The sequence below is a fragment of the Pan paniscus genome, chromosome 15 (genome assembly GCF_029289425.2).
Source record: "Pan paniscus chromosome 15, NHGRI_mPanPan1-v2.0_pri, whole genome shotgun sequence".
Taxonomy (NCBI): domain Eukaryota; kingdom Metazoa; phylum Chordata; class Mammalia; order Primates; family Hominidae; genus Pan; species Pan paniscus.
Genome location: NC_073264.2, coordinates 53,982,888 through 54,104,812, shown reverse-complemented (window position 1 = coordinate 54,104,812; position 121,925 = coordinate 53,982,888). Strand labels below are relative to the sequence as shown.

At 39.6% G+C, this 121,925-nt stretch overlaps 1 protein-coding gene across 4 annotated transcripts; it reads left to right on the top strand.

Moving 5' to 3' along the window:
- The first annotated feature begins 22,439 nt into the window (after positions 1-22,439).
- FERMT2 (FERM domain containing kindlin 2) lies at positions 22,440-116,325 on the top strand. Of its 4 annotated transcripts, XM_034937560.3 has the most exons (17): positions 22,440-22,752; positions 23,096-23,261; positions 54,229-54,462; positions 80,148-80,282; positions 91,778-91,810; positions 92,142-92,367; positions 92,473-92,575; positions 94,924-95,031; positions 98,219-98,353; positions 99,348-99,397; positions 100,650-100,774; positions 108,726-108,832; positions 108,957-109,178; positions 112,562-112,582; positions 113,131-113,255; positions 113,880-114,021; positions 115,056-116,325. In XM_034937560.3, the coding sequence occupies exons 2-17, from the start codon at positions 23,105-23,107 to the stop codon at positions 115,227-115,229; spliced, it is 2,097 nt and encodes a 698-aa protein (XP_034793451.1). In that variant the 5' UTR covers positions 22,440-22,752; positions 23,096-23,104; the 3' UTR covers positions 115,230-116,325. The 4 variants fall into 4 exon arrangements, with proteins under 4 accessions (XP_034793451.1, XP_003831754.1, XP_034793452.1 ...); XM_003831706.5 differs by lacking the exon at positions 91,778-91,810; XM_034937561.3 differs by lacking the exon at positions 112,562-112,582.
- Positions 116,326-121,925: the final 5,600 nt, after the last annotated feature.

Sequence of the window (121,925 nt, the reverse complement as noted above, 5' to 3'; positions counted from 1 at the left end):
AAAGGGGACTTGGTCTTGCATCTTAGGTACCAGCTCGGCCACAGTATAGTAGGGTACCAAGTAGGTTCTTGGAGTCCCTGATTCTAAAACTTGGCTCTTTGAAATCATTTCTGGACCTGCCCTGGGCCAGAGGGGAGCTCACTGCCCTGAATGATGAGCCCCAGGCCAGGTAGTTTTCACCACAAGATGACTGAAGAGCCTTTGTACCGTAAGAGAATACCCGCAGTAGTCTGGCAGTACTCCTCGTGGGCCTGTGGTGGTGATGGCCACAGGGTGAGGCTCCTCTGCCTTTGGAAAAGGGGAGGGAAGAGAGGGAAGAGTGGGAAGACTGCATCTGTGGTTTGAGTGTCAGCTCAACTACAGTATAATAGAACACCAGGTAGACTTCCGAGGTTTTTGACTCTAATCTCTGGTTCCTAGATGGCACCACTGGACCTGCCCTGAGACTGGGCTAACTCACCACCATAAAGGGAAGGACACAGGCCTAGTTAGATTCGCCACCTGCTTATTGTAGAGCCCCAAGTTCTTGAGCAAACATAGTCAGTGGTCAGGGAGTGATTACAGCAGGCCTTGGGTAAGACCAAGTGCATTGCAGGCTTTAGGTCTGACCCAAACAGTCAGAGTGATGGTGGCCACAGGGGTGCTTGTGTAACTCCACCTCCAGCATCAGGTGGCTCAGGACAGAGAGATACAGACTCCATTTGTTTGGGAGAAAATAAGGGAAGAGAACAAGAGTCTATGCCTGGAAATCCAGATAATTCTCCCAGATCTTATCAAAGACCATCAACATGGTACGTGTACAAGTCTGCAAGAACCACAGCATTGCTGACCTTGAGGTGCCCCCTAAAGCAGATACAGCTTAGATCACAACACTCAAGTCTTTTGAAATATCTGGAAAGCTTTCCCAAGAAGGATGGGTACAAACAAGCCCAGACAGTGAAGACTACAATAAATACCTAATTCTTCAATGCCTAGGCACAGATGAATATCTACAAGGATCAAGATATTCCAGGGAAACATGACCTTACCAAGTGAACTAAATAAGGCGCCAGGGACTGATCCTGGAGAAACAGAAATAAATATATGGCATTTCAGACAGAAAATTCAAAATAGCTGTTTTGAGGAAACTCAAATAAATCCAAGACAACACAGAGAAGCAATTCAGAATTCTATCAAATAAATTTACAGAGATTGAAATAATTAAAAAGAATCAAGCAGAAATTCTGGAGCTGAAAAATGCAATTGGCATACTGAAGAATGCATCAGAGTCTTTTAATAGTAGAATTGATCAAGCAGAAGAAAGAATTAGTGAGCCTGAAGACAGACTATTTGAAAATATACGGTCAGAGGAGACAAAAGAAAAAAGAATAAAGAACAATGAAGCCCACCCACAGGATCTAGAAAATAGCCTCAAAGGGGCAAATCTAAGAGTTATGGGCCTTAAAGAGGAGGAAGAGAAAGAGATAGAGGTAGAAAGTTTATTCAAAGGGATAACAACAGAGAATTTCCCAAACCTAGGGAAAGATATCAATATCTAAGTATAAGAGGTTCTAGAACACCAAGCAGATTTACCCTAAAGAAGATTACTCCAAATCATTTAATAATCAAACTTCCAAAGATCAAGGATAGAGAAAGTATTCCAAAAGCAACATGAGAAGAGAAATAAATAACATACAATGGAATTCCAATACATCTGGCAGCAGACTTTTCAGTGGAAACATTACAGGCCAGGATAGAGTGGCAAGACATATTTAAAGTGCTGAAGGAATAAAACTTTACCTTAGAATAGTATATCCAGTAAAAATATCCTTCAAGCATGAAGGAGAAATAAAGACGTTCCCAGACAAACAAAGCTGAGGGATTTCATCAACACTAAACCTGTTCTACAAGAAATGTTAAAGGGAGTTCTTCAATCGAAAAGAAAAGGACATTAATGAGCAATATGAAATCACCGGAAGGTACAAAACTCACTGGTAATAATAAGCACATAGAAAAACACAGAAAGACGTGGGGTGTGGTGGCTCACGCCTGTAATCCCAGCACTTTGGGAGGCCGAGGCAGGTGGATCACGAGGTCAGGAGATTGAGACCATCCTGGCTAACATGGTGAAACCCCATCTCTACTAAAAATTACAAAAAATTAGCCAGACGTGGTAGCAGGCACCTGTAGTCCCAGCTACTCCAGAGGCTGAGGCAGGAGAATGGTGTGAACCCTGGAGGCGGAGCTTGCAGTGAGCCAAGATCACGCCACTGCACTCCAGCCTGGGCGACAGAGCAAGACTCCGGCTCAAAAAAAAAAAAAAGAAAAGCACAGAAAGTTATAACACTGTAACTGTGATACATAAACTATTCTTATCGTAAGTAGAAAGACCAAATAATGAACTAGTTAAAAACAAGAACTACAACAATGTTTCAAGGCATAGACAGTACAATAAGATATAAATAGAAACAACAAAAATTAAAAAGTGGGGGGATGCAATTAATGGATAGAGTTTTTATTAGTTTTCTTTTTGCTTGTTTGTTTGCTTATGCTAACAGTGTTAGGTTGTTATCAGCTGAAAATAATGGGTTATCAGATAGTATTTGCAAGCCTCATGGTAACCGCAAACAAAAAAGGATACAACAAATACACAAAAAATAAAAAGCAAGAAACTAAATCATATCTCCAGAGAAAATTACTTTCACTAAAGAAAGACAAGAAGGAAAGAAAGAAGGACAGAAGACCACAAAACAACCAGAAAACAAATAACAAAATGGCAGGAGTAAGTCTTACTTATCAGTAATAACAGGGAATATAAATGGACTAAACTCTCCAATCAGAAGACACAGAATAGCTAAATAAATAAAAAAAACGAGACTCATTGATGTGTTGCCTACGAGAAACACACTTTACCTATAAAGGCACACATAGACTGATGAAGAAAGGGAAAAAGATATTCCATGCCAATGGAAACCAAAAAGAGCAGGAGTACCTATAGTTACATCAGACAAAATAGATTTCAAGATAAAAACTATATGAAGAGACAAATGAGGTCACTGTGTAATAATAAAGAGGTCAATTCAGCAAGAGAATATAACAAATGTAAATATCTATGCACCCAACACTAGAGTACTCATATATATAAAGGAAATATTATCAGAGCTAAAAAGAGAGATAGACTCCAATACAATAATAGCTGGACTTCAATACCCCGCCTTCAGCATTGGCTAGATCATCCCAGCAGAAAATCAACAAAGAAAACATCAGACGTAATCTGCACTATAGACCAAATGGATCAAATAGATATTTACAGAGCATTTCATCCAATGGCTGCAGAATACACATTGTTTTCCTCAGCACATTAATCATTCTTAATTACATTAGATCAACAAAACAAGTCTTGGGCTGGGTGCGGTGGCTCATGCCTGTAATCCCAGCACTTTGGGAGTCCGAGGCAGGCGGATTACTTGAGGTCAGGAGTTCAAGACCAGTCTGGCCAACATGGTGAAACCCCGTCTCTACTAAAAATACAAAAAATTAGCTGGGCATGGTGGTGCATGCCTGTAATCCCACCTACTTGGGAGGCTGAGGCAGGAGAATCACTTGAACCCAGGAAGCAGAGGTTGCAGCGAGCCAAGATCATGCCACTGCACTCCAGCATGGGTGACAGAGCGAAACTCTGTCTCAAAAACAAAAACAAGTCTTAAAACATTCAAAACATTAAAATAATATCAAGCATATTCTCTGACCACAAAGGAATAAAACTAGAAATCAATAACAAGAATTTTGGAAACTATGCAAACACATGAAAATTAAACAATATGCTCCAGAATTACCAGTGGGTCAATGAAGAAATTAAGAAAATTGAACATTTTCTTGAAACAAATGATAATGGAAACACTACATACCAAAACCTATGGAATATAGCAAAAGCAGTACTAAGAGGGAAGTTTATACCTATTAATGCATACATGAAAAAAAAGAAAAACTTCAGATAAACAATCTAGCAATGCATCTCAAAGAATTAGGAAAGCAAGAGCAAAACAAACCCAAAACTAGTAGAAGAAAATAAATAAAGATCAGAGCAGAAATAAATAATTTTTAAATGAAGAAAACACTGCAAAGGATCAATGAAACAAAAAGCTGATCTTTGAAAAGTTAAAGTAAATTGACAGACTAAGAAAAACAGGGAGAAGACCCAAACAAACAAAATCAGAGGCGAAAAAGGAGACATTACAACTGATAGTACAGAATTTCAAAGGATCATGAGTGGCTATTTTGAGCAACTATATGCCAATAAATTGAAAAAGCTAGAAGAAATGGACACATATCTAGATACACACAACCTACCAGGATTGAACCATAAAGAAATCTAAAACCTGAACAGACAAATAACAAGTAATGAGAGCAAAGTCATAACAAAAAGTATCTCAGTAAAGAAAAGCCTGGGACCCAATGACTTCACAGCTGAATTCTGCCAAACATTTAAAGAAAAACTAATATCAATCATAATCTAAGTATTCTGAAAAATAGAAGAGGAGGGAATACTGCCAGACTCATTCTATGAGGCCGGTGTTACCCTGAGACCAAAACCAGACAAAGACACAACAAAAAAAGAAAACTACAGGCCAGTATCTCTGACGGACATTGATGCAAAAATCCTCAGCAAAATACTAGCAAAGAGAATTCAGCAATACATTTTAAAAATCATTCATCATGACTAACTAGAATTTATCCATGGGATCCAAAGATGATTCATCATATACAGATCAATAAATGTGACTCACCACATCAACAGAACGAAGGACAAAAACTATATGATCATTTCAATTGATGCTGAAAAAGCATTTGATACAATTTAACATTCTTTCCTGATAAAAACCCTTAAAAAGCTATATATAGAAGAAACATACCTCAACATAATAAAAGCCATATACAATAGACCCACAGCTAGTATCACACTGAATGGGGAACAACTGAAAGCCTTTCCTGTAAGATGTGGAACACAACAAGAATGCCCACTGTCACCACTGTTATTCAACATCATACTGGAAGTCCTAGCTAGAGCAACCCAATAAGAGAAGAAATAAAACGCATCCAAATTGGCATCGGAGAAGTCAAATTATCCTTGTTTGCAGATGATATAATCTTATATTTAGAAAAACCTAAAGACTCTACCAAAAAACTATTAGAAATGATAAATTCAGTAAAGTTATAGGATATAAAATCAACACACAAAAATCAGGAGCACTTCTATATGCCAACAGTGAATAATCTGAAGAAGAAATCAAGAAATCTCATTTACAATAGCCACAAATGAAATCAAATACCTAGAAATTAACTTGACCAAAGAAGTGAAAGATCTCTATAATGAAAACTATAAAACGTTGAATGAAAGAAATTGAAGAGGACACAAAAAAATGGTGTTCATGTTCATGGATTGGAAAAAAAAAAGGCGTTAAAATGTCTGGCCAGGCACGGTGGCTCATGCCTGTAATCCCAACACTTTGGGAGGCCAAGGCAGGTGGATCACCTAAGGTCAGGAGTTCGAGACCAGCCTGACCAATATGATGAAACCTCGTCTCTACTGAAAATACAAAAAGTAGCTGGGCGTGGTGGCAGGTGCCTGTAGTCCCAACTACTTGGGAGGCTGAGACAGGAGAATTGCTTGAACCCGGGAGGTGGAGGTTGCAGTGAGCCAAGATCATGCCACTACACTTCAGCCTGGGTGACAGAGCAAGACTCCATCTCAAAAAAATAAATAAAATAAAATGTCCATACTACCCAAAGCCACCTACAGATTTAATGCAATCCCTATCAAAATACCAATGACATTCTTCACAGAAATAGAAAAAAATCCTAAAACTTATGTGGAACCACAACAGACACAGAATAGCCAAATCTATCCTAAGCAAAAAGAACAAAACTGGAGGAGTCACATTACCTGACTTCAAATTATTATACAGAGCTATAGTAACCAAAATAGCATGGTACTGGCATAAAAACAGACACATAGACCAATGGAACAGAATAGAGAACCCAGAAACAAATTCACACATTACAGTGAACTCATTTTTGACAAAGGTGCCAAGAACATACATTGGGGAAAAGATAGTCTCTTCAATAATCCTTGGAAAAGTGAATATCCATATGCAGAAAAACTAGACCTCTGTCTCTCACCATATACAAAAATCATATCAAAATGGATTAAAGACTTAAATCTGGTCAGGCATGGTGGCTTACACCAGTAATCCCAGCACTTTGGGAGGCCAAGGCAGGAGGTTTGCTTGAGGCCAGAAGTTTGAGACCAGGCTGGCCAAAATAGCAAAACCCCATCTCTATCAAAAATACAAAAATTAGCCAATTGTGGTGGTGCACACCTGTAATCTCAGCTACTCAGGAGGCTGAGACACAAGAATCACTTGAACCCAGGAGGCAGATGTTGCAGTGAGCCAAGACTATACCACTGTACTCCAGCTTGGGTGACAGAGCAAGACTCTGTCTCAAAAAAAAAAAAGACTTACATATAAGGCCTCATACTATGAAACTATGACAAGAAAACATTGTGTAAACTCTCCAGGACAATTGTCTGGGCAAAAATTTTTTGAGAAATACCCCACAGGCACAAGCAACCAGAGCAAAAATGGACAAATGGTATCACATCAAGTTCAAAAGCTTCTGCACAGCAAAGGAAACAATCAACAAAGTGAAGAGACAACTCACTGAATGGGAGAAAATATTTGCAAACTACCCTTCTGACAAGGGATTAATAACTAGAATATAAAAGCAGCTCAAACAACTCTATAGGAAAAAACTAATAACCCAATCAAAAAATGGGCAAAAAATTTGAATAGACATTTCTCAAAAGAAGATATACAAATGTCAAACAGGCATATGAAAAGGTGCTCAATATCACTGAGCATCAGAGAAATACAAATCAAAACTATGATGAGATATCATCTCACCCCAGTTAAAATGGCTTATATCCAAAAGACAAGCAAAAACAAATGCTGGTGAAATGTGGAGAAAAGGGAACACTCATACACTCTGGGTGGGAATGTAAATTAGTACAACCACTATGGAGAACAGTTTGGAGGTTCCTCAAAAAACTAAAAATAGAGCTACCATATGATCCAGTAATCCCACTGCTGGGTATATACCCAAAAGAAAGGCAATCAGTATATTGAATAGATGTCTGCAGAATCCTGTGTTTGTTGCAGCACTGTTCACAAAAGCCAAGATTTGGAAGCAACCTAAGTGTCCATCAACAGATGCATGGATAAAGAAAATGTGGTACATACGCACAATGGAGTATTATTCAACCATAAAAAAAAAGAATGAAATCCTGTCATTTGCAATAATGTGGATGGAACTGGAGGTTATCTTAAGTGAAATAAGCCAGGCATAGAAAGACAAACATTGCATGTTCTCACTTACTTGTGGGATACAAAAATCAAAACAATTGAACTCATGGACACAGAGTCCATGAATAGAAGGTTTGTTACGAGAGACTGGGAAGGGTAGTGGCTGGGGTTGGGGGCGTGGTGAGAGGGGAGGTGGAGATAGTTAATGGACACACAAAAAAATAGAAAGAATGGAGAAGGCCAGGAGCGGTGGCTCACGCCTATAATCTCAGCACTTTGGGAGGCCAAGATAGGTGGATTACTTGAGCTCAGGGGTTCAAGACAAACCTGGGCAACATGGTGAAACCCCATCTCTACAAAAAATTAGCCAGGCATGATGGTGTGCACCGTGGTCCCAGCTACTCAAGAAGCTTAGGTGGCAGCATGGCTTGAGCCCAGGAGGCTGAGGTTGCAGTGAGCCAGAGTTGTTCCACTGCTCTCCAGCCTGGGCAACAGAGTGAGACTACATCTCAAAAAAAAAAAAAAAAAAAAAAAAAGGATGAATGAATGAGACCTACTATTTGACAGCACAACAGCATGACTAAAGTCAATAATGACTAAATTGTACATTTTAAAAATAGCTAAAAGAGTATAATTGGATGGTTTATAACACAAAGGATAAATGCTTGAGGAGATGGATACCTCATTTTCCATGTTATCATTACATACTTCATGCCTGTATCAAAATATCTCATGTACCCCATAAATATATACACCTACTATGTACCCACAAAAATTAAAAATAAAAAAATTAAATATAGTAAAACAGTAAGAGGAAATGGAGACAGTAAGTATAGACAATGCTTAAAATTTTTTGGAGAAGTTTGACTGTGAAGGGAAGGACAACAGCAAAGGAGACAGTAAAGTCTGAGGAGGGCTTTCTGACTTCTTCTCTAGCCTCTCAAATGATGGGAAAGACTTGAGTGCATTTAAGTGCAGATGAGAAGCCTCTGGGTCAAGGAGAGAGTTTAAAGATGCAGGAGAAAACACTGGAGAATCTATTGAGAATAGGAGGAAATGGGATGTGGGCACAGATGGATTAATCTTTGATAAGAACATGAACACCTCTTCTGCCTAATGGCAGGGAAGGAAGAGAGACCATCTTGTGTAGATTTTGACAGGCCGGAAGGTTTGGTAGAGTAAATCAAGAGAGTTATTCCCTTGGCTCCAATTTCAATGGGAAATAGGAGATGAAGTCATAGGAGAATGAGGAGTGAGGCTAGGTTGCAAAGGGCCAGGGTTGACTAATCAAAGATAGTAGACAAGATTGAAGGACAGTGTCTATGACAAAGATGAGGACAGGATCTATGCATATTGATATATTTGGTTACAGCTCAAAGATCAGAGCACACTACTAAAAAAGCATGTGGGGCTGAGAAACTCATCAATATTTATATGTCGTGCTGATGCTCTTGGTTCTAATAGTCTTTACGAGTTTAAGTTTCTTAGTGGCACAGAATCCAAGATATGCACCCTTTCATTCTTTCATTCATTCATCAAATTCTTGTTGAGCACCAGTCATGTGCCAGGTACTATGCTAGGTGCTTGGGAGATATGGCTGTGAACAAAGTAGACCAAGGCTGGGAGCCTTAGGGACCTCTATTCACATGATCATGACATGAATTGTGCCCACGGAGCTAGAATGGTGCCAGTGCATGGAATTGGAAAGTCTCTCCCTTCAAGGGGCTCTTATAATGGTAGAAAAGAAGGCTGGCTGGGATGAAGACAAATATGCTGTATTAGTCCGTTTTCACACTGCTATAAAGAAATACTTGAGACTGGGTAATTTATAAAGAAAAGAGCTTCAATTAACTCATAGTTCCACATGGCTGGGAAGCCTCAGGAAACTTAAAATCATGGCAGAAGGGGAAGCAAATACATCCTTCTTCACATGGTGTCAGGAGAGAGAGTGAGTGCAAGCAGGGGAAATGCCAGGCACTTATAATACCATCAGATCTCATGAAAACTCATTCCCCATCACGAGAACAGCATGGGGAAAACTGCCCCCTTGATCCAATCACTTCCCTCCCTGGACACATGGGGATTACAATTTGAGATGAGATTTGGGTGGGGACACAGAGCCAAACAATATCATAAGCTAACAAACAAATGTGATAATTTTGAATTCTTGGTAAGTTTTATAGGAGAACAAAAGCAAATGAGGAAATAGAAAGTAATGGGGTGCTGGGGATGCAGTGTGGTAAAGGCTACTACAAACTGCCTGGCCAGGAAAAGCCTTGCTGAGGGATGATACTGGGGCTGAGAAACATAGAGCCACAAGAAGAGGCAGGGAAAAGCCTGGGGGCCAAGGGAATGGTATGTGCTAAGATAGAAAAGTAAGGAGTCCTGAATGACTGGATACGGTGAGCAAGAGGTCAGCAAGGTAGACGGTCCAGATCCTGTGAGGCCTTTCAAGCCATGATAAGGAGTTTGGATTCTATTCTAAGTGTGATGGAAAGCTACTGATGTTATTAAGAGAAGAGTAAATGTTGTGATTTACAGATTTAAAGGATCACTCTGGCTGCTGTGTAGTGAAATGGATTGGAAGGGGAAAGATCAGAGAGGCCACTTAGGAGGCTACTGAATAAATAATATAAGTGAGAAGACAGTAGCTAAGATTAGGGTGGGGTGGTGGAGGTGGAGAAAAGTGGAACAATTTGGGATCTGTTTTAGAGACAGACCAACAGGATGTAGTGTTAAACTAGTCATTGCAGACTGGCAGTAAAGGAAAGTGGAACATCAAGGTTGACTCCTAGTTTGTACGTTGAGCAAATGGGTTGAATGGTGATATTATCTGATGGGATGAAAAATACTGGGGCAGAAGTAGATATTGGAGGAAAAGTCCAGTCTCTCACACTGCACATTTTAGTTTGAAGAGCCTACTACACATGGATCTACAGGTCTGGAGCTTCAAGCCCAGGTCTGGGCTAGAGGTTTGGAAATCATCAACAGAGAGATAGTATTTTAAGCCTCAAGGTATGAGGAGATAAGCTGGAGAGAGAATGTATGTAGAGAAGAAAAGAGGTACTATAGCATGCTGACTTCGCAGATCAGCTAGAGGATGAGCCAGCAAGAAAGCAAGGAAGTCTGAAAAATGAGAAAAGAGAGGTAGAGGAAAAGCTCAGAGACGGCAATGTCCAGACTCCAAGAGGAGCGTGTGTTCAGAAAGAGAGAGTGGGCAAGCGGCTGAGAGAATTAGAAGAAAAGGATGGAAAGGGCACCATTTCTTTTGCCACATGAGGATTATTGGTGACATTAAAAAACTGACTCAGTGGACGGATAGAAACAGAGGTATTGGGGAGGAAAAATAATTTTCCCTCAACCCCTCGTAGTTCTTAGCTGGGATGCCTATAACAAAAGACAGATTAACAAAAGAAAAACAAACAATTTAATTAATGCATACAGCACACATCATCTGGGAGAAATTTCAATGAAAAGTAACTCAGATCAATGGCTCATACAGCATATACAGCATCTTCAACAAAGAACAATACATTTGTAGAGAACAGACAAAGAAAAGCAATTTTAGACTTCTAAGGAAAGGTAAATATATTGGAGGAAACTAACAGATAAAATTTGTTTGCAAATCACTCTGGTGCCATGTTTGGGTTGGTAAGAGTCTAGAGTGGTCTCCAGCAAAGGAGAATTTATAGCCTGTCTTTAGGCAGAAAAGGAGGTTGGATAAAGAGAGCTTTTCCTCTACTGCATCTTAATTGCCTTTAGCTCAAAAATAATTTTTATGTCAAAGAGGCAGTTTTGATTCATACAGATGTGAAAAAAAGAAGCATATTTTGAGGTGACATGTTTTCTTCAGATGCAAATGTGGGGGTGAGTTTTAAAGTAATCGAAAATTGAGAAAGCAAAGCTATTACATACAGGCCTTTCATTTGAGTGGTTTTGTGTTTAAAGGAACACAGAAGTAAAAATATAGGGAGATATGTGATCCAGAGGGACTTGTTTCTTTATGTATCTAAATGGAAGATAGTAGAGTCTGTTTATATGGTGAAGGAAATGATATGGAACCTAAAAATGAAGAGTTATCTTTTTTTTTTTTTTTGACACAGGGTCTCGCTCTGTCACCCAGGCTGGAGTACAGTGGTGCAATTATGGCTCACTGCAGCCTCGACCTCCCAGACTCAGACTCAAGTGATCCTCCCATTGCAGCATCCCAAGTAGCTAGGACAACATGTGCATGCTACCATGGCCGGCTAAGTTTTAAAAATTTTTTTATAGGTTGGGGGGGTCTCCTCATGTTGCCTAGGCTGGTTTTGAACTCGTGGGCTCAAGCAATCCACCTGACTTGGCTTCTCAAAGTGCTGGGATTACAGGCCTAAGCCACCACCCCTGGTCAAGAGTGTATCTTTTAATAGGTGTAGGGACACATTTTCATTTGTTTACTAAGTTCTTGTATTTGCTTTGCTTTATTTTAGAGATAGCATCTTGCTCTGTTGCCCAGGCTGGTCTGAACTCCTGGCCTCAAGTGATCCTTGCACCTTGGCCTCCCAAACCAAAGCACTGGGATAGAGGCATGAGCCATCACACCCGGCCTAAATTCTCCCTTTTATTTTCTTTCTTTCTTTCTTTCTTTCTTTTTTTTTTTTTTTTTTTTGAGACAGAGTCTCACTCTGTTACTCAGGCTAGAGTACAGTGACACGATCACAGCTCACTGCAGCTTTCACCTCCTGGGCTCAAGCAATCCTCCCACCTTGGCCTCCCAGGTAGCTGGGACTACAGGGGAACACCACCACGCCCAGCTAATTTTTTGCATTTTTGGTGGAGACGGTGTCTTACCATGTTGGCCAGGCTGATCTCAAACTCCTGGATGCCAGTGGTCCACCCCCCACCCCGCCCCAGCCACCCGGCCTCCCAAAGTGCTGGGATTACAGGCTTAAGAGCCACTGCACCGAGCCTAAATTCTTAATGAATTATTTGTTGAATTTAGTTCAAGAGAGAAGAAAGGTTTATACAGTGACACCTCCCAGGCACCAGATGGCAATGTTCAGCTGCTGTTCTGTTCCCTGTCACCTGAGGGCACCCTCTCAAGAGCTAGTAGATAACATGCACTTCTGTCCTTCCAAGGTGGACTGAGTTGGCCCTAGGGCAGTTGAAATTTTAGATGACTTTCTGGTTTGGCTCTTTTAGTGGAATTGCAACTCCTGGGAAAGAACAGAGGGTTTATGCATTTAAAGAGGACATTGTGTTACAAAGGACAAAGGGTAGGGAACATTTCTCAGAATGGGTTTGAGAGTCAGCAGTTTACCTGCCACCCAAAACTAGGAGGAACCAGCTAGACAATAAATAACACTAAAAATCAGGGAGAAGCCTACATGTTTATTAACAAGGAAACACTGATCCATCATTGTAGGATGAAGGCAGCTGTGAGGACTGGATTCTTGGCCTGTGGATTTCCAGTGACTCTCACAGGTGGCAGCAGCACTTCTAGGCTGGCAAATGCACTTCTGTGCTGTCACCGCTGGTTTCTCTATGGCCTCTGACTCTCTGCCCTAGTTATACTGAAACTAATCTCAATCACATCCTTCCTTTCTTACATCCTGGCCCAGATCTGACCTGGGAAGGGCTTCCATCCGATCAGCACAATAACTCAAGCAGCCCCACCCTCTCGTTGACTAATATTGACAGTATTTGTTTAAATACATTTGTGATCAACTTACTCTAGCCTCTTGGGCCTTTCTACTTTTATAAGATGGTTAAAGCCTTCCAACAACCCAATCTTGAAAATTGATGTCTATTTCTTCTAGCTTGGCAGGGCTTTTCCTATTTCCTCCTGGATATTTGGAATTATCCCAATGAAGAATCTTTTAAACAAATATTTCCTCTCATATTTTCTTTTTCTTTTTTTTTCCTTTGTTCTTCCTGATAACCACGAATCAATCTAAATCCCCCTTACGTTTTTCATAGTCTTTACTCATGCTTAGGTCTTCTTTGCTTTGAAAAGTGTCTTTGTTTCTGGTGCACCTCCAAATTACCATCTTATTTCTTGCTTTTCTTTCCCTGGCAAACCTCCCTTTTTCTTCTTTAACTCTTGGAAATCTGTTTTCCATCAGCTTTAGAATTGTCCTCTGCAAGGTTAAGAGTAACTTTTGCCAGTCACTATTTTCCTGAACTTTTCTATGTCATTTGATACTGTTGACCAACCTTTCTTTCTTGAAATAGTTTATTTCTTTCTTCTTCTTCTTTTTTTTTTTTTTTGGCTCGCCTAACTAATCTGATTCTTTTCTCAGCTCTGATCCTTTCTTCTCTGTTACCTTAGATAACTCTTCTTCCTACTTCTGCCTGTGGGGAACAGCGACCCAAGGGGCAGCCTCATTTGGGGACTCTGAGCCATTCATTAGGGCTCACTTCTGTGTTAATGACTTCTCTGTGTGATCTGATCGTCTCACAAGACTGCCAGCCTTCTTTATCTAATTGTCCTTTAAACATTTCCACTGAATGTGATGCTTTCACCCCAAGTTCAATATTACTTTTTAAAAACTCTTCATCTTTACCTGGCTCCCTGAAATCATCTCCTTTAAACTTCCATTTCCCTGTCCAGGAGTACCCCTGTTATTCCAGTCACCTCAGCATAAAAACTTTGAAGCATTTATGACCATCTTTTTTTTAGACCTAGGTTTCAGTCCCAGATCTTCCACATACCAGCTGTGTGGCTTAGGACAAGTTGTATAACCAGATAACCGATCTGTCCATCAGTGAACTCACATTAAATAAGGATAGTAATAAAAACTAAGGGTTATTGTAAGTAACATTTAAAGTGACTTGACAGTGCCTGGAACATCAAAAATGCTCAGAAACTTTTTGTTAATACTATTTTTGAAATCTCCTGCATCCTCCACCCCCCATTATTTATCTTACCAACCAAAGGTTTTTTTCTTACATCTAAGTTATGAACAGATTCCAAACCAACCTTTCAGATTCTAGTCCCTAGCTCTTTCAAACCATCATGCATGTTTTTACCAGATTAATCTTACTTGAACATTGCTTTCATAAGATTACTACCACACATCAACTTTTTTTTTTTTTTTTTTTTTGAGATAGAGTCTTGCTCTGTCACCCAGGCTGGAGTGCAGTGGCTCACTGCAACCTCTGCCTCCCAGGTTCAAGGGATTCTCCTGCCTCAGCCTCCCCAGTAGCTGGGATTACAGACACATGCCACCACACCAGGCTAATTTTTGTATTTTTAGTAGAGAAGGGGTTTCACCATGTTGGCCAGGTTGGTCTCGAACTCCTGACCTTGTGATCCACCCACCTCAGCCTCCCAAAGTGCTGGGATTGCATAAGCCACCGCGCCTGGCCCACAAACCAATTTTTAAATGGCTCCTCTTTCTTTTTTTTTTTTTTTAAACCACAGAGTCTAAACTTCTGTCCTTCCTGGTTTGGCTTCACTCTGTGGCCACCAACCCCAAGCATCTCCTTAGCATTTATTCCTTTCTTCTCCTGGCTGGTGAGCATTCCATACTCACTTCTGCCTCGTGATTTTCCCATGCTAATTGTCTTGATAGGCCTAACTCCATCTACTCCTTTGTCTGCTTAGCTTTATCGTCTTCAGAAAACATATCATGACTTCGTTAATCAGCTTCTTACAGAGTCTAGACTATCACAGTCCTCAAAATGGATCTGTACTTCACAATTTAGCCTTTTATTTTTGCTCCCTTTTTTCCCTTCTGATTTCTTTATTACTTTATTATTATATAATTCAGATACCATAAAATTCAACGTTTTCAAGGATACATGTCAGTAGTTTATAGCAGCAGTCCCCAACCATTTTGGCACCAGGGATCATTTCGTAGATGACAATTTTTCCACAGACCGAGGTGCAGCAGGGTGGGGTGGGGGAATGGTTAGGGGATGAAACTGTTCCATCTCAGATCATCAGGCATTAGATTCTCATAACAAGCGTGCAACGTAGATCCCTTACATGTGCAGTTCACAATAGGGTTTGCATGCCTATAAGAATTTAATGCTGCTGCTGATCTGACAGGAGGTGGAGCTCAGGCAGTGATGTTCATTCGCCCGCCACTCACCTCCTGCTGTGCAGCCCAGTTCCTAGCAGGCCACGTACTGCTACCGGTCTGTGGCCCAGGAGTTGGGGACCCCTGGTTTATAGTATATTCATAGAGTTGTGCAGACATCACCACTATCTAATTTCAGATCATTTTTATCACCCTCAAAATAAACATTGCACCTATTAGTAGTACTTCCCATTCTTTCCTCACCACCCTCCCCGCTGCCCCCAGTTCCCAACAACCACTAATCTGCTTTCTATCTCTATTGTTTTGCCTATTCTGGATATTTCACATAAGTGGAATCATACAATACCTAACTTTTTGTGTCTGGTATCATTCACTTCGCATGATTTCAAGTTTATCCATTTTGTGGCATGTATTGGTACTTAATTCTTTTCTTAGGCTGAACAATCTTTCTTTCTTTCTTTTCTTTTCTTTTTTTCAGACGAAGTTTAACTCTTGTTGCCCAAGCTGGAATGCAATGTCGCAATCTCGGCTCACTGCAAACTCCACCTCCTGGGTTCAAGGGAATCTCCTGTCTCAGCCTCCCGAGTAGCTGGGATTACAGATGTGTGCTGCCACGCCCAGCTAATTTTTGTATTTTTAGTAGAGAGGGGGTTTCACCATGTTGGTCAGGCTGGTCTCCAACTCCTGATCTCAGGTGATCCGCCCACCTGGGCCTCCCTAAGTGCTGGGATTACAAGTGTGAGCCACCATGCCCGGCCGAACAATATTTCATTGTATAAATATACCACATTTTGTTTATCCATTAATTACTTGAAAGATGTTTGGGTTGTTTTCATCTTTTAGACATTATGAATATTCATGTGTGTTCAAGCTTTTATGTGGGCATATGTCTTCACTTCTCTTGGGTATACACCTAAGAGTAGAAATGGTGGGTTATGTGATGTCTGAATCTATTTGTGCTGCTGCAACAAAATACCACAAACTGGGTAGCTTATAAACAATAGAAATCTGCTTCCCACACTTATGGAGGCTGCAAAGTCCAAGATCAAGAGGCCAGCAGATTTGTGTTTGATGAGGGCTGCTTTCTAGTACACAGTTGGCACCTTCTCGCTGTGTCCTCACATGGTGGAAGGGGCAAATGAGCTCCATTAGGCCTCTTTTATAAGTGTGCTACTCCCTTATTAAAGGGATTAATGATCTAATCAAAGGCCCCACCTCTTTATTTTTAATTAAAAAAATTTTAAAGTTTGTTTTTAGAGACAAATAAAAACAACAAAAAAAATTTTTTTAATTTGATTTTAGGGCCTCACTCTGTCATCCAGGCTGGAGTGCAGTGGCATGACCACTACTCAATGCAGCCTCAAACTCCTAGGCTTGGCCAGGCGCAATGGCTCATGCCTGCAATCTCAGCACTTTGGGAGGCTGAGGAAGGCAGTCTGAGGTCAGGAGTTCAAGACCAGCCTGGGCAACATGGTGAAACCCTGTCTTTACCAAAAATACAAAAATTAGCCAGGCATGGTGGCATGCCAAGTAGTCCCAGCTACTTGGGAGGCTGAGGTAGAAGAATCACTTGAGCCCAGGAGGTGGAGGCTTCAGTGAGCCAAAATCGTGCCACTGTACACCAGTCCAGGTGACAGAGTGAGACCTTGTCTTGAAAAACAAAAGAAAAAAAAATTCCTGGGCTCCAGCAATACTCCCACCTCAGCCTCCAGAGTAGCTGGGACTATAGGTGCCCACCTTGATGCCCAGATAATTTTTTTACTTTTATTTTTGCAGAGACATGATCTCACCATGTTGCCCAGGCTGGTCTCAAATGCCTGGGCTCAAGCGATCCTCCCACCTAGGCCTCCCAAAGTGCTGAGGTTATAGGCATGAGCCACTATACCAGGCCTTCCCCATCTCTTAATATCATCACATTGGGGGTTTGGATTTCAACATATGAATTTTAGGAGGACACAAACATTCAGACCATGGTAGCTATGTATATGCTAACTATATCTATATATATATGGTAACCATATATATAGTAACTCTATGTTTAACTTTTTGAGGAACTGCCGAACTGTTTTTCAAAGCAACTTACCATTTGCTTTCCCATCAGCAGCGTATAAGGGTTGCAATTTTTGCACATCCTAACCAACACTTGTTATCATCTTTTTTATTATAGTCCTTCTAGTAGGATGTGAAGTGTTATCTCATTGTACCTTAATTTGTATTTCCCTGCTGATAAATGATGTTGAGAATATTCTGTGTGGCCATTTGTATGTCTCCTTTGGACAACTGTATATTCATATTCTTTGCCCATTTTTAGTTAGGTTATTTGTCTGGGGTTATTGTTGAATTGTAATAGCTCTTTATTTATTTTTTATACAAGTCACTGAAAATATATATGATTTGCAAATATTCTTCCCATTCTATAAATTGCTTTTTCACATTTTGGTTGCTGCCTTTAAAATATAACTATTTTAAACTTTGATAAAATCCAACTTAACTATATTTTCCTTTGTTGCTTATGCCTTGATGTCTTATTTAAGAAGCCATTGCCTAATCCAAGGTCATAACGTTTAGTACTATATTTTCTTGGAGGAATTTTATAGGTTTAGACCTTACATTTAAGCCTATGCTGTATTTAGCTAATTTTTGTATATGTTGTACGTGGCTATCCTTTCTGATGTTTTAAATATAAGCCTCCTGTATCAGATAGATGTTCCTTAAGAATTTGTGACATATGTTATACATTTACATGCCTGTCTCAATGTCCTACACTGTGCTAGACACATAGTTACTGTGTTTGTACGTGTGAACATTTGATATTTTTGTTGAGGTGAAGAATATTTCACAAGATGTCCTGGTGTTCAAACTTAAGTCGGTGGGGGGAGGTGGGGGAAAAGGTATCCCGAGCATGGTTTCCTACATAAAACTTTCTGTAACTAAAGCAGTAAATGTAAGCAGTGCATTTCTTTCCCCTTAAAGATTTCACTGTTATCTCGGAGCCCTTCTTTGGTCTGTGAAAACAGCCATATTCCTAGCAAATCTTCCTTGTTTCTCAGTTTGCCAGTCCTTTTCTTGCTAATTACAGTGACTGCCCATTTCTATCAAAAAAGTGGCTTTTGCAACCTCCCTTCCCATTTAGATCACATTCCACACCCCTGGATTTCTACCTCTTTAGTAGCGTTATTGGTGTGTGCCATTTTTGGCAATCCCCAAGACAAAGAAAGAATTCTACCCACCTGGTATTTGACAAGAATAATTCATTACATTTCATCTTGCTGGCCTCATGTCACATTTTCAAGTCCCCCCTTACACATTCACACTCACACAAATCCTCCCTTATTTTCTCCTATCCCCATCCTCTCTCCTTCTTTCAAACCCAGGGGTTATATTTTGAATTGACCTTCTAGAAATATAAAGCACAGTGCAAGTAGGCACAGAAAAAAAGCTAAAGTCAACCTGAGCATTACCAAGCCCGAGGGCTGCATTTGACGGCAGATCTGTGAGGCACTGCTTGGTCTAAATCTAAGTCCAGTGCTTGGTACCTTATTTGGATATTGCTGCTTTCATTGCTTGAGCTGTTCTTCCAAACACTGGCGTACTCAGCTACTTTTCAGTATGATGTAAGTACCACAAGCATTGCATTGTCCTAGTGGTTCTAGCAGGGGATTTCAGATAAGAGTCTACATTTGAATACATTCTAAATCTTAGGTAGAAGTGAATATTTAAGAAATGCACTTGAAAGCGTCACTTGATAAACTGGAAAGAAAAAATCCCAGTTTCAGAGAGGTAAGGCTGACTCCTCTTTAATCTTCAAAGCAAGTGACAGCTTGAAATAGTCAAAAAGAAGGCCTGAAGGGATCAGCTGCAACCAACCTAATCTAATTATTCTTCCACTGGTACTTAACTGAAGGTCCTTGCCTTCCTGTGCATTAATTGCTCAAATATATACTGCTGACTTTCTAAAGCTAGTAAAGTATCTTATGAAGCTATACTCAAGCGATTTCAAATGTTAAGAAATAGGGCAGTTATTCACAATATTAAAATTCCCTGCCCCCACTCTCTGTCACTAAATGTAGAGAACATTCGTAGAAGTGGATTCAGGAAAGCACAGTAGTTAGAGCAGTCGGTGCTGTCGTGGGGGTGTTCAGAAAGTAACTCTTACTGGAAAGTGGGAAAATAACTAGAATTTGGAAACCGAGTACAGATGCTCTGCAACTTATGATGAGGTTACATTCTGTAAATTGAAAATATTGTAAGTCAAACATGCATTTCATATACCTAACCTACTGAACATCACAGCTTAACCTAGCCTATCTTAAATGTATCCAGAACATTTACATTAGCCTCCAGTTGGGCAAAATGATCCAATATGAAGCCCATGTTATAGTAAAGTGTTGACTATCTCATGTAATTTATTGAATACTGTACTGAATGTGAAAAACAGAAAGGTCCTAGGGGTATTCAAATACGGTTTCTACTGAATGCCTATCGCTTTCACACCATCATAAACAAAAAATCATAAGTCAGGGACCATCTGTATTAAAAGAGTTTCTAAACCATGACAGTTGGCTTCAACAATTTTGTCTGAAGGAAAGGGAATATTCAGAAAGGGCATAGATATTTTAGGTTCTAGAAAGGCATGTTTAGAAAGCCATAATTTTTTTGTAGCTTACTGGAGCATGTGCAAACGTCATAAGATACAATTCTTAGCTTCATTCCCAGCTCCATTTTAAATCTCTACTCCAAAATAAATAAATAAATCTCTACTCCACCCCTCTAAGCCTCCCAATCCCCACCCACCTTTTTTTTTCTTGTTTTGTGCCACTTATAATGTATACTATCTCACAGTTTATGCATCCTTATACGTTGTCATAAATCTTTTGGGGGATAAAGTGGGGGAAATAAATAATTATATTTTTAAAGTGGGGATTTTCCCATTGAGATTTGTTTTTTGTTTTTCTGAGATCAATCCAGGCTGGAGGGCAGAGGTGTGAATACAGCTCACTGCAGCCTCCACCTCCTGGGCTCAAGTGATCCTCCTGCCTCAGCCTCCCAAAGTGCTGGGATTATAGGCATGAGCCACTGTACCTGGCCCCTGAGATTTCTCCATGGAACAGACCCCCTGTTTCTTTGACATTTGTGTTGGTTTGACACCAGCATGTTTTCCATTTTCTCTGTGCCAAGCTATTGTGAATTTGTGGACAATGAAAATAATTTGAAATCTCTGCTCTTAAAGAACTCAAGTTTTCTTTAGAACTATTTAAAAAACACCAAAGGAAACCTCTGAGAATCCTGCCCATCGTTCAGTCAGTAGCTGCTGTATCCAGTGTCTATCATCGTGAATGTAATGGCATGTACAGAGAAACTGAAATGCTGGATGCAATTCTAGGTGGTGGTGTAAAGTTTTTGAGTTGGTAGAAAACAAAGAATGGAAGAAAGAAAAAACTTCCGTGATCTCAAGACCCAGAGAGCTTCTTAACATTTTGCTGTATTTCCTTACAGTCTTTTTCTCTGAACATTTAACATAAATAAGCTCTTAATTTTATAGCTGCATATCCAGTTCTGCAGTTTTGTGCCCTAACAAGCAATTCCTTAATTTATTAAAAACATTTTCCTGTATATTTTCAACCCCATAATTTACATAAACTCCCTCATCTCCGGACATTCATATTGCTTTCAAGTGAACTATTTGGAACGTCCACGAGTAGAAATATTGGAGAGTAGACAGATAAGAGACTGAAGGCATCAATTTCTCCATGATAACTAGCTAAAAACACTGTAGTGGTTTTCCCTATTTTTTTTTTCTGCCAAGCCTTTGGCATCTGACTAAATTTTGCTGCTTTCACTCCTTTCTGAGTTCCACCCCTTTCTTGAGGCCTCTCATCTTGTTTCCCAGTAATGTTAATGAACAAAAGGTTATCTGCCTAGCGAGTTCCTTTTCCAAGCGTTTGAGACAATTCGACAAGATTATGAGACTGTGAACTGGAGTCTTTTATCTTTAAAATGTATTTTAATCTGAGCCTTCTTGACGTTTATTTTTTGAGCCCATGAATTTGCTAGCGAGGCAGTTTCTCTGGTTTGCTGTTTCTGAAAGGAGTTCCCTCAACAGAGTACAACAGTTAATGGGGGAAGTGGAAACAAAAGCGGGAAGCAGGAGGACCGTTCCCCATCACTAGCCAGTCTTCAACAGGTGAAGTTGTTTAGCTCTTCCTGGTACCTGCAGGCACCGTTCCAGAAGTATTAAAATCCAAGGTGTGGCTGAGGGTGGGATGGAGCATGTATCTCCATCTAACAGCTTTAATAGACTGTTAGTTCTAACTTGCATATAAAAAACACACAAATAAGTACAAAGAGCTGGAGAAGCTGGGGAAACAGTTTCTGAGTAAAACCTGTGGCACTAGGTTGTGTCTTTCCTTTCCCCTCAGGCAAGAGCATCATCTGTTTGACTGGTATCTGGCTGGAGCGTCCGAAGGGGTTAAGAACGCTTGCAAACTCCTGGGAGTCCAGTAGGAGTTGCTGATGGTGCCGGACATTGCTTGCAAAGCAATTTTTGTGGTTCACCTCCCTCTGGGTTTTCTCATTCTTTTGTGGGACATTCAAGGAGTTGGTTTGGGCATTTACTTTTTAAAGTTTCTCCATCCCAGACTCCTCTCTCCAGATCCCGGGGTGCGGCACCTCTCACCTCCCTGAGGCTTTTTGTCTCGCTCCAGGCGTGGGGAGGGGGCGAGAGGACTTTGTTCTCCGAAAACGACCTTGCCCTGGGAATTTCCTGGGGCCGTTTCTCACGGACAAGCCCCCTCTCCCTGCTGCCAGCGCGGACACACGCCGCGGGGGCCCCAGTCCAGCCTGAGCTCTGGACGCCCCGCCGGCCACCAGCGCCCCGGGAAAGGCCGCCCGCGCTCCCCCGCTCCCCCTCCTCAGGGCCCGCCGCCTAGAGCCCGGATGTTGGATTCAATCCCTGAGCCGGGTCCTTCATTTCCATAAAAGGGCAGCGCTCCGCGGGGCCGAGATTGCCGCCCCGCCGCGCCCCCCGCCACCCCCGCGCCGCCCCGCCCCGCCCGGGACCCGCAGCCCCCTCCCCCGAGCGCGGCGCCGGGAGGGCGGGGGCAGAGGCGAGGCCGGCCGGACCCGCTCAGGGCGGCTCTGCGGGCGGCGAAGGAGGGAGCCAGCGCGCCCAGCCCAGCCAGGCTCGGACAGAGGGGGCGGGGAGAGGGTGGAGCGCGGGGAGCCAGGCGAGGGGCCGCGACGACGGGACTCCATTAGCCGCTCCGGCCACAGGCAGCGCTTCGCCAGCCGAGGAGCCGGGCGCGGACACCGCCGCCCCGCGAGCCTCCAGCCCCTCGCCTGTTGCCGCGCGAGCCCCGGGCCCGGAGCGCTAGGAGCGCGCGGTGAGGGAGCGGGACGCCGCCGGGACCCGAGGGGGCGCGGCGGGGAGGGGAACGGGGAGTCAGCCTGCGCTGTGTCTCGGGGCCGGCCGGCAGGTGAAGCCCGCCGCGGTCCGCTAGGCGGGGACGGTGTGGGGCGGGCGGCGCCGGGACCGAGGAACGCTGCGGGGCGAGCGGGGCGTAGGGTCCTCCCGCAGCCCCGGCCGCCGCCGCCCTCCCGAGTTTCTGCCGAAAGCCCCGGGTCCTCCACCACCTCCCAGCCCGTGGCCGGCGCTGCGAATTCGGTGGGATTCGCCTTTCTTTGGGGGAGTGACGCTTACGAGAGCCATTTCCTCCGCGCTCGCAGGAAGGAGCCATGGCTCTGGACGGGATAAGGATGCCAGATGGCTGCTACGCGGACGGGACGTGGGAACTGAGTGTCCATGTGACGGACCTGAACCGCGATGTCACCCTGAGAGTGACCGGCGAGGTGCACATTGGAGGGGTGATGCTTAAGCTGGTGGAGAAACTCGGTGAGTAGCATCCCAGCCGCGTCCAACTAATGACTTCCCAGAATTGGTGGGGGGAGGAAAGAGGCTTACGACGGGGGAGGGGCCCATTTGAGAAATCTTGGCATCTCGCAAATGCTTTTTGGAAATGTAAAATCTTTCAGTATTTAAGCAGATAGATCTGTTCCCCTTTGCGTCTTATTTTGTTTTGTTACTCTCTGAATTTTCATATGTAATGATTCGAGCCTCCCAATTATAACCTTAATTGCGTAGTTACGCGGGACTGGGGATGTGTGCCGGGGAACTCGTTAATTCTTAACATTTACTGACAGAACGATAAAAGAATGAGGAAAGTGTGTTGGGAGGGTGATATTACAGTGTCCGTGGTTATCTGTGTCTTCAGCATACCTGAATGTTAGTGACGTTTGGTATAGAGAATGATGCAAAATCCATTTAAGAAAAATCTGTGCTGGAAAATGTGCAACTACTGGCGCCAGTGTGAAGTTTCTGTGGCTGTTCTACGTGGTGGAGTGCATTAAAATGTTCCAGTCATCCACTCTTACTAGGGGTGGGGCAGTGCTTGACAAACTTGGTATCCATAGTCCATGCTCGATGTAAGCCGTTTCGAGCGTTCGGTTTTATATTAATAACAAGCCAAGGAAAGAACTTTGTGTTAAAAAGCAGACTTTGTTAAACTAATTTGAGGTTGACGGTATTTGCTTGAGTACAAATATATATTGGATTGATATCCGATTTAAAATAATAAGGTATCTTACAGTGTGAAGAGTGTGCAGTACACATTTTTGTGATGAATGAAACCATTTTCATCTGGAAGAATCAGCTAAATAGATGATTTGATCATAAGAGAAATGCTCAGAGAACTATCTTCCTGAGCTTTAAAGAGCCTTTTGTACATAATGCAGTTGTGATAAGATGATTATCTGTGTGGCATTGTCTTTTTAGGCTGGAATTGTTTTTTGTTTTGGTGAAGGGGGGTTGGGGACTTTCTGGGGGTTTTTTTCGTCTTTTTTTTTTTTTTTTTTTTTTAAACACAGCATTCGTTTTCAAGCTACACTGGGAAAGTAGAGAAGTGCTTGTTTGTCAGGAAATCTATTTCTTAGCAAAGGATTATTGTATGTAAAGGTACTGAAATAGCACTCTGATGCATTTTGCAAAATAAGGCAGGATTCATTTGGGTGGACCTGCTTTGTACCCCTGCAGGAAGTTTTATTATTGAAGGACCAAAGAGAAGCTCCTTACAAGGTAGCCTCTTCCTTAAGACTGTGCATTGTTTGGCTCCCTGAGATACAGCTCAGGAAAGAAAATCCTCCTAGGTAGCCCAGTGAAAATTAGATTTTGCTGTATTGATTAACCATTTAACTGGCAGTTAACAGTGTTTTTATCTGATTTGAATAAATCAGTCACTGTTTGCAAAATATTTATGAACCTTTTTTGTCCAGCTCTGGTATGAGATTATTTAAGAAGGAAAATAGCAAATATTTGGATATTTTGTTTTCAAAGAAAACAAGCATTTTTGTTAGAGCTTTTCTAATTTATGGTAAATGGACCGTATTAATACATTGGTCTCAATAGGAGATATTTTTTATATTGCAAAAAAAGGAGCTGTTGAAGGTGACTGAGACAACTTGTAGTTCTCGAAAGCCAGGCTGTAGCTAATGAATAAATAATGGTTTCTATATTTATTTTGCATTGCTTAGGACTGTTTATTATAGAATCACAGTAATAAATAGAAATATAGAGAATAAACTGCAGACAGAAATGATGTTAATTTAAATGACTATAATCTTAATCTTTTAATGCTGATACATTTTTAATTTTTTATGCAGAGAAAAGAAGCCCAACAAGGTAGGAAATGCTGTGCATATGGAAACCTTACATCTTTTTTGAACTGAATTCATACTGATTCCTCTTATATTTTGAATTCCAAATAGAAAGTGCCTCTGACTTTCCTGTTTGGTAAAAGTAGAGCTAAGTGATGCTTTTGGTTTTTAGGATTAGATGCTTTGAATGGTAACCTATTTCGTTGCCTGTCAGCAAGTAAATAGAGGAGAGATTCGGTAGGGCAGCATTTAAAACATCCACAAATCAGGCTAGTCAAATTAGAAAAGAACTTTGCAATTTTTCAGAGTTGCGTAAAACTGGAATGACCTGCCTTCTGAAGCCCTGACTTATGTCACTGAAGGTATTAAAGGGCAGACTGGATGACTACTTGCCAACAGTGGCTAGAGAGGATCAAAGCAGCTTGCAGAGTCTAGATAAAAGGTGGAGATGGTGGTAGGGATGAGATGGTACAGAGTCTGTTGTCTCAGGTTTGCAGAGCAGTGATGGAAAATTAGCAGACTTGGGCTACTGTGGCCTTGAAGCAGTTATGAACAGAAGACACCAGAGCATTCACTTACATTTTCAAACTCCAGACTGTCTGATATCCTTCTTAATCTCTTGGACGGTATATGAATACCAAAAGCATTATATTTTAAGGTGATTTTCCCAGATAATGTTCAGTAGCAGCAATTATTTCCCTGAAGTCGATAGATCTCAGGATGACCTATTCCCTCAACATTGTATTAAAATTGTGTGTGTGCACATGTGGAAGTTTCTAGGAAGAGGCTTCTTCACTTTAATTTCTCAAAGAGGTCTGTAACAAAAAAAGTCATGACACAATTTTATGGTTTGGCCCTTGTGTGTCAGGTTCATCTTGAAGCTAGGGTTCATCCCAGAGCGAGGCATTTTAATTAAGCACGACATAAATGTAAATAATGTTTCCTTAATATGTGTCAGTAATATCTTTGTATTTAGTTAGACTTTTATTATAAATAACGTGTACACTTCGCTTAAGGCCATTAAAACACAGTTTTTAGAATTTTGACTTTAATTCAAAGATCTGAAAAGTCTCATTTATTTATTTATGTATTTATTTTTTACTTTTTGAGACGGGAGTCTCACTCTGTTGCCCAGACTGGAGGGCAGTAGCGCGATCCCAGCTCACTGCAAGCTCCGCCTCCTGCGTTCACGCCATTCTCCTGCCTCAGCCTCCCGAGTAGCTGGGACTACAGACACCCGCCACCATGCCTGGCTAATTATTTGTGTTTTTAGTAGAGACGGGGTTTCACCGTGTTAACCGGGATGGTCTTGATCTCCTAACCTCGTCATCCGCCTGCCTTGGCCTCCCAAAGTGTTGGGATTGCAGCCGTGAGCCACCATGTCCATCCTAGGTCTCTTTTAAATCTCAGTATAAAACACATTTGTCATTCACTATTAATCTTTTAAAAGAAAGCAAAAGCATATGTCATGAAGTGGGCTTTGGGGAATTATATCGTAATGTGACAAAGTTTCTGCATTTGTGACTTAGTCTAGGCTGATACTTCATAAATAATTGATCCCCTCAGTGTTTATACTTCACCCAGAAAGTGAAAAACACCCTAAAATCCAGTTTAGGTCGGGTACGGTGGCTCACATCTGTAATCCCAGCAGGCAGGGAGGCTGAGGCAGGTGGATCACCTGAGGTCAGGACTTTGAGACCAGCCTGACCAACATGGAGAAACCCCATCTCTACTAAAAATACAAAAATTAGCTGGATGTGGTGGCATGTGCCTGGAATCTCAGCTGCTTGGGAGGCTGAGGCAGGAGAATCACTTGAACCTGGGAGGCGGAGGTTGCAGTGAGCCAAAATCACACCACCCAGCCTAAGCGACAGAGCAAGACTCCACCTCAAAAAAAAAAAGAATTGTGAAAATTTAGTACTGTTTGGTTTGGTTTGGTTTGAGGCAGGGTCTTGCACTGTCACCCAGGCTGGAGTGAGTGTGTGTTCATGGCTCTTTGAATCCTCAAACTTCTGGGCTCAAGTAATCCTCTTGCCTTAGCTTCCTGAGTAGCTGGAACTACAGGCACGCACCACCACATCTTGCTGACTTTTAAAATTTTTTTGTAGAGATGGGTCTTGCTTTGTTGCCCAGGCTGGTCTTGAACTCCTGGCCTCAAGCAGTCCTTCCACCTTGGCCTCCCAAAGTGTTGGGATTACAGATGTGAGCTGCCATGCCTGTTTTTTTTTTTTAATCAAAGACAAATTTCAAACGTGTATAGTGTTTTTTAAAAGAAAAATTTTAAATATGAAATATCAGGGATAAGGATTATAAAAACAAGACATCAAAATAAAATTGTCTTCAAAAATAAATTTTGTCAAGAAGAGGCCCAATTTTATGGGATTCCTCTGGAGGTCATTGAGAAGTATTAAATCCTTGGCTGGGCACGGTGGTTCATGCCTCTAATCCCAGCACTTTGGGAGGCCAAGGCGGGCAGATAAGAAGTTTAGGAGCTCGAGACCAGCCTGGCCAATATGGTGAAACCCCGCCTCTGCTAAAAATGCAAAAATTAGCCGGGCATGGTGATGGGCACCTGTAGTCCCAGCTACTCGGGAGGCTGAGACAGGAGAATCGCTCGAACCCAGGAGGCGGAGGTTGCAATGAGCCGAGATAGTGCCACTGCACTCCAGCCTGGCAGACTCTAAATACCAAGTGGATCTGTTCACTGAGTTTTAGTATCACTTTTTAAAATGTCTTTTTAAAACTTATGTGTACAATTAAATTTCCACCTTTCTATAAAAATTCATTTTAAACGGAGAATAAGGAAGTTATTATAATCTGGAGCTCACTGAATGGAAATCTCCAGCCAGCTCTGTGAGCAGAGAGGAAAAAATAGGTGATCTCTTAAGTTTCCTCTAGCTCTGATTCTATGAGTAGAGAGAATGTAGAAGTTGGGTTAGATCAAGTCACACAATCTACAAGGGAAAAAAATGCAAATTGGAGGACTCAGGAGTAACTAAAGAGAAACATATGAAGTTGCTTTAGAAAGATTGAGGATTAGGCCGGGAGTGGTGGCTCACGCCTGTAATACTAGCACCTTGGGAGGCTGAGGCAGGTGGATCACCTGAGGTCAGGAGTTCTAGACCAGCCTGGCCAACATGGTGAAATCCCCGTCTCTACCAAAATTACAAAAAAAAATTAGACAGGCATGGTAGCAGGCGCCTGTAATCCCAGCTACTCAGGCTGAGCCAGGAGAATCGCTTGAACCTGGGAGGCGGATGTTGCAATGAGCTGAGATCACACCACTGCACTCCAGCCTGGGTGACGAGCGAGATTCCGTACCCCCGCCCCCAACCCACACACACACACACACAAAACAGCATAGAAAAATTGAGGATTGGCTGGGTGCGGTAACTTACGCCTGTAATCCTAGCACTTTGGGAGGCCGAGGCTCAGGAGTTGTTTGCTTGAGCTAGGAGTTTGAGACCAGCCGGGCAACATGGTGAAATCCCGTTTCTACAGAAAAACAGAAAATACAAAAATTAGCCAGGCGTGATGGCACACACCTGTAGTCCCAGCTACTCGGGAGGCTGAGACAGGAGGATTGCCTGAACCTGGGAGTTTGCGGCTGCAGTGAGCTGTGATTGCACCCCGGCACTCCATTCCTGGGCAACAGAGCAAGACTCTGTCTCCAAAAAAAAGAAAAAGAAAATCTGAGGATTATATTTCTGAACGTGGCCTTTAGAAAGAAGTCCTTGCTTTAAAAGTGTGTCATGTTCTTGCCATATAATAATGAAAAAAGTTCATTTATGTTGGAGTTGCATGTTAGGATCAAGTTAGATTGTGAACTTAGCACATGTGACCAAAAAAAGAAATAGATTTTAATAAAGTTACCACTAAAAATCCCTTAACGTGATCATTTAGTATGGTATATGTTCATTGTATCTCACAGAAGTGGAAAATAGCTAGTTTTTCCTCTAGGAACTCCAAAAGTAAGTTTCATTAGTTGAGCACCAGATGAAGAAGCTGGCTTACATTAGGGGCTTCGTTACACAAAAAAATACTTTAAACACTAGGATTAGAGCTTGGCAAGATGCACACTGGGAAAGAGGCATACGTAACTGGACAGCTCCCTTATACCCTGGCTTAGTGCTCCCTGGGGAAGGTGTGTGCTTATTTGGTGGAATGGTGCCTATGCAGTTGAAATCCTCAGTTTTTCCCCTTGAGGGCTCACAATTGAATTCATGGAAATTAATGCCTACATGATGCAACCTCATTGCATTCATAGTGAAATACATTAACATTATAAGAAATTTTTTTAAATCTTGGGGGTGGAGTAGGAAACAATGTTAAAATCTTATTAAAGTGAATTAAGTTTTGGTTAAATCTGATAGTAAGTTTACTCAGTGTTTAAAACACTGTTCATGATCCATAGGAAGTGAATTAAATTGTATCAGTTTCTTAGCAAATTTTAAGCTCTTTAAAAGTGGAGGACAGTACTCAAGTTTTACTGTAATCCTGTGGCAGCTAATAAAGTATGAGCTATTCCTTAGAGTATGTGCTATTTGCTGCCTTTTGTTTTTGTTTTGCTGCTGTGTTTTATACCCAGTTTTTTAAAGTAAAAAACTGTTTGTTTCCAACTAGAGTTAACTTATTTATAGAGATGCTAAAAATATGTTTATTCAATTACTTATAAAAGGGCTTGTTGGAAATGTCTAATCGCTATTGAAGAGAATGGAAAGAAAATATGTAAAATTTTACCTGTTATCTTTGGCTCTTAATTTTTAAAAATTTCAAACATCTAAGTTCAAGAGTAATTGAGTGAACACTGTGTAATCTTCATCTAGACACCAGTTAGTATTTTGCCATTCGAATTCTCTATACACACAAACATACACATGTTGGGGAGCAGTTGGATGAAGTTTCAGACTTACTCATAACCTTTGATGCCTAAATATTTAAATATGTATCACCTAAGAACAAGAAACTTCTCTTGCATAATTACAGTATAGTGATCACATTCAGGAAATTCAACATTGATTCACTTCTGTCATCTAATATGCATCCATTTTCAAAATTTGCCAGTTGTCCCAATAATGGCCTTTGTTTTTTTTCCCATCCAGAATCTCATTTCACATTTAGTTGAAAGGGCCTCGTAATCTCCTTTGATATACAGAACAGCCAGCAAGTGTGGAGCTACAGGAGAGTATATAATAAATGGCTTATTGATATTACATTAAGATACATGTAAAATGATAGTATCTGTTTGTAAACTTTATGGCCACCCTGTAGAACAGTTCCTCAGCCTTGGTCTTTCAAGACATTGTTTAACCTTTTTAAAATAAGGTTCTTAGTATCAGTGCAAATTTCACTTCAGAGTGATTTTTTTTTCTTTTGAGACAGAGTTTTGCTCTTGTCACCCAGGCTGGAGTGCAGTGGCACGATTTCAGCCCACTGCAACCTCCGCCTCCCAAGTTCAAGTGATTCTCCTGCCTCAGCCTCCCAAGTAGTTGGGATTACAGGCACCCGCCGCCACGCTAATTTTTGTATTTTTAGTAGAGATGGGATTTCACCATGTTGGCGAGGCTGGTCTTGAACTCCTGACCTCAGGTGATCCGCCCACCTCGGCCTCCCAAGGTGCTGGGATTACAGGCATCAGCCACCACGCCTGGCCAAGAGTGATATTTTTATAGGTTCTTTTTCACATACTTTATTTTTAAAATTTAGTTTACTTCTTAGCTTACTATTAAATAAGCTGTTAATAATAGTTTTAGACATCATTGGATGTAGGTTTCCCATAATGTCAGCTGTTCTCAGACTGTAGTAGGTGCTGATGGAGGCACAGATTATTAAGAAATAACAGGTTGCCTAGTGTGTCAGAAGATCTGGATTCAACTTCTGGCTCTGTCTGCTACTTTACTGGTTTGTATGACCTTTGGACAATGAATCCAACCTGAGTGGGTTTTGACTTCTATAAAATAGAAATTGAAAAAAATTTTCTTGGGGCAGGCGGGGTGGCTCACGCCTGTAATCCTAGCACTTTGGGAGGCCGAGGCAGGTGGCTCACGAGGTCAGGAGATAAGACCATCCTGGCTAACACAATGAAACCCCGTCTCTACTGAAAATACAAAAAATTAGCTGGGTGTGGTGGTGGGCGCCTGTAGTTGCAGCTACTCGGGAGGCTGAGGCTGGAGAATGGTGTGAACCCAGAAGGTGGAGCTTGCAGTGAGCCGGGATTGCGCCACTGCACTCCAGCCTGGGCGACAGAGCGAGACTCCATCTCAAAAAAAAAAAGAAAAAAACATTTTCTCATAGGTTTTGGTGAGAATTAAGTGAGATAATACATATATATTGATACTACATATATATATATACTTTAAACTATTTGTGTTATGCAAATGAGAGTGGATACTTCTCTGTGGCATTGAGTCTCTGAGTATATGAAAGTAGGAAGGAAAAAAAGGAAAAGTAGGTTAAAATATAATCTAGTATATTTAATAAGTTCCAGCTTTACTGGTGGGGAATTGCACTCCTCAAAAAAAGCTTAGTTTAGGATTGCTTTCTGTTCCCACCCTCTAAACAACAAGAAAAAATAGCTGTCGTTTTACTTTCCCGCCAACTTCCAAACACACACCTGCCTCTGCAGTGTAAGAAAGCTATTTAAGTACCATTTTAATAAGATTTCTGAAATGCAGGGGACCAATAAGTGGATGATGGTATTCCAGGTATTTGAAAAATCTAAAACCATGAAAGCATCAGTAGTAAATTAATTCTCTACTTAATATATTCTATAAGAGCAGTGTTTTTAGTTCATTTATAGCAAAGCCACATGAAAACATTGGGCCTATTTAGAAACTAATGAAAGTAGTTTCAGAAAAAAGCTAATGTATGCAGTATTCCTATTTAAATAATTATTTTACTGACAAATTAATGCTTATGCCATGGAACATTTAAAAATGGTATATATGCCCAGTGAGAAGTAAACAAATACATCTGAAAGTGTATTTTTAAATAATTCTTTTATTTTGTCATTAAGAAGTGTGACTTCTGCACTTGGGTTTGTGGTTACAAATTCATATTCGTTATAATTCATTCTTTAACAAATTAGTTGCATAATTACTATATAATTGTTTTTCCTGTTAATTTTTTTTCTTAGTGTCAGGCTCATTGAGGTCTGATTGACATATAGTAAAATTTATCCTTCTTAGTATAATATTCTGAGTTTTGACATGTAAAACTACCACAGTCAAGATAGAAAACTTTTACAGTACTCCCAAAAGTTTCCTTTGTAACCATCTCATCGCCTCAAACCCAGATCCTAAAAACCACTGATAATTTGCCTTTTCTAGAATGGCCTGCAAATGGAACCATTCAGTTCTAGCTCTTTGAATCTGGTTTCTTTCACTTAGCATAATACATGTTAGCTTCGTTCATGTGTTTGTATCAATAGTTTTTTATCGCTGAGTAGTAGTCCATTGAATGGATTATTTCACAGTTTGTCCGTTTAGCAATTGAAGGGCATTTGGGTTACTCCCAGTTTTGGGAGATGATGAATAAGGCTGCTGTAAACATCCGTGTGAATGCATATTTTCATTTTTCTGGGGTAACTACCTAGGTGTGGGATTGCTGGGTGGTATAGTAAGTATATGCTTGAAGTTAGAAGAAACTGCCAAACTTTTTCATAGTGGCCACGTCACTTTACCTTCCTGTCAGTATTGTATGAGAGTTCCAGTTGCTCTCAGGTCTCCCCTACCCTTGTTACTGTCAGAATTTAGTGTCGTTTGTTTTAATTTTAGCCATTCTAATAAGTAAGTAGTACTATCTCATTGTGATTTTAATTTGCATTTCCATAATGACTAACCTACTGGCTAAGTCAGTTTTTCAATTTCTAGAATCTCAGTATAGATAACACAGAATAAACTGTCATTTAAGTTTGTTCCTGTCTCTTTGGAATGTGTAATGTATTAGGATTCTTTGAAAATAGTTCTTCAAATGTGGTAACTCTAAAGTAGAAGATACATAAACAGTATCTGAAGATATCTAAATGTCTTTAAATATAAGATATCTACAGCCATACTCTTGTGGATTAAAGGGTCAGTATACAAATCCTGATCTATTTCCCTTCTTTGAGAATATTATGAATAATTAATTGTTCATAGTAACTCACCTAGAGTTACATAGTAAAACATTTTGAAAGTTAATTGAAAATGATGTCTTATGGTATTTTCTCTCAACTTCATTAATGCTGCTTGGAAGTGAATTCGTGTATATGAGAAAAAGAGATACGCAGTAAATGATTAAAATTTGAGGTTTACGTTTTGATTTCCTCCCATGATTCAGGTTTCAGACTCAATTATCTGTCATTTAGATACATAAGGACCAGCCAGTGTCAGTGCATCCTTGGGGTGACCTTTCTACACATATCAAGGTTATTGGGCTGATAACCTCCAGCCCAGAGAAGGTGACATCTACTTTCGAATCGGAAGGGAGTCTTTTCTCAGATATTTAACTGTCTTATTTTTACATCATGTTGTAACTAAAAAATATATTAGGTATTTAAAAAATCAATTGTAATTTCAAAGCATCAGTGTAATGATGTTTTTGATATCTTTTTCTTAATGGAACACTCAGGGTTATGAATAAAACACCAATAAAGTGCTAGCATTATTGATTGTAGATGAAGTTGTCTACTGGGTAAGTGCTTCCCAGCTTAATGTTCCTTAATGTAGTTCCTGGGTTCAGATCTAAGAACTTTATAACCTTTGAAATTAAAAATAACTTGAAAAAAGCAAATGATTCCTGTATCAATGTTAAAAGTCTTATGCAAGGTGGCAATGATTTCTGTTGCCAAGATGGAATGCCCTTGGTATGGAGCATAGACTGAGAGGCAGCCCACCCGTGTCAGAATCCTGACTTGACCATATACTAGCTGTATGACCTTGGGCTGTGTGACCTGTCTGTGCCTCTGGTTCCTCATCTGGAAAATGGGGATAATAACAGTATCTTTGGATTATTATAAGGATTATGTTAGTTAATACACATGAAGTGTTTAGAATAGTTTTTGTAAATGTAGCTATGATGATAATTACAGTTCCAGCTATTTTAGTGTTTGTAGATTTTCTCCCTGTGCTGAGCCAGATAAATAACAGTATTATAAAAGATTGAGAATGTGCCTTTTAACAGGAAGCCAAATAGTTCTTTTTTTTTTTTTTTTTTTTTTGGGACCATAGTCTCACTCTGTCGCCCAGGCTGGAGTGTGGTGATGTGCTCTCAGCTCACTGCAACCTTCACCTCCCAGGTTCAAGCAATTCTAGTGCCTCAGCCTCCTGAGTAGCTGGGATTACATGCACGTACCACCATGCCCTGCTAATTGTTGTATTATTATTATTTTTTTTAGTAGAGATGGGGTTTCACCATGTTGGCCAGGCTGGTCTTGAATTCCTAACCTCAAGTGATCCACCCACCTCTGCCTCCCAAAATGCTGGGATTACGGACGTGAGCCACCACAGCCAGCCAGAAGCCAAATAGGTCTGACACACTCTCTACCATATTAGGAATTGATTTTAAGTTTATTGTGCTACTTTGCATCATTATTAGTAATACTATAAATAATTAAAGTATGAAGATCATCTAGAAGCAGATTTTATGCTTCCACATATACAAAATTATAGACTCACTATGCTAAGATAGGGAGTGTTTCCATAAATTCAATATTCTGGTTGGACAAATACCTTCTTTAAAAGGTGAATTTTATAGCACTTAGGGAGGCCAAGATGGGCAGATCACTTGAGGCCAGACTTGGAGACGAGCCCAGCCAACATGGCGAAACCCTGACTCTACTAAAAATACAAAAATTAGCTGGGTGTGGTGGTTCATGCCTATAGTCTCAGTTACTTGGGAGGCTGAGGCAGGAGAATCACTTGAACCTGGGAGGTGGAGGTTGCAGTGAGCCGAGATCGCACCACTGTACTCCAGCCTGGGTGACAGAGTGAGACTGTGTCTCAAAAGAAAACTAAATAAGTGAACTTTGTTAGCGACTAAGAACTTACTCTAAGATGTGGCCAGCTTATTGGTTACATATGACCTTGGGCAAGTTATTTTAACTTCTGATTATTTAGTCTCACTTAGCTTTAGTTTACTTGTTTTGGGGGCTAATGTATTGACTAAATATGGTATTTAAAGGATTAACAATTCTTGATACTTAGTAGAATGACTATACTAAGAGCTCAATAAAATGTAATCTACAGTTATCCTTCAAATACCATGTAAACTTAAAATACAAATTTCAACTGTGGTTTTCAGTATTCTGATTGCTTTGTTTTCATTTTATTTATGTAGTATTTAACCATAAACCCCTTCTTATTTAATCTCTTGCTGAAACCATTTTAAAAGATTTTCTTGCCTTTGTAAATTCTGTTTAGTGGTTGTGAAGTGTCTGAATACATTCCTTGAAGTCACTGACTGGGTTTGAATACCAGCTTCACTACTTACAAGCTTTGTGACCCTGTGCCACGTTATTTAACATCTTTGCAACTTAGTTTCCTTATAAACAAAATAAGTGTAGTAATCTTACCACTTAGGGTTGTCCTAAGGATTAAATGCATACACATGTGTAAAGCACTTAGAGCAGTTCTTGGCACATAGTAAGTAGTAGTTAGACTAATAATTGTTTTATTGAGGATCCTTTTGGAGTTTGGGCAGTAAATTTATTGAGGATCCTCAATGAGTTTGGGCAGTAAATTCCTTACAGAACTTAAAATAGCAAAGAAGGCCCTTAGGTGAGATGGGACATTGATGTGTAAACGTTCCTGCATAGAGATAATTCTATACATTCATGCTCTATTTTTGGTAGGTTATAGAGGTATAACATGAGACGTGGGAATATAAGGTACATGAACTGGACTGTAGTAGCAGCAACAAACATTTACAGAGAGCCAACTATTATATGGTGAGGCATAGTCCCGGCTCTCAATATGAGCAGCTTGCTAGTAACAAAGTGAAACAAGAAAATTACTTTGAGTCAGTGATCTGATTGAGAAGTGCCAAATAAGTAGCCCTTGAATACAGGAAGACAGAGGTTTAGAGTCATGAGTAATAACTGGCCTTATTTAAAGAGAGACAGGGTGGAAAGTTAGGAAGAAAGGCATTCCAGGTTGGGGATTGCAGTGTTCATGGTGTGTTATAGACTAGCTTAGAGAAATAGAAGAAAAGCTTATAGAGAAGAAAGACATAGGTAACTGTGAAATGATATTCTGTTATTCCTTAACTTATCCACTTAATATTTATAAATGAGAGCCTATTGGATGCCAGAGACTATACTACAAACTGGGGTGAACAAAATTAACTCATTCCTTAACCCTCACTCTATTCGCAGTCGTAAGGTAAAGACAGTCTTTATTATTATTATCATTATTATTATTATTATTATTATTATTATTATTATTTTAAGACAGAGTCTTGCTTTGTTGCCCAGGTTAGAGTGCAGTGGCACGATCTAAGCTCACTGCAACCTCCACCTCCAGGGTTCAAGCAATTCTCGTGCCTCAGCCTCCTGAATAGCTGGGATTACAGGCACGCACCACCATGCCTGGCTAATTTTTTTGTATTTTTTTTTTTTTAGTAGAGATGGGGTTTCACCATGTTGGCCAGGCTGGTCTCCAACTCCTGACCTCAGGTGATCCGCCCACCTCAGCCTCCCAGAGTGTTGAGATTACAAGCATGAGCCACTGCTCCCGACCTAAAGACAATCCTTAAATAGAAATTACTATAATGTAGTGAGTATTATGGTAATTGAAATAGTTATAGGATTCTGTACTGGGCAACGGGAACCTAGCATATAGGATAGGATTTGTGGAGGGAGGGAAATGACTTTTAAGCTGAGATCTGAGAGTAGGAATTAGCCAGGCAAAAAATGGGAGGAGATGTGGGTAAGGGATAGGACGACAGAACAACAGGCTGGGAAGAGGATGAGAATTCCCAGCATGGGAAGTGGAGCAAGGGAGTGTGGCCAGTTGAAGAACTGAAAGAAGTCTGGTGATGATGGGGGAGCAGTCCTAGGGAACCAGTGGCTTGACGTGAGGCTCAAGAAGAAATAAGGCTAAAGTGCTTTCTGAACCAGGTTTAAAAGATTTAGCATTATCCCCAGAGCTGTGAGATGCCCATAAAAGACTTTAAATAGGGGGAGACATCAGATTTTTACACATTGGAAATTCATCAGTTTCATATAAAATAACTTGCAGATAAGGTGTAAGCAATGATAATCCTCTTGGATTTCAAGAAATAATTTTTCCAGTATACATTGAAGTTTTATATTAGAATTTGTTAATATTTTCTGAGATAAGCTTACAATGTAAAAGCCAATTAAATATTCTTACTAAATTGCTTTTCTTTTGAACTTTAGAATAGCTAGTGTCATTGATCACATTTAAAACACAAACACAACTAATACTTCTCTAAGTCCAGTACTAACTGGTGAATTTTGTCCTGATGTTACTCTCTTAGAATTTGTCAGACCTTTTCATTGCATGGACTCCGAGCCCTGTCTTCTAGGAATGAAGCCAGGTTGAACCAAATTAGCAATAAGCCAGCCTTCAGGATTGGATAGAAAGTTACCCACCCTCTGGAAATGAATAATTGGCATACTTTCTGTTTGTGCATTCTGTAACTGCTTGCATGGCTTATGTGATCTGAAAAAACTTCTTAACTGCTTTGAGTTAGTATGTCTTATAGTATCAGATAATAGATTGAAATTGATAGACATTATTTCAGATTCGTAACTTCAAAAGGCTATTTGTAAAATTAGTTGATCTCTTTATTTTGAAGAGTGAATTCCCCAGTTTTCAACTAGCTATGTAGAAGAAATTGCAGTTTGTCACTTTTCGTTAGAGGTTTAGTTTCTGTCTTAGTCTGCTTGGGCTGCCATAACAAATAACATATCCTGGGTGGCTTAAACAGTAAGCACTTATTTCTCACAGTTCTGGAGGCTGCCAGATCTAAGATCAGGATGTCAGCATGGTTGGTTTCTAGTGAGGACCCTATTCCTGGTTTCCTCACATGGAGGAGGGAAAGAAGGAGAGATAGGAAACCAGCTGTCTTCTGTCTCTTCTTCTAAGGATACCAGTTCCACCAGAAGCACTCCACCTCCATGACTTGATTTACCTCCCCAAGGCCCCATCTTCAGATACCATCATATTGGGGATTAGGATTTCAACATATGAATTTGGGGGGACACAAACATTTAGTCCATAGCGGTTTCCCATAATTTGACACTGCCTCAGTTAGCCATTGGAGCCTTAATGTAAAATAATTTCCTTAACCTAAAATGGAATGGGGTACCTTAATTGAAATATGTTTGCAGTTTGAATGATATGTAAACTTTGAAGTTTACAGCTTCTGCTAGCAGATTAAAAACTTTTTTTTTAATATGACATCAGACATTTTTGAAAACAGCACTTTGGACAGTTGCAATTTGCACGTTTACTTATTAAATAACACTAATTGTCTAACAACATGGCTCACATTTTAGTTGCCACCATACTTTATCTTTTAACTTTATACATTAACTAAGATGTAACTGCATAAAGTACAAAACTTGCTGGCTAACTCTTCAGTCCACAAAGCACTACGTAAATAACAGAAGCTCATCACAGTCAGTGACAAGTCATGTCACTTATTTCAAAGTCTATCTATGATTGGCCACTGTGCATACAGTTCACACACAGAAGTGTTAGTGTTGCCTCTCTGTCCCCCATGAGAAACTCATGATGTTTTACAAAAATGGATAATTGAAAGAGTTGACCAACAGAGATAAAACTGCAATGAATTAACAAAAAGTGATCATGAAATACTAGAAGTGATAGTTGAATCAAATATAAATGGAGTTAAAGAAGAAATAGCTCACCATAGAAATGTGGATGCTTTCACCATTTGAAAGACTATAGATATACAGCCAAAGGAATTTAGTGAAGGTAAACTTGCATACATGATACAAGTGGTATGACAAAAAGGATGAAGATGTCCCAGAGGAAGTGACACTAGCAAAAACTTTGCATACTGAAGGAGCTGTCAGAGATATTTCATGATACTGAAAGAGCAAAGGACAAAATGTTTTAAGTTGATCCAGACTTAGGAAGGAGTGTGACAGCTTGCCAAGGCATAAAAGATACTTGCTCCACATCATAAGTTATATGATTAGAAGACGGCACTATTTAAGCTATTCTTGTTAAGTTTTCACAAAGAAAAGTAACACTTCTCAATGTTTTTAATGTTTTAATTACAGTACACTAAATAAACACTAGTTTTTCTATTTTTTCCATTTCCATATGTACATTTATAATCAACAGTAAGAGTTTTTAATGTTTAACATGAACTTTTATCTCGGAATAATTATAATTTTTCAATTAATTCTTAAGATTGCTTTACATGCTGCCTGTATATTACAAATATTTGTATATTACAAGTAGTAGTTTATAAATATTTGTTGGTTCTGGTCTCTGCTTTTGAGACACAGGATAAATAAAGACTCTTAATCTAGTGGGGAAATTAGTTACATAAATGAATTATATCATTCAAAGTGCTAAGGTGTACTTTGCTGCTTTGACAGGTGGGTCAGTGAAGATTCAGAGGTGGTAATATTTGAGCTGGTGCTGGTGCATGATTTTGTCAGTTTGATAAAGGGGGAAAGGAAAAGGTGCCTATCAAGGAGATCTGAAACACCAGCTTGTTCCACAAACTAGGCCAGAACAAAAGCTGCATCTGGGTGTGGTAAGAGCTACTAGAAAAAGGCAATGTGGGGCACAGATTTGTGGAACCTGTTAACGGATTATAAGATACTTCAGTAACAGACTTGGAAAGTTTTGGGGTTTTTTTCTTTTCCTTTTTTTTTTTTTTTTTTTTTTTGAGACGGAGTTTTGCTCTTGTTGCCCAGGCTGGAGTGCAATGGCGCGATCTCGGCTCACCACAACCTCCACCTCCAGTGTTCAAGCAATTCTCCTGCTTCAGCCTCCCAAGTAGCTGGGATTACAGGCATGTGCCACCATGCCCGGCTAATTTTGTATTTTTAGTAGAGACGAGGTTTCTCCATGTTGGTCAGGCTGGTCTCGAACTCCGACCTTAGGTGATTCCCCCCCACCTCAGCCTCCCAAAGTGCTGGGATTACAAGCGTGAGCCACCGTGCCTGGCCCAGACTTGTGGACAAATAAACTGATCAAGTTTGCATTTTAAGAGATAACTCTGGATAGTGTTGTAGAAAATGGTATTATAGTAGTTCAGGGTAGTGATGTTGGGGACCTGAACTAAGGCAATGTAAAAGGAAAGGAAGGAACAAATTAACAGCTGCTTAAGGGATAGACTCCATAATACTTGGATGGAAAGAAAAGCTGAGGGAGAGGAAAAAGTAAAATATAACTTGTAGAGATATATATTATCTAATTTCAAAGATATAAGGATTAGATTACTATAATGACTGTTCCGTGATCTTGGTGTAGGCCTTTCCTTACTTTGCTGGATGGGGTGGGGCAGAAGTATAGGGAGGAAATATTTGTATGCTTCATCGCCAGTGTTTTTTTTTTGTTCATTTCTTTGTTGTTTTACATTTTGTTGATGAATAATAACTCTATATGAGAGAATAAGATTCAGCAGAGTTCAAAAGTATATGTTGGGTATTCTTTTCCTGTTTTTCATGGTTGTGGAAACTCATATTATAAAAACTTCAGTTAGGTCCTGGATGATAGTGTTGTAGATTGCACTGTTGAGAATTATTTTCCTCTAGAATACAGAGTAGTTCTAGAAGGGAGGGTTGTCCCTCTAGAAATAGATTAAGAGTAATTTAGGAATTCACTTCTGGTCTTTCTAGAATAATCTAATTACCAATGAACAGTCTTAAGGAAGAGAGGAATGACTCAGAATTTATTCCAATTATTTTTGGACAGTAGAAGTCTTAATTTCTAGTATAAAACCAAAAGTGAGTACATTATTGTTATTATTTTTCTTAATTGCTTCTTTGCATTCATAGCCATTTGTGTTCTTTGGTTGTTTCAAAATCTGTTTAATTTTGCATATTAGTGTATGCATTCTTCAAGTAGTTATATGGCTGCTAACCATAACCTTTTTGAGTTTGTCTGTGGTTGCCATTATTAAATCAGTGAAAGACATGCATAATAAAAATATTCCTTTATTTAATAATCTCTTTGCCTCCTTGTGGATGTTCTATCTTCTTTCTCCTAAATACCTATTTCCTTAAGAGATGTGCAGGATAATCATCAGGATTTCACTGTGAAATGTAAATGAGTCCTAACATTAGTCTTTTGTCCTCATATTCAACATACCCAGACTTGCTTCTCTTCTGCGTAACTTTATCTTGGCTAATGGCATGTTATTTAAGAGTGCCACCTCTGAAATCGCACTCATCTAGAGTCAAATCCTAATTCCTACATATGCTAACTTTATGAACTTTGGCCAAGTTATGTAACTTCTCTGTCCTTTGGCTCCACCTGCCGTTTTCTCATCTATAAAACAAAGAGATTATAATAGTATTTACCTTTTAACATTTTTTTCTTTTTCTTTTTTGAGACGGAGTCTCGCTCTGTCGCCTGGGACTACAGGCGTGTGCCACCACACCCAGCTAATTTTTTGTATTTTTAGTAGAGACAGGGTTTCACCATGTTAGCCAGAATGGTCTCTATCTCCTGACCTCGTGATCCACCTGTTTCATCCTCCCGGAGTTGCTGGGATTACAGGCGTGAGCCACCGCGCCTGCCCCTTTTAACATTTTTTGTTGGAATTAAATGAGAATGTGTTAAGTGCTTGGTACGTACTAAATGTTCAGTAAACAAATCTTAGTGCTATTATTATCATCTATTTAATTATCAAGCTAGGAACTTTCTAGCTTCCCCTCTTCACCTTCCAGCTGTCCTTTCTCATCTGAAATCAGTGTCCTTGAGACCCATGATTCTAGCTTAGACAACTCCCTCATATTTGCCTCCTTCTCTTCACCTTCTGCCTTATGTCAGGCCCTGCTCTCTAGAATGTTGCGGTAAATTTTCTGCCAGACTCTAATTTGTGCTTCATAATCAAATCAAAATTATGTTAATAAAACAATCTGAGAGCCTCCATTGTCTGCAGGATGGTTTCTCTCAGCACATTTGAACTCCCACATCTTTTAAGACCCAGGTAAAAATGCCGTGTTAACCTAATTAATCTTTCACGTTTAATGTTGGTTGCCTCTGTGACATTTTGTTCTTTTATATTTTTAGCTCATTTTACTTGTCTGTGTCTCTCACTTGGACTGTAAGTGCCACTGGGATGGTAATTCTTATTAATTTTTATATTCCATTGCCCAACTTAGTGCCTGGCATATGATAGTTACTTGGAAAGTATTTATTAATTAGTGCATTGATTATACACCCGAAGAGCCACACTCTTCATCCATTTGCCTCCTCTTTCGCTTTTTAAAGGTCTGAGTGACTAAAGAGATCAGAACAGGAGGGCACATCCTAAAAGCAGGATGCCCCATGATCCCCAACTCTAAAATTGAAAGAGAAGTTTGGGAGGAGAAAGACCTAAAGGGGTCAAGAGTAAAGACAATGTATGATTGAATACTGAGATTAATGTCTAGTGTCCTTTACATTTCAATCAATATTAGGGATAATATTATAAACATCGTTTTTACAAACTTAAGCATTAATTTTACTTGTAGGCCCTGTCTTTACACATTATTGGCAATAGAGTCTCAGTAGAAACATCAGAAGAGTTTCAGGCATTGGAAAGGAAAGCAAGTTAAAAACTCTTCTATTGTCATCGTTTAGTAGAGAAAAGAAACCCAGGCCTAAGACAACAACAAATTGTATCTGGGAAACTGGAAATAGGTTAATTCTTGGTATTCTGGGAAAGATGACTAGGGAGTAGCCAGGTGCCCTACAATTTGATATTCCTTAGGAAGCCATTGTCTCCCTCACAACTTGGCAGCAGCATTCCCTTTCTTACCCCATCCAACTCACTCTCTGCAGGTGCCATTGCTTGCAGTTTTTCTTACTTCTCAAGTTGAAACATTCTGCAAAAGGCTTTATGATACAGTTGGTAAGGTAGAGTGTTGCTAGTCATATAGGTCAGGTTATTTTTGGTTGGGTAATTTATTGTATGATTTGGAACCTAACTATGTAGTGTTTTTCTGTGATGGATCTGAATTCTCAGACTTACAAGTGGACTTTTGGAACATAAACACTTTGCACAATAGAGATTGTCTTGAGCAAAGAAATTCATTCTTTTTAGAAGATGTGAGAGAGAACAGGATGTCTGTTCAGTTTTGTTTCCTTTTTCTAGGGGAATCTCTGCCACTCTTCTAGTTAGTATTGAAGTATATTTTAATTCTGAAGTTGAAGATAAAATGGATTCTTCAGACATACAACTTGTATTAGTAAATTATAATTTTACTAATTATAAATTAGTAAAACTTGTATTTGCTTTTATTGATGGTTTAAAAATAAGTTTCTTGTTGAGATTGTTTTGAGTAATGAGAGATCTTTAAAATTTTCAAAAGGAGGATTAATTCATTTGTTAAATATTTCTTGCCTGCCCAGCACTGTGCTAGGTGCTGAAAATACAATGGTGATCAAAATAGACATTGCCTTTGTCTTCTTAGACAGTTTATAATCTATTAGGAAAGAAAGATAGCACCCTCCTCCCCCACCCACCAACAACAAACAAAATGAATATAAATTTTGATCAGTGATATCACAGGATACTGAAATACAACAGTATGGAGGGACATAGGACATTGGAGGGCTAGGGTAGCTAAAAAAGGCTTCTCTGAGAATATGGAATTAATGCTAAAACCTGAAAGATGAGAGAGAGTTAGACATTCCAGGAGTGGAGTAGCATGTACAAGGGCACTGCGGCAGGAAAGAGCTTAGTTATATGATTCTTAGAACTAAAAAAGGCCAGTGTGGCTGGAGCAAAGGAAGAGTAGCACAGGATAAATTTGGAGGAGTAGATAGGCTGTATTGTGTGGGGCTTTGTAGACCTGATACGGCATTTGGATTTTATTTAAGTGCAGTTAGAAGCAGTTGCAAAGGATTTTCAGCAGGGGAATGGCATGAAAGCGCTGAAAAGATGACTCTGGCTGTTGTATGCAAAGTGCTGAATGGAATGAAGGAGACCAGTTAGGAGGCTGTGGCAGTAGTCAGTGCAAGAGATGATGGCAGCCTGAAATAGGGTGGTGCCAGTGGAGACTGGAGTGGAGATTTTTGGAAGTGGATTTGACAGTTTGCTGATAAATGTAAGGAATGAGGGAAAGCGAAAATCAATGACTTTCAGATTCCTAGCTTGAGCAACTGGGTTGATGGTTGGTGCTAGTTAGTATAATAAGAGTAGGGATAAGAAAAAAAATTGGGTTACATTTCAGATAAATTGAGTTATCTGTGGGACATCAAGAAGAGATGTGAGATAGGCAGTAGGGTGTATAGGCTGGCGGTCTGAGTAGAAGGTTGGGCTGCTGAGACCAGTGACGAAAATAAGTGTCTTTTAAAGCCATGAGAATGGATGAGACACCTGGAGAGCCAATGTAAGGAAAGAAGCACACGGTTCCTAGAAGATGGGAAGGGCAGCAGAGCGTAGGAGGTGGGATTGGCTTTAGATAGACAGGAAGAGACACTTTTTCATGTTAACACAAAGACAGGAGGCCCATCTGGGTACAAATTTAAGAAGGCTTATAGATGGGTTGGCGTGAAGGTGAAAGAGTTTGAATCTGATGGCTTCTGTGTTTTCTGCAATAGAATCCATGGTTGTCTACTGAGAAGGAGGAGGATTCTCAGAAGTGTGAGAAGTTTGAAATACAGTGGTAGACAGAAAAAAATAGTAGGTTTCCCCAAGGGTGTCTTGGGCAGTCTGCCTGGCTTATGAAATGAAAGAGGGAAAAGTCCTCTAAGTTTAATAGATGAGCAACTAAGTGGTATAGGTAAATGGTATGAGCAAGTAGCCTGAAAAGCAGGAGAAAGACGTTTTCTGGTCTGCTGAGTCTGCATGGCTTGCTTACAGTAGGTCAGAACCAGCTTCTTTAGTAGCTTTGTCACTAGAACACTGGGATTGTAGTGTTCTTTACCTCCAGTCAGTTCTTGATTATGGTAATAGTTATATCTCATTTGGGGCTCAAGAGGATCCTAAAACAAAAGTAAACGGTACAGAGAATTACAGTATTAGCAGAGTACAAAAGTATATATTTATCAGAAATAAGTCACGTGCCCAGAAAAGTTATCTGTGCTTATAAGTCACAATGACATGTTGCCTTAGCAAAGATTATCTAATGAAAACTTTGCTTCTAGTTTATGGACGTGTGAGAATACTAAACAAATTTTGCATTTCTTTCCTGAATTAGTACTTTAAAAATATGCAACTAGAAATTTATCCTCCCTAAAAGTAATATTTTAACCTCCTCTTCATTCCAAACTCTAAGTTGCTTACTTATTTTTAAGATGTGGTTATTTAAGGTAAGAAAAAGTAAGTTATTTGATCAACTTTCTTTTTTTTAAAAAAGAATTACTTCATTTTTCTCTTTAGTCTGACAACATTATGGCATTAAATAAAGTCCAAGAGGTATTGGGCTGGTCTTTGTTTGGTCTCTGGTGGTTTAGATGAGGCAGAACTGAGTCTCCAGGAATCTGAATATTATCTCAAAAAGTTAGTAGCAGCCACTGTGCAAAGTTTGAAGGCCCAAGTCAAATCTGGGGCATGTCCATGGATGTGTGGTAAGGCATAGGCTCCAGCTCTCATGCAGAAACAACAGGAGTGGGATTTGATCAACTTTCTATGCAACCTTGACCACCCAGAGTCAAGGGGTCCTCCCACCTCAGCCTCCAGGTAGCTAGGACCACAGGCACAGGCCACCATGCCTGGATTTTTTTTTTTTTTTTTAAATAGAGATGAGGTTTTGCTATGTTGCCCAGGCTGGCCTTGAACGCTTGGGCTCAAGCCACCCACCCACCTCAAACCTCCCAAAGTGTTGGGATTACAGACGTGAGCCTGGCCAATAATTGCGTCTCAGTAGCCTGTATCAAAACAGTCAAGTAGGAATTGGTAATCTTATTAGGAAAACATTAAATAGGATGTTTTCAATAATGTCTCCCTTCTCTGCGCTCATATTTTCTAGAGTGTAAGCGAGCTGGAATTGCATAAAGTGGGGCATAATATTTTCTCTAGCAAAAAGCTTTGAAATATGTATTTTTTTCTTTTTTTTCTTTTTGGTGACTCATGGAGTGGGAGAGCACTGTGATACCAAAAGCTGTTTGGTAGACTAAGCAATATTTACTCAGCCTCTAATGATGAGAAACCCAAGCCTTCTGTTCCTTAGAATACACAGATGTTTATTTGTAAAGCAAGTGTACGACCACTTTCTGAATTTGAGGAGCATTCTGTTACAGTTGAGGGAGGATATTTTTGTTGATTCAGTCAATGTTGTAGCAATTTGCTGTTAATGGTAGGAGTTTGAGTGTCTGTCAGATACTGTTATGTGCACGTGATACGGTGTGATGGGATCTGTTAAATAAGGGAGGAGGGACACAGAAATAATTCTTTCCAGAATGCTGGCAAAATGTTTTGAAGAATTAACATATTTTACTAAAATTTATTATAGAAGTTAGAATTTTGCTAGGTATAGTAAACTATAAGTAGTTCTTGACTTAAAAGAATTACTAAACAAGCCAAATTTATAAGTAAATCATAAAATCCCTTTTCTTCCCCAGAGAAGGAAAACAAGTGATGGCTTCATAATAGTACAACTTTTTACCCCCCACCCCCGAGCCTTTTTGAGAAAGCTTGTATTTGTGATGGGTTACTTCTGAAAGTTTAACATCAAAATTTAAAATATAAGATATACTGAATAAAAGTTGGCCTGTACCTGGAGGATAACTGAAAATCATGACCTTGGAGAAGTGGACTCTCAGAGCAAGTTTTTGAGTGTAGTCTATGCCTTGAATGGTTTTATAATGCAGATGAATGAATCTACTCCGGTGATGTTTGCTAACTTCTGGCCAAGTGCCAGGCTGAGTGTGTGTGTGTGTGTGTGTGTGTGTGTGTGTGTGTGTGTGTGTGTTGCACTTGGTCATCTAATGTTTGAAATACCAAGCCTGCCATTCTGGAAAGCAGAAATGTTTATTTAGAACATAGTCCAGAGTCTAGATTAGAACATGTAAGGGAGTTCCTGTATGGAAAGTTTTCCAAAGCTTTAGTTTATGCAAATTCAGGGAATTTCAACAGTTATTTCATTATGGATTTTGATGCCACATGGAAAACTAAACCACTACTTTAGTGATCCAGTAGTATTTTCATTTGCTTGCCATTATTTATAAGTATTTGTAGATAACCATTTTCCTTCTAAAGTCATCATAATGTGTTCATCCTTCTACTCAGTCTTTAGCTAGAGGAAAGCTTCAATGTGTGGATGTCTAAAATCTGTTCTGCACATAGTGGGTTTTTCAAGTTACAGTTGCATAGTCTGTTATGATTTAACTTGCCACTTTAGAGACAAGCTGTGCTGTAATACACTAGATAACTAAGTGCTTTCAAGAGTTACTGCATCTGTGCCGGGCGCAGTGGCTCATGCCTGTAATCCCAGCACTTTGGGAGGCCAAGGGGGTTGGATCACTTGAGGTCAGGAATTCAAGACCAGCCTGGCCAACAGAGTGAAACCCAGCCTCTACTAAAAATACAAAAATTAGCTGGACTGGGTGTGGTGGTGCCTGTCTGTAGTCCCAGCTACTCCAGAGGCTGAGGCAGGAGAATCACTTGAACCCGGGAAGTGGAGGTTGCAATGAGTTGAGATCACATCATTGCTCTCCAGCCTGGGCAACAGAGCAAGACTCCATCTCAAACGAAAAAAGAGTTACTGCATCGAGATAAACTACCTCACACACACACCTATATACACAATTTGTGCAGTTAAGTGCTTTTTTTTTTTTTTTTTTTTTTGAGACAGAGTCTTGCTGTGTTGCCCAGGCTGGAGTGCAATGGCACAGTCTTGGTTCACTGCAACCTCTGCCTCCTGGGTGCAAGCCATTCTCCTGCCTCAGCCTTCCCAAGTAGCTGGGATTGCAGGTGTGCACCAACAGGCCCAGCTAATTTTTGTATTTTTAGTAGAGATGGGGTTTCACCATATTGGCCAGGCTGGTCTCAAACTCCAACTTCTGACCTCAAGTGATTTGCCCACCTTGGCCTCCCAACATACTGGGATTACAGGTGTGAGCCACCGCTCCTGGCCTTTAAGTGCTTTTTGATGTGCAGTTAGTTTTTATGCTTGCCTGGGCAAATGCTTCTCAGTTGGTGTACCATCATTTTTCTCAGGATTTTCATCAGTGTATACAATTTGTTTTTGCTACTAATGAATAGAATAGGTATGTTCTTGTGATAGTCTGAGTAGAGCCAATTGTGTGACTTGATATGGAGATACTGTTAGTTTCAAAATAAGATAGGTAGTGTGATATAAAGCCAGCACCAAAGAAAGAGCTAATTTTCTGGAAGTTGGGAAAACATTGCTTTGCCTGTTTGAGGGGGCTCAGTCAGGTCTTTAGAAAGTTTTGAAGTGATACTCTGCTGAAGGGCAAATTAGTGAATGATAATTATAAATAATTATAAATGATCTGAAATACGAAATCATTTCAGCCACTTAAAATAATGCTGTAATAGCTTTCCCTTTTTAAAAATGAAGCTAAAAATACTCCTTGGGTCTGCCATTTCCTTTCTGTCTACCAGCTATTATTCTGTGTATTTACCAGCTATTATTCTATCTATTGATTGCTATTATTCTCCTTGCTGCAGTAAAATATCTAGGAAAAGTTTTCTGTATTTCTTATTTGTACTTCCTCACCTCCCAACCATTATAACTGAAATGGTTGTCATTTCCACTCTCACATTAACTTCTTGCACACTCTCTTGCAAGAGTGAACTCTTGCATACCCCCATCACCACACTTCTTCAAAATTATCAGTAATGATTTTGAAACAAGTGACTCCTGCTTAAAACCATTTCCTAGACCCACAGAGATTCTGATATATTTGGTTTGAGAGATGTCACCAAGGTGGTGGAGTATCTGCCCATAAAAAAAATACAGACAGCTGTTCACAAACCAAAATAGCCCTAGTTTAGGGTGGAGCCAGGCATCAGTATTTTTTAAAAGCTGCTCAGATGATTCTAATGCCAATCAGGCAGAAAACTACTGCTCTAGGGCCTTATCTCATACATAGTAACACCTAAACCATGCACTGTGACCTACAAGGCTCCTGCCTGGCTCTCTGATGCCACCTCCTGCTGATCTCCATTTCCTCTCCTCTAGCCACCTTGGTCTCCCTCAATGGTGCTGGAACTTTGTTTTGTTCATCATCATGTCTCTAGCACTAGAACAGTGCCTTCTTGCACACAGTACATGTTCAACAGGTATTTGTTGAATTCACGAATTCAGCACGTCTGATGTTCTTATTCTGTAGTAGTGATTACTCTGCAAGTAGTGCTGACTAGGTTGGTAGTGTGTTGAGTCTTCAGGAATGCTACTGAAAAGCCCAGTATTTGAACATAAGTCACAAGCCCCCACAGTCCAGCTTACCCATCTTCTAACACTGTCTTCTACTTCGCTGTCAGAACACCTACTTTTCTGTTTTTATCTTTTGCCATGAGTGGTATTGATACTTCTGATTTTTTTCTTGTCTCCTATTTCTGCTTTTATTTTGTGTAATTTTTTTTCTATATTGTTATTCATCCACTAGTTTCTCTGGGTAAAAAAGACTAATTTTACCAGCGTTGCCAGTCAGTAAGAGAGCTTATTTTTTTTCTGTGGGTAAACGGACCACTCATAGGATGTCCAGTATGTAATCTTTGGATCCTATCCCCTTCTCTTGGTGGGTGCAGGTTGATAGCTCCTTTGATGAGAAACTGAGGTGGAATTCATGGGGGAGGGTCAGGTTTTAAAGGGAAGAATGAGTATCAGGGGAGATATATGTTTCTGAGGTCACAGTTGGAAGCCTAATTGATGGAAAATTGAGATTTTATTGTACCATTATCTAAGTGCAAGATAACACTGTTTACAGCAGGGGCCTGCAAAGTTTTCTTTTCTTTTCTTTCTTTTTTCTTAAGTATAGATAGTAGGTATTTTGGGCTTTTGGGCTTTGTGGGCCACCATGCAGTCTGTGTCTAATGTTGTGGTGCAGAAGTAGTCATAGACAATGTGTGAACAGAGTAGTGTGGCTGTGTTTCATAAAACTGTTTATGGGCATTGAAATTTGAACTTTATATAAAATTATGTAAAATACTGTTCTTTGGATTCCCCCCCCCCGCCCCCCCCACCAGTTAAAAATACAGTCAGGAGCCATGTAACAGTGTTTCAGTCAACTACAGCAGACTATACAACCGTGGTCCCATAAGATTAATAATACCTTAATTTTACTATACCTTTTCTATGCTTAGCTACACAAATATTTATCACTGTGTTGCAGTTGCCTACAGCATTCAGTACAGTAACATATGTACAGGTTTGTATCCTAGGATCAAGAGGCCATACCATATAGCCTAGGTGTGTGGTAGGCTATACTGTCTAGGTTTGTGAATACGCTCGTTGATGTTCACACAACAGTGAACTTGCCGAACATCGCACTTCTCAGATCTTATCCCCCTTGTTAAGTGACTCATGACTGTACAAAAACTGTTCTTAGCTAGTGAGCCATAAAAAGGCAGAAGGCAGGATTTGGTCCTTGGGCCATTCATAGTTTGCTAACCTCCAGCTTCACATTTATGTAGTTTTGACTTGGAAAGTCAAGTTCTTGACCAGTAGTCCTTTTCATACCTCACATTATAAAAACTCTTTAGATTTTGTGGTTGGTGGCACATTACCTCTTTATTAGTGTCCATATGTAAATTTTGTACCCAAAAGCTCCTTATCACGTTGGTGTCTTTGCCCTCTATGTTTTAGCACCTACTCCGGGGCCACATTGTTTGAGCCTTTTATTATGTCTTTGCAGCATTGCTTCTGCCCTGCTTCTACAATAAAACAGCTGTTTTTTTTTAAATTTAATAAACATTCCTTTCAGGCTGTAACAGGTGCTATGGAGGCCCCCCTCTTTCACTGTAGTTCACCTGCACTCCTGGTGGGCAGATCCCCAACATGCTGACAAGCTCTTTTCCTTAGGTGCAGGGATCTCTGAGCTTGCTCTGCCTGAGTGCAGGGCAGCCAGCCCCATGCTGGCAGCCAAGAAGTGTTATGAGTTTTTAATGTAATGGCCCCAGGAGTAACCCTTAACAAGGAAGTGGAGAGATACCTCATCTTTCTCCTCTGTGGGAGAGTTCTGAGGCATGCCCTGAAGGACTGAACTGCAGGTGCTCACAGCAGTGAGGAACCTCCAGTTGGCTTTTCTCCCCATCTCACTTTCACTGATCCCCTCAAGTGTGCTTCCTGGGATTTCCTTCCCACAAATAAGCTGCTTGCACCCAAGTTCTTAGGTCAGGGATGCCTTCTGGAGGAACCCAAGTGACATGTGCTGGTGGACTCATAGTGCTCTTACAGCTCTTTTTCTCCTTTCCTCCCCACGGGGAGTATATGATGGAGCTTCCTCAGTGGGTGACATTGACACTAGATTTGAGAAAGAAAGTATTACAGGTTGAATATTCCTTATCTGAAAGCTTGAGACCAGAGTGTTTCTGATCTTGAATTTTGAAATATTTGTATTGTACTTACCAGTCGAGCATTCGTAATCCAAAAATCTGAAATCTGAAATGTTCCAAAGTCTAAAACTTTTTTTTTCCCCCTGTTTCTGAGCATTTTGGATTTCAGAGTTTCACATTAGGGAGGCTCAGCCTATATATACTACCTACCGATCATTCAGTTCAGCTCAACAGTAACTCTACTTGGTTACCAGCATTCTTTGCAGGTTATCTTTTTCTGCCCTTAGTTTTCTGTTCCTGGAAAGAAAAGTAATATGTGATGTTATCTAACCTTGGTTGTCTTCTATAAGGTAGACCAGAATTTTCTGTTTCCAAAAGTTAGTTGGCAAATTCTGTGCTAGAAAGTAGGGTGTAGGGTACTATATACAATTAAGTATCACTACTAAGCAAGTAGTTATAAAACAGCAGTTACATGCATTCTTTTGCCAAACTTCAAATAACATGATTGGCAGGACTTTGCCAAAACCACAGATGTTGAAATTTCAAAATGGTAATACGATCACAAGTAGCTGTAGCCGTAATTCTCCCATTAAAGTACTTACTGATTAAAATAGGTTTTTAATGTCTGGAGAATTGAAAGTCTTTTTCTACCTGTGGCATGTTTCTTCCATAATGAGAACTTCAGTCGTATCAAGTAAATTTCACCATTGTAGAAGGTGTTTCAGCCATATAATCAATGTGGAAATCTGACTTTTTATTTAGGGATAGACTAGTTATGTGTGTGTGTGTGTTTCAATTTCTAGATTAATACATACTTTTAAATGTCTTAAAGTTGATAAACTCTTTTTAAAGGTACGACTATATTAAAATGAGCTTTATCTCAGAAGCATGATAGTTTTAATTTTTATTTGCAAAAAATTATTCACTTTTTTTTTTTTCTTGAGGTAGGATCTCGCTCTGTCACCCAGGCTGGAGTACGGTGGTGCAATCACAGCTCACTGCAGCCTTGATCTCCCTCCCAGGTTCAGTCAATCTTCCCACCTCAGCCACCTGAGTAGCAGGGACTACAGGCACATGTACCATGCCCAGCTAATTTTTTGTAGAGATGGGGTTTCACCACATTGTCCAGGCTGGTCTTGAATTCCTGAGCTCAAGTGATCTGCCCGCCTCAGCCTCCCAAAGTTTTGGGATTATAGGCGTGAGCCACTGTGCCCAGCATTCACATGTTTTTCCTTCCCCTGGAAGTTGTTTTCCTTGAGACAGAGTCTCGCTCCCTTGCCCAGGCTGGAGTGTAGTTTCACATCACAGCTCACTGCAACCTTGACCTTCTGGGCTCAAGTGATCCTCCTACCTCAGCATCCTGAGTAGCTGGGACTACAGGCACATGCCACCATGCCTGGCTAATTAAAAAAAAAAAAATTTGTAGAGATGGGACTTCACCATGTTGCCTTGGCTGGTCTCGAACTCATGGGCTCAAGCGATCCTCCAGCCTCAGCCTCCCAAAGTTCTGGGATTACAGGCATGAGCCACCACACTGGGCCTGTTCTTTTTGTGTGTGTTTTGTTTTGTTTTGTTTTTTGAAACATCACTTTCCCTTTTTTTGGCACTTAGTAAGTTTAACATACAGTTGATCCCAGAAGTCTTTACTTTGATTGCAGCTTTAAAAACCAACTTCCTATCCTAGTCATAAGTAAATAAATAACTAGTTGAAGTTGGATTTTACTGCTACAAGTTTATTGTTATGACCTGCCTTATCTGGGGGTAGCTAAATCTTGTGTAAATTACATTCTTTTCTTTATTTGGTTTCATTTAGTTGCATAAGGCTGTTAAATAGTTGAACAGATATTAATGTTTCCTGTTATACTTGTACCAAAACGTGCTCAGAGAAAAATGTTGGGCAGTGTGACTTTAGATCCATTTTCGGGGATCTATTTGGGAGAGCACATGTGGCCAGAATGTAGTTTTTTATTTTTTATTTTTAGAGCTTTCTCTTAAGTTATAGTGTTTCTTATGGGTGTTTTCCCTGTTCCTCCTCTTCACCTAGGATACTGTTCTCTGTTCACTTTGGTTCCCCATCTTTTCACCACCCGTTATTCACCTTCACACATTTCTGCAACTTCATAAACCACAGTCTGTTCAGTTTCTCATCAGAATGTTATTGTCCATTCCTATAGGACGAGTTCCAAGCCCACCAACTCCTTGTCTTTATTAATCCTTCCTATTCTAGCCCTCAGGATTCTGTTTTCTGAGAACAAGAGGGTACTTTCTCTGTCATCCATGTGTCCCATTTTGTAATTGACTCAAACATTCTTAGTTGCCCTATATATTCTGCCTCAGCTGCCTTGTGTACTGGCTTTTCAGGACAGAGCGTGTTTTCTCAGCTGTTAATGTTTCTTTTGTACCTGTCACATAACAGTAACTTAGTAGTTAATTAATTATTGCTGTTAAATACCCAGTTATCTAGTTTTCTGCTTTTAATTTCTCAAAATCACCTTGGTGATTTTTAAGTGATTTGTTTGTTTATTGTTTGTTTTTTATAGATGTAAAAAAAGATTGGTCTGACCATGCTCTCTGGTGGGAAAAGAAGAGAACTTGGCTTCTGAAGACACATTGGACCTTAGATAAGTATGGTATTCAGGCAGATGCTAAGCTTCAGTTCACCCCTCAGCACAAACTGCTCCGCCTGCAGCTTCCCAACATGAAGTATGTGAAGGTGAAAGTGAATTTCTCTGATAGAGTCTTCAAAGCTGTTTCTGACATCTGTAAGACTTTTAGTAAGTATTACATAAATTCTTCTTAAAATACGAGTTATGTGATGTACAGATGACCGATGACTGACATAGCTTATCCCAAGGGATGGGGCATGGGCTGAACTATCTGTGTATATATGTATGTGTGTGAAATTTCTACTTCATTAAAGTTTTTATATTCAGATAAATGCTGGGTTAAGGTGGAACAGGAAGAACCTAGTAGAGATTCTTTCCTTACTAGAATTGTATCTGATATTTGTTATTTAATACTTTATTTTTATGGAGAGGTTAAAGGAACAGGCACTATTTTCAGGGGAACATAAATGGCTTTGCAATGTTTCCTTCACATAAGTCACTATTTGATTTTAGTGATTCAGGCAGATTGTGTCACTTCCTCCATTGAAGGCCTGACACAGCTCCTAAGGAAATGACTATGAGTGTTGTCTTCCTTCACCAGTCTACAATTTGAACATCTCTGTAGTATTTCTATTTATGCATTCTGAAATGAGATGTGGGTTACTTTGGCTGACCCAGTTATGTCATATGACAGGAAGTATTCAACCATCTGAGAAAATGTGAACTGCTGTCACTACCACTAGTGCAGAACTCTGCTGTATTTTTTCCTATTTGAGAAATTCTTGGTTAAAGATACATTTAGTGACTTCTCATATTTTAATTCCAAATAAAGAACTGCAGTTTTTTATTCATGTTAAATTTTTAAATTATACTAGTAATTTATAAATACACTCTGTTGTAAAAGAATCAATGAATATAGACATACATAGTAAGCTCCCCCTTCCCCTAAGTAATCATTCTTGACAGTTTGGTAATTTTCTATGCATTTATTTATCCATACATATCGGATTTTTTTTAATAAATAGGAGCATTTTATATGTATTTTTTAAACTTAGTAATGTCTTAGAGATCTTTCTATGTGTTATACATTCTTTTAAGCTGTAATTCAGAGTATAGACGTACTATTAATTTACATCCAATTACTTCTTGGCCTTTTTGGCTAAGATCAAGTATAATTTATAACCACATTTCCCTGTTAATGATCAGTTAGGTTGCTTCACTCTTAGAGCAAATGCTGCAACATTTTCAAATGTTTTAAATATTGCTGAAAACATTTGAAAATATTTTAGTTGGGCTAGCGCCAGAGTACCCAATCTTCCTTGCTGGTGTCAGCACCCACACTCACTGCTAGAGCCTGTGGGCAAATGCTGCTCCTGTACAATGCCTCAAGCACTGACCTGTGGACAGTATGGAGGTGCTGAGACTACCTACCTCTTAACCCAGAGCCCTGCCTGCTGCTTATGCTTGTAGGCTTGGAGCTTGGAGGAGTCTGAATCCTCACCCATTTCTTGTGTTTAGTTTGGGCTGTGGCTTCCCTTAAACCAATACCAACTTTTTTCTGTCTTCAAGAATCACTCATTATTTACCCTCTTACTGTAGTTTCCTGTCTCCTAGCACTGTTATGGATGTTCATCTTCCCTCCCCGCCTACAATTTTTAAATATCTTTTGCTGTCATTTCAGGGGATTCGGGATGTAGGAGGGGAGATACAGGTAGATTCACATTGCCTTTTTGATCTAATGCCCTTGAAATTTTTTTCTAAGTGAAACAGGGTTTGTATTATTATTATTAAAATAGAGAAAAATACAAAGAATACCAAATTCCCATTATCTGGAATTAATAATTGTTGATATTTTGTCATTTTGTCAAATGACAAATATGACTTGAAGTCAAAGTAATACTGGTAAAATTCTTGAGTCTCATTATCCTAACTTCCCTTTACAAAGCAACTACTATCATAAGTTCAGTGTGTATCCAGTACTGTACTGTAAAATACACAGACACACACACACACACACGTATCTCTGTGTGTATATATCCATAAACTGTATATGTTATTGCCATTACCACGTAGGTATTTTCTTACTAAGTTTTGTACGTGTGTGCAAGAATTTCTCTCAAGTATCCACCTAGAAGTAGAAGTAAAATTGCTGTTTTAAATATATACATAATTCATTTCAGAGTACTGTCAAATTGTCTCCCAGTTGGTTATACCAGTTTATATTCCAACTAGCAATGTATGAAAACCTGTTGCCACAAATCCTCACTAACACTTGATTATGGTCTGTTTTGTTGTTTTTGTTTCCAAGAGAAAAAGACAGTATTTCGTTTTAGTTTACAAAGCTAAATATGTTTTTAAATCATTATTGGACATCTAAGTTCCTTTTTTTAATTGTTTATATCATTTGTCCATTTTTGAGAAATTAATAAACTGTAGTTTTTACAGGAGTTGTAGGTTCACAGCAAAGTTGAGCAAAAGTACAGAGAATTCCCACACACCCTCTGTCCTCACACATGCACAACCTACCCTACTCTCAAAGTCTGTACCAGAGTGGTACATTTATTGTAACTGGTGAACCTACCTTGACATACCATTATCACTCAGTGACAGTAGTTTATGTTAGGGTTCACTTCTGGTGTTGTACATGCTGTGGGCTTGGAAAAATATATACTCGTGTATCTACTGTTGTGGTATTGTACAGAATAGTTTGACTGTCCTAAAAATCTTCTGTGCTCTGCCTATTCATCCCTCTCTCCTCATCACCACCACTCATCCTTTGACCTAGTTTTGCCCTTTCCAGAATATCATATGTTTGGACTCATACAGTATGTAGCCTTTTCATATTGGTTTCTTTCACTTCGTAATAGGCATTTAAGTTTCCTCCATGTTTTTTTGTGGCTTGATAGCTTATTTCTTTTTTTTTTCTTTTCTTCTTCTTCTTTTTTTTTTTTTTTGAGACGAGTCTCGCTCTGTTGCCCAGGCTGGAATGCAGTGGCGTGATTTTGGCTCACTGCAACCTCCACTTCCCGAGTTCAAGCAGTTCTTCTGCCTCAGCCTCCCAAGTAGCTGGGATTACAGGCACCTGCCACCAAACCGGGCTAATTTTTGTATTTTTAGTATAGATGGGGTTTCATCATGTTGGCCAGGCTGGTCTCGAACTCCTGACCTCAGGCGATCCACCCACCTCCGCCTCCCAAAGTGCTGGGATTACAGGTGTGAACCACCAAGCCCAGCCAGCTCATTTCTTTTTAGTGCTAAATAATATTCCATCGTCTGGATGTGTCACAGCTTGTTTATCCACTCACCAAACGATATCTTGGTTGCTTCATTTTGAATAAAGCTGCTGTAAACATCTGTATGCAGGCTTTCAAGTGGACATATGTCTGTTCGTCCATTCTTCTTTTGTTTTATCGTTCACCATTGATTTGTAGTTCTTTAGAAATTCTAATATGTGCTGCAGATAATTTCTCCTGGTCTATTATAAACCTTTGTTCATGATTGATTTTATGTACTTTTTATTTTTGTCTTTTTTGGTCATGTAGAAGTTAACATTGGTTTGTGTTTGTGGGGTATTGTTTAAAAAAGCTATTCCTATTTTGAATTACAGGTATCATCTGTATTTTCTGCTAGTACTCTTAGAGTTTTGTTTTTCATGTTTACTGCTTTTGTCTACTTAGAATTTACTTTTGTGTGTTTGGTGAAATAGAGATGTAGTATAGCATATTTTAGGAGAAAATGCTAGCCAACACTGTTTATTGAATTGTCTGTTATTTCTCCACATAAGCATAATGTCAGCTCTGTCATAAACCAAAATTCCATGTTGTATGGATCTGTTTTTGTATGCTCTCTTCTTTTCCATTGATCCATTTATATGTCCTTACATGGATAGTACACTATTTGAATGTCTGTAGCCTCATAATAAATCTCTATATCTGATAGAGCAAGTACCTCTTCTTTGCTGTTTTTCAGAATTGCGTGGGTTGATTTTGGAATTGTATGTTTCTATATGAAATTTGAAACAGTTTGTTAATTTCTAGGGAAAATTCCATAGTAATTGGAAATGCATGCATTAATGTTATGTAGATCTTACCATTCATGAATAAAATCTGTCTCCTTTTGTTGAAGTAATCTTTTTTGCCCTTAAATCACATTTTGTCTAGAAAGATATTGTGCTTTTTAAAAAAAGGTTTCTTCCAGGGGCTTTATACTTTTTCTAATTGGATACTGCTATTAGGAATGCTGTTTATTTTTTTTCTTATAATCTAATATCTGATACCTTACTGAACTCTTTGATAAATTCTGATAATTTATTGATTCTCTTGGATTTTCTTGTTTTTTAATTTTTATTTATTTTTTGTTATGTATTTATTTTGAGACAGAGTCTCCCTCTGTCACCCAGTCTGGAGTGCAATGGTGGTATCTTCGCTCACCGCAACCTCCACCTCCTGGATTCAAGTACTTCTTCTGCCTCAGCCTCCCAAGCAGCTGGGACTACAGTTGCGCACCATCATACTTGGCTAATTTTTGTATTTTTAGTAGAGACGGGGTTTTGCCATGTGGGCCAGGCTGGTCTGGAACTCTTGACCTCAGGGGATCTGCCTGCCTCGGCCTCCCAAAGTTCTAGGATTGCAGGCATGAACCACCACGCCTGGCCTTCTCTTGGATTTTCTATGTAAGCAATCATGTCTCTTCTAAATAATAACTTTTCTCTCTTCCTTTCCCATTTTTATACATCTTATTTCTTTATCTTATGGTATTGGATTAAACCTCTAGTACAGTATTGCATAATAGCAGTAATGATGACTGTTGTGTTGTTCCTGACTTAAATGGAAATGCTTTTAACATTTGACATTCAGTTTAATATTTGTTGTTGTTTTGGGGGGAGATCTTTTCCTGTTTTGTTTTTTGCTTTTTGAGATAGTATCTTGCTCTGTCACCCAGGCTGGAGTGCAGTGGTGTGAACACAGCTCGTTGCATCCTTGACCTCCTGGGCTCAAACAGTCCTCCTGCCTCAGCCTCCCAAGTAGCTGGGACCACAGGCATGCACCACCATGCCTGGCTAATATTTATATATATATTTTTTTTGTAGAGACGGGGTCTTGCTATGTTACCCAGGCTGGTCTTTAACTTCTGTGCTCAAGCAATCCACCTGCCTCGGCCTCCCAAAGCAGTAGGATTACAGGCAGCAACCACCACATCTAGCCTGTTTTTTGTTTTAATTGCTAGTGCCTTTAACTCAAGAATGCATGGGAATTTTAACCAAATGGAGCTTAGGGAGTGACTTGCCCAAGATCACGCAGAGACAGACAAGAACCTACCTATGTGGTTCTTGTCACTCTCTGAGACAAGAATCTGGAGCTCCTTATACCTATCTTCACTGGCATCCTGTCATCAAATCTCGTCGCTTTTTTCCTATAAAATGTTTTATGCATTAATTCTTCATTCCACACTCTGCTGTATAGAATGAAGTTAGATGTTGAGAAGATTTTCAGGTTGTTACGCTAATACTGCTCCACCTTCCTAAATATATCTGTAGTGGGTGGTTGGTCTTTCATTACTACTACTACTACTACTACTACTACTACCACTACTGTTTTTGGCTGCATGGCATTGAACTTCTGGCTCTGTGTTTGGAAATGTCATATCTTATGACATTTCCAAAATGTGAGACAAAGCCCACCTCCCTCCTACAGAAACCATAAAGTCCAGACAGTTGTTTCCCAACCCTCCTCATAGATAGAGTGCAGGCAGTTGGCCAAGTCTAGGTTACATGCACATCAGAAAATGTCTCCTGGAACTTTGAATCAGGAACTCGTGACTGAAGCCAGGATAACAAATACCTCATTCTAGTGGCAGAAGTGGCAGCAACATCTAGCTTCTAAGGACAGAGAAGCCATATCCAGTGAGAGCGCTCATCCATGCATTGAGTATATTGGCCCATTTACTCCCGGGGGATCTCATAGTGTTAGAATTTTGCATTTGCAATGTTAGAAATTTAGATTACAAAAAGATACTATGTAATAAGCATATCTACATTATCCCATTTATGTTTAAATATCCACCTAGAGATATACTCAGAGGTATTTCACTAGAATGTTGACAGAGGTTATCTCGGGGTGATATTTCAAGTTCGTGCTTTTTATCCCCAATTGTGTTCTTACACTTTTGCAATTGTTTGTTGTTGCTGTTTTTAACAATTTAATATGTAATATTTGTATAAACAAGAAAAGAAAGCTATCTTTCATTCAAGGATCAAAATCACTTTTAGCTTTTTATGTTTTTGTTTATCTCTAGAATGTGAACTTCTAAAGTCAGAAACATGCCTTTCCATCTTTGTATTCTCAGCATAGGGCATGACCTTAGAGAACATTAATTGAATGAATAAGAGGGAAAAAATGATGGAATAAAGAAATAAGGATCAGTTAATCCTCTCACTGGGATCGAATGGAAAGTAATGATCTATGGCCAGGCATGGTGGCTCACACCTGTAATCCCAGCGCTTTGGGAGGCCATGGCAGGCAGATCACTTGAGGCCAGGAGTTCAAGACCAGTTTGGCCAACATGGTGAAACACTGTCTCTACTAAAAATACAAAAAGTAGCCGGGCATGGTGGCACACACCTGTGGTCCCAACTGCTTGAGAGGCTGAGGCAGGAGAATCGCTTGAACCGGGAGGTGGAGGTTGCAGTGAGCCATGATGACACCACTGCTTTCCAGCCTGGGCAACAGAGTAAGACTCTGTCTCAAAAAAAAAAAAAAAAAAAAAAAAAGTAGTGATCTGTTACAGGATGTTCAGGGAATTTCTGCTTCACTGGGTAGTTACATTATATTTCCTCTAAACAGTCTTAACAGCTGTTAAGGGTCTGTGAACCGTTAGTATTAATGGGTAGAAATTTACATAATATTTTGATAAATTATAAGACTAAAGTCTTTCCTGCAGAAAAGAGAGGGTCTTAATGAGTGGTAATTTTATTTGTAGATATATTAGAGAATACTCCAAGAACTAAGGCACTTGATTATGAAATTGTCCAAAACAAAAGGGATTGTGCTTTATAGACTAGTCGTGTTTACATGAAGGAGCAGATACCAAGGGCACAGATTTCAGAAATCTAGGAGGTACATAAAATTTAGATGATCACAGTATTTGGTGAGAGTCCAAGTACTTGACATGTGTGAATAGATAGATGTCTTCTCATGCTGGCAGCACGACAGGGAAGGGGGGTATCTGATAGCAGGCTCTGTGCTGCAGTCTACTTAACATCATGAAGAATTGGGGGTAGGGTGGGGGTCAATATCACAGAGCAGGGTTCCTAGGATGGGGTCTCCATCTGGAGGAAACCAGGAGAAAAACTAGGGTGTAAAGATCCAGTCAAACAGTTACACAATTGAGGTTTGGCTACAAAAGTAAATAAGAAAACAGCTAATTGGTCTTAAATAATAATGTAATATATATTTAATAAATGCATATTTAATACATAATTTAACACTGTTATTGCTATAAATATTCCTCGGAAGTCTACAAAATTTTCATATGTGTGTTAGAAAAGAGGGAAGGGTATTTGATTTGCCAAGTGATTAAACTGTGTTGGCAAACTCTGGCCCGCAGCCTGCTTTTTTTTTTTTTTTTATTTTGAGATGGAGTCTCACTCTGTCACCCAGGTTGGAGTGCAGTGGCGCGATCTTGGCTCACTGCAAGCTCTGCCTCCCGGGTTCATGCCATTCTCCTGCCTCAGCCTCCCTAGTAGCTGGGACTACAGGCGCTCGCCACCACGCCCAGCTAATTTTTTGTTTATTTAGTAGAGACGGGGTTTCACCATGTTAGCCAGGATGGTATCAATCTCCTGACCTTGTGATCCGCCCGCCTCAGCCTCCCAAAGTGCTGGGATTACAGGCGTAAGCCACTGTGCCCAGCCCACAGCCTGCTTTTGTGTAGCTCAAGAACTAATTATAATTAGGCTCTTACATTTTTTTAATGGTTAAGAAAAGTTAAAATAATATTTTATGCTGTGAAAATTATAAAAATTCAAATTCCCATGTTCATAAATAAAGTTGTATTGGAATACAGCTACATTCATTGGCTTAGGTATTGTCTGTGGTTGCTTTTGCGTTATAGCAGCAATGTTGAGTAGAGCTGCATACCGTAAAATATTTACTATCTTTACAGAAAAAGTTTGCCAACCCCGGAATTACATTATGGGAAACATTAGTGGTTTATTATTATTTTTTCACCACTGAAACCGAACACTGAAGTGACAGTATATAACTCTTCCCAGGAATAATTAGGGTTTTTTCTGTTAATTATTTTGGATTACTTCATTTTCAACCCAAGTTGTTAAATATTTCCCCTTAATTAATTTAACTCTCTTGTATCTACTCTTGTGGCTTTTGCTTACTTACTGTATGAGCAGTAGAATTAAAACTAAGAAAGATGAGGACATTTCCATTGCTACCAAAATATATTGTTACCTAAGGTTACCAAGTAAATGTGAAGGGTGTGCCAAACACTGAAAAAGGACAGTGATCCAAGACCAGCAGAACACTATTTAAAGGGAAATAACCTACTTTTGCTGAACACTGACATCATTTCCAAGCTTTTTATTTGGTAAAAATTATCTTTCTTTTATAATTTAACTCTTGAGAAAATGCTTCTTTGTAATAATTTTTTCTTCCAAAAATGCACTTTCAGATCAGTGCTTCTGTGTAATAATTAAATGAAGTTTTTGTTGCATTTTCCTTTTCTTTTGGACAGAAAGACTGTTGTCAAAGAACGTCATTTTTTTTTTTTTAATGTAACGTATTCTGGCACACAGGCTTCACAAATGAAGAGCCTTCTTAAGAGGAAATGAAACTTTTTCTCCCAAAATCTGACAACAGAGAGCTACTATAAAATAACATATTTTGTGTTTAGAGCTTGTTACCATTCTATGTTATCAATAGGACATGTCATTTGGGTCTTTCGGCATTAGATACATGCTAATTCATTCCTATTTTTTCTCTTTCTGTTCTAGCCTTGTGAAGAAGAATCTATTTGATAGGGATGGAGAAGCACAAAATGCTAGTGGAACAGAACTCAGATTGACTAAAGCTCAGTTGTGTTTAAAAAATTTTTGTAATTATAGAAGTGATTTAGGTAAATTAAGCTGTACATAAGGACTGTACAAATTTGGCTTTTAGTGGTAACAAAAAGATTGGATTTTTATTTACTCTATTTTAATTAATTTATTTGTTTTTGAGATGGAGTCTCGCTCTGTAGCCAGGCTGGAGTGCAGTGGTGCAATCTCGGCTCACTGCAGCCTCCACCTCCTGGGTTCAAGCGATTCTCCTGCCTCAGCCTCCCGAGTAGCTGGGACTACAGGCGCGCTCCACCATGCCCAGCTAATTTTTGTATTTTAAGTAGAGACAGGGTTTCACCATGTTTGCCAGGATGGTCTCGATCCCTTGACCTCGTGATCCACCCACCCTGGCCTCCCAAAGTGATGGGATAACAGGCATGAGGGATTTTTAAATAAAGATGAAAAGGAAATGAAGAATCACTTAAACTACTTTTTTGTACTGCAGCCTCCACCTCCCGGGTTCAAGCAGTTCTCCTGCCACAGCCTCCTGAGTAGCTGGGATTACATGTGCCCGCCACCACACCTGGCTTATTTTTGTATTTTTAGCAGAGGTGGAATTTCGCCATGTTGGCCAGGCTGGTCCTGGACTCCTGACCTCAAGTGATCTACCTGCCTCAGCCTCCCAAAGTGCTGGGATTACACGCATTAGCCACCATGCCCAGCCAGAAATCTAGATTTAACAGTGCCTTAAACTAATAAGAGCCTTCTTTTTCACATAAGAAGTTACTTGAGAAAATGAAGTGGTTGCTGGAACTGTATTTGTTGTTCAGTTGTGTCTTCAAGGACAAGCTCTTTCCATCCCTCAGTTCCTCACCCCTCAGCATGTCAGGTTGGCCTCATGATTGTAAGATACTTCCTAGAGCTCCAGGCATACATGGGTTGAGTAGCCCTCATCTGAAATTTGAAATGCTCCAAAATTCGAAACTTTTTGACTGCCAATGTGACATTCAAAGGAAATGCTCCAGTGAGCATTTTAGTAAGGTTAGGGGTGCTCAACCTATAGCTGCATTCAGGAGGCACCTCTCTCTCTTTCACCTCTCTCTCTTCCACACCTGTGTCCTAACAGCAAAGCAGAACATCCCAGAAGCCCCCCTCACATCCTCCTGGCCCACCTTGGGTCATATGGCTGCCCTTAGCTGCAAGGGAGACTGGGAAAACATGAATATGACTTGACTTTTCCAGTTTCCTTATGCTAGCCGCAAGCAAGAGGGCTGAGAAATGGCAGGTCAGTTAGCCCATCAGCAGACATGCCACATGCCCTTTTAAGTATCTAGTCAGTCAAACTGAGCAATAGAGCCAGGAGTTTAAAGAAATAAAAAATGAAATTTTTATTGAGGACCCAAGGGGCGTCTTATAAGCCATGTCCTTTAATTTTATTTATCCTTTTGATCAGCTTTGTTAAGGTATAATTTAAGGCAAAATAATCGTAATGGCAAAATTCAGTGCATTTTGACCAGTGGACCACCAGCAAGATGTAGGACAGTTCCCTGATGCCCCTCTGCTGGCAGTCCTCTTTACCCTTCCGACCTCTGCCATCCACTTATCTGCCCTCTGCCACTATAGTCTTGCCTTTTCTAAAATGTTATATAAATGGAATCCTATAGTATTTGGTCTTTTCTTTATGGCTTCTTCCACTTAGCATAATGCGTCTGACCTTCATCCATGTTGTGTGTTATCAACTCCATCTTATTACTGAGTAGTACTCTGTTGTATGGATATACCATAATTTGTTTATCCATTCACCAGTCGGAGGGCTGGGCTCATTATTTTTAAAAAAAGCTTCTATGACCATTCACTTACAGGTCTTTGTGGGAACATAGGTATTTACTCAAGAACAATAAAAACTACGGTAGGTTTCTGGGTCATATGATAAGTGGATGTTTCAGCTTGTAATAAATAGTCAAATTCTTTTCCAAAGTGGCTGTACTATTTTGCATTCTGCCGGGCAGTACTTGAGAGTTCCAGTTGCTCTGTGTCCTTGAAACATTTTTCAGTTTGGGGTATTCTAGCAGGTGTGAGAGCCTATCTCCTTGTGGCTTTAATTCGCATTACCCTAGTGACTAATGATGTTGAGCATCTATTCATGTGCTTAATTGCCACCCATATAATGGTGAGGTGTCTGTTTGAGTCCTTCGTCTGTCCGTCTTTTAAATTAGGCTGTCATCTGATTGTGTTGTAAGCATTCTTTGCATATCCCAGATATGGAAATTTTATTGGATATGTTTTGCAAATATTTTCTCACAATCTGTGGCTTACCATTTCATTAACAGTGTTTTCTAAGAGCAAAAGTTTTCATTTTGGTGAAGACCAATTTATGAACTCTGTTGTCCCATTTCTTTTCTGTTTCCCTCCTTTCTAGTAGATTAAGGGGTTTTTGGTGGGGTTTTTTTTTGGGGGGGGTGGTTGTTTTGATTACATTCATCTCCACTTGTGAATTACTAGCTATTACGACCTTCGTTTTGCTATTTTAATGGTTGCTCTAGGGTTTACAGTATATGACTTTAACTTATTCAGCCTACCTTCAAATAATATACTACTTCATACATAGTATAATAACCTTACAGCAGTTTAGTTTCATTTCTCCCTTCCTGTCCTTTTTGTGTCATGTATTTTACTCCTATATATGCTAAACCCCACAGTACGTTATTTTCGCCCTAAAGCAATGAAGTATTTAAAAATGAGCAAAATGGTTTTTCATATCACGTATTTACCATTTTTCAGTGCTCTTTATAAGTATCCTTTCCATGTAGTCTCCTTTTTCTTCTACCTGAAGAACTTCATATGCCTCTCTTCTTATAGTGCAAGTCTACTGGTTATGAAGTTTTGATCTTTTGTTTGTTTATAAAAGTTTTGATTTGGTCCAGGCACAGTGGTTCATGCCCACATGTAGTCCCAGCACTTTGGGAGGCCAAAGATCACCTGAGCCCAGGGGTTCAAGACCAGCCTGTGCAACATGGCGAAACCCCATCTCCAAAAAATACCAAAAAATTAGCTGGGCATGGTGGCATGCACCTGTAGTTCCAGCTGCTCAGGAGTTTAAGCGGGGAGGATCGCTTGAGCCTGGGAAGCAAAGGTTGTAGTGAGTTGAGATTGTGTGACTGCACCCCAACTTGGGCAACAGAGGGAGACCCTGTCTCAAAAACATTTTTTTTTTATTTTGCCTTCATTTTTGAAAGACACTGCAGCTGGGAGAAGAATTCTAAATTCCGCCCCCCCCCCCCCCCCAATAATTGATGTCCCTCAGTTGTCTTCTGGTTTGCATAATTTCAGAGAAGTCTGTTATTGTTCCTCTGTATGTTTTCTGTCTGCCTTGGAAGATTTTATCTTTACCCTGGTTATCAGCAATTTGATTATGATGTATCCTGAAATACTTTTTTTAAGATTTATTCATATCTTCAAGTCCATTGATCTTTCTGCTGCTAATTTGCTGTTAATCCCATCCAGTGCCTTTTTCATTTAAGATGTATTTTTCATCACTAGAAGTTTGATTTTGGCTTCATTTTTATATAGATTTTTCATTTTTCTATTATGTGTGTTTTCCTCTAGTTTCTTAAACATATGGAGTATTTTTATATAGCTATTACAATATTCTTTATCATCTGAGTTATTTGTGCTTCCCCACCCCCACCCTTTACTCCTGACTATGTGTCATTATGTGTCATAGTGGCTGGATTTTTTTGTATTGAGTAGTCTTGAATTTTTTTCTGATCACCAAATTACTTGGAATTAGTTGGATTCTTTTGCTTTGAAGCTTTATTAGGATAGACCAGAGGCAACATTAGCCTTAGCACTAATTTAGCCTCATTACTGAGGTCATAGTCTTCTGGGGATTCTTCTCAGTACTCTGTCTTTCTGCTCTCCTTGACAGGAACATTAACTCTTTTAGCCGTCGGTTCTTTCCACAGTCTCTGGTAGCTAGACTCCAGGGAACACCTCTGCAGACCTCCAGAGCACTCTCTGTGGAGCTCCCTTCTCTCCTGTCCCCTGCCCCACACATTCTAGCCACCTTGTCATCCCTGAATGCCATCCCAGATCTCTCAACTCTGCAAGACCAGGCCCCATGCGCCCCTCCCCTGCCCATAGGCAGTAAGCTGGTGCACTCAGCTCATCCTTCTGGTCTTTCTTTCGTGCATCTTGTTGCCTAATGTCTGAAAGTGTTTCTTTTTCTTTTCCTTTATTTCTTATTGTTTAAATAAAACAGGAGAGTAAATCAAGTTCCTTTTACCCCAACTTACTTGAAATCCTCCATTCTTAATTTTTCCTAGATTTTCTTCTAGCCGTGCATCTTTCTTAGAAAGCCATCATATGCTCACTGAAGCATTACATATAATAACAAAACCATTTCTTTAACCAAAATTTTAAACTGAACATGCTCAAGGCTGAACTCATGGCATTCCTTTCCAAATCTCTGTGCTCCCTCTTCCCTCCTTTCTGCCCTTCCTCCAGGCAACCGCCATAGTAGTAAAAGGCTCTTCCATCCCAGGTACACATACCAGACACACGGGAGAAATCCTTAGCATTGCCCTCTTCCTCACCTACACATCTCATCACCTCGAAATGTTCGTTTTGTCTCGAGGATATGTCTTCAGTCTTTCCACGTCTCTCCATCTCCACCCTCCACTGCTCCGGTAGTCTATTCGCCACCACCTCTTCCTGCTCCAGGAGCCTCCTAAGCACTCTCCTTTATCCATTCTTGTTCTTTCCAATGCTTTCTTTATTCAGTAAGCAGAAAGATTTTTGAAATTATTTTTTAATCAAAGCAATAAATGCCGAATTAAAGTAAAAAAGGCTTATACCATGAGACTACTTTCCTGCCCAATTTCTCCCCAGTGCCTGCTTGCATTCCCTACCACTTTCTACTCGTTTACTGTTTCTGGCTTTTATTTTCATAATTCTAAATATGTGCTTATACTGTTACTTCTTGATTTATCAATTTTAGGTATCTGTTGATGTTTTTCCACTCAACTCTTTCTTTTTTTTTTTTTTGAGATGGAGTCTCGCTCTGTTCCCCAGGCTGGAGTGCAGTGGCGCAATCTTGGCTCACCGAAACCTCTGCCTCCCCGGTTCAAGCGATTCTCCTGCCTCAGCCTCCTGAGTAGCTGGGATTACAAGCGCACGCCACCACACCCAGCTAATTTTGTATTTTTAGTAGAGATGAGGTTTCACCATGTTGGTCAGGCTGGTCTGGAACACCTGACCTCAAGTTATCCACCTGCCCCAGCCTCCCAAGGTGCTGGGAATTGCAGGCATGAGCCACCTCACCTGGCCTCAACCCTTTCTTCTTTATTATAACTATTATAATTTTTGGCTGAATCACTGTCATTGTTTACATTAACAAAGCAGACATTTTTACTTCCTGAGCCAAAATGTGTATTTTTACCTTTCCTGTCTCGTATGCCGTTTTTTTTTTTCCCCTCCTTTTAGAGATTAGGTCTCACCATATTTCCCAGGCTGGTTTGTTTGTTTGTTTGTTTCTTTTTTTTGAAAGGGTCTTGCTCTTTCACCCAGGCTGGAGTGCAGTGGTGCAATCTCGGCTCACTGCAACCTCCACCTCCCAGGTTCAGGCGATTCTCATGCCTCAGCCTCCCGAGTAGCTGGGATTACAGGCACATGCCACCATGCCTGGCTAATTTTTGTTTTTTTTGTTTGTTTTTTCTGAGACAGAGTCTTTATCTGTCACCCAGGCTGGAGTGCAATGGCGCGACCTTGACTCACTGCAACCTCCACCTCCCAGGTTCAAGCAATTCTCCTGTCTCAGCCTCTTGAGTAGCTGGGATTATAGGAACATGCCACCATGCCCAGCTAATTTTTTAATTTTTAGTGGAGGCGTGGTTTCACCACGTTGGCCAGGCTGGTCTCCCAACTCCTGACCTCAGGTGATCCGCCCACCTTGGCCTCCCAAAGTGCTGAGATTACAGGCGTGAGCCACCGCACCCAGCTTACTTTTTGTATTTTTAGTAGAGATGAGGTTTCACTATGTTGGCCAGGCTGGTCTCAAACTCCTGACCGCAGGTGATCGATCCACCCACCTCGGCCTCCCAAAGTGCTGGGATTACAGGCGCCAGGCTGGTTTCTAACTCCTGGGGGCTCAAGCAGTTTTCCCATCTTTGCTTCCCAAAGTGTGTCATATATCTTTTTTATCATTTGCTGCTTTTGCAACATATATTTGTTGCTGATTCGTTTACTTTCTATTATTCTCCTTAATTTTCAACATGATCAAATACATTTTCGGATTATAGTCAATCTCCCCACTTTTCTTTTTTTCTTCCTAGACATCCTCTTGCACTCTGGGGTGGATATTTTATTGGCCAAGGTGTACAGTCACAGCCCTAGGATTTCCCGTCAGCATTATCTTCTCTCTTGTATTTGATCTTTGAGTTTTCCTCAGTGTTGATTTGCTCTCTTATTTTGGTGGAATATATTCTCCATCAGGGTAGTAAGAAAAAGGTGAATAGGATGTAAATTTTTGAGATACTATATTTCTCTTTATTCTGCCCTTTGATAGAATTGTTGGATCAAAAATTATTTTTCTCTCAGAATTTGGAAGTCATTGTTAAATTATCTTTTGGCTTCCAATGTTGCTATTAATAGTCCTGGTAGTGGTTTTTTTTTTCTTTTTTCTTTTATTTATTTTATTTTCTTAAGAGACAGGGTCTTGCTCTGTTGCCCAGGCTGGACTGCAGTGGCACAATCACAGCTCACTCTAATCTCTAACTCCTGGCCTCAAGTAATCTTCCTGCTTCAGCTTCTCCAGTAGCTGAGACTACAGGTGTGCACCACCATGCCTGCCTAATTTTTTAATTTTTTGTAGAGATGGGGTATCACTATGTTGCCTAGACTGGTCTTGAGCTCCTGACCTCAAGCAGCCCTCCCACCTTCGTCTCCCAAAGTGCTGAGATTACAGGCATGAGTCACCATGCCTGGCCTCCTAATAGTGTTCTTGATTTTTATTTTTAATCTTCTTTGTAGACTGCCTTTTCTCACTGGAAACTTTTAGGATCTTTTCTTTTCCCTGCCATTTTGAAATTTTGTAACAATGTGCCCTGCCTGGTTAGGGTTTTATTTTCATTCATTGTGATGGAGACTTCTGACCAGGGGATATTTCTTGTATTTATGCAGAGTTGTTTCATAATATTATTTCCTTGGTAATTTCCTCCTCTTTGTTTTCTCTGTTCTCGCTGTTACTGTTAGTCAGACATTGTTCTTGGATCGATCCTGCTTGACTTTATATTGGATTTTTTTTTTTTTTTTTTTTTTGGTGGCTGTCACATTTTAATTTTCAGTGTTTTGGGGGTTTTTGTTTTGTTTTGTTTTGTTTTTTGAGACAGAGTCTTGCTCAGCCATCCAGGCTGGAGTACAGTGGTGTGACCCCAGCTCACTGCAGCCTCCACCTCCTGGGTTCAAGTGATTCTCCTGCCTCAGCCTCCCAAGTAGCTGGGATTACAGGCACTCACAACCATGCCTGGCTCATTTTTATATTTTTAGTAGAGATGGGGTTTCACCATGTTGCCCAGGCTGGTCTCGAATTCCTGACTTTGGGTAATCCACCCGCCTCGGCCTCCCAAAGTGCTGGGATTACAGGCATGAGCCACTGCGTCTGGCCAGTTTTCAGTGTTTTATATTTCTATCTGGATGTTTGTTATATAGGTATTCTTAAATATATTTAAGATTTGTGGACTTTATATAAGTTATACTTCAACAGAATAGTGAAAATAATGGAAAGGACCCTTCCCCCTCTGTTGCTAATATCTAAAGTCTCTTAATCTCTCTCTCTCTCTTTTTTTTGTTTTTGTTTTGAGACAGAGTTTTGCTGTTGTTGCCCAAGCTGAAGTGCAATGGTGCAATCTCAGCTCACTGCAACCTCCGCCTCCTAGGTTCAAGCAATTCTCCTGCCTCAGCCTCCTGAGTAACTGGGACTACAGATGCACGCCATCATGCCCAGCTAATTTTTGTATTTTTAGTAGAGACAGGGTTTCACCATGTTGGCCAGGCTGATCTTGAATTCCTGACCTCAAGTGATCCACCCACCTCGGCCTCCCAAAGTGCTGGGATTACAGGCGTAAGCCACCGTGCCCGGCCTCTCATTGTTTTTTATATTATCCTATTTACCTCTTCTAGATGTCATTGTCTTTTTCTCAGCCTCTTCATTAAGCACGTTGTGTTTTGTTCTCTGTAGTCTGCATTGTGTCTGTTTCTCATAAGTTATTTTTCTTTTTGTTTGGTCTCTGTCTTTCCTGTTAGAAGGTTTGTTGGTGTTGCATTGCTGCCATAACAAATTACCATAAATTTAGCAGCCTGAAACAACACGAATTTATCTCACAGTCACTGTAGGTTAAAGGTGTGTACACGTGGCTCACCTGTGTCCTCTATAGCCTCTTAAGTGGCTGAAGTTAAGGTGTCAGCAGGGCTGCGTTCCTTCCTGGGGGCTGTGAGAATGAATTTTGCTTGGTAGAATTTGGTTCTTTGTGATTGTAAGACTAAGGTTCCCTCTGGCTTGTCTGCTAGGGGTCATTCTCAGCTCCTAGAGACTCCACATTGCTTGTTGCCCCCTTCCTCTATCTTCAAAGCCAGTAACAGCAAGTCAAGGTCTTCTGTCTGAATTTATCTGACCACTCCTTCTGTCTCATCTCTCTTCTTCCTGCCTCTTCTGTGCTGGAGGCCTCATGTGATTACATTGGGCTCACCCAGATAACCCAGGATAATCTCCCTAAAATCAGTTGATAAGTGATCTTAATTCATTTGCAAAAACTCCTCACAGCAGTACCTAGATTGGTGTTTGTGTAACCATGGGTAGGGATATTAAACCTCAGTATTCTGCCCACCACAGAAGCCTTTCTCAAGTGTCTAGTAATCATTGGCTGGCTGTTCCTATGTTTAATGCTGGGGCTTTTTTTTTTTTTTTTTGAGACAGAGTCTCGCTCTGTCGTCTAGGCTGGAGTGCAGTGGTGCGATCTCGGCTCACTGCAAGCTCCGCCTCCCGGGTTCAAGCCATTCTCTTGCCTCAGCCTCCGGAGTAGCTGGGACTACAGGCGCCCGCCACAACGCCCAGCTAATTTTTTTTTTTTTTTTTTTTTTTTGTAGTTTTAGTAGAGACCGGGGTTTCACCATGTTAGTCAGGATGGTCTCCATCTCCTGATCTCGTGATCCGCCCGCCTCGGCCTCCCAAAGTGCTAGGATTACAGGCATGAGCCACTGCGCCTGGCCTGGGGCAATATCAGTACCTAATAGGAAGCTCTATATTGGGTGGAGTTTAGCTCATCATCCCTCTGTAAGGTATTTAGACATATTGAGCAAGCTTTTTCAAACATCACTATCTAAAAGATCTTTTCCCTAGGGCTATTCAGGTTCTGTTTGTAAAGGATCCTAAAGGGTGTGTGTCTGTGGAGTAGGTTACCTGAGTTTAATTCAGTAATGGAACAGGAAAGGGATGCTGGGGCGGACTAAATTTTTTCAGGTAGTCTATCTGTTTTCTGTGCCTCAGTTTGATGATTAGAACAGTGAATCAGGGTGTTTCCCATTGGTACCTCCTTCTACAAACACCTTGGTTTTATATTTCTCCAGTTTACAAAGTTACTGTTCCATCTGACTTCTGCCTCCCAAAACTTTTCTGAGATTTCTTATCCGATATTTTCTTCCATTTTGGGGGCCCTTATAGGTTTATGTTTTATTTTTTACGTGATTTTGAAAGGAGTGAAAATAAATGCACGTATTCAATATACTTTTTAAACCAGAAACGCTTTATCTTCCCTGAGAACCCTTCTTTACCTCAGTTTCTCAACTCCTCACCCTCATGCTTTTTTATATGTATAGTATTTATATAGCCTGTGTAGATTAGACTAGATTCATCTTCTGTTTGATAACATGCTAATTATAATGAACATTAAATTTCGTTGCTATCACTGGGTGTAGTGGCTCAGGCCTGCTGCATTCCCAGTATTTTGGGAGGCTGAGGCAGGAGGATTGCCTGAGCCCAGGAAGTCGAGGCTGCTGTGAGCTGTGAGCACACTAACACTACTTCATTCCAGCCTGGGTGACAGTGAGCCCCTGTCTTTTAAAAAAAAAAAAAAAAACATTGCTATATATTCTGTTATAGAGGTTCTGGAGCATTGCTTTGTGTAGTGCCTCATAAATGCTAGCTTATCCTTATTGAAATGTAAAATTGAGCATAAATTAGTATAGTATTTTGGTATGGCTATTTTAAAGTTTTCATGTCTCAGTCCTCTGGGTATGTTTTATTTTGGTATAAATCTTGTTTACTTACTTATGTTCTTCTCCAGCCCCACTCTTACACATTTAGAAATCTTATACAGATTTCTAAGTCTGTTAATTACTTCTTGATACAAGGCATACAGTAAATCAGTAAGTCCTAAATTCTCATGTCAGTGAAATGATCAGTATCTTAATGTGGAGAGTTAGGTTTACTTCGTTACTGTTGTAATGAAATGAAAACCACTTTTTCACACTTCATATGCAGCCAATGGCTACCCAGTTCCAATATGGAACTACCTACCATTAGAAAAATAAGTCATTCTTGCTACCCTTCATTCTCTCCCTTCCCTAAGCTAGTGATTATCAAGAAGCTGGAGGCTAGGTGCAGTGGCTCACACCTGTAATCCCAGCACTTTGGGAGGCCGAGGAGGGCAGATCACTAGGTCAGGAGGTCGTGACTATCCTGGCTAATACGGTGAAACCCTGTCTCTACTAAAAATACAAAAACTTAGCTGGGTGTGGTGGCGGGCGCCCGCAATCCCAGCTACTCCGGAGGCTGAGGCAGGGGAATCGCTTGAGCCCAGGAGGCAGAGGTTGCAGTGAGCTGAGATTGTGGCACTGCACTCCAGCCTGGGCGACAGAGCAAGACTCCGTCTCAAAAAAAAAAAAAATAAAAGCTGGAATCAGAATTGCCTACAGAACTTATATAAAACAAGCCGCTGGAGCCCTGAGCTACTGCAAAAGTCTGGGGATATGGTCCCAGCATGTATTTTTAATATTATTATTATTGATTTTACAAGCAATTCTCATGGGCCCATCTAGTTAAGAACTGCTTTATCTACTTAAGACAGACAAAAAAGCTACTTAACAATATTCTTTTACTAATGTAAATATGCATATTAATATACATTTAATACTACCTGGTTTGTGAGCCAGACAGAAAATGACCTAGGAACAAAAATACATTTGAATCATGTAGTACAGTGACTCTCAAACCTGGGGGATATGGCGGAAACATTTGGGAGAACTTTTCGAAATGTAATGCTTGCCTTACTGTCTCCCACTAAATAGTGCCTGTGGTGACTTTGTTAGAAGCATATCATATCTCAGGCATGAGATTTGTTATGTAAGGATTTGTTATTTATCCTTCAATACTTTTTAGATTTTTCACCACATACTAGTACTTGATTTACTTTGGAGAAATGAATGGGTGGAGAGAGAGATTACCACCACCACCCTGCCTCCACTTAATGTTGAAGCAGTGTAGACAACTGCTTATTCAGAGGCTTGGAATTTTCTAATGCCTTTATTTTATCCCAGTATGGCCCCACTGGCATTTAAAGCTGAGGGTACGTTGTGAATTAAAAGTAGAATTCATAAACCATTAGATCTCTTCACATGTTAAATCTTACTCCTTTAAAAATAACTCTAGGAAGTAATGATGCAGTTGTATTAGATAAATCTTAGGTTCAAAGGATATACTTGAAATCACTTCTGAGTTTCTGAACCTACCTAATTATAGTAATTATTGCTAATCCATGAAACCCCAAAAATTACATTTGAGGATAAGTGGATTAACTTTATATCTTAAATATACAAGAATGAAGAAAATATTTGATTTTTAATTGTGTAAGTTTAGCTGAAAAATGCTGTAGTATGTTTTTTAAAAAAACCAGATATGCCTAGATGCTTTCAAGAAAGTGGCAGAATTTAAGGAACAAGTATTTACTTGTTAACGTGATTTCTGCTCTTTATTAGATATACTTACCCCAAATTTATTAATAATTAAAGAGCAGTTATATTTACCTACTCTGTGGTCACATATTCGTTCAGGATAGTTCTTCTGCTAATTCCATTTTCAGGTTTCAGAAACCGATCAGAAAATAGCCTGTAAAATACAGAACAAAATGAAAACCTAGTTATGTCCCACAGTGTTTCTTTCTTTGTGGGGTTTTTTTTTGGTTGTTTTTTTTTTTTTTTTTGAGACGGAGTTTCACTCTCCTTGCCCAGACTGGAGTGCAATGGCATGATCTTAGCTCACTGCAACCTCCGCCTCTTGGGTTCAAGCGATTCCCCTGCCTCAGCCTCCCGAGTAGCTGGAATTACAGGCATGCGCCACCATGCCCAGCTAATTTTGTATTTTTAGTAGAGACGGGGTTTCACCATGTTGGCCAGGCTGGTTTCAAACTGCTGACCACAGGTGATCCACCCGTCTCAGCCTCCCAAAGTGCTGGGATTACAGGCGTGAGCCGTCGTGCCTGGCCGAGTGTTTCTAAGAGTAACGTTGAAATAACCAACAGAAAACCTGACCAAAACCCACATACTTATTAAAATAATTTATTTGGACTTCTTATTTAAACATGGACAATGTTTATATAAAAATTCTTTTTAAAAAAGAAAGTCCAGTGTGGTTTGCAGTCATTGCTCCCATGTTAATTTTTACATGCAAATTAACTTTGATTTGAAGAAATCTTACAGAAAAATGAGAAAAGGAAGAAAATATATATAAATTATTAAAAACACGAGAAGATGTACGTTACTACTAATCAAAGACATAAAACAAGAACATATATCCATCTTGTTCCATCTTTGCCTTAAAATTATTATAACCTTTAATCCAGTAATTCTACTCCAGTGAATTCTGAAATAAAATATGGAAAAAGATGGACATAGATGTTTGTAGAATTGTTAAATATTATTTATAATGGGCTCAGTATTAGAAGAATGATTAAATTATGATTTATTTACATAGAATATTATGCAGTTGTTAAAATGATTTGCTAGTCATGTTTCACCTTTTATGAAAACATTTTATTTTTTGCCCTGTCTTATGGTACTGAAAGAACACATTTTAAATGATTCAGTTATTTATATTTTTTGAGGAGGGAGGTAACTTCCAAATTTCTACCATGGTGTGTGTGTGTGTGTGTGTGTGTGTGTGTGTGTGTGTGTGTGTGTGTGTGTGTGTTTTATTTGTTTTGCAGATGGTCTTGCTCTGTCACCCAGGCTGGAGAGCAGTGGCCCAGTCATGGCTCACTGCAGCTTCCAGGCTCAGGCAGTCTTCCCACCTCAGCCTCCTGAGTAGCTGGGACTCTAGATGTGCACCACTATGCCTGGCTAATTTAAAAAAAAAAAATTTGTTTGTAGAGAAAAGGTCTTCCTAGGTTGCCCAGGCTGGTCTTGAACTCCTGAGCTCAAGCAGTTCTCCCACTTTGGCCTCCCAAAGTCCTGGGATTACAGGCGTGAACCACTGTGCCAGGTCTCTGTTGTTAGCCATTTTATAATTAGAGGAAAAACATTAAGACACAAATACTTACAAAGCATTTGTTATGTATCATTTAATTTATACAACTACCTCCTGAGGCACTGTTCTCATTTTAGATGAGGAAACTCAGACACCGACAGGCTGAGTAGCTTGTCCAGAGTCACACAGCTAATAAATAGTGGAACTAGGATTTGAATCTAGGTAGTTTGGCTGTGTGCTTCCACCTTAAATTGTGCCTCATCAACTCTGTAGCAGCATGGTAGGATCCTAGTTTCAGGTCCCCTACAAACAAAAAGCTTTCTGAATTTATAATATTGGGTTGAATCTAGTGGATGTCATGGGCTCCTAAAGCTGTAAACTGCCACATGTAAAATTTTGATCCAGTAATTAGCAATCTATAGCTTTGCAAGTTTTGTAGTGATATGAATTGCATTGTCTGTTCTCTTCATACTCTGACATATAGTATAGTGCTGCCAGACATTGTGATACACAGTCACGTGCTGCATAACAATATTTTGGTCAACGATGAACCACATATCTAGTGATAGTTCCTTAAGATTATAATGGAGTTGAAAATTTTCCGTCTCCTTGTGATGATGTAGCTTTTGTAACATCATAGTGCAATTACTTTATTTTTAAAATACATTTTAAAAATAAGTGCAGTGGCTCACGCCTATAATCCCATCACTTTGGGAGGCCAAGGAGTTTGGAGACCAGCCTGGGCATCATGACAAGACCCTATCTCTACAAAAAAATAAAATGAAATTGCCTAAGGACACGTTTCTCAGAACACATCCCCATCCTTAAGTGACGCATGACTGTAGACCTATTGCTTCTCCTTTCTGCGGCTTTTCTTTTTTATTGTTAATTTTTGGGTTCTTCATCGTTTCACAGTTTTTTAATTAACTTTATTGTAGTATAATAGATACACCATAAACTGTATCTATTTAAAGTGTGAAATTTGAGTTGTGACAGATATTTATACCTCTGAAACCACCACAATCAAGATGCAGAATATTTCTGTCACCTGTCAAACTTCAGCTACCAGCAAATTGATCTGCTTTCTGTCACTATGGATTTGTTGGCATTTTCTGGAATTTTGTGAATGGAATCACATATACTCTTTTCTAATTTGTCTTCCACTTAATATAATAAATTTGAGAGTCATTCATTTTATTGCATGTGTCAATTGTTTCTTTTTACTGATTGGTGAGTTGTGTTCCATTGTCTAAGTAGTATATCATTGGTTTGCAAATATCACATTTTTGTTTATCCATCTGGGTTATTTTCAGTTTTGGCTTTTATGAATCAAGTTATTACAAATGTGCTTTTCATCTTCTTGGGTAAATAACTAGGGGTAGAATGTCTGGAGTTGTGTGGTACATGTATGTTTATACAGAATTGCTGAGCTGTTTTCAAAAAATTGTCTCATTTAATAGTCCTACCAGCTGCTTATGAGAGTTCAAGTTCCTCTTCACATCCTCACTGACACTGAGTAGTAACGTCTTTTTAATGCTGGCCTCTTTGATGTGTGGGTACTGCTATCTCATTGTGGTTTTAATTTGTATTTCCCTGATGACTGATAACGTCAAGTATCTTTTCATGTGCTGCTTGGTCATATTTCTTTGATGAAGTGATTGTCCAGATCTTAGTTCATTTGTCTTCTTGAGTTGTTAGGGCTCTTTTTATATTCAGAATACAAGACTTTTGTCAGATATGTGTGCTGCAAATATGTTGTCCCACTGTATGCTTGCCTTTTTTGTTTTCTCAACAGTGTCTTTTAAAGAGTAGGTAGGTTGGGGTTGTTGTTTTTTTTTATTTTTAAATAAAGGGCAATTTTTTGTGGTTCCTTTTTTTGTGTGTCCTATCTAAGAAATCTTTGTCTTATGCTTTCTTCTAGTTTCATTATTTTGACTGTTACATTTAGATCAGTGGTCATTTAGAATTAATTTTTGCTATTGTTATAAGGGTTAATGGTCTTTAAAAAATATATATATGAATCATTGTTCAGCACTTTGTTGAAAAGATTTTTCTTTCTCCTTGGATTGCCTTGGTACCTTTGTCAAAAAATTCTGATCACCCATATGTAGGTCTGTTTTGGGGGCCCTCTTCTGTTTCATTCATCTGTACGTCTTATCATTTAGCCAGTAAGTTCAGTGTCTTGATTGATACAGTTTTATGATGTCTTAAAATCAGTTAGTGTAAGTCGTCCAATTTTGTTCTTTTTAAGAATGTCTTTGACTATTCTAGGATTGTTCTCATTTTCATATAAATTTTACAACCTGTCAACTTCTACAGAAAAGCAAATTGGAATTTTGACTGGCATCTCATTAAATCTTTAGCTTGAGGAGAATTGACTTCTTAACAAAATTGAGTCTTGAAATTTGTGAACATCGTGTGCAATATATATTGTGTGTGTGTGTTTAATTGGGTCATTTTTAATTTCTTTTGTTATTTTCATTTAACCATTTTCCTTGTTATCAGACTCCTCAAATGAAAATAGATCAGAAACTTGTAGCCATTTGATACAGGGCAGAATATTTGAATCAATTAAAATTTGAGATTTGGGGCCGGGCACGGTGGCTCACGCCGGTAATCCCAGCACTTGAGAGGCCGAGGCAGGCGGATCACCTGAGGTCAGGAGTTCAAGACCAGCCTGATCAACATGGAGAAACCCTGTCTCTATTAAAAATACAAAATTAGCCAGGCGTGGTGGCACATGCCTGTAACCCCAGCTGTTCAGGAGGCTGAGGCAGGAGAATCACTTGAACCTGGGAGGTGGAGGTTGCGGCGAGCCGAGATTGCTCAATTGCACTCCAGCCTGGGTAACAAGAGTGAAACTCCGTCTCAAAAAAAAAAAAAAAAAACTGGGATTTGGTAATGATTTAAAAGTATCATTACATTTACTTCATTTATCATGTGTACCTTATGACATACAGAATGAGTGAAGGACATATAAACTCAATTTTTCTTCCAGTTTTAGATAAAAAATAAATCTATAAATAAGGGCTTCTAATATTTTCTTTCCGTACCCTAGTAGATTGTTATTTCCACTTTGAGGTCATTACATTTATTATATAGTTACGAATTAAGAATGCTTTGGGTAGTTTAAGTGTCATAATCAGTGTTTTGCATGACATCAATGTCTGACACAACTCAGACATACAGAAGGAAGTTACACATTCTTATCTTGAAACAATAGATTTACTAAGTGTAAAATGTTTAAATTTTCCTTTGTTCTAGTAAAACAATCTATTTTATTAACAGATATCAGACACCCCGAAGAACTTTCTCTCTTAAAGAAACCCAGAGATCCAACAAAGAAAAAAAAGAAGAAGCTAGATGACCAGTCTGAAGATGAGGCACTTGAATTAGAGGGGCCTCTTATCACTCCTGGATCAGGTAAGACTTTTACCAAGCAATGGACTCAAAGTAAGAACTGTGGACTGTGTACCTTTGTCTTTCTGGTGGTGGATAAATGGATCATGTAGGTCAGGAAGAGTGGTCAAGTTAAAAAAACAAAAACTTCAATTAGCCAGGCATGGTGGCACACACCTATAGTCCCAGCTACTTGGGAGGCTGAGGCAGAAGAATCGCTTGAACCCGGGAGGCAGAGTTGCAGTGAGCCAAGATCGTGCCACTGCACTCCAGCCTGGGTGACAGAGTGAGACTCCGTCTCAAAAAAAACATAAACTCTCCTTCAGCATTTTTCTCTGTCCTGAAATCACTATCCAGTGTCAGTTTCTCTCATGTGCAAATCATCATGTCAGGTGTTAATAGTTGAATCAATAAAGAGGAAGCCCAGTTCTCTTGTTCAGAGAGTCAAAAAGGAATAGTATCATAATTGGACTCAGGCAGAAATTGGAAATTTTTTTAGTATCTAGGTCATGAAAACCACCACTATTTGGTTAATGCATTATTCCTTAAAACTTTACTTAAGGCCAGGCGTGGTGGCTCACGCCTGTTATCCCAGCACTTTGGGAAGCCAAGGCAGGTGGATCACGAGGTCAGAGAGCGAGACCATCCTGGCTAACACAGTGAAACCCTGTCTCTACTAAAAATACCAAAAAAAATTAGCTGGACGTGGTGGCACGTGCCTGTAGTCCCATCTACTTGGGAGAGTGAGGCAGGAGAATCACCTGAACCCAAGAGGTGGGAGTTGCAGTGAGCTGAGATCGTGCCACCACACTCCAACTTGGGCAAGAAGAGCAAAACTCCATCTCAAAAAAAAAAAAAAAAAAAAAAAAAAAACGGCACCAGGCGGGGCACTGTGGCTCACACCTGTAATCCCAGCACTTTGGGAGGCCAAGGCAAGCAGATCACCTGAGGTCAGGTATTTGAGACCAGCCTGGCCAACGTGGTGAAACCCCATCTTGACTAAAAATACAAAAATTAGCTGGGCGTGGTGACAGGCACCTGTAATCTCAGCTATTTGGGAGGCTGAGGCAGGAGAATTGCTTGAACCCAGGAGGCGGAGGTTGCAGTGAGCCAACCTGGGTGACAACTCCGTCTCAAAAAAAAAAAAAAAAAAAAAAAAAAACAGCCTTCTCTCTGCTTTGCATATTCTGGTTTCCGGGCCTTCCTACCTTTTTTCCTTAAAGGTTTTGCTCCTTTGAGGAGCTTTCTTAGATTCCCTTTCATTACTTTTCCAATCTGAATTAGGCATCTTTCTGTCATAAGTCAGCAGACTTTTCTGTGTTTGGTATTGTTATACTGTGTGTTCTTCCTTGCTAATGTGAGCTCACTGCATGAAGGGGCTATGTCACCTTTTTGTCACCAGAACCTAACTCAGCATATGGCATTCAGCAGGCATGCAGGTGATGTCTGTTGGGAAGCTAAGTGGCTAATTAATTAGGTTATATTGTTCTTTAATCGTGGGCATATACCTGGACTGAACATTGCAGTTTCCTACATTTCCATCAGCCACAAATTTATAAATCCATTACTTAGGATGGGTCCCTTCAGCAAATATCTAAATTAATCTTACTAATTTAGTTCATTCTGGTTTTTTAAATTCTGAGATGATGATGATACTAATAATGAAAGCAGCACTCACAGAGCACTTACTGTGCAGTGCCCACCACTATTTCATGCACTTTACCCATGGAAACCCATGTAATTCTCACTACAGCTCTTTGCAGTAGATATTGTTAATACCCACATTTTGAGGATAAGGATAAGAAATTATGGCACAGTAAAAAGTCTTCTAAGGTCACAAGCCTTCTAACTTTTCTGTTTTATGTACTGATTGCATTTTGAAAGATACAAAGAAATAAGACAATCCTTACTCTTAAGTAGTTTATAGGTTAGTGGAAAAACAGTTACTATACTTAAGGAGGTAATATATAAATGTTAAATGACTTTTATAGAAGATAGTGTTTTTGAAATTCAGAAAACAATTCCAAACAAAGTTTGTGAATTCAGCTTTTAAGTTCCAGTGGCTAGGTTTTTGATGGGAAAAGGCAGTCCAAGCAGAAAGAATGATACTAACAAAGAATATCCTTGCAAAAATACAAGATGTGAATAAATGAGTTGAGCCAGTTTATGGGGGAAGAGACCTCCAAGCTCCTTCAGGATAACATTGGAACATATTTAACAACAGACAATGGAATTTAGACTAAGGCATTGTAGAACCATTGGTTTCTGAATATTTTACAAAATTATCAAATCATTATTGTAGAAAGAGTATCATATTTACTTCCAGTCAGTAATTTGTACAGGAGGGAATATGGGGAAGGGTTGCCGATACTGCTGGAAAGCCTGTAGGTTGAGGAAGAGGTAATAAAAGGGGCCGGGCGCGGGTGGCTTACGCCTATAATCCCAGCACTTTTGGGAGGCTGAGGAGGGTGGATCACCTGAGGTCAGGAGTTCGAGACCAGCCTGACCAACATGGTGAAACCCCATTTCTACTAAAAATACAAAATTAGCCAGGCGTGGTGGTGGGTACCTGTAATCCCAGCTACTCTGGAGGCTCAGGCAGGAGAATCGCTTGAACCTGGGAGGCGGAGGTTGCAGTGAGCCGAGATTGCGCCACTGCATTCCAGCCTGGGCGACAGAGCAAGACTCTGTCTCAAAAAAAAAAAAAGAGGATAAAAGATTATGTCTATGTAATATTGTGACATAGTAAGAAATATATATAGTCATGTGCTGCATAGTGATGTTTTGGTCAATAACAGATCACATATATGACTGTAGTCCCATAAGATTAAAATACTGTCTTCTTTTTTTTCTTTTCTTTTTTTTTTTCAGACGGAGTCTCACTCTGTCGCCCAGGCCGGAGTGCAGTGGCGGCGATCTCGGCTCACTGCAACCTCCGCCTCCTGGGTTCAAGCGATTCTCCTGCCTCAGCCTCCTGAGTAGCTGGGATTACAGGCGTGCATCACCACACCCGGCTAATTTTTTGTATTTTTAGTAGAGATGGGGTTTCACCATGTTGGTCAGGCTGGTCTCGAACTCCTCACCTCCTGACCTCGTGATCGATCCACCTGCCTCGGCCTCCCAAAGTGCTGGGATTACAGGCGTGAGCCACCGCACCCAGCCTTCTTTATTTTATGTATTTTTTTTTTTTTTGAGACGCAGTCTCACTGTGTCACCCAGGCTGGAGTGCAGTGGAGCAATCTTGGCTCTCTGCAGCCAAGATACAGGCAATTCTCCTGCCTCGGCCTCCTGAGTAGCTGAGACTATAGGCGCACACCACCATACTTGGCTAATTTTTGTATTTTTTAGTAGAAATGGGGTTTCACCATGTTGGCCAGACTGGTCTTGAACTCCTGGTCTCAAGTGATCCACCCACCTTGGCCTCCCAAAGTGTTGGGATTACAGGCATGAGCCAACACCTGGCCCTGTATTTTCACTCTACCTTTTCTATGTTTAGAGATGTTTAGATACACAGATACAGATACTTACCATTGTGTTACAGTTGCCTGCAGCATTCAGTACAGTAACATGCTGTACAGGTTTGTAGCCTGGGAGCAATAGACTATACCATCCGTATAGCCTAGGTGTGTAGAAGGCTATACCATCCAGGCCTGTATGAGTACACTCTATGATGTTCATACAACAGTGAAATCCCTTAACGACACATTTCTCAGAACTTATCCCTGTTGTTAGTAGGTGCATGACTGTACTAACTTGCACCTTTGTCATTGCATCATTGGGCTGTTCCTGTGCTGCCCAGTTTTTGGCTAGCTTGTGCCCAAGCAGAGCATCCTTACCAATTCTTACCCTCCCCAATCTTGGCCTCCCTTGTTCTTTTTCACCCAGTTCCCTTTTCACCCAGACTGCAGCTGCTTTTATTTCTGGTCTGTGTACTATTCCTCAGTTCTTTCCTTTCAGAGGCTAGACCTTTGGACAGCTTTGAATGTCCTAAGGGACATTTGTGGCCTCTTTATTTGTAAGAGATCCTTTTCAGAAAGAAAACCAATGTTTTTATTAAAACGTTGCTATTACTGACAACCACATTTATTGAGCAACTTCTTGTCCAAAACACTAGATGTAATATATTTAATCCACACAGTAAAATATATTAATTAATTGAGCAATTCTGAAAAATTGGTAGCATGAGAAGAGAAACCCAGAGTGGCTAAATCACTTGCCTGGGAGCTAATCCCTGGTAACTGGTAGAGCTGAGCTGTAAGCCCAGGCTCATCCCGCTTCCAAGCTAGAGCTTTCACCATTGCACTGTGCACACACCCGTCTCCTTCTTCCTTCTGTGCCTCATGAGTACACACAGACCCATAATTTTAGCAAATATGTCAGTGGCCAGAGATGCCACAACCTAGCTTTTACTTAATTTTTGTAGCCTTGTTTACCTTAAAGAAAAAAAAATTTAGTTAAAATTTAAATTCTCTAACAAATCCTTATACTGTACTCTACATGAGTAGTGGCAATCAGAATCATCCCATATCAATATTAGAAGCGATAACGCTGAATGTTTCTATAAGTCTTAGAGAGTTAGAATTTGGGAAGCTGAGGAGGTTTTGTTGCCTGGAAACCATAGGTGAAGACCGGTATGCATAGAAATTCTTGAGAGTATGCTGGTCCAGGAAGCAGGAAATCTTAAAATTTTTACATCATACGGAAATGGCTAGAAGCAAACCCTGTGAGTATGAAAAATAAAATTATCAGCTTAGCTCTTACAAAACAAAAAGACAAGAAGCTACTGGTAGAATTGGAAGCATTGGATAATTTTGTAATAGTTCCAGAACTTACTAATTTTTGCTTCTCTTCCCTTCAGCTTGGTGATAATGACAAATTGTAGGAAAGCTGGTTAGTATATAACTTAAGCTAATGAATAATCGTGATTGAGTTAGCATCAGTCTTTTCACTGAATTCTTAAGCTGGGCTGCCTTGATTAAGACATAGTAATTTAGATTGAGCAACCCACTAATACTTTTCCTTTTATAAGTCACATCTAATACTAATACTAATCCGTATTTTAAAAATACTTTTGTTTGGTAGGAAAGTGGGTTGCAAACCAAAATCACAAATAAGCCTTATGGTTTGTTTTTTTCCTCTTGGTTGTCTCTGATTTTTAATGGTTGGAGAGTAGTGTATATTGTTGATATAAACAAAATAAATATATGAATTTATATTCTAGGAGAAAATTTAGCCACATAGAAATAAACGTATATAATGTCAGGTTTTTCCTCCTCCATGGTCAACAATTACATACATAGTAAATAAGTTGTAAGTATTATTGAATACATAATCTTTCACTTAATCGCCACAAAATACCAGCAGTTTTGGTGATGTCTTCATTTTACTTCTGAGGAAATAACTCCACAAGGGTTAAGTGGAGTTATTTTCCCAAGGTTAAGTAATTTTATTTAACCTTTTAGTTAAATAAAGTTTAACTTTTTTTAACTAAAGTTAAGTAATTTTAGTTAACTTTAGTTAAGTAATTTTCGTTACTTAGTTAAGTAATTTTCCCAAGGTCACAAAGCTAATAAGGAGCAGAGCTAGAATTCACATCCAGGCTCTGGTGCTCATGCTTCTAACCATTAAGTAACCAATTCTTTTTTTTTAAGAGACAGGGTCTCTCTGTGTTGCCCAGGCTGGTCATCAACTCCTGGCCTCAAGTAATCCTTTCACCTCAGCCTCCCAAAGTGCTAGATTATGGGCATGAGCTACCATGCCTGGCCATAATGTTTATTTTATGAATTATAATAGGAACGTTTGCTAAATTTTTTCTTTCTTTTTTTTTTTAAGGGACAGGGTCTTGCTATGTTACCCAGGCTGGTCTCAGACTTCTGGGCTCAAGTGATCCTCCTCCCTCCGCCTCACAAGTAGTTGGGACTTCAGGCAGATGCCAGCATGGCCAGCTAATTTTTGTATTTTTTGTAGAGATGAGGTTTTGCCATGTTTCCCAGGCTGGTCTCAAGCAATCCTCCTGCCTTGGTCTCTCAGAAGTGCTGGGATAGCTACTAGGGAGGCTGAGGCAGGAGAATCACTTGAACCCGGGAGGTGGGGAGGTTGCAGTGAGCCAAGATCGCACCATTGCACTCCAGCCTGTGCAACAGAGCGAGACTCCATCTCAAAAAAAAAAAAAAAGTGCTGGGATCACTGCACCTAGCCTCAAAACATTTTTTAAAACTATTCTTTTAAGTACAAAAGTATCACATGCTTATAGTAAATATTCAAATATTACAGGATTACATATTCATTTTTTTCCTAACAAAAGTGGGACTGTGTTATACACACATTGTGTTTTCTCACTTGATGATACATACTGATGGACCTCATATATTTTTTAATTACAAAATTTATACATTAATACAGTCTCTTTATCATAAACTCAAGTAATATAAAAAATGTATTAAACTTAAGGTGAGTTCCTTTTAAACTTATTCCCTGGCTGCTACTCCTCAAGAGGGAGCCATTTCTTGATTACTACATATAACGAGGTTGTAAGTTTGGAGTCCAACTTGACAGTACCCTTTCTGTGTGTTTATACGCACATGTGGGTATAAAATTTGCACATCTAGTCTTATTTTAATAACATAAATGAGATCCTAATATATATTTTATGCTCTGCAATTTGATTTTTGGTGATCAGTGTTTTAGTGATTTGTGTCAAAGCAGAGAAGTCTCCCTAGTTCTTATAAACGACTTCAGAGTTCTACCTATAGAAAAAGTATATTTACCTGTTTTTCTACCTAGGTGGTATCTAATTTTTCTGTCATATATATCCCAGAGCTGGGCGTTATGGTGTGCACCTGTAGTCCTAGCTACTTGGGAGGCTGAGACAGGAGGATCTCCTGAGCCCAGGAGTTCAACCTGGGTGCCCACACCGCTGCATTCCAGCCTGGGCAACAGAGCGAGACCCTGTCTCTAAAAAAATACATGTATGTGTAGATACATATATATCTATACACGATATCACACACACTCTGTTTCTCTCTCTCTCCCCCCAAAAAGTTTCTGTGGTTTATACTTCCATCAGCAGTACATGAAAATGCCCCATTTCCTACATTCTGCTCAATATTGAATGTTGTAACTATATTTTTGCCAGTTTGACAATAAGTAGTATCTCAGTTATTTTGCATTTCCCTAATACTAGGATAGTTGAATAATTTATATGTTTATTAGCCATTTCTATTCTATTAATTTTCAAATGATAGATTTTTTATTTTATTTATATTTTTGCTTTTAGTGATATTAAAATTTTAATGTGTTACTTCCCTTTATATACTGGCATTTTGTTTGTGGCCTTTTTTTTTTTAAAACCATATTGTTTTACATTTTTATGTGGTCTTATATCTGTTAACCATTTACTTTATAGTTCTAGGTTTACTCTTGCTTGGGAAAATTTTCTCCAAAAATATAAAAATAATACCATAAAAATCCTTTTGATAAAATATGGTATAAGATAGGTATTTTGGTGAAAAATTTTTAAAATGTATTACTTTAGTACTCTTTTTAAAAAATATACAATTTATAATAAGTTAGGTAAATTTTACTGTGTTAAAATATAGCAATATTTAGGAGTTGTTTGATTATATCGGGTTTTAAATATCTACAGTAGGTGGACTCAGACTGTAGTGCTTTTTGAACTCTATTTCTCCCCCTTAGAGTTTTTAAATTATCTTTCCATGTCATTTAGTAAGCTCATATTTTGTTGCTAAATCTGCTACTTTATCTTACTCTTTACTAGTTTTCTGCCTCAGATGTATTTTAAACCAGACATTCAAGAAAACAACTTAGTTGGGATTGTCTCTGAACCACGACGAAAGAATTTAAAATACCCATACCCTCTGACCCAGCACTGCTGCTAGAATTGGGAAATAACTACAAAAATGTTTGTTGAAGCATTGGTTTGCAATAATGACATTAGTAACAGATTTTTTTTTTTTTTTTTTTTTGAGACTATGTCTCGCCCTGTTACCCAGGCTGGAGTGTAGTGGTGTGATCTCGGCTCACTGCAACCTCTGCCTTCTGGGTTCAAGCGATTCTCCTGCCTCAGCCTCCTGAGTAGCTGGAACTACAGGAGCATGCCACCATGCCTGGCTAATTTTTGTATTTTTAGTAGAGACGGGGTTTCACCATGTTGGCTAGGCTGGTCTCAAACTCCTAACCTCAGGTGATCCACCCGCCTTGGCCTCTCAAAGTGCGGGCATTACAGGCATGAGCCACTGCACCTGGCCAGAATTTTATTTTTTTATTTTTATTTTTCGAAACACAGTCTCATTCTGTCACCCAGGCTGGACTGCAGTGGTACAATCTCTGCTCACTGCAACCTCCACCTCCTCGGTTCAAGCGATTCTCCTGTCTCAGCCTCCCAAGTAGCTGGGACTATAGGCATGCACCACCACACCCAGCTTATTTTTTATATTTTTAGTAGAGACAGAGTTTCACCATGTTGGCCAGGCTGGTCTTGAACTCCTGACCTCAGGTGATCTGCCCGCCTCGGCCTCCCAAAGTGCTGGGATTACAGGCATGAGCCACCTTACAGTAACAGAATTTTAAAAAATAGGTGCACACCAATTGGGAATGGCTTACGTAAGTTATAGTACATGGAGGCAGTGTGTAGCCCTACAGCCAGACTGGCTGGGGTTTTTTTGTTTGTTGTTTTTGAGACGGAGTTTCGCTCTTGTCACCCAGGCTGGAGTGCAATGGTGCAGTCTCTCACTGCAACCTCCGCCTCCTGGGTTCAAGCGATTCTCCTGCCTCAGCCTCCCAAGTAGCTGGGATTACAGGCATGCTGCCACCATGCCTGGCTAATTTTTTGTATTTTTAGTAGAGGCGGGGTTTCACCATGTTGGCCAGGCTGGTCTCAAACTCCTGACCTCAGGCAGTCCGCCCACCTCGGCTTCCCAAAGTGCTGGGATTACAGGCTTGAGCCACCGCGCCTGCCCAGACTGGCCGATTTATAGCTTGGCTGCAGCTTACTTGCTCTTGACCTTGGACAAGTTATTTAACCTTGCTTTGCCTCAGTTTGCTCCTCTGAAGTGAGAATAATAGAGTTGTTGTGAACGCTAAGTGAGTTTATTATCACATAGTGCCTACAGAACAAATAAGAACAACGAAGTGTAAGTGAGTTTATTATCACATAGTGCCTACAGAACAAATAAGAACAACGAAGTGATTAAGTATGAATTGAAGAAGATACAAACTATAGGAAGTTGAAAGGGAGATTTGGGTGGGTGGCTGATTCTATTAAATGTGTGATTGTATTTGTTCATTCTTGAATTGCTATAAGGAAATACCTGAGACTTGGTAACTTAGGAGAAAAGAGGTTTAATTGGCTCACAGTTCTGCAGGCTGTCCAGGAAGCATGGTGGCATCAGCTCCTGGGGAGGCCTCAGGAAACTTACAATTACAGCGGAAGGCGGAGGAGGAGCCAGCCCTTCACGTGGCTGGAACAGGAGGTAGGGGTGGGAGTGGGGAGGTGCCACACACTTTAATCAACCAGATCTCATGAGAAGTCACTGACTATACAGTACCAAGCGGGGATGGTGCAAAACCATTATGAGAACTCCACCCCTGTGATTCAGTCACCTCCCACCAGGCCCCTCCTCCAACATTGGGGATTACAATTAGACATGCGATTTGGGCAGGGACACTGATCCAAACCATATCAGTGATTTAGGGGGAGTATCTTTTCTATATTAGAAACTTTATAAAGCAAATTGTCCATTCTAACTTGACTCAGTTTTGGATAGAAATTATAATCTCACCAGGTGCACATTTTCAGTATTCTGACATTCTTCGTAACAGATTTATTTAATAGATCTTTGAAAGAAACAAGACTTTGCCTAGAAGTTAATGTTTTTTCACACTTTATCTACATGCACACTCTGTAGCAGAAATACCCTTTGCCCAACTGAGTTGGAGTAATGTGTTCAGCACATTTAATAAGTGTGGGGTGCCCAATTAGTCCTTTCAAAAGGTGTCACACAATTTTAAGTTTGAAAAATACCTGTCTAGTTTAAGGATCTAGCTTTTAAAGCCCCAGGACTAACGATCCCAGTGTTCTTTAAATGCTGATAAAGAGTTCACAACTTTGCTTTGTGTTTTAGGATTAACAGTGTTCGGATTTTAGAGGGTTTTTTGTTTGTTTGTTTGAGATAGAGTCTTGCTTTGTTGCCCAGACTGGAGTGCATTGGCGCAATCTTGGCTCACTGCAGCCTTCGCCTCCTGAATAGCGTGCACCACCACTCCTGGCAAATTTTTGTATTTTTAGTGGAGACAGGGTTTCTCCATGTTGGCCAGGCTGGTCTCCAATTCCTGACCTCAAGTGATTCACCCGCCTCAGCCTCCCAAAGTGCTGAGATTACAGGAGTGAGCCACCACACCTGGCCTAGATTTTACAGGTTTTTTTAGTACTAACATTGGAAGAACACGTGTCAGGGACATAAAATCAAATATCCTGTGTCCAGCAAGAGATTACATATTTTCAGTAAAAACTTTTTTTTTTTTTTTTAACTTTGCCTTTGCTTCCTAGACTAGGTCATGACAGCTACAAAAATCTCTAGCATTAGCACCACTTTTTCACAGGCAGTGTTTCTATCATTGCATGGGGAGAAGAGTTAAAAATAGTAGGAAAGGAGATGAATTCCTAAGCTTAACCCTAAATTTAGGGAATGGAAAAGCCATTTTCTTTACATTAACAGTGTTATGCCCATTACACATTTTCTTTTGAAAAATTATGACAACAGAACAAAATATAATTTAACAGAGCTAGGACTTGGGGGAGCTGCTTGTACTTAATGTCATTCTGAACATTTTTAAATGCCTTAAATTCATCTCCTTAATTTTTGTAGTTTAAATAAAGGAGCACATACCATCTGTTGACTAATGTAACAAATTGTTATTTATGTAGCCTCTACTATATGTCTAGCCCTAATACTAAGAAATCAGAAGATAAATAAGGCAATATCCCTTCCTTTTGAGATTTGACTATTAAATATATCTCTGTTTAGACTCTTTCTAGGGCAGACTTTTATCTCCCCTTTTGCATTAATACTTTATTTGTTGTACCCCAGAACTTAAAAATTAAAAAAAACTTTATTTGTAAAATTGTTGAAACCTGTTTATTCACTGAGAAGACATTACTATAAAATTATTCTTAATCTATATGAATTCAGTTCTATTGTGTTACCTTCAAATTGTATGGATTTCAAATGGTGGTAAAAGTTGTAGACATATTTGTCACTATATACTTGACTAGAGCACTTCATTCTTTTAAATTGAACAAAAAAAAAACGTTTTACTTAGGTTGTAGCTTCTAAGGTTCTTTACTCTGAAATCCACTTGAAATGTGTACTTCAGTTTATGATTCACAATTAGGGAAAATCTGTTTTTTCTTTTTCTCATTTTCTTTTCATTCTTTTGTTTCTGTCCTCTGTTGTTGCCTTTCCTTTACCTTCTGAATTCCTTTCTTTCCTTTCCTATAGGCACTGATGTTCTTTACATTGGCCCTCTGAAAGGTGAGCCTTGCCACAATTTAAAGACAAAAAGTGTTGGTCTGTCTGCTTCAGCTATATCCTTATTTTCTAATTCTCTTGAACTGATTTTTTTTTCCCCCAGAATTTCTGCCAACTTAATTATATTCTTAAGGCTTTGTTATTACGTGTTTTAATGTTATACAAGGAGAATTAATTACACATGTTCTCATAACAGGTAAAATAATATACTAAGCTTTCCTTTCAGAATAAAACTTTTGTTTCACAGTGTGCTTTATATCATAGTATGTGTTATTATTGAAAAATAAGATGCTGTACTGCATACTTACTACCTGTTTTTCATGTTACTTATTAGGAAGTATATATTCAAGCCCAGGACTGTATAGTAAAACAATGACCCCCACTTATGATGCTCATGATGGAAGCCCCTTGTCACCAACTTCTGCTTGGTTTGGTGACAGTGCTTTGTCAGAAGGCAATCCTGGTATACTTGCTGTCAGTCAACCAATCACGTCACCAGAAATCTTGGCAAAAATGTTCAAGCCTCAAGCTCTTCTTGATAAAGCAAAAATCAACCAAGGGTAAGTTTTAAGATATAGATAAAATTGAATTTCTTCATCCAGCTAGAGGTAGAAATATTGTCTTGATTCTGTGTTGTTTTGTTCCACTGTTCTTAATTTGTCCAGGTGGCTTGATTCCTCAAGATCTCTCATGGAACAAGATGTGAAGGAAAATGAGGCCTTGCTGCTCCGATTCAAGTATTACAGCTTTTTTGATTTGAATCCAAAGGTACCGAGGGTTTAAAGGGTTGTTTTTTTTTTCCCCATTAATTTGTTTGGTTCACATGGATGTTTGTTTTTGGAAGTCGGTGGAATAAGGAATTATTTGTATATAGGAAATCTTGAATAATTATTAAAAACCCAAACTTTTAGGCAAAGGTATTTGTATTTCAAATAAGTCTATTTTAGTAGGTTGGAAGCATAACTAAACCTTTTTATTGTTGTTATTAAGATAATGAAACTTTTGTCTGATTTGGTTTTGTTTATCTTTTTTTTATCTCTAAGCTCTTAGAGTGTCATGATTTGTATTTTAAAGGTACTCTTTTGGTACTATAGAACTGGCAAAGTTTAGGCCGGGTGCAGTGGCTCAACGCCTGTAATCTCAGCACTTTGAGAACCCAAGGTGGGAGGATCACATGGTCAGGAATTCAAGACCAGCCTGGCCAACATGGTGAAACCCCGTCTCTACTAAAAATACAAAAACTAGCCACGCATGGTGGCACACGCTGGTAATGCCAGCTACTTGGGAGGCTGAGGCAGGAGAATCACTTGAACCTGGAAGACGGAGCTTGCAGTGAGCTGAGATCACGCCACTGCACTCCGGCCTGGGCAACAGGGCAAGACTCCATCTCAAACAAACAAAAAAAAGAATTGGCAAAGTTCATTTTTAAAATTTAAGACCTCTCTTCAACTATATTTAAATAAAAGTTTCAAAAAGGTTACCTTTTCAATTACTTTTAGATTACTAATTATGTGCCAAAAGATGTTGCTTCAAAAAAATGTTTTTTTCTTGAGACAGGGTCTCACGCTGTCCTCCAGGCTGGAATGCAGTGGTGTGATCATGGCTCACTGTAACCTCAAAGTCCTGGACTCAAGCCATTCTCCCACGTCGCCTCCCAAGTAGCTGGGACTACAGGCTCACCCAGCCACACCTGGCTTTCTTATTTTCTGTAGAGACAGAGTCTCACTATTTCACCCAAGCTGGTCTCAAAACTCCTGGGCTGAAGCCATCCTCCTGCCTCAGCCTCCCAAAGTGCTGGGATTACTGGCCTGAGCCACCATGCTCAGCCAAATTTTTCTTAGGTCTACATTTTTTTCCTCTGTAACAGACAAACACTGTTATTTGTCTTTACTATGATTGGTATTATCTCTGCTACCATAGTACTTCACTTTTCTGGTAAGATTTAACTTTGCCATAAATATCTGGAGCTTTTTTCCCCCGTAGAAAACACTTGGCACAGAGGTTTGAATCTTTTACTTCTCTTTCAGCCTGGGGAAAGAAACCTCTCTTGGCTACCCTCTCATCCTTTTCATGTTTAGAGTATAGTCTAGATTTTAATGTTATGTTTACATTCTTTTATTATATGCTTAAGTAATTCTTTATACAACAGTAAAATCTCTATAATAAAATTATAGAAAATAATTTTAATTCATTTTCAGGCCACATCATACCTACTTTTAGTAAAGCCAAAGCTACTTTGGGAATAGTTACATTTGTGAGGGGAATGGAGATGTATTTTGTCAACATTCTAAAATACATGTTGAGCATTCCTAATTTGAAAATGTAGAATGCTCCAAAAGCTAAAACTTTTGAGGGCTGACATGATGCTGAAAGGATATGCTCATTTTGGATTTTTATGTTAGGGACACTCAACTGGTATAATGGAATATTCCATCATCTATAAAAATTCTAAATTCAAAACAGAAGGTCTCAAGCATTCTGGATAAGGGATACTCAATCTGCAGTATTCTTAAGGCATTACTATTGACTTTTATTTATATAATTAAATGGATAATTGAATAACATATAAGTAAACATTTTCCACAAGTATATTTGCCCTGTATTTTGCATACTTAAAATAACTGCCGTTTCCAAGGACTTGCCACTTTATCTGGGTATGCTTCTCCACAGTGAACAAAATGTTCCCCAAAATAATTTGCTTTCTGATTACATGTTAGTATGGCAAGTTGCAGTAATAACACTGAAAAATAATCGGTAGTTCCGCCTTACTTTAGTGTCATCAAATTAGATTTCTTATGTTAAAGGCTATAATGTCTAGTGGTTATTTCCCTGAAAAATAACATACAGAATCTACTTTTAATACTGTACAATCAATTATTCTCTGTCATATTTTAATGTCATTTTTAATGGAAAATTAGATGTGGGCATATATAGGCATGTCTGACCCCATAGGTATCCTTCTAATAATACTTGATTGTAAATAAAAATTCTTGCTTGTAAATTAAGATCCCAGGAAAAAAAGCATTAAATTTTTCTTGTCAATTGAATATTCAGAGTTTGAAATTTTTCAATGGTAAAGGTTATATATTACAAAAGAACTATTTCTCTTGCTGCAGTATGATGCAATCAGAATCAATCAGCTTTACGAGCAGGCCAAATGGGCCATTCTCCTGGAAGAGATTGAATGCACAGAAGAAGAAATGATGATGTTTGCAGCCCTGCAGGTAGTTGAAAGGTCTAGTAAATGGGACTTATTCGGGTAAAGGGTAGGGAGGTATTTTTAAACAGTAAAGTGGAATAGTAATTCCAGTAACATTTCACGAGACAGAATTTTTGCCATGAAGAAAGTGAGTAGACACTTAGGAAAGCAAAACAAATACATTTTAGTTTGATTTTTTATCTTTTCCAAGAGTTCAGTGGTATACTTAAGTACTTTTCTCTATTTTGTAGGAAAAAAATTATCCTCTCACCCCCAAATGTATATCTGCTCAAAGCTCCTCAGTTTTTCCTTGGAAAGAAAATATTTATTAAAAATCAGATTTCTGAAATCTAATCTGAAGCTTACCTGTATAATTTCATAAATAGCCAGGGATGATACAACACACTATAAAATGGGCTGTAGCAAAGCGATGCTTTTAGGTGATAAGATTTAGAGAGACTAGTGGAACCAAACCTTTTTCTACAATGATAATCCTTAAGTAGATAGCTAACATTGTCCTTAGATTAAACCAGTTTTTTCATATGTGGTTCTTACATACCACCTCCTTCAGAATTATAGGGGAGCTTATTTAAAAATTAATTATCCACTTCATGAATAACTTTAAGGTGGCATCCACACATCCACATTCTTACAGATACTGAGGTCTGATGACCAAATTAATTCATCTTTCTTAAATTTCAGATACCCGAGTAATGCTTTGGCAAGTATTCCCAGTTATGAAGGGATTCTAGGTTCAGCCTAAAGTCCTGATGAAGTTGGTGTTCTATAAATAACAGAAGTACAGGAAGCAGAGTTGACATTCAGTTGAAGAACTTTTCACTGTAGAAAGGATTTTGTTTTTCCTTAGAACACAAACAAAAATGCTCTCAGTCTTCCAAATGCCTTCTTTTATGCATCCAGAAAAGTTTTCAGTTGTGACCCAAAAAGTTGCCATTAGAAAGCAAGAATGGGGAGTGAGGTTAGCAAAAAAAAAAAAAAAAAATTAAAGCAAGAACAGCTAATTTTCACCTTAGTTTACATAATGAAAGGAGTGGCAAAGAAGCATAGACAAGGAAAATCCCAGGTGACAGATGGATTAATCAGTTATTTTCTAGGGACTTGATTAATGAGCCAGTTAGGATCCTGTATTGTGTTTCCAGATAATTCTGACTCTCTGGTGAATTTCTTGAATTAAATTCTGGAGCAGTTTGTTGGGAGTCCCCTCACGTGGTTATGGCTTTCTTCCTGCATCCTCCTCACTTTGATACAGGCTTATGATTTTCTAGTGGAGGTTTTGCCAATGATAGAGTAATAATACCTGTAAAATATGTGTGAAAGACCACAGATTTTATACTGTTGCTTTATTTTTGTATTAAAAAATAGTATGTTTATGGTTATTGTTTTTAAAACCAACAGATGCCTATTATATGCCTGGCACATAGTAGGTGCTCAAAACATGTTTGTAAAATGAGAGTACACACAGTTGTGTTCTCACAGGAATGGCATGATTCTGCAGCCCACCTCCCCGAGTGTATCTTGGGCATTCCATATCAGTACAGAAGGAACACCTCAGAGACCACAGGTTTTAGTTCATGGAAATGGAATGGTCTCAAACCATAGCCCTCCAAGACCATTTTAGAATCTAGATATAATGAGAGTATTTTGACATACAGATTTGAGTTGTTGGAGGCTTTCTCAGAGACTGACCCTAAGGTTGTAGGAAGCCATCTAGTACCAGAATAAGGAAACTGTGAAAGTATGGTGAGGAGGAGATGCCTAGAATTTTTTCTTTCAGAGAGAACCTATACTCCAAAGTATACTCTCCTTGGGACATCTGGATCCTTGTGTAAAGTAAATTTACAATAGTAAAAAGAAGCAAAATAATACAAAACAAGAAGGTGGGGATAAAAAGTAAAGTAGATGAATTAGTAACATTGTTTTTAAAGCATTTAAGTCAGAGTATGTATTAAGAAATTTAAGATATCCCTTGCACTTTTGAAAGCAAAGCTGGATTTTTTAAGTCCCATTCACAGCCAGGATTTCTCCAGTATGACTCATGAAGACATTTTGCATCAGAATTACCCAGACCAGTGAGTAAAAATGCAGATTCCAGGCTGGACCCCAGACTTCCTGAATCAGGATCTCTGGAGTAAACCTAAGGATCTGTATTTTTGACCAATTCTTCACCAGACTCTTAATATACTCTGACATTTGGGGCCTGAGGGCCTTAACCTCTACCTCATTTCCCATAATTTATGAACATTGACATTTCTACAATTGTAAGATCTCATTTCAGCACAATTGAAGTAGTCAGAGACTATTCATTACCAATCACTAAACCTTAAAACACAGAAGAACATTGGTAAGTGGCCTCAGATTAGTTCACTAAATGTTCCCATGAAATGAATGTACTAAATGAATACTTTAGACATTTGGAGTGCCGCTTGTTGCTTTGAAAGGTAATTAAGATTTAAAGGTTCTGCTGACCTTTGTAGAAAACCTAAGGCTTAACATAACATTTGTTCTAAGTCACTTACTGAAGTATATTTAAAATCAGTAACTATTCTGTATCCCAAAATTTTCCTGTCTACATATGAGTAGTCATCACTACTCACTACTCTCTCTCTGCCCCCTCCCCACCCACGTATATGTGGGTGTCCATGTGCGTACTCACGTACAAACATTCTTAGATATGAGAATACAGAGCATGAAGCAAGGATGGGGAAAAAGTGGAGCTTTAGCTTTTGACATAATAATGATGACTTTCTCCTGGGTAATAGGAGCAGTGTACAGCATTCAGTGTTCATCAGTTTCTACAAAAGACCTTATGCATATTCTGTATGTTCATTCAATATTTCTTGATAACAGGCCCTGTTATAGACACAGGGCAGATTACAATGAAAAAAAAAAAGTCTAAAATCTCTGTTAATGTGAAGTACAGTTGAGGACCAGTTAACTCTCTTAAGTCTTAGGGCCCCCAAATGATGAATTCATTGGTATGTGTCCAAAGACCCTACTTCTTTTGGATAAGTATTTATTAGCAGGTTTAGGATATTGATTTCAGGTATTTATTCCCTATTGTTCTAGTTCCTAGACGCTTCTGTCTTTTCAAATGAGGTCCTGAAAAGCATTAAATATAGATTCAGATAGTAATTTCATTTTAGAGTTTTACAGTTATAGCAATTATTTTAATAAAATAATTCTGGTTTCAGTATCATATCAATAAGCTGTCAATCATGACGTCAGAGAATCATTTGAACAACAGTGACAAAGAAGTTGATGAAGTTGATGCTGCCCTTTCAGACCTGGAGATTACTCTGGAAGGGGGTAAAACATCAACAATTTTGGTAGGGTGAATCTTTTTTTTACCTACTAATTTAGCTTGAATAGATGCATTCCATTTTGTGGATTTAGGTTCAAAGTATTTGGGGGTGGTGGAGAGAAATATTTAATGCTTTAGAGAGAGAAATCAGATGTTAATTTTTCAGGAACTTTGAGCAAAGTGGTTTATTTTGAGACAGGGTCTCGCTGTGTTGCCCAGGCTGGAGTGCAGTGGCACACGTCATAGGTCACTGCATTCTCAAACTCCAGGGCTCAAGCCATTTCCTACCTCAGCCTCCTGAGTAGCTGAGACTACAACCATGCACCACCACACCTGGCTAAGTTTTTATTTTTTTAAGAGATGGGGTCTCACCGTGTTGTCTAGTCCGATCTCAAACTCCTGGCCTTAAGCAGTGCTCCCGCCACCACTGGGAAGTTTGTTTTTAAAGTAATAATGTATTAGTCTCTAGTGCATTCAATACAGTAAGAATAGATCTAATACTCTAATACTCTGCAAATTCTTTTACAAGTGGTGGGAAGACATTTCTGCAGAGGAAAATAATCTCAAGTCATGGTAAAAATCCACTTAGTGATGTGCACATTTGAAATACTACAAAAAGAAAAAATAGATCTCGGGAAAATTGTGAAACGCTGGGTTTGGTTTTTAAGTATAGGGATTAGTTACTGCTGAAGAAACACTTCAGGCCTTTTACAATGTACAGATTTATATGCAGCTACAAACAGTTTCAGCACTATTAAAGATAACATATTCTCATGGGTTGTATAAATTGCCATTTTGATGAAAATTTTGTTAACCTTTTATGCTATTTGAAAATGCCTTTGTACCAAGAAGAATATGGTCCATAAGACTATGTAATGTGATTTTGTTGTTTAAATCTTTATCATTGTATTTTATGTCGTTCTGTTTATTAAGTAAGCTAGTTCTTGATATCAGATACCAAACATTAGAAAGAATTTCAAATATTAAAAAAATTAAAAAAGGATTTAACTCTCTCCTAGGGTGACATTACTTCCATTCCTGAACTTGCTGACTACATTAAAGTTTTCAAGTAAGTACAAAAAGGAGGGATGCCAAATATTAATAACTGTCAGCTTTATAGTCATGGTCACATTATTGAAACTAACTGTTAAGTTTGACTAACAAACGCATCTACTGTAAAAGGATTTACCAGTTAGGTGAACACCAAATTACCACGAGAGAAAATAACCACTTTTACGAAATTAAAATCACACTGCTCATTCTTTTATCAGATAAACATTTTTCTTTAAAAAAAAAAAGATTGTGAAACCTAGATTGCATCATACAGATGCTGAAACATAGTAATACAGTGGCACAGCCCCTCCGGGCCTCAGTTGGAAGCAGTACATAATGAACTGTGTCACTGCCAGTGATTATTTCCTCGTTCAGAGCGCAAGATTCTATTGAACTCTGTTCATTTGTTCATGGAACATTTTATGTAAAGTTCTAGTATATCTGATCAAGATTTTTAACACTCTATCCAGCTATATTCCACAGAATCAAGAGAGCTCGGCATTAAGGCAGAGAGGAGAAAAAGGAAAGGAGGTGATGTGGAAAGTACTATTTTCTACTATATAAGATATAAAACTACTCTAGAATAAACCATTTACCATAGCTGAACATACAGCAGTTCAAAATATGGGACTTCTGAGATAAGGGCATGATTTCAGATCCACTCCCCTACCCTTTCTCCTTCCCCCTTGACCCACCTTTCTCATCTACCTGCACCTTTCCTTACACACCTCATGACTGCTCTGTCATCTTCCTTCTGTGTTTGATATTGGAGTGGCAAGTTAATGTCACCATTGGAATTTACCCGGGAGAAAGAAGCACATCCCCCACTTTCAGTCCTGCCAGGTAAATTTGCATCTTTATAGAGGCTCCAAGGCAATCCTGCAGACACCCATAAACCTGCAGGTAATTACAGGATCTAGGAATTTTCCAATTACTGACATTTACTTCACCTTTCTTTTCCTACCCTTCCCATGTGACCTGCTAGTTAGTGATAGATGTGATGGCTACAGCTGCAGAATACTGGAACACAGGCCCTACTGCCTTTCTCTTCGGAACGCTGTTTGTGGGATCTTCTAGAGTAGATTGAGAAGGGAGGCTCGCATCCAGTAACAGTAGCACTGACTAATAAGACACTGACCAAGGGGGATCGATTTCAGCACGTGTAAAACTTGACCCCAGACTTAAATTAATATTGTGAAACTTTGCTAATATAGCGTTAATAAAGTTACTTCAAAGTGATTTTGTTGTTAATTCTCTTTGATACATAGGCCAAAAAAGCTGACTCTGAAAGGTTACAAGCAATATTGGTGCACCTTCAAAGACACATCCATTTCTTGTTATAAGAGCAAAGAAGAATCCAGTGGCACACCAGCTCATCAGATGAACCTCAGGGGTAAGGAGAACCTGGCATGGCTGTTGTTGATGGTGGCATCCCCATTGGCCTAATAGTCAGTGAGCCACTTGCTGGGATAACAAGTTTTTGTAAAAAATCAATTTCTTTACTTCTTTGGGTACTTGAAAAATGTTTAGATATGTCTCTTCTACATAGTCCTTTTCACAGTTTTGAAGTATTCAATTCCACATAAATATTTTGTTGTAATCTCTTTGTGCAGACTTGACCTGAAATGTATGATTCAACTTTTCTTTTTTGTTTTTTGAGAGGGAGTCTTGCTCTGTCGCCCAGGCTGGAGTGCAGTGGTGCAATCTTGGCTCACTGTTACTTCTGCCTCCCGGGTTCAAGCGATTTTCGTGCCTCAGCCTCCCCACTAGCTGGGATTACAGGTGTGCACCACCACACCCAGCTGCAAGGTTTCATCATGTTGGCCAGACTGGTCTCGAACTCCTGGCCTCAATTGATCTGCCCACCTTAGCCTCCCAAAGTGTTGGGATTACAGGCGTGAGCCACCGCGCCAGGCTGATTCTGCATTTCTAACTTGTCAAGTAAGCTTACGTTGTCTTTTGATCTTCAGCATTAAGGACATTTAGAGTTTCCTTATTCTGCAGGGGCTGCCTCCTTGTCTGTTTTGGATTCTGCCTTATTTTAAGCCACGTTGTAGTCATCCCTGGGCTTTCTTCTTCGACATCCTGCTCTTCCTCACCCTCACTGATGACAGGCTGGTCCCACTCAGGGTCCTCAGCCTCTGAATTTTCCTGGCTTGCCAGTAGAGTAGCTGACACTTTCAGGGTTTGGGCAAGTCCTTCCCCTTCCCCTTCCCCAACACCTCTTCCTCACACAGTTTTGTCTTTGCTCTCATCCTGGCTTCTGAGGCCGCTTCAGGATATTCCTCAGGATATTCCTCGGAGGCTTCTAGCTGACACCTTGAGTCTCATTGGTTTTCTCTTGTCCTGTCTTTTCAAATCCAAAGCTATCTCAGAACTAGGGTCTGGTATTTGGGTTGCTCATTTCCTTTCCCTCAGGGCGTTTGTGGCAGGTCTGCTTCCTACAGCCTGGGCTAAGCCTGGATGAAGCCTCAGCTATTGGCTTTGTTTTGGATTTTGTTTTTCCTTTTCTTCAGTAAGGTCTATGACCTACAGCTTAATTTTCTATTTCAGTGATTTCTTCTATTGGTTCTCCATACTGCTCCTTCACCTTTTTCATCTGATGATGCCCTGGCTCAGCTGGTAGGCGAATTTCCTCTCCAGATTAGTCTGGTTCTTCTGCAGGTAGATGGCATTCTGCTGCTCACTGTGATTTCTTTGCAGAGCGTTAATGAGCCTCTCACTTGGGGTAATACTTTTCAATAAAATCACCTGGTTCACTTTCAGTTTAGATACCACTTCTCCAGAAAGCTGTATCCCCTGAGGACCACTCTCCCGTGAGCACACACCCTTGGCACATGGCATGCCTTTTGGATGATGCAGTCAATCAGCTGGCTCCGCATTGTCTGTTCCACAGTCCTCTCACTGTATCTTCCCTTAGAAGAGCAAAGACTTAAAAACTAAAATACACTTTCTAGACTCATTTCCAATGAGACTTAGATTCCAGTCAGGTGCATTCATGGGAGACTTAAATTCGGAATAGAGCTAAGGGGTTAGAGACTCAGAAAATGAAAGGAGGGAGGTATTACTAGGCGCTGGAGCTAACACCTGCAGCCATAGTCTCCTGGTTTCCCACCTGCTTGATTATAGCAAAGGTTGTGCCACCCTTGGCAAGCCAGTTCTGAGTTACTCCTAGTGGCCCAGCCCATCTCTTCTTTGGGTACATTTGTACGTACACATGTTTTTGTAGATAAGGCCTTTCTAACTCGAAGTATTCAGATGTGGACAACAGCACCAGGGAAAAGGGCTCCAGACTGATTTCACAAAAATGACTCCCAAAACAATTTCATTTAACACTTAAAACACAGAGGTGCTTTTCCTGATTCATATTTCTAAACTGTACTTAGTACAGTCATGTATCATTTAACAGTAGGGATACATTCTGAGAAATGTGTCACCAGGTGATTTTGTCATTGTGTGAACATTATGGAGTGTGTGTACTTACACAAACCAAGATGGTATAGCTGACTGCATACCTAGGCTGTATGGTATAGCCGATTGCTCCTAGGCTACAAACCTGTACAGCATTTTACTGTACTGAATGCTGTAGACAACTGTAACACAATAGTAAGTATTTGTTATCTAAACATATCTAAATCTAGAAAAGGTACAACTTGGCTGGGCGCGGTGGCTCATGCCTATAATCCCAGCACTTTGGGAGGCTGAGGCGGTGGATCATCTGAGGTCGGAAGTTGGAGACCAGCCTGACCAACATGGAGAAACCCCGTCTCTACTAAAAATACAAAATTAGCTGGGCATGGTGGCATATGCCTGTAATCCCAGCTACTCAGGAGGCTGAGGCAGGAGAATTGCTTGAACCCGGGAGGTGGAGCTTGCGGTGAGCCGAGATCACGCCATTGCACTCCAGCCTGGGCAACAAGAACGAAACTCCGTCTCCAAAAAAAAAAAAAAAAAAAAAAAGTACACTTGTATAGAGCAGTTTCCATGAATGGAGCTTGCAGGACTGGAAGTTGCTCTGGGTGTGAGTGGGTGGTGAGTGAATATGAAGGCCTAGGACATTACTATATGCTACTATAGACTTTATTCAATAATTTTCTTTCTTCAAACCTTTGCTTACTGTAACTTTATAACTACTTTTAACATCTTGACCCTTTTCTAATGACACTTAGCTTAAACATTGTACAGCTATACAAAAATATTTTCTTTATATCCTTATTCTATATGTTTTTTTGTATTTAGATTTTTTTTTTTTTTAACCTTTTGTTAGCTTAAATCACAGGCACACACATTAGCCTAGGCCTCCACGGGATTGGGATCATCAATATCACTGTCCTTCACCTCCACATCCTGTCTCACTGGAAGGTCTTCAGGGGGAGTAACAAGCATGGAGCTGTCATTTCCTCTGGTAACAATGCCTTCTTCTGGAATCCCCCTGAAGACCTGTCTGAAGCTGTTTTACAGTTAACTTTTTTATTTAAGTAGAAGTACTTTGTAAAATAATGATGAAAAGAATAGTATAATAAATACATAAACCAGTAACATAGTCATTTATCATTATCAGGTATTATGTACTACTTATAATTGTACATGCTACATCTTTCTATTACTGGCAGCAGAATAGGTTTGTTTACACAGATGTGAGCTATGATACAGCTACAGTGTCACTAGGCAGTATTTTTCAGTTCCATTATAGTCTTTTGAGGGCACTGTCGCTGTCGTATATGCAGTTCGTTGTTTACCGAAATGCTGTTATGCAATGCGTGACTGTATATTGTACATTAGGATAGATTTACCGTATTTCAACACAGTGTTGAAATCTGTACCCTAGTACATGAGCTCTGCCTAGTAGTCACTTAAACTATTGCTTTTAAAGTTACACAAATTTTTAAAAAATAGAAAAACTCAGTCCTGGGTAGACAATTGCTATTCCCACATTTTGGAATTCTGTAATTTACCTGAAACTCTTAATTAGGGTCACTACCTTCCTCTCTCAGTCATGGGCGTTTCACTTTTGGGTCTCTGTCATTCTTTGTTGCTCTCAGGATCTGTTGCAACCTTCTCCTGCTTCCCTCTTCAGCTGCCCAGGACCAGCGTAAATGATCCACTGTTGACTTTGAGACTAAATCTGTCTTCTGGCCCCTGTTCTCACTGTCCCTGTCATATCTTAACCTTCTTCCTGTATAACTAAGAGGTCAAGTCCTGGCATGGAATTAATAAGTTTATAAGCTGTTCTCAGTTTTCATCCCACTGCTCCCAAGTCCTCTCAAAGGACTCATCACACTGATCATCGCACTCATCACAGGCACCGCACTGATAACACCTTGACCAAGAATCAAATGGTCTGGATGCTGCTCTTCTACTAAACAAGCCCTATGATTTTTGTTGTTTCATTTTTTGAGACTATGTTGTACACGCTTATCTCCAACTCTTGGGCTCAAGCGATCCTTCCACCTCTGCCTCCCGAGTAGCTGACACTGCAGGTGCACACCACTACACCTGGTTTAGATCTGTGATTTTGGAAAGATAGCACATCTGGGCCTATAGTATCTTCTTCTGAGAAATGAGAGTGTTAGACTGGATGCCAAGGCTTCATAGAGATCTAAAATGCAAAGTTCTTAAAAATTCATTTCAGCTAATACTAAGTGAACTCCTGTGCCACAAACTGTGCTGGGTACTAGAGATACAAGGAAGAACCACTTACAGTCTCAATCCTCAGGATGGTTTAGAGCATGTTGGGGAGATAAAATTACAATTGGGGTAATAAATAGTACTTTGGAAAGGAAAGGAGCAAGGGGTAAGGGTGTTCTATAACTTAATCTTCAGTGAGGATGGAGAGACTTCATCAGGGATGGAGAGCCGGGCACAGTGGCACATGCCTGTAATCCCAGCTACTCAGGAGGCTGAGGTGGGAGCATCACTTGAGCCCAGGAGTTCAAGACCAACCTGGGCAACATAGCCAGACCCCATCTCAAAAAAAAGCCTAGAGAGTTTTGTGCTGCTGGAAAATAGAATTTAAGGGGAAGGATGAATGATTCCTTAATAGCTATTGAATCTGATTCCTGCTAACATGAGAGGTAGTCGCAGAAGAAACTGGCAGACATTAGATGATAAAAATGGTAAGGAGATTGTTTTTTGAACTGGCAGCAGTGACGTGTCACTGAAAGAACATTAACACAAAAATGACAAGATCCATATTTATACCAGTTATGGTGCAGAGGAGTCATTTTAGAGAGATGATAGTAATCCAAATTAAGGTAATCAACATGGGATGAGAAAAGGGGCAGATTGAATAGATACTGAGGAAGTTTGGTCAATAGTCTGGGTGACTTATTTGGGAGGAGGTTGAAGTGGGGTCATTTTTCTGACTTGTGCAATTGGGTGGATAGTGTGATACTGAGATAAGAATGTAGAAGATGAGAAGAATGTAGAAAAAGGAGCTGGGTTTGGGGGGAAAAATGAGTTTAATTTGGGGATATTTTGAATTTGAGGTGCCTGTGGGATGTCTATTTGGAGCTAGCCTGTAGACATTGGATTAGGGGAGAGATGCACGTGCTACAGATACTGATAGGGTAACAGTAATGGTAAGTGCAGCCATTGCAACGGTTGTCTGTAATGTGAGAAGACAAGATGAAGAATAGAACCCTGCAGATCACCCATGTTTAAGAGACAGGGCAGGTTAGAAGAAGGGGACCTTGCAAAGGAAACAAACAAACAAAAAAATGCATAGGAAGACTATGGCAGTGAAGTATGATGAAAGCTAAGATAAAACTTGTTTCAAAAGGACAGAGTAGTCAACAGTGTCCAGTACTGTAGTAAAGTAAGGTAGTTAGGCCAACATAGTATCTAGCCATGTAGTTCATGACCTTGATAAGAACAAGTTAAGTAGACTTCAGTGGTTTATTGAGTATGGAGCCAAAGTACAGTCACTGAGAAGTAAATAAGAGACAAAAATGGCTGGGCACAGTGGTTCATGCTTATAATCCCAACATTTTGGGAGGCCAAGGCAGGTGGTGGATTGCTTGAGCCCAGGAGTTTGAGAACAGCCTGGGCAACATGGTGAAACCCTGTCTCTATTTAAAAAAAAAAAAAAAAAAGGAGGCAAAGCTTTTTAATGAACTTTATCTATGACAAGGAAGGGGGAAAGAGGTAACAGAAAAGGGAGGTAGGTTGTGGTGTAAGATGGGAGAGACTCAAGGAAATTAAATGCTGGTGGAAATGTGGCAGTAGAAAGAAGAAAATCTAGTGTCTGAGAGGGAGGATCTCAGTGGTGGAGCAGGGTTGCTCGGATGGTAATGAACTCAGCCCACTTGGATAGGAAAGCTGGAGGATGAGGGATGCCTCTTGCACTGCGTGGAAGCAAGGACAGCTAAGTTTATCTTGTAGGGTGGCAGGAAATGGAGGGACTTAACTTCTGGTGGCTTTCATTTTCTTGGAGACATAAGAGGTGGAGTTGTCCCTTGAGAACAAGTGACATTGTAGGATGTCTGAGAAGATTTGAAATAGGCATTGTTGAAAATGTCTGTATAAGCACAGAAGGATGCAAGCATAAAGGGCCCAGCTGAGGTTGGTATCCATGAATCTCTAGTGAAACCTTTTTTTCTTGCTTCTTCCCATCTTGCAGTGCTAAGCAGCCTGAGTATAGGCAAGGAAAAGTTAGAGGGATTTATTTACCTAGGGTGCAGATTTTGCTAGGAGAATGTATAATGTGAAGACAGTGAGTCTCGGCAGTTGGAGTTGATGTCCAGTGAATGTGGTCCAGGCTGGTTGGGAAGGAGGGAGCTGTTGCTTCCTTCTGTTGCTGTTGGGGAGAAAGTGGAGGGGTTCCTCAAAGCATAGGGTTCCTCAAAGAGTTAGGATTAGAGATTGTGATCAGAATTGGCTGTTTGCATTTCATCTTTCAGATGTACACTAATTGGGTAACTGAGGCAGTCCAGTGGTTGCCATGGAAGTAGGTAGCTGAGGTGGCATGGAATGGGTGTTTGAGATGTGGCCCCTGTAGGCCTCTGAGCCTACACTAGTGCCTGAGTTACCACCCACTTTGTCTCTCCCTGTTTAGTTTTCTTGTTGTTTTAAAAGAGGCCTAATTATTATGGAATTGTGTACTGTAAATCCTCTTGAATTATTAATGATATTTGTGCAAAAGATTGTGTACTTTCAAACAACTATTTCAACTTTGCACATCAAACAGTTCGTCACACGTGTTCTCATCATTCTAAAGCCTGTATAAAAGGAGATATAAAAGAAGAAATTTATATGTAGTAAATATTTTAAAAAGAAAACAAAGGGCAGGGGGGAATCTACCAAATTCATGGTAGGAGTTGCTTCTGGGGAGGAGAATAAAGAGGGCCTCTCCTTTATCTAAAGTGTTCTTTTTATTTAATACTAAAATATTTATGTAGACAGGGAAAATGACAATTTTAACATTTGTTCTTCTGAATATGGAGTGTGTATGATCTTATATTCTGTGCCAAGAGGAATTGAAAAAGCAAGCCCTACTAACAGTTTAAAATTTTCTTCGTAGAGCCTACTGCATGATCATATGACACTGTGCTTTGTTCATGTCATTCTCGGACAATTGGAATAAGCGTTAGGAAGCTTTGACATGTGTATTATCTTATTTATCCTTAAATCATCCCTGTGAGGTAGAGTTCAAGGTCAGGAAATGTCGACTTAGAGAAGTTAAATGGCCCATAATTATTATTAATAAGTGACAAAGAAAGGTCTGGAACCCAAGTCTCTCTGACTGCAGAGCTCTACTTCGCTATATTTCTTATACTGTTACTACTTGTTTATGCCAGCTGTTATGCCAATATCTAACACCTAGTTCAGTAAATCTGCACTCCCTTCTGTAAAGCCTCCTACAAAGTGAAATTCTGAAGAGAGAGTTTCGCTTTTGTTGCCCAGGCTGGAGTGCAACGGTGCGATCTCAGCTCACTGCAACCTCCACCTCACAGGTTCAAGTGATTCTCCTGCCTCAGCCTCCCAAGTAGCTGGGATTACAGGTGTCCACCACCACCCCCGGCTAATTTTTTGTATTTAGTAGAGACATGGTTTCACCATGTTGGTCAGCTGGTCTCAAACTCCTGACCTCAGGTGATCCGCCCGCCTCGGCCTCCCAAAGTGCTGAGATTACAGGCGTGAGCTACCACACCTGGCCTGAATACAGTTGTTTTCATTCCAGCTTCCCAAGTATATGTGTATGTTACCTTCTGCAGCAGATGCCTTCATAAAATACTATGGCAAAATCCAACATGTTAAGATGCCACAAAATGAGGGCTGCTTGTATTGACTTGAGATTTCTTAAAAGTAAATTTAGCCATTTTAATAAAAATGTTTTGTTACAGGATGTGAAGTTACCCCAGATGTAAACATTTCAGGCCAAAAATTTAACATTAAACTCCTGATTCCAGTTGCAGAAGGCATGAATGAAATCTGGCTTCGTTGTGACAATGTAAGTTTTCCAGTTAAAAATACACTTCAATTTTCTTAAATGAGTTGACCAGTCATCCTTATATTTTATACTTGAAAGACCCACCTCATGATACATTGCACACATCAGTATTTCTTTTCTCCAGGAAAAACAGTATGCACACTGGATGGCAGCCTGCAGATTAGCCTCCAAAGGCAAGACCATGGCGGACAGTTCTTACAACTTAGAAGTTCAGAATATTCTTTCCTTTCTGAAGATGCAGCATTTAAACCCAGATCCTCAGTTAATACCAGAGCAGATCACGACTGATATAACTCCTGAATGTTTGGTGTCTCCCCGCTATCTAAAAAAGTATAAGAACAAGCAGGTACTTACTTCATTTTACTTCATCTACTGTGCTGGTTTGTTTTTATAATTTTGTACATAACTTTGTTTTTGCCCTCTTAAACAAAACTTTTTAGTCTTAATTTTGTATCAGGTGGTTACAATATAAAATACAGTTAGAGTGTCCCTAATCCGAACCTCTGAAATCCTCCAAAATCTGAAACTTTTTGAGTGCCAACATGACTCTCAAATGCTCATTGGCACATTTTGGATTTCAGATTTGGGATCCTCAACTGGTAAGTATAGTGCAGATATTCCAAAATCCAAAAAAATCTGAAACCCAAAACACTTCTGGTCCCAAGAATTTTGGATAATGGATACTCAATCTGTAGAAAATAAAGTAACCTTTAGTCAGTTTAAATTGGTCATTTAAAAAAAAATCTTTATCATTTTAATAGAACAGATAAGGACACAGAATAGTTGAGAACTTACTCTAAACAACTTGCAGAAATCCTTCTGTTAACATGGTGTTCTTTCAGACATTTTAGGGAATTGAATATGGTCTCAATGCTTTGTGTTCCTTAATTTATTTAATTTTATTCCATATATAATTAAGCAAATGTGACATAAAGTGCAGCCAGCATTTCTCAACAAAATCTATAATACCTGCTCTTGTTGAAATTGGCTTTTCCAGCTTTAGAAAGAAACTTTACAAGAGTACATTTTTAGCCATGTCTTTTCTTAACATTTTCAGTCAGAACCTAACCAAAATTTTACACATAGTTACACAGTTTGGTAAATTTTCATTGAAATTTGCTTTTGTTCACTCTGTTTAGAATTCTTTTCTTTGGAAATTAATATCATAAAAGGGCTGCTACTTAGGAAAATGGTTCTTTGGTACAACATAAAAAGTCCTTTACAGGGGAATTTCACTTGGGATAGGCCCTGGTATTCTCTGCCCCCAACATCATGCCATAAAAGGAGAAGGCTTTAGTTTGGGGGTGGGGGGACGAAGACCTTTAAAATAAACATTTTGTTTTTATCTAATTTTGCTTTAATCTTTGTTAAGGAATAATTTTAAAACATACTAAAAAGGCTCAATGAAATGCCCAGAACACTTACTAATTCCTTAACTTTAAAAATAATATTATATGGGTCTAAAATTATTTCTACCTAAATGTTCAGAAGTTTTAATCACAGAATATTTGTCTTTAAGTCTCAGAGGTTGTGTAAGCCTAGAAATTGTTTATCCCGTGGTCATATGATGTGGGAGTAGTAAGGAATGGAGGAAATGCTGCCCTGGGGAACTGTATGGAATGTAGATTGTAAGTTAAAAAGAGAAAGTAAAGCAAGTGCTAATTTCATTTTTCATTCGTAGTTATTTAAATATTTTAAAATTATTTATACAGAATCTTGTTTCTAAAAGTGAACTTATTTGCCTTCAAAGGCAATAAGTAATTTCAAACCTGACCAATTTTATCATTTCACAGTAAGGTATCAGGGAGATAAAAGAGCTTAAATGAGAGCTGCCACACATTGTTTTCACTGTCAACTATTTGTTTTCTCAGAAGCCTTTTAAATGATAGTTCTTGACTAGAAACTATCAACTGAAGATTTATCTTTAACTGACAGGAGGACAGTTTGTGTGTGGTCCATGGTTAAAGATCCTTCTGGCCTTGCCTTTCATGTTGCCATCTAATCAAATGCACATTTTTAACCCTCCTTTCTCTCACTAGAGCTATAGGTTAGATTTTTTGGTGTGTATTTTGTTCTCTTTGAGGCACAGTCTCTCTGTCTCCCAGGCTGGAGTGCGGTGGCACCATCATAGCTCAAGCGCACTGCAGCCTCCATCTCCCAGGCTCAAGCAATCCTCCCACCTCAGCCTCCCTAGTAACTGGAACCACAGGCACGCACTGCCACTCCAGGCTAATTTTTGTATTTTTTGTAGAGATGGGGTCTCGCTATGTTGCTTAGACTGGTCTCAAACTCTTGAGCTCAAGTAATCCACCTGCCTTGGCCTCCCGAAGCACTGGGATTACAGGTGTGAGCCACCACACTCTGCTGGAATAGACTTACAAATTGTTGGCCAGGCACAGTGGCTCACGCCTGTAATCCCAGCACTTTTGAGAGGCCAAGGCGGGTGGATCACTTGAGGTCAGAAGTTTGAGACCAGCTTGGCCAACATGGTGAAACCCCATCTCTACTAAAAATACAAAAATTAGCCAGGCGTGGTGGTGCACGCCTATAATGCCAGCTACTTGGGAGGCTGAGGCAGGAGAATCACCTGTACCCGGGAGGTGGAGGTTGCAGTGAGCCAAGATTGCACTCCAGCCTGGGTGACAAGAGTGAAACTCTGTCTCAGAAAAAAAAAATTGTTTCCAGAGAATAGCGACCAAGAAAAAAAAAATTGTTTCCAGAGAATAGCGACCATGATGTTATTGCCCTGGTGCCTAGTAAGTAGTGACATTCAGAAGTTTAGTTGCTACTGTGTGTCAGATACCACACTAGTCACACTGGACATAGTGCTCAGTAATTATTAAGCTGTATCCAGTTGCATTCTGGAGGCTGTAGGAAGATGTGCAGGCCACAAGGACATTCTTCCCTACCTGGGCATAGACTCGTAGTTTTCTTTTGGATCTATCAAAATAACCTGTTGTATTTAACCTACTTTAATTCCCTTCAATTATACATATATTAACTAAACATGCTATGGGTATTTTTAAATAAATATGACTCTCAAACTGGATTTTTAAATTTTGAAGAATTATTCTATATGTTGATTTATGTTAATCTAAATGGAAATGACTAATGCCATAAAGCCGAAATTCCTCATGTAGTATACGGCATCTCTTTATTTTCCCTTCCAGGAAAAAGGATGCAAAAAACACATGGTAACTGAGGGGTTTGCTTTTCTTGTGTAAAAAAAGAAACAGATGGGCACTGCACTTATTTCATGCTTTCAAATTCTTATTTCTGAAAAGCAGTGCATGGATCATATTATCTGACTAAATCTGAGAAGACTTTAAAGGCTTTTGGATACTTTTATTTTGCTACTAAAATAATTGGCTTTACCCTAACCGGTGAGAACTGGGTACACGATGTAGGGGGAAAGAAATGTTTGCTCTTTTTATCTTCTCCCTACAAATTTCTACCCTTAGGTTCTTTAGCAACATTTAACATTCTAAAATAATGTGGAGTGTTTCTCAGTGTTCTAAATGGAAAGTAATTGCTGCTTCCTCATTTTCATTTTTCATTCTTGCATTTACTTTGCTTGGTTTCTACCTAAAGTAGTTTTTTGCATGACTTTTGGCTGGAATTTTGGTTTGCAGGTGACCGCAACTTTTTCTTTGCTTCGTTGCCATTTTTTCTGATTGCCTTTTTTTTTCTTTCTGCTTCCTTTTTCTTTCCTCGCATTGCCATCTACAGCCAGGCTATATAAGAGATTTGGTAAGTTCTCCATATTTACCACAAAAGAAAAAGAATAAATAAAAATTCATAGCCACAACCTTCCCTCATGGAATTTACCCCAGTAGTGAAATTTAAATTTAAAATAGAAATGATTATGGTGATTTCAAGTACCTTAAAGCTGCTAACAAATATTCCTGCTAGAAACATGTATTCCAGGTATTCATTCTGATTATAGACATAGTGCTAAATTTAATTAAAACTCATGTATATGTGGATTAGAATGTGCTGTTCTGTAATAGTAGTACCGTTATATGTATGCATTTGGAATATGTCTCAAGTGTGGCAACTATGTACTCCTAATAGTACTTTTTGTTGATATATGAAAACTGAAATTAAGACTTATTTTGAAAAATCGTTATACATTACATTATTACAATGTCCAAATGTAGCTTCAGATATTTTGATTTCAACTCTTACAATATGATTTTGGGGTACGGGGTACGTAATTCAATCTTTTGATCTTTTGTCTCAGTTCTCCCATGAGAGAATAATGTTCAATGGTAAAGGTGATGTTTACTCATGTTTAGATAACAGCGAGAATCTTGGAGGCCCATCAGAATGTAGCTCAGATGAGTCTAATTGAAGCCAAGATGAGATTTATTCAAGCTTGGCAGTCATTACCTGAATTTGGCATCACTCACTTCATTGCAAGGTCAGTGGTTCTAAGCATCTATGTGTAAACCTTAATCTGCATTTTTGCTTAATCTACCTCATGTAATTAGATATTAAACATCTAAAGCATACCTATGTAGACCCATTAACTCATATTACAGTAGAATTCAAAGACTGTTAGAATGTATTTTGTAAGCTTTTAATTTCTACATTAAAAATTCAAGATAATTGTGTTTGTTTTACTACTAAGAGAATAGCACTCTTGGCCAGGCACGGTGGCTCACGCCTGTACTCGCAGCACTGTGGGAGGCCGAGGTGGGTGGATCACGAGGTCAGGAGATAGAGACCATCCTGGCTAACACGGTGAAACCCCGTCTCTCCTAAAAATACAAAAAATTAGCGGGGCGTGGTGGTGGGCGCCTGTAGTCCCAGCTACTCGGGAGGCTGAGGCAGGAGAATGGCGTGAACCCAGGAGGCGGAGCTTGCAGTGAGCTGAGATCGCGCCACTGCACTCCAGCCTGGGCAACAGAGCAAGACTCCATCTCAAAAAAAAAAAAAGAATAGTACTCTTTTAGGGTTAGAGAGAACACTTATCTTGAAGAAAAGCAGTCCAACATGTTCCCCCACAACATGTTTTTAACTGTTCTTTTCTTAAATGTTATAGGTTCCAAGGGGGCAAAAAAGAAGAACTTATTGGAATTGCATACAACAGACTGATTCGGATGGATGCCAGCACTGGAGATGCAATTAAAACATGGCGTTTCAGCAACATGAAACAGTGGAATGTCAACTGGGAAATCAAAATGGTAAACTCGTAACAATGTTACTTGAATATAGTCCTTCTCTGATACAAATTAGTACATTAAGAATAAAAAGGCCTATAAATTCTGCTGATTATTTGTACCACCACCTCTTAAAGTACAGACAGACCGTGGTTGACTATTCATTTCTCACTTAAATTTGCCTATTTCATAATTAGCCCAGTTACTAAAATTCTAAGTGCATAATTTGCTTAGAATGTTGCCTTTTTTGTCTTTCTGTAATGGATAAAGCCGATCTACTCTGAAATAGCAGCTACTGTTTGTTGAATGCCTACCCTGTGCCAGACATGATACTAGAGGCTTACATTAGTACCCTGTCTCGAAACCTCATCACAGCCTTTTAAGGTAGTTGGATTACCGTACGTTACAAATGAAGACACTGCAATAGAGAGACCTGAGGGCCATCATTGTCTATGACCACGCACAAAGTAACTACAGAATCATTTCGAACTCAGATGCTTTAGGCTTAAAAACCTGGCACATTTACCACTGTACATCATGTTGCCCCCAGTCTTGGAGTATACGAATATCATTTAAAATGAACCATCTTTTACTAATAAGTCATTTGGTTTAGGATCATATTGGATTTATTGTATCAATTCCTATTACTTCAAAGAATCTTATATTTCTGAAATACTCAAACGTGATACCTAAAGTTTAAGTATCTGAAGCAAATGTTAAAACACAGCAAGTAGGCTTTCCTGCACGACTTGAAGAGAGGCATTCTCATTAATTGAATCACCAGAGACCATTTGAGAACTGAGCGACCTAAAACCCTTGCATTCCTAGTCTTCCTTTTCAGAACATGAAAACTTAAAGTGTAGGGGAAGGGCAATAAACTTAGCTTCTTCTTTGGGACTTACTTAAAGGCATTATTAGTTTAGGTTTTAGACAGACTGATCATTTGAGGATCAACAAGTGTTTTGTGATACGACAGACTTTAAGTAGCACAGTAGTTTTGTGTGGACCCAGCCAACTAGCATTTGGGACAGCACTGATGGTTCTTGTCTTTGTTCCAGGTCACCGTAGAGTTTGCAGATGAAGTACGATTGTCCTTCATTTGTACTGAAGTAGATTGCAAAGTGGTTCATGAATTCATTGGTGGCTACATATTTCTCTCAACACGTGCAAAAGACCAAAACGAGAGTTTAGATGAAGAGATGTTCTACAAACTTACCAGTGGTTGGGTGTGAATAGAAATACTGTTTAATGGAACTCCACGGCCATAACAATATTTAACTTTAAAAGCTGTTTGTTATATGCTGCTTAATAAAGTAAGCTTGAAATTTATCATTTTATCATGAAAACTTCTTTGCCTTACCAGACCAGTTAATATGTGCACTAAACAAGCACGACTATTAATCTATCATGATATGATATAATAAACTTGAATTTGGCACACATTCCTTAGGGCCATGAATTGGAAACTGAAATAGTGGGCAAATCAGGAACAAACCATCACTGATTTAAGCTAGCCAAACTGTAAGAAACAAGCCATCTATTTTAAAGCTATCCAGGGCTTAACCTATATGAACTCTATTTATCATGTCTAATGCATGTGATTTAATGTATGTTTAATTTGATATCATGTTTTAAAATATCCTACTTCTGGTAGCCATTTAATTCCTCCCCCTACCCCCAAATAAATCAGGCATGCAGGAGGCCTGATATTTAGTAATGTCATTGTGTTTGACCTTGAAGGAAAATGCTATTAGTCCGTCGTGCTTGATTTGTTTTTGTCCTTGAATAAGCATGTTATGTATATTGTCTCGTGTTTTTATTTTTACACCATATTGTATTACACTTAGTATTCACCAGCATAATCACTGTCTGCCTAAAATATGCAACTCTTTGCATTACAATATGAAGTAAAGTTCTATGAAGTATGCATTTTGTGTAACTAATGTACAAACACAAATTTTATAAAATTGTACAGTTTTTTAAAAACTACTCACAACTAGCAGATGGCTTAAATGTAGCAATCTCTGCATTAATTAAATGCCTTTAAGAGATATAATTAACGTGCAGTTTTAATATCTACTAAATTAAGAATGACTTCATTATGATCATGATTTGCCACAATATCCTTAACTCTAATGCCTGGACTGGCCATGTTCTAGTCTGTTGCGCTGTTACAATCTGTATTGGTGCTAGTCAGAAAATTCCTAGCTCACATAGCCCAAAAGGGTGCGAGGGAGAGGTGGATTACCAGTATTGTTCAATAATCCATGGTTCAAAGACTGTATAAATGCATTTTATTTTAAATAAAAGCAAAACTTTTATTTAATATTTATTTTTGTACTTGTTTTTAATGTTTACATAGTATTAATTTAGTAGAAATGAACTTCTGCCTTTTGGAATTGCTTTGCCTGCATGTTATTTTGTGAGAACAACTGGTTAGTATTCCACAGCGTTGCCAGATAGAGATACTTTATCTCAAAGATAGTCTTTCACCTCAATTGAAAAGCCCTCATTTTCTTAATACTTAAAAATGAATGTGTAATATCTAAATGTTAGAAATGTACTTATAAATAGAAGTTGGCTGTGGCAGAATTTGTTTTAAATAACAAAATTATTCTTGGTTTACAAAAAAAATACATTTATGAATTTACTCCCAGTCATTACTGCTGTCATCATTCAAGACTCAGATTTCTAGTCCTTTACCCTTTGCATGTAATTAGACCAATTCCTGTTGATTTTCCCCTCACACAGCCTTGCATCTTTTCTCTTGTCATTGCTGTCACCGTCATCCAAATTCAGTTCTTTGTCCTGTGCCTGCTGTAGTGTGGCACCATCTTAAGACAAGGCTGTGATGACATTCTCTATGACTTTTCTTTGTACTCTAAAGCCATAACAGGCCTTGCTCCTAAATCTAAGAGCTCCTTTCCACTAAACATTTTAAAATATACTCCCTTTCCTCATCTTTAGTAAGTGACTGTGCAGGTCACCAACTTACATGTCACTTACTAAAAGCCCCAAAACATGTTTGATTGAAACCACACCTATTCAAGTGCTTTCTAGTCCCACGGCCTCCACACAAGTGAGAGTAGCCTCCGTGCTGATTGCCACACCTCTGGTTTGCCCCGCTGCCTTCCCAGTGATTTTGAGATTAATCCAGTCCCAACATAGCGCTAGCTGCATTTCAGCGCTAACGACTCCTTATTGCCTACAGGATAAAAGCCAAAGTAAAGTGCTCAGAGGTTTTGTATGGTCTCTGAGCCCACATTTTCATCCTTATCTCCCAACAATCTGCATTCCAGTCCAGCTGGGCAGCTCACATTCTCCACTTTGCACTCATCCATCTATCATTCCCCAAGTCTGGAATGTCTTTAGTCCTGGACCTTCATCCAGTTTGTATCTGTCTACACCTCATCTGTCTAGCATTTTAGAAAAAGGTCAAGTGGGCCTGGGGCGGTGGCTCACACCTGTAATCCCAGCACTTTGGGAGGCCGAGGTGGGTGGATCACGAGGTCAGGAGTTCAAGACCAGCCTGGCCAAGATGATGAAACACCGTCTCTACTAGAAATACAAAAATTAGCTGGGCATGGTAGCACATGCTTGTAATCCCAGCTACTCGGGAGTCTGAGGCAGGAGAATTGCTTGAACCCAGGAGGCGGAGATTGCAGTGAGTTGATATTGTGCCACTGCACTCCAGCCTAGGCAACAGAGCAACACTCCATCTCAAAAAAAAAAAAAAAAAAAGGCCAGGCGTGGTGGCTCATGCCTGTAATCCCAGCACTTTGGGGGGCCGAGGCAGGCGGATCATGAGGTCAAGAGATCAAGACCATCCTGGTCAACATGATGAAACCCCGTCTCTACTAAAAATAGAAAAATTAGCTGGGCATGGTAGTGCGCACCCGTAGTCCCAGCTACTCAGGAGGCTGAGGCAGGAGTATTGCTTGAACCCAGAAGGCGGAGGTTACAGTGAGTCAAGATCTCGCCACTGCACTCCAACCTGGGAGACAAAGTGAGACTCCATCTCAAAAAAAAAAAAAAAAAAAAAGACTCAAGTGCTCTTTCTTCCATAAACACTTTCAAGTTTCCTTGCAGCCAAAAACTCTCTTCCTCCTGAACTGCCATTGAATTTGGTCCTTCTGTGGAACTAAAGAGTAATCGTCCTTATTATGGTTGAGTATATCATGTTGCCCCTAACATAGAATTGTTACATCCTTGAGGACTGGATCTTAGTGCTATGGTTTCTACTTAGGATCAGTTACACGTGGGTTTATTGAATATAATGATGGTTATTTTGGAAATAACCAAATTATTAACCAAACCAAATAACCAAAGGAATTATTATTAGAACTCAGAATTTTTGTAGCCTCAGTATAGTTTAATACAGAGCAAACTAACTTGGACACCAACTATGCAATAGGAAACGTGCTAAGTACTCATACTCTCTCAAGGATTCATACAATTCAGCCTCTTCATTTTATAGATGAGGCTCGGGGAGGCCAATTGACCTGTTTAAAGTCACACATCTATGATTACTGCCAAGGCCAATCATATCCCTATCTAGTAGTAGTAAAAACAAACCTTTCATGAATTCTGAGAACACTATTAGTAGTGACCTCTCTAGAGAGAACATAGGTCTGTTAGAATACCAGCTGGGACTTCCAGAGACCTAGCTTCAGCTTTCTGCTCCATGTGACTCAAGCTCATGTGGACATGAAAGCTCTGGTGACAGAACCCCAACCTAGCTCCCATCCAATTCTTTCCCTTAAATCATCAGGTTAGAAACCTGCTGGAAGCCCCTGGCAGGGCGCAGTGGCTCAAGCCTGTAATCCCAGGACTCTGGGAGGCCGAGGCGGGTGGATCACGAGGTCAAGAGATCGAGACCATCCTGGCCAACATGGTGAAACCCCGTCTCTACTAAAAATACAAAAATTAGCCCCAACTACTCAGGAGGCTGAGGCAGGAGAATCGCTTGAATCTGGGAGGCGGAGGTTGCAGTGAATCAAGATTGTGCTGCCACTGCACTCCAGCCTGGGCGACAGAGTGAGACTCTGTCTCAAAAAAAAAAAAAAAAAAAACTGCTGGAAGCCCCCTGATGCTGATGTAATAAATCATTAAGTTCAACTCAGTACAAATTATGTTTTACATACTGTGAACTTTCAAAGTCAGGGAGCTAGAGACATGAACTTTATCAAGGAAAAGCCACATGCCATTCTTGACCCTCTACTCTTACAGAGGCCAAAAAGCAAGTACGTCACAGACTATACTGTTATTCTGTATATTGTATTTTTACTTTTTTAAAAAAATGTTGAATCTTATTAAGATGCTTTTAAAGATCAGTTAGTGATGCAGTGAGATCATAATTTCTATTCCTTAAAACTAAGTTTTTTTGTTTTGGGCTTGTTTTTGAAACAGAGTGTCACTCTCGCCCAGGCTGGAGTGCAGTGGTGCAATCTCAGCTCACTGCAATCTCCGCCTCCTGGGTTCAAGCAATTGTCCTGCCTCAGCCTCCTGAGTACCTTAGATTACAGGCACCCACCACCACACCTGGCTGATTTTTGTATTTTTAGTAGAGACAGGGTTTCGTCTTGTCCAGGCTGATCTCGAACTCCTGACCTCAGGTGATCCTCCCTCTGCGGCCTCCCAAAGCACTGGGATTATAGGCATGAGCCACCGTGCACAGCCACCCTTATAACTAAGTTTGATAACGGATACAGCTGTTTTATACTCATCACTTAAAACATGGTAACGTCTTCACTCATCACATCAATAATTCAGGAAGTCTGAGCACAAGGCTTTCTGAAGTCCATCCCTTTGTGACATACTACATCACTGATACTGAATGGATAACCCTGCACAGCCGCCATCTTCTCTCTCCTTAATTCTAAAAACAGACACTGAGTTACAAATCCATCACTCACAAAATGTTTTTGTAGCTATTGCATCATCACCTCTTTTTGTCCTATAAATGGCAGAAGAAAGGCAAGGATGAGTTAACTTGCTACATCGGTGCAGACCTAATGAACATGGTACAATAAGTTGATCCAACTCTTACTCTGCTGATATATTTCCACTCATCTCTACAAAGTAAGATCTAGGAAGAAGTTGTTTACTGGAGAGCTCTGTTCTCTTCAACAAGTTAACTGTGTCTTTATCTGTTTGAACTGTTTCGGTCTGGCAGCTCAAGAATGAGGGAGGTGGCAGAAATAAGTGACAGGAAATGGGAAATTTGCAATCTGGGTAAAGGGAGTAAAATTCTCAGAGTGAATTGCAGAGCTACCCAGAACAGGAAGCAGTAGCCAAAAAGCCTTATCTGGTGACCTTATTTCCCACTGTGTTGATCCTCTCTTGTTTTCTCTGCTTTATTTAATAAACAGTACAAAGTTTCCCAGGCTGATTGTGTACATTAAAATTCCCTAAATAAACAGTTATCAGCATACACACACACTCTCAGTTGGGTTTCCCTTTTGATATTTGTTCATGGGACTGCATATTACTAAAAATTACAAGCACTTAAAATAATTTGAGACCATTATTTCATGAGATCTAATTATAGTCTCATGTGGCTTCACTGGCCAGGCATTATCTGTTTTACCGCTCAGGGAAGTGGTCCAAGTTCAATGTTAATTAAATTTGTGATTAAAAACAGCACAGCCAACCAAACAAGTTTAAAATTGTATCGTATTAATACGGTTTGCAGATACTGCATGATAAAGAGGAGGTATGAGCATAAAATTCTCATCTCAGATCTAAATTTTGTGACCTTTATGACAAGTAAGATTCAAGTGAACACGTTTACTGTCAGGTTTACTGATAAGCATATTTAAACAACCTTGTTTATGTCGTGCTGGCCTAATTATAAATCCAATTAGCCTTAGAAGGAACATTTGGAATACAGAAGAGCAAGGGGCCAGGATAGCCAAAACGTTCCTAAACAATAGGTGAGGGGACTCACCTTACCACATAACTAGTATAAAGTATGTTGAAAGTGTAGCGTTGGCACAGAGATCAATAGAACAACCAGAGAATCCAAACAGAAACTCCAGAATACATATGCACACATACAGACACTTGGTTTCTGAGAGGTGGCCGTGCAGATTGGGACAAAACAAAAGGGCTTCCCAATGAATGCTGCTGGTGCTTTTTTTTTTTTTTTTGAGACGGAGTCTTGCTCTGTCGCCCAGGCTGGAGTCCAGTGGTGTGATCTCGGCTCACTGCAACCTCCGCCTCCTGGGTTCAAGCGATTCTCCTGCCTTGGCCTCCCGAGTAGCTGGGACTACAGGCGCCCGCCACCACGCCCGGCTAATTTTTGTATTTTTAGTAGAGAAGGGGTTTCACCATGTTAGCCAGGATGGTCTTGATTTCCTGACCTTGTGATCTGCCCACCTCGGCCTCCCAAAGTGCTGGGATTACAGGCGTGAGCCACCGCACCCGGCCCTGGTGCTTATCTTTATGAAACAAGAATTTGGACCACAACCTCATCCCTGTATGTATAAGTCCAAATCAATTCCAAATGGGTCACAGTCTTGGATGTGAACGGCAAAACCACACAACTTTAAAAAGATGACAGACCATTTATATGACATTGGGGAAAGATATTTCGTGTAGAGGCACAAATAGTACAAACTGATTACATTAATGAGAACTGTGAAGCTGCCGTAGAGAGTAAAAGGCAAGTCCAGTTGAGAGGATATTTGCAACACATAATTGACAAAGGATTGGTATCCAGAAAATGAACCCGCACACAGATCAATCAAAGGAGAAATGGACAAAACATTCGGTATTTCACAAAAGAGGAAACCTGAAATGGCCAATAAATCTATGAAAAACTGTTTAACTTCACTAGTATTCTAGAAAATTTGGGAGAAATAAATTTTAAATACAGTTTCAGGTCTACCCATATTAGTAAAATATTTCAAATCTGACTATCAAGT

Excerpts from the sequence above, each read along its gene's own strand:
- FERMT2 (XM_034937560.3), top strand. The coding sequence starts at position 23,105 with ATGGCTCTGGACGGGATAAGGATGCCAGATGGCTGCTACGCGGACGGG. Across the intron at positions 91,811-92,141 it reads TTACATTGGCCCTCTGAAAG|GAAGTATATATTCAAGCCCA; the intron begins GTGAGCCTTGCC and ends GTTACTTATTAG. Across the intron at positions 92,368-92,472 it reads AAAGCAAAAATCAACCAAGG|GTGGCTTGATTCCTCAAGAT; the intron begins GTAAGTTTTAAG and ends TAATTTGTCCAG.